The sequence below is a fragment of the Camelina sativa genome, chromosome 3 (genome assembly GCF_000633955.1).
Source record: "Camelina sativa cultivar DH55 chromosome 3, Cs, whole genome shotgun sequence".
Lineage (NCBI taxonomy): Eukaryota > Viridiplantae > Streptophyta > Magnoliopsida > Brassicales > Brassicaceae > Camelina > Camelina sativa.
This window is the reverse complement of record NC_025687.1, coordinates 27,065,922-27,174,603: the sequence shown is the minus strand read 5'-3', so window position 1 is coordinate 27,174,603 and position 108,682 is coordinate 27,065,922. Positions and strand designations below refer to the sequence as shown.

At 36.4% G+C, this 108,682-nt stretch overlaps 19 protein-coding genes and 1 long non-coding RNA gene across 29 annotated transcripts; 9 read left to right on the top strand and 11 right to left on the bottom strand.

The window, feature by feature from the left end:
• On the top strand, positions 6,613–7,768 carry LOC104778297. Its single transcript, XR_766426.2, has 4 exons — positions 6,613–6,659; positions 6,907–7,026; positions 7,371–7,470; positions 7,572–7,768. It is a non-coding gene; the product is annotated as an uncharacterized LOC104778297 (long non-coding RNA).
• Positions 12,812–13,952, bottom strand: LOC104779350 (glycine-rich protein HC1-like). Its single transcript, XM_010503702.1, has 2 exons — positions 13,805–13,952; positions 12,812–12,999 (listed from the first exon to the last, which is right to left on the bottom strand). The coding sequence occupies exons 1-2, from the start codon at positions 13,950–13,952 to the stop codon at positions 12,812–12,814; spliced, it is 336 nt and encodes a 111-aa protein (XP_010502004.1).
• Positions 22,071–25,189, bottom strand: LOC104778296 (pentatricopeptide repeat-containing protein At1g53600, mitochondrial). Its single transcript, XM_010502713.2, has 3 exons — positions 22,841–25,189; positions 22,683–22,735; positions 22,071–22,444 (listed from the first exon to the last, which is right to left on the bottom strand). Exon 1 carries the CDS (start codon positions 25,134–25,136, stop codon positions 22,980–22,982), a length of 2,157 nt encoding a protein of 718 aa, XP_010501015.1. The 5' UTR covers positions 25,137–25,189; the 3' UTR covers positions 22,071–22,444; positions 22,683–22,735; positions 22,841–22,979.
• Positions 27,292–31,474, bottom strand: LOC104778295 (C2 domain-containing protein At1g53590). Its single transcript, XM_010502712.2, has 12 exons — positions 30,989–31,474; positions 30,823–30,897; positions 30,314–30,457; positions 30,042–30,137; positions 29,818–29,949; positions 29,588–29,740; positions 29,427–29,468; positions 29,264–29,312; positions 29,016–29,108; positions 28,752–28,935; positions 28,543–28,666; positions 27,292–28,467 (listed from the first exon to the last, which is right to left on the bottom strand). The coding sequence occupies exons 1-12, from the start codon at positions 31,103–31,105 to the stop codon at positions 27,406–27,408; spliced, it is 2,271 nt and encodes a 756-aa protein (XP_010501014.1). The 5' UTR covers positions 31,106–31,474; the 3' UTR covers positions 27,292–27,405.
• Positions 33,382–35,344, top strand: LOC104778293 (persulfide dioxygenase ETHE1 homolog, mitochondrial). Its single transcript, XM_010502711.2, has 8 exons — positions 33,382–33,662; positions 33,918–34,046; positions 34,147–34,254; positions 34,331–34,465; positions 34,580–34,621; positions 34,721–34,780; positions 34,875–34,953; positions 35,029–35,344. The coding sequence occupies exons 1-8, from the start codon at positions 33,432–33,434 to the stop codon at positions 35,118–35,120; spliced, it is 876 nt and encodes a 291-aa protein (XP_010501013.1). The 5' UTR covers positions 33,382–33,431; the 3' UTR covers positions 35,121–35,344.
• Positions 35,885–39,808, bottom strand: LOC104778292 (mitogen-activated protein kinase kinase kinase YODA). Of its 4 annotated transcripts, none has more exons than XM_010502709.2 (11): positions 39,216–39,808; positions 38,688–39,044; positions 38,023–38,110; positions 37,837–37,899; positions 37,547–37,707; positions 37,385–37,460; positions 37,237–37,296; positions 37,019–37,126; positions 36,698–36,931; positions 36,534–36,616; positions 35,885–36,461 (listed from the first exon to the last, which is right to left on the bottom strand). In XM_010502709.2, exons 1-11 carry the CDS (start codon positions 39,572–39,574, stop codon positions 36,209–36,211), a joined length of 1,842 nt encoding a protein of 613 aa, XP_010501011.1. In that variant the 5' UTR covers positions 39,575–39,808; the 3' UTR covers positions 35,885–36,208. The 4 variants fall into 4 exon arrangements, with proteins under 4 accessions (XP_010501011.1, XP_010501009.1, XP_010501012.1 ...); XM_010502707.2 differs by having other exon boundaries at positions 35,885–36,464; positions 39,216–39,807; XM_010502710.2 differs by having other exon boundaries at positions 38,688–39,041; positions 39,216–39,806.
• LOC104778291 (60S ribosomal protein L18a-like protein) lies at positions 41,088–42,187 on the top strand. The gene is made up of 4 exons (XM_010502706.2): positions 41,088–41,338; positions 41,558–41,633; positions 41,740–41,854; positions 41,937–42,187. The coding sequence occupies exons 1-4, from the start codon at positions 41,131–41,133 to the stop codon at positions 41,997–41,999; spliced, it is 462 nt and encodes a 153-aa protein (XP_010501008.1). The 5' UTR covers positions 41,088–41,130; the 3' UTR covers positions 42,000–42,187.
• LOC104778290 (putative F-box protein At1g61060) lies at positions 42,544–43,746 on the bottom strand. Its single transcript, XM_019241081.1, has one exon. The coding sequence runs from the start codon at positions 43,738–43,740 to the stop codon at positions 42,544–42,546; it is 1,197 nt and encodes a 398-aa protein (XP_019096626.1). The 5' UTR covers positions 43,741–43,746.
• LOC109130940 lies at positions 46,329–47,625 on the bottom strand. The gene is given in 3 exon segments (XM_019241078.1): positions 46,329–46,441; positions 47,452–47,514; positions 47,517–47,625. Coding segments are annotated over 3 exon segments (285 nt in total).
• Positions 49,755–50,843, bottom strand: LOC109130939 (putative F-box protein At1g53550). The gene is given in 3 exon segments (XM_019241076.1): positions 49,755–50,403; positions 50,405–50,669; positions 50,672–50,843. Coding segments are annotated over 3 exon segments (1,086 nt in total).
• Positions 51,460–52,315, top strand: LOC109130937. The gene is given in 4 exon segments (XM_019241074.1): positions 51,460–51,477; positions 52,192–52,245; positions 52,248–52,274; positions 52,277–52,315. Coding segments are annotated over 4 exon segments (138 nt in total).
• On the bottom strand, positions 52,719–54,563 carry LOC104778289 (mitochondrial inner membrane protease subunit 1-like). 2 transcript variants are annotated; one of them, XM_010502704.2, is made up of 4 exons: positions 54,349–54,563; positions 54,031–54,255; positions 53,118–53,228; positions 52,719–52,998 (listed from the first exon to the last, which is right to left on the bottom strand). In XM_010502704.2, the coding sequence occupies exons 1-4, from the start codon at positions 54,481–54,483 to the stop codon at positions 52,963–52,965; spliced, it is 507 nt and encodes a 168-aa protein (XP_010501006.1). In that variant the 5' UTR covers positions 54,484–54,563; the 3' UTR covers positions 52,719–52,962. The 2 variants fall into 2 exon arrangements, with proteins under 2 accessions (XP_010501006.1, XP_019099518.1); XM_019243973.1 differs by having other exon boundaries at positions 54,345–54,496.
• On the top strand, positions 54,725–56,291 carry LOC104778288 (fatty-acid-binding protein 3, chloroplastic). Its single transcript, XM_010502702.2, has 5 exons — positions 54,725–55,046; positions 55,235–55,339; positions 55,493–55,648; positions 55,744–55,958; positions 56,055–56,291. Exons 1-5 carry the CDS (start codon positions 54,812–54,814, stop codon positions 56,211–56,213), a joined length of 870 nt encoding a protein of 289 aa, XP_010501004.1. The 5' UTR covers positions 54,725–54,811; the 3' UTR covers positions 56,214–56,291.
• On the top strand, positions 57,856–61,737 carry LOC104778287 (mitogen-activated protein kinase 18). Its single transcript, XM_010502701.2, has 10 exons — positions 57,856–58,246; positions 58,492–58,900; positions 58,993–59,120; positions 59,243–59,302; positions 59,656–59,805; positions 59,894–60,049; positions 60,169–60,380; positions 60,528–60,629; positions 60,823–60,998; positions 61,083–61,737. Exons 1-10 carry the CDS (start codon positions 58,223–58,225, stop codon positions 61,517–61,519), a joined length of 1,854 nt encoding a protein of 617 aa, XP_010501003.1. The 5' UTR covers positions 57,856–58,222; the 3' UTR covers positions 61,520–61,737.
• Positions 62,666–65,519, top strand: LOC104778286 (trifunctional UDP-glucose 4,6-dehydratase/UDP-4-keto-6-deoxy-D-glucose 3,5-epimerase/UDP-4-keto-L-rhamnose-reductase RHM2). Its single transcript, XM_010502700.2, has 3 exons — positions 62,666–62,957; positions 63,225–64,797; positions 64,874–65,519. The coding sequence occupies exons 2-3, from the start codon at positions 63,235–63,237 to the stop codon at positions 65,315–65,317; spliced, it is 2,007 nt and encodes a 668-aa protein (XP_010501002.1). The 5' UTR covers positions 62,666–62,957; positions 63,225–63,234; the 3' UTR covers positions 65,318–65,519.
• LOC104778284 (E3 ubiquitin-protein ligase CCNB1IP1 homolog) lies at positions 65,578–68,297 on the bottom strand. 5 transcript variants are annotated; one of them, XM_010502695.2, is made up of 10 exons: positions 68,192–68,297; positions 68,000–68,093; positions 67,289–67,396; positions 67,124–67,196; positions 66,987–67,032; positions 66,859–66,889; positions 66,389–66,644; positions 66,121–66,290; positions 65,758–66,022; positions 65,578–65,666 (listed from the first exon to the last, which is right to left on the bottom strand). In XM_010502695.2, the coding sequence occupies exons 3-10, from the start codon at positions 67,356–67,358 to the stop codon at positions 65,660–65,662; spliced, it is 918 nt and encodes a 305-aa protein (XP_010500997.1). In that variant the 5' UTR covers positions 67,359–67,396; positions 68,000–68,093; positions 68,192–68,297; the 3' UTR covers positions 65,578–65,659. The 5 variants fall into 5 exon arrangements, with proteins under 5 accessions (XP_010500997.1, XP_010501000.1, XP_010500998.1 ...); XM_010502698.2 differs by having other exon boundaries at positions 65,758–65,992; XM_010502696.2 differs by having other exon boundaries at positions 68,199–68,262.
• Positions 68,524–72,048, bottom strand: LOC104778283 (mechanosensitive ion channel protein 4). The gene is made up of 5 exons (XM_010502694.2): positions 69,998–72,048; positions 69,775–69,898; positions 69,398–69,691; positions 69,102–69,304; positions 68,524–69,012 (listed from the first exon to the last, which is right to left on the bottom strand). The coding sequence occupies exons 1-5, from the start codon at positions 71,647–71,649 to the stop codon at positions 68,709–68,711; spliced, it is 2,577 nt and encodes an 858-aa protein (XP_010500996.1). The 5' UTR covers positions 71,650–72,048; the 3' UTR covers positions 68,524–68,708.
• Positions 81,756–83,918, top strand: LOC104778282. Its single transcript, XM_010502693.2, has 3 exons — positions 81,756–82,528; positions 83,362–83,479; positions 83,574–83,918. The coding sequence occupies exons 1-3, from the start codon at positions 81,918–81,920 to the stop codon at positions 83,802–83,804; spliced, it is 960 nt and encodes a 319-aa protein (XP_010500995.1). The 5' UTR covers positions 81,756–81,917; the 3' UTR covers positions 83,805–83,918.
• LOC104778279 lies at positions 84,150–87,130 on the top strand. Of its 2 annotated transcripts, XM_010502687.2 has the most exons (8): positions 84,150–85,011; positions 85,310–85,549; positions 85,688–85,777; positions 85,898–86,047; positions 86,132–86,256; positions 86,336–86,465; positions 86,559–86,690; positions 87,041–87,130. In XM_010502687.2, the coding sequence occupies exons 1-7, from the start codon at positions 84,517–84,519 to the stop codon at positions 86,682–86,684; spliced, it is 1,356 nt and encodes a 451-aa protein (XP_010500989.1). In that variant the 5' UTR covers positions 84,150–84,516; the 3' UTR covers positions 86,685–86,690; positions 87,041–87,130. The 2 variants fall into 2 exon arrangements, with proteins under 2 accessions (XP_010500989.1, XP_010500988.1); XM_010502686.2 differs by lacking the exon at positions 87,041–87,130 and having other exon boundaries at positions 86,559–86,811.
• LOC104778280 (probable LRR receptor-like serine/threonine-protein kinase At1g53440) lies at positions 86,728–94,956 on the bottom strand. Its single transcript, XM_010502688.2, has 23 exons — positions 94,746–94,956; positions 91,502–91,676; positions 91,328–91,399; positions 91,154–91,222; positions 90,988–91,059; positions 90,839–90,910; positions 90,673–90,747; positions 90,518–90,589; positions 90,376–90,447; positions 90,222–90,293; positions 90,057–90,131; positions 89,900–89,971; positions 89,753–89,818; positions 89,614–89,673; positions 89,485–89,523; positions 89,359–89,408; positions 88,916–89,286; positions 88,626–88,824; positions 88,381–88,527; positions 88,161–88,282; positions 87,874–88,084; positions 87,553–87,790; positions 86,728–87,478 (listed from the first exon to the last, which is right to left on the bottom strand). Exons 1-23 carry the CDS (start codon positions 94,852–94,854, stop codon positions 86,866–86,868), a joined length of 3,123 nt encoding a protein of 1,040 aa, XP_010500990.1. The 5' UTR covers positions 94,855–94,956; the 3' UTR covers positions 86,728–86,865.

Sequence of the window (108,682 nt, the reverse complement as noted above, 5' to 3'; positions counted from 1 at the left end):
CAAATAATAGATGGTTCACTCTGGGGCTGTGTATCGACACTCTGATCCCCGGTAGTACACGGTTCTGCTGAGCTTTGTTGCAAAGTCCGGAGAGGACCTCGCTGCATAGAATGAACACATAGGGCGAGAGGGGGTATCCTTGGCGGATTCCTCTTTGTGGTTGAACTCTCCCTTGCGCAGAACCATTGAGAAGGTAAGAGTAAGATACTGTTGAGATGCATAGCATAATCCAGTTTATCCATGTTTGATGAAAACCCATTCTTTTCATAACCAGACTGATAAATTCCCATTCAATGCGGTCATAGGCTTTACTCATGTCTGTCTTCACAGCCATGAACCCTCGAACTGTGGCTCCAGAGGTCTTAAGGTAGTGAAGATTTTCATGTGTTATCAATACATTGTCAGTTATAGCTCTTTTAGGAACAAAGGCTGATTGGTTCTCTGATATGATGACTTGCAGGATAGGTTGCAATCTTTTTGCCATTAGCTTGGATATGATCTTGTAGAAGACTGTGCAGAGAGCAATTGGACGATAGTCCGCCATCTTCTGTGGACTCAATATTTTTGGTATGAGCCTAATATGGGTTTCATTAACTTTTGTTGGTGAAGTGTTGTTCAGGAAAAAACTTTGAATCTCAAGCACGATGTTTGTCCCTACTGTGCTCCAATTAGATTGGAAGAAACTGGCAGAGAAGCCGTCTGGTCCCGGGGCTTTATCAGGGTGGATATCGAAGCAGGCTGCCTTGATTTCTTCTGGTGTCGGGATAGTAATGAGGGACAGGTTCATTTCAGGGCTCACGCAAGGATCAATGGCTTCCCATACAGTGGATGTTCTATCTCCTTCTTCAGAGGTAAATAGTTTTTGGAAGTAATCAGTAATGACTTTAAGGATCTCATCTTCTTTGTATGAGGGAACACCATTATCATCTTCGATGACAGAGAATTTGTTTACTGCTTGTCTACCTCGAGTTATAGCATGGAAGTACCCAGTATTCTTATCACCAAGAGTCAGCCACATTTGTCTACTCCTTTGTTTCCAGTATTCTTCCTCAGCCTGATACGCCCTCAGGAGATTACAATTGATTGTAGAGATCAAGCTAGAGTCTGGATTTTGGTTAGATATAGCTTCTTCCAGCTTACTACGTTGAAGTTCGATCTCCATCTGGCTTTGTTGGTATTTTACTTGCGACCAGATAATGATAGCTTGTCTGCATCGAGCAAGTTTACAGAGAACTTCCTCTTGTTCATCAGACTCCCAAGCAGTATATATGATCTCTTCAACATCCGGATTCTCCTTTAGTCGTCGATCATACCTGAACAGCCCTTTCTTCTTCTTTTTTGTCAGGTCCAGATAGGTAAGCAGGGGTCTATGATCTGACCCTTCAAAGCGCAAATAGTCACTCCTATTAGATGGATACGCTTCAGCCCAGGAACTGTTGGACATAGCTCTGTCCAGACGGCAATGAACTATATGATCATGTCGTTTACCTCTCCAAGAGAGAAAGTTGCCAGAGTGTCGGAGGTCAAAGAGATCGCACTCCGCCATAAAGGAGCGAATGTCAACAAAAGGTACCTTCGTGTCTCTCAGGGCCTCCTTGTTTCTATGAGGTGTCTATTATGTCATTGAAGTCTCCTGTCAGGAACCAAGGGGATTCTCTGGTAATGCCAAAGGTAGTGAGTGCATCCCAACAAGCTTTTCTTTTTGATCTATCTGGTTCACCATAGATAAATGTTGAGAAAAAGGACTTTCCTTCCGATGTGACACAAGTGTCAATATAATCTTTGTAGGCATTGATGATGTTAAGGCCTCCACCCCCGGACTGTGAGGAGGGACAAAAACGTGATGAGGATAGTTCATCCACTGAAGGGACGACAGGACCTTCTCATCACTGTTCTTAGTCTCCATGAGGAATAGAATGTCAGGTGAGATACTGGAGTGCATCTCACGTAAGCGTCGGCCTGTTGTGGGATTCCCCAACTCACAACAAATCCAGCTCAGTATCTTTAAGGAAGAGGATTTGGTGGATTGGGAAAATCCACCTTCTTCTTTACAGACGCTGGTATGATGGTTTGCGTAGGGGGATCTCCACTGCTTCTGGCATTCTGAGCTGAGATCGGCTCCTTACCAGTGCTTCTGCGACTTGAGCTGGGTAGGTTTACTTTTGGGTTGCTCTTTCTTTGAGTTAGGGGTTTCTTTGGGGACCCATTTGCCAAATTTCGCTTTTGGCTCTTTGCTCCTACTNTGATCATGTCGTTTACCTCTCCAAGAGAGAAAGTTGCCAGAGTGTCGGAGGTCAAAGAGATCGCACTCCGCCATAAAGGAGCGAATGTCAACAAAAGGTACCTTCGTGTCTCTCAGGGCCTCCTTGTTTCTATGAGGTGTCTATTATGTCATTGAAGTCTCCTGTCAGGAACCAAGGGGATTCTCTGGTAATGCCAAAGGTAGTGAGTGCATCCCAACAAGCTTTTCTTTTTGATCTATCTGGTTCACCATAGATAAATGTTGAGAAAAAGGACTTTCCTTCCGATGTGACACAAGTGTCAATATAATCTTTGTAGGCATTGATGATGTTAAGGCCTCCACCCCCGGACTGTGAGGAGGGACAAAAACGTGATGAGGATAGTTCATCCACTGAAGGGACGACAGGACCTTCTCATCACTGTTCTTAGTCTCCATGAGGAATAGAATGTCAGGTGAGATACTGGAGTGCATCTCACGTAAGCGTCGGCCTGTTGTGGGATTCCCCAACTCACAACAAATCCAGCTCAGTATCTTTAAGGAAGAGGATTTGGTGGATTGGGAAAATCCACCTTCTTCTTTACAGACGCTGGTATGATGGTTTGCGTAGGGGGATCTCCACTGCTTCTGGCATTCTGAGCTGAGATCGGCTCCTTACCAGTGCTTCTGCGACTTGAGCTGGGTAGGTTTACTTTTGGGTTGCTCTTTCTTTGAGTTAGGGGTTTCTTTGGGGACCCATTTGCCAAATTTCGCTTTTGGCTCTTTGCTCCTACTAAACGTAGGCCTGTTTTCCCAGTAGGTTTTGCAACAGGTAGTCTACCTCTGCCCCTTTTTGTGTTTTGGGTAGAAGTTTCAGTGTGTTCCAGAGTTTGTTCACGATCAAAGAGGTATTCTCTCAGTGGGGGTCATCCGGGGGTATCTCTTGTGAGAAGGCAATCGGGGGCTGGATGGTGTTCTCTGTAGCAGCTTGAATAAGTCTGTCAGCAATGTCTGACATCAGGTTCTTAGCTTCTCCTTGAATAACTCTTTGTTTTCTGGCTGCACTCTCAGTGGGGTCTGGAACTGTGAGGTATTGTATAATGACTTCCCTCAACTCATTCATAACTTGATCTTTGGAAGGTATACTTTCAGGTATCACATTATAGGTAGGTTGTGCTAGTGGGAGTGGAAGGCTTCCCACCGGTGGTGGAGGGGGAGGAGTAACCGGGTCCGGGGCATCAAACTCTCTTTCTAGAGGTGGTCGTCTCGGTCTAGAGGAGTCAGATCGTTCTAACGTTTCTCCACCTCCCGGGATGATTTTCTTTCTCCATTGCCTGGTGGAGATCTTATCTCTCCAGTGTCCTCTTGGGGGAGGGCTTGCTTGTTCTGACCGCCTACTTGAGGACTGTCTTGAATAAGGATGGATTCTTTCTCTCTCCACCACTCTCCTTCGGTTTAGGTGGTGCTGGTTTTGATTAGGGTGGCGAGGCAGATAGTTATTGTTCTGCGCCCCAGAGATAGATCGACTGTTGTGGTATTCTTGCCCAGTAGGTATGTAATGTCTGGAAGCTGATTGACCAGAGGCGGTTGTTGGAGCTCTAAAGTTGTCCTCTGGTGTATAGTAGTTTCTCCTGACCGTTTGAGAGACAGAGGGCGCAGCCAAGACACTGGTTTTACGGGTATCTTTGTCCGGGATAAGAGACGGACAGTCTTTCACTTCATGTGTGAGTTTAAAACAGTATGAACAGTGGTTCTTCAGGTTCTTGTAATCCAGTATAACCAGAGCTTCGCTACCATTGGGAAAGTCCACCATGGTTTCTTTAACAATAGGCTCGAGGCCATCTATTAGTACGCGGAGTTTAGCGGAATCAGAGGAGATCTCCATTTTTTCTATTACACCAAGTTCTTGGCCAATGACCTCTAGCATCTGTGGTTGCCAGTAATGTTTTGGGAGGCCCTGTAGTTCAACCCAGAAAGGGATCTTGGATGGAAAAGAAGCAGAGATAGTGGGCTCCCACTTTTGTAGGATAACCATCCATTGGCTATAGTGATATGGTCTATTATCAAGGACTTTCTGCATATCCTCCTCTAGGTCAAACCGGAACTGAAAGCATCCCCGACCCAGATCTGCACCAATGGCTTTGCCTTTTAGATTCCATCTGCTGACTAAGAAAGGGAACAAAGACCAAATTCTCTGGGCTTGCGGGTTTGTTAATCTTCCCATTAGAGTGAGCGAGTTTTCTTCAATAAGGGTGGATGTATCTAGTTCCGAGGCTCGGATGCGTCTGCGGTGGGGAGGGGAGGAGTTACCCGCAACTTCTTTACCTTTGAAGTGATAAGGTATTCTCTTGTCCATGATTTAGGTTTAGACAAATATGGTTGGTGGGTTAAAGCAAGGGGACTTTGGGTATACTAGGTTTGTATGAAAGTTTAACTAGTTTCAAAAGTTTATGCAGGGTTATAAAAGTTGTAAGAAAAACCGACAAAGGATTACGTACCAGATAGCTTAACCTTCATCTTCAAGAGCACTAAGCAAGGAGACTAACCGGAGGGGAGGTTTCCGGGGGGATTCTCATCGTCGATATGCGTAGGACCGATGGACTTAGTAGAGGCGGGTANTTTCTTTAACAATAGGCTCGAGGCCATCTATTAGTACGCGGAGTTTAGCAGAATCAGAGGAGATCTCCATTTTTTCTATTACAACAAGTTCTTGGCCAATGACCTCTAGCATTTGTGGTTGCCAGTAATGTTTTGGGAGGCCCTGTAGTTCAACCCAGAAAGGGATCTTGGATGGAAAAGAAGCAGAGATAGTGGGCTCCCACTTTTGTAGGATAACCATCCATTGGCTATAGTGATATGGTCTATTATCAAGGACTTTCTGCATATCCTCCTCTAGGTCAAACCGGAACTGAAAGCATCCCCGACCCAGATCTGCACCAATGGCTTTGCCTTTTAGATTCCATCTGCTGACTAAGAAAGGGAACAAAGACCAAATTCTCTGGGCTTGCGGGTTTGTTAATCTTCCCATTAGAGTGAGCGAGTTTTCTTCAATAAGGGTGGATGTATCTAGTTCCGAGGCTCGGATGCGTCTGCGGTGGGGAGGGGAGGAGTTACCCGCAACTTCTTTACCTTTGAAGTGATAAGGTATTCTCTTGTCCATGATTTAGGTTTAGACAAATATGGTTGGTGGGTTAAAGCAAGGGGACTTTGGGTATACTAGGTTTGTATGAAAGTTTAACTAGTTTCAAAAGTTTATGCAGGGTTATAAAAGTTGTAAGAAAAACCGACAAAGGATTACGTACCAGATAGCTTAACCTTCATCTTCAAGAGCACTAAGCAAGGAGACTAACCGGAGGGGAGGTTTCCGGGGGGATTCTCATCGTCGATATGCGTAGGACCGATGGACTTAGTAGAGGCGGGTAAAGGACCGCTGGATACTTCCTTTAACGGCTAAAATGGGTTGGTAAGATGCGGTTTTTTGAAAAGTTCCTTCTGTTTTGGGAGGGCATCGGGACTCGTGTCTGAGAGAGTTTTTGTTAGTATATTAACTTACTTTTCACCCTTCATTTAAGGGGCTTGTTATAATTAAAAATATATATGGATCCAAAATAAAGAGATATTATATATATATATCATTAATTTAGTCTTATAATAGATACTTTTTTCAATTTCAAAACTTAAATAAAAATCATTCGTAAGATATTAAAACTTAAATTCAAACCAGATAATCTCGTTGTAATAAATCAAATAAGAAAACTACTTATTTTAACATTATTAAATTAAAAACATCAATTTCTTACTTAATTTATCTAAATAGAAAATTAATATTATTTAATACTTTCAACCACAAAAAATATTTCTACAATAAAAAAACTTAAAACCAAACCCAATACATATCAAAATCATTAGAACTATTGAAATTTTTTATAATTCACGTTTATTAAGAATTATTATAATATCTGAAAACATATTAAGGCTTTTTCATTTCACTTTTATTAAGTTTTGCAATAGAAAATATATTGTATATAATTTATTCATCCAGTCTTATAATAGTTAAGTTTTTTCTATTGCAATAAAAAACATCAACTTATTATTTGATTTATTTAAATACATTTTTTATTAAATAAAGCAATATATTTGATTGTAAACAACAAAAACACACAATATTTATTTTTAATATTTAGAAGATAGAAGATCCAAAAAATTGATTTTGCAAAACAATATATTTGACTATAAAAAGTTGACTATTAGTTTAGCTTCAATTCCAAGGTTACTGACACATCAGTTTTTGTAATGAAGTAGAAGCTGACACATCAGTAAAAATAGCTAACAAATCAAACTATAATGATTAATACACATCATCTATAATTTTGCTTATCTATCAAATAACATTCTCCCCGAAACTGTTAAACCTGATGAAGCTAAACAGCTTAGAGACGAGGTAAACACTCCTCAACAGATCTGGATTTACTCGCTCTCTCGATTTTGCTCTGTTGTCCCCAAATTGAATTTTCGTTTTCTGGGGACACTTAAAGTCTTGATCTTTGGATGTTGTAATTACTCATTGATGTTGATTATGTCGTAAAGGTAAGTTCTTTAGCCTTTTGAGAAGTAGGTTTTGCATAATAACTTGGCTTGGTGGTGAGTTACTTAATTTGATGGGTTCATTTTTGACATTGAGTGTGTAGGTACGTGGGATGTTTTATCATGCTTTTGATGGATATATGAACAATGCTTTTCCACTTGATGAATTGAGACCGTTATCTTGCCAAGGTGAAGATACACTTGGAGGCTATGCGTTGACCTTGGTAAACTACTGTTGTATTTGATCTTTGCTTGTTTAAGGCTCTGTGTTGTGTTCCCCGAACCGAGATTTATGGACCTAAGATAAATTAACGTGATGCATTACCAAAGAAATTATAATGATTTGGGTAGAGATATATATGTGTGTACCTGTTCAAGTTGGAGACCGAGAGCGCTTCACTTCTTCTGTTCTATGGATTGGTAAAAATCTTCAGTTTAATATAGTGAGTAATGATTGGTTTTGGCTAGGTCGGGTGAGCAAGCTTGCACTGCTTATGTGATGTTCATGGATTCTTATTCTCAAGAAACTGCTGTTTTACTCAGTGTAAGTCTTGTTTCTACTCTGCAGGTGTGGTCCTTGCAAAGTGATTGCTCCCAAATACAAAGAGCTATCTAAGAAGTATCAGGATATGGTGTTTCTTAAGCTTGACTTCAACCAAGACAACAAGGTTTGTTCTTCCTTTTGCTATTAATGTGTCTTAATTCTTATGTTAACACATAAATATTGAGAGCAAAAACTTACACATCGATCCTACCTTCCTCGAGTTAGGTATCTAATTCAAGGAAAGGTTTAACTGTCATTGCACATCTTGACATGTGAAGTCCAGTTTTGGTCTGTCTTGAGTCAAAAACTTGTTTTGGCTTTATTAGAACATCGTTCACACACAATACGTCATACACCACATTGGTTGGGCTTTGGACTTAAAAGAAAAAGTTATGTGTTCAGATTTTTACAGTTGGAACAAAGTGAGGCTGAGGTATTGCGACGGAGCTTCATTCGCGGGAGATTCACAACATGGCAACGGGGTAAAACCGCTTTTAACCAATTTGCTTTCTTTAACCGATTTTAATAACCAGAAATGTTCTGGTTTATGATTTTTTGTTTCTTACTGATTTTAACCGATTAAATGAATGACAGACGTCACTGCTTTATTTCAGAGGACAACGAATATGGAATGCCATAATTCGTGACCTTCTTCCCTAAGGTTTAGCAAAAGCCCACAAGGTAAAAATTCTTCTTTTATACCCTGGATCGGTTTGGTATTCGATTAAGTTTCATTACCCAAATCATTTGTTTTAGTAATAATAACCATCAGTCAAGTATAAAATATATTGTGAATTTTTTAACACTTAAAGTGATCTTTGGATGTTGTAACTACTCATTGATGTTGATTATGTCATTGATGTTGCTTGCAGATATATGATTGTAAACGGTGACTAATTAATTGTCAAGAATAATGTGCTCCTTCTCTGGCAGGTCTGGTTCGACCATCCAACAATGGTTGCAGAGCCTTCACGCCAATACTCATGTTTGGTCTGAAATCATTTTTGTATTGTACACAAAAAGTAACAATTGCAGGTAACGCATTATCATCTTGTTCTATGTCCTAACCATTAATTCCAGCTAATATAGTGCCTATTCAATTTATCTTGTCTCACGGTGATAATTTAAGTTAGAAAATCTCAATTGTGTGCTCCAGATTCAATCTTTGTATAGAGTTATGTCTTTTATAGACTTCTGATTTTTGCTTATTTGTTTAGCAAAAGTAAACATAAGTTTTGATATCTAACAATTTCTTGACATGATAATATATGATTCGGTAGAGGAATATAAAGAGTTAATTTTATTGATTATAAATGGGTAGAGGAATGTAAGGGTGGTACTCCTTTGTGTGCTTGAGAAAATTTTCAAATTGAACTCTAAGGTAAGTTTTAATTATTTTAATAAGGTAAATGCAATCTAACCAATACAATCTAATTTTATTTATTTCAAAATAAACACCATATAAAATTAACCTGAAAAAAAAAAAAAAAAAAAAAACACCAAGCCAAATATGACAGGGGCTAAATATGAAGACTTGCTTCGAGAATTCTAGGATAAAATAAAAGAACTTGTAGCTACGTTTCTTAAAATTAAAAATTTANACCATTAATTCCAGCTAATATAGTGCCTATTCAATTTATCTTGTCTCACGGTGATAATTTAAGTTAGAAAATCTCAATTGTGTGCTCCAGATTCAATCTTTGTATAGAGTTATGTCTTTTATAGACTTCTGATTTTTGCTTATTTGTTTAGCAAAAGTAAACATAAGTTTTGATATCTAACAATTTCTTGACATGATAATATATGATTCGGTAGAGGAATATAAAGAGTTAATTTTATTGATTATAAATGGGTAGAGGAATGTAAGGGTGGTACTCCTTTGTGTGCTTGAGAAAATTTTCAAATTGAACTCTAAGGTAAGTTTTAATTATTTTAATAAGGTAAATGCAATCTAACCAATACAATCTAATTTTATTTATTTCAAAATAAACACCATATAAAATTAACCTGAAAAAAAACAAAAAAAAAAAAAAAAACACCAAGCCAAATATGACAGGGGCTAAATATGAAGACTTGCTTCGAGAATTCTAGGATAAAATAAAAGAACTTGTAGCTACGTTTCTTAAAATTAAAAATTTAGAATAAGATAAATAAAACATAAAATATAATTTAAATTAAACATAGTGCATATAGTCCATGAAGCGGTAGATTTCCTTGTAAATAAAGCATCCATCGCATACATCATCGAATTCGCCAGCAACACATGTGTTCCCAACTTCAATCTCACTTAAGAGGAAATCGTAATTATGGTATTTCCTCACACTCAACTCTAGAATGACTTCACGACAATTTTGTTGGCATTGTCTTACCACTTGCAGCCCTTGATTCTTCCAAAGTTGGGTAACATAGCTGGGTAACATTTTGTTCCACAAAATAACAGTAATTGTTTGCCAAAAAAAAACCAAACAAAAAAGCACTTCCAAACTAAGTACATAATAAACGTTAATTTACATAAATAAAAAACTCCATCAATCAAAAAAAAACAAAATACAGCCAATCAAAACCACACAATAAATCATCCACAAAACAATCCACAAATAATATGCTAAAGATATAATGAATCTCTAATCCAACACAAACATACAAAAACAGAATACAACACATTATAAAAAGAAAACCACACAAAATAATCAAAATTACACAAAAAAACACATAAAAACCCTCCCAGCGGCGTAGCGCGGGTACTATCCTAGTTATCCTAATTCTTATTTGCATGTAATCTTACAGTCGAGATAGCTGCATAGTTTTTTGTTTCTTTCTTTTTGTATAATCCATATCAGCTTATCCCGTCAGCTTTGGTTGAAAACAGATCAAAATGTTATAGAATGTGTTTCTTTTCAAATTATATCAACTAAGATTATTAAAGCTGGACTTGTACCGATTGATCGAGTAAATATGATTGTGATCCAGATATGAATTGGTCACTTGATTAGTGTCCTATTTAGGTATTTTCTAAAATATATTAATATCTCTAGCAAAAGTATGATTATACTGTAAAAAATAAAATAAAACCAATATGCAATAAATTTAATTGGAAAAAATAGTTGACCAAAGAAAACAAAGACAAAACATATAGAATATGTTCAAATGATCCCTGTCCTGGCCAATACAAAATTTGCTTTAATAAAATTTAAAAATTGATTAATAAATTGCTTCTCAATTTTGTTTTTTTTTTTACCTCAATTGCTTCTCAATTTAGGTTTGAATAAAAGAAAAATAATAGAAAAGGCAAAGCCAACTAATTAAATACCCGATTCCGTTTGAAATACAAATACAACCTAACACAAATTAAAAGTCAATGGTTAACGAGAATTTCATAAAGGGTCATCATCTCTATATTTACTATACATATTTCGTTGTTTCCTTATCTGACAAGTGAAAAAAACATAATTAACAATTACGGAGTAATTTATAAAAATAACTCCTTGATCAAATATGAGTCCTGTGGCGATTCTGTTCATAGTGTTTGGGGCATTTCTCTTGTTTTTGTTCATCTTATGGCTTATTCACTTTCTCTACCACAAAGCTAAGAAGGATGGCAAGGAAAGCATCGCCTGTCTCGGCAGCGGTTACGGTGGCGACTTCGGCGGTTGACTTTAATCTTACCCGTGGCAACATGCAATTTTATTACTTTGTTGGAAACTTGGAATGTGCATAGCTTTTATCCATACAAGTTCTTTGTTTAAATTTGTTTGTTTTGAAGTATCATAGATTTTTTTTTTTTTTTTGTTTTTTTTTGTATCATGGATTTTTCTATGTACGTACTTACGCAAAAGCGTCTATGCGTGTGCTTGTGTATTAATTTGTGTATAATATATAAAAGTTTAAACTATTTTCTTGTAAAAATTACCAACTGAGTGGTGGTCTAGCTAGTGGTTTTAAGAATGTCAACTCGAGATCCAAGTTAAATTAATTAATTCTACTTGGGAATATTGATTCACACCTTATATGTGGTATTATCAACGGTGTTTTGAACACCTGAGAAAATTATGGGCCAAAGATTCAGAACCTTAACTGTTTGTCGAAAAAAAAAACAGAAAAACCCGGAAAATTGATTGAAAATTGAAAGTCTCTTACTAGTTAATAATTTACTTAAGAATATTAGTCCAATATATCAGAAATGATTTAGTATATGAGCCAAAGACTGAGAAAAACAGAATGGTTAAATCACAATTCTCAACTAGCTTGGCATATGTTATAATTATTATTAAACCTAAATACCCGTTTACCAATTAAATAAAACCTAAATACTCTTAAATACTATAAAATCATAAATACAAAGTCAACGAGACAACTTCCAAATACAAAAGTCTGAAAAATGGCTTACCTCGAAAAAAGTCTTACTGTATATAAAAGAAAATACTACACACAAATAAAGAGAAAGATAGATCAAAATCAAGATTTAGAAATCAAGTAAAACAAAAAACAAAATGACTCCTTTGAAGATTGTGGACATAGTGATCGGGGTAATATTCTTGATCGTATTTATCTTATGTCTCTTCTACTATCGTTACAGCAAGAGTCAGAAAGACGGCAGGAAAGAAAGCACCACCGGCGGCTGCTGCTGATGAAAACTTTAAACGTTCCTTCTAAAGATTTATTATATACATTTGTGTTTTTTTTGAAATATGTAAGAAAGTTATAATTTGGGTGTGTGTACGTTTGCGGGTGTTGTAGAGATGAGATAAACATATAAATAAATGAATCAACATATTTGTTTTGTTTTGTTGTTTAATTTTTTCTCGACCTGTATAATCCAACGTCGTCGAAATATTTGGTAATTCTATTAGTTAATTAAAAAAAATCGATTCACCAGTCACCACTAAGTCTTCTTGAAAAAAAATAACAATTTGACACCTTTCATAGTAAAAATTCTACATTAAATTATTATTCTTATTAAAATTACAGAATATTCTATCAGAGATTTCTAATTCAAAAGGCATATATATCTCAAACTACTATGTCATTAGAAATTTCGTACATATTTAAGAACAAATAAATATAAGTATATACAAACTTTCAATTGACGATACTAGCTGATATCTAATTTTGAAACTAATAATTTCTAAATAATCTTAAACATGTTATAAGATCATATTTATTTTTAATGCTAAATAAATTGTAGAAGCTCTTAAATTATTTTCAAGTTATCAGATCATAATATTGTAAGTTTTAAATGGTGAAAACCAGCTTCAGCATTATCTTACCTTTTCACAAGATATACATATATATATATATATATATAATTAATATTCAGTCTAACAAAAATAGGATGAGAAAAGAAAAAAAATCATTAAATCCAACAGAAAATATATCCAAACTATAGCAGCATAAAAAAAAAAAAAAAAAAAAACCTATAGCAGCATCATCTAACTAGAAAATCTTTAAAATACATGTATGCATAACTAACTTCCTCCGCCACATCCTCCACCGGCACCACCGTGATGTCCACCGAAACCACCGCCACCGTGATGTCCACCAAAACCACCGCCACCGTGATGGCCACCAAAACCACCGCCACCGTGATGGTAACCAGCATGATGGTGGCGGTGATGATCAGAATCGGAGACAGTAGGAAGAGACGCAGCAGCGGCTGGATAAAACATGTAGCTACCATCACCATTGCTTGTACTTACCGCGCTGGTTCTCTGGTTGTTGAGCTTTTGTGCAGACAATGTTACTCTCCTTCTTCTTCCCCGTTACTACTGCAAGTATTACTGCAAGTAAAACTAAGAAACCACCACAACATGCTATGATAATCAAAAAAGTTTCCATGATCTCTCTCTCTGCAACAAACCAAATAAAAGAAAAAAAAAAACTGTGAAACAATCACGTTTTATTTATTAACAAACTAATGCAAACGTATTTATACGTAGTTATTATCTATTAGTATCTGTTTATCTGTTTATTTAGTTTCTATTTATTTTGGATAAGGGCTTTGGCCTAGCTATTGAGCCTATATTATAGGCGTATTTTAAGGGTATCACTGATAATTTGGTACAATATTTTAAAATTTTTAAAAACTCGAATTTGAGTTTTGTTGATTTGTTATTGACTTTACAATATTGAGTTATACTCTTTGTAAAACTATTAGACCAAAACTTAAATTAATCAGAAAACATGAAAAAAAAATTATTAAGTTGAGCTAATTTAATGAAAAATAAAATTCTCTTTTAAAAGTATATATGTAATATAGATTAATCAATCTCCTAGGTATCCACCATGCAAATACAACTTTGATTTCGCATGTAGAAAAAAGATCAATCAGAATGTTATGTATGTTTCTCTTATAAAGTCGATTTCCCCAAACTAAAGAAAATTAAAGAAGGCGCACGGTACCAAAAAAAAAATAATCAATAAATCCATATAGTAGAAGCATGGTTAAATAACTTCCTCACTCGCCGCCACCACCACCACATCCTCCTCCGCCACAGCCACCACCACATCCTCCTCCATGATGCCCACCATCACAACCACCGTGATGGCCGGAGTCAGAGACAGTAGGGAGAGACGCAGCCGCTGGATATAGCATGAAGCAACCACCATCATGGCTTGTTGTTACATTTCTATGGTTTTTTGGCTTCTGCGAAGGCCCATGAGTGACTGTCTTCTTCTTCCCCAAAAAACTAAACAACAAAGAAACAATCAAAACTATAAATAAACTGTTGGATTAAGCTTGAAATAGCTTAAGGCCCAAGAAAAGTATATTTAGGAGGATAAGCTAAATATACATATTTGTGTTTTAGGAGTAATCTAAATAAGTTACTTTTCCTATTCTAGATTAGGAAATTTGTGTTGTGATACAAGAGAGTTGTAAAACCTAAAAGATTGAGAGAGCTTTAGGTTTTTGAGTTATTTTTCCTAAAGTAATAAAAGAGAGTTTTTCTTGTTCTTGATTCAAAGTTCTTAGTTCCATATTTGGTATCAGAGCTAGAAACCAAAGGCATTAAGAAGAAGGCGAGAGGCGTTATCTTGTGAAGTTAAAACATGAGTGAGTTAATTCCAACAACCGCAACCGCAGCAAACACACCGCAGGAAACTGGTTCCTTGACCATCAAGTGTTTGATGCTTACCTTGACCAACTACACGGTCTGGTCTATGCATATGACTTTGACGCTTAAGGTCCACAAAGTATGGGAGTCGATTGAACCTGGAAAAAACGACGCAGAGAAGAATAACATGGTGAAAGTTTTGCTATTCCAATCTATACCTGAAGCATTGATCCTACAAGTTGGAAACCTTGAAACCTCAAAAGCTGTTTGCGATGCCATAAAAACAAGGCATATGGGAGCAGAGAGAGTCAAAGAAGCAAGACTGCAAACTTTGATGGCTGAATTTGACAGGTTGAAGATGAAAGAGTCTGACAAGATTGATGATTTTGCTGGCAGGCTCTCTGAATTTTCTACAAAATCGGCAGCCTTGGGAGAAACTATAGAAGAACTGAAGATTGTGAAGAAATTTCTTAAAAGTCTACCAAGGAAAAGATACATACACATCGTGGCTTCGCTTGAACAAGTTCTTGATTTGAACACAACAACCTTTGAAGATATTGTGGGAAGGTTGAAAACTTACGAAGAAAGAATTTCCGAAGAAGAGGATAATCAAGAGGATCAAGGAAAGCTCATGTATGCTACTGCAGAATCACAATCATATCAGGCTCTTTATAATGCTGGATGAGGAAGAGGTCAAGGTGAAAGATTCTATAGACGGGGAAGAGGACGTGGACATTACGGTTATCCTCCGAACAACAGCTACCGACAAGAGAGAGATACATCTAAAGTCGTGTGCTACAGGTGTGATAAGACAGGACACTATGCGTCGGATTGCCCAGATAGACTTCTTAAACTTCAAGAGACACTCGAGAATGAACAGAATAAGATACAAGAAGCTGATGCATTGATGATGCACGAGGTGGTTTACCTCAATGAAATGAATGTGAAACCTAATGAATTTGAAACACAAACAGATGGTGATAATGTGTGGTATTTGGACAATGGTGCTAGCAACCATATGAGTGGAAATCGGTCATACTACTCAAGGATTGACGAGACGGTCACGGGAAAGGTCCAATTTGGAGATGACTCTCGTATTGACATAAAAGGAAAGGGATCTATCCTTTTTGTAACTAAGAATGGAGAAAGGAAGGTGCTAGCCGATGTCTACTTTATACCGGACTTGACGAGCAACATAATTAGTCTTGGACAAGCCACAGAAGGTGGTTGCGATGTTAGAATGAAAGGAGACTTCCTAACTCTACATGACCGTGATGGTAAGCTCTTGGTTAAGGCAAATAAGTCTCGAAATCGTTTGTACAAGGTGACTATGGAAATAGAGCATACAAAATGGTGTTTACAACTTCAGACAGTGAGTGATTCAGCGAAGTGGCATGCAAGGTTAGGACATATCGGGTTAGAGAGCATGAAGACAATGGTGAAGAAAGAATTAGTCACATGGATGTCGAGTATTGAGATTGAAAAAGAGTTGTGTGCTTCATGCTTGCTTGGGAAACAAATAAGAAAAGTTATTCCTCAAGCAACATCATATCGAGCCACACACACGCTTGTCTTCATGCTCTCTAACCCGATATGTCCTAACCTTGCGTGCCACTTCGCTGAATCACTCATACACGGAGATCTTTGCGGACCAATCACTCCTGCTACACCGGCGCGGAAAAGATACATATTTGTACTCATCGACGACTGTTCCCGCTACATGTGGTCGATCCTCTTGAAAGAAAAAAGCGAAGCACTCGACAAGTTCAAGATCTTTAAATCGATGGTCGAACAAGAAACAGGGACTTCCATAATATGTTTCGAACCGATCGGGGTGGTGAGTTTGTTTCACAGGATTTTCAAACTTTTTGTGATAATAACGGTATCAAAAGGCATCTGACGGCACCGTACTCTCCTCAACAAAATGGTGTTGTTGAGCGACGTAACAAGACGTTATTAGAGATGACAAGGAGTATTTTAAAACACATGTCTTTGCCGAATTACTTGTGGGGAGAAGCAGTGAGGCATGCCACTTACCTTATCAATAGGGTTGCTACAAGAACCTTGGTCGATCAGACTCCTTATGAAGCTTTCAATGAAAAGAAACCAAACATCGAGCATTTACGGGTATTTGGTTGTATAGCATATGCAAAAACAGAGACTCCACACCTTAAAAAGCTGGATGACAGATCAAGAGCTCTTGTACACTTAGGAACAGAACCCGGTTCAAAAACATACCGTTTATTGGATCCATCAAGCCGAAGGATCATAGTGAGTAGAGATGTGGTCTTCGATGAAAGCAAAAGCTGGAACTGGGTGAATCTACAGCAAGATACTGTCAATGATTCGGGAAATTTCAGCATAAGTTTTGAGGAATTTGGTAATAACGGTATTCGGGAGATAGAAACAGTGCAAGAACCAGTTACAAACGAAACAGAGGAGGCGGAAGAAACAAAGGAGATAGACGAAACATAGGAGATGAGTGAAGAAGATCATGTTGACGATGAGGTCACCATGGAAACAGAGAATCTTAGAGAACATTTGACTGCTCAAGTTCCGGTAAGAAAGTCAGGGAGACAAACAAAGAGGCCAAATTATTTGAATGAATTATGTTTTGTTAGCTGAGATTGAAGTTGAAAGAATTCTACTTTCATTAGACGAAGAGCCTTGGGATTTTAGTGAGGCAAAAGGAGAAAAACATTGGATTGAGGCTTGTGAAGAAGAAATAGGATCCATAACAAAGAACAATACTTGGTTTTTGATGGAGCGTCCAGTTGGAGTTAAACCTATCGGACTAAAGTGGGTATTTAAGATCAAACGGAACTCCGATGGTAGCATAAACAAGTATAAGGCAAGACTTGTGGCAAAGGGATATGTGCAAAAACACGGCATATACTACAATGAAGTATTTGCCCTGGTTGCACGCATTGAAACAATTTGTTTCCTTCTTGCATTAGCGGCTTCAAACGGCTGGGAAGTGCATCATCTCGATGTGAAAACGGCTTTCCTTCATGGAGAACTGAAAGAGGTAGTCTATGTGAATCAACCTGAAGGTTTTGAGGTCCAAGGTTCTGAAGATAAGGTTTATAGGCTTAACAAGGCACTCTATGGGTTACGTCAAGCACCAAGAGCGTGGAATAATAAGCTGAATCAAATCCTTAAAGAGTTGAACTTCACTAAGTGCTTCAAGGAACCCTCACTATATCGGAAACAAGAGGAGGAGGATCTTCTTGTCGTGGCAGTGTATGTGGACGATCTGCTTGTAAGTGGTTCTAACCTAAACATGATACTTGATTTTAAAAGGGATATGGCGTCAAGATTTGAGATGAGCGATTTAGGAAAGCTGACCTACTACCTTGGAATTGAAGTTCTGCAACACACAAATGGCATCACCTTGAGCCAAGAGAGATATGCGAATAAGATCTTAGTTGAAGCAGGAATGGAACAGTGTAAGTCTGTTCATATACCCATGGATGCCGGTTTGAAGCTATCTAAAGCACAAAAGGAGCGAAATATTGACGAGAAGGAGTATAGACGAAGCATTGGTTGTCTTCGATACTTACTCCACACTCGACCTGATCTCTCTTATTGTGTTGGGGTGTTAAGTAGATATATGCATGAGCCAAAAGAATCCCATGGAGCAGCCTTGAAACAGGTTATTAGATACCTAAGAGGCACCACTTCTCTTGGTCTTATGTATAATCGTGAAGGGAACAATAGCTTGGTCGGATATAGTGATAGCAGCCACAACTCGGATGAAGATGATGGTAGAAGTACAAGAGGTCACATATTTTGTCTAGGTGCTAGTCCGATTACTTGGTGTACACAGAAGCAATCTACGGTTGCTATGTCGTTATGCGAGGCTGAGTATATGGCTGGTACTGAAGCGGTGAAGCAAGCAATTTGGCTTCAAGACTTGCTTAGCGAAGTGACTGGTTCTGCTAGTGAGAAAATCACAATTCTACTGGATAATAAATCAGCGATAGAGCTTACAAGAAATCTGGTGTTTCATGGTAAAACCAAGCATATACATAGGAGATACTATTTCATAAGAGAATGTGTTGAGAATGGTCTAATAGAAGTGGAGCATGTTCCTGGAACAGAGCAGAAGGCAGACATATTAACTAAGACACTTGGGAGACTAAAGTTCAAGGAGATGAGAGAGTTCATTGGAATTCAAGACTTGAAGAAGAGTGATTTCAATCTTAAGGAGGAGAATGTTGGATTAAGCTTGAAATAGCTTAAGGTCCAAAAAAAATATATTTAGGAGGATAAGCTAAATATACATACAGTAAAACCTCTATAAATTAATAATGTTGGGACCAAGACATTTTATTAATTTATAGTAATATTAATTTATCTATAAATTAATAATTATTATTTTATAGTGTAAATTAATAATTATTAATTTATAGGTATATTTTTAATTGTTTAATTTTTAAAAAACTATGAATTGAGACAATTTTTGCAAAATAAGATTAGAATTTTGGATGTTGTAAACTTTATGGTATTGGAATTGAATTTGAAATAATTAAAAAATATTATTGACAATGAATTACAAATATTATAGACAAATTCACTTATACATATGACATAAATATTCAAATTTATGAATAAGAATATCAATTCTCGTATTTTAATAGTCTATCAAACTATAAAAATGTAAATGATGCATATTTAGAAATTGAAAATTTTAAAAAGTTTTAGCTGTTTTATGAAATGTTATAGAATATTTTATATCATTATAGTTTGAAGATACAATATAACAATTTTTTTATATATATAAGGGTTAAGAGAAACATACTTTACTATATCAGCATATATATATATATACATGATTATTAATTTATGATATTATTGGGACTATATTTTACATGGGGATTTCAAAAAAAATATTATCTTATTATCTTATCGAATTTTGTTAATTTTTACACTGTTCCGACTTGGGATTAGTAAAATTTATTAATTTATAGTGTTTATTAATTTATAGAGTATTAATTTATAGAGGTTTTACTGTATTTGTGTTTTAGGAGTAATCTAAATAAGTTACTTTTCCTATTCTAGATTAGGAAATTTGTGTTAAGAGTTTTTATATTTAAGGTGATACAAGAGACTTGTAAAACCTAAGAGATTGAGAGAGCTTTAGGTTTTTGAGTTATTTTTCGTAAAGTAATAAAAGAGAGTTTTTCTTGTTCTTGATTCAAAGTTCTTAGTTCCATATAAACCACCAAATAGGAAAACGATAAAATAAGTTTCCATGATCTCTTTCTCGCTCTCTCTTTATGCAATACAGAAACAAGAATCGTATAAATAAACTTAAATAGTTCCGTTTTGTTTCTTAACCAGTAAAATAGTCATTATTATCCTTTCGCACGAAAAAAATCATTATAGTTAGGAATTTTCGATATTATCTCATTGTAAACCAAAAATATATCGACGCATAAAACAAAACCTGAAAAGTGCAAAAAAAAAAAAAAAAAGAAAGAATCAATTGGAAATATTTATGTTATTTTTCTGTATCAAATTAACTTCAATGATATATATTCATATTGGTAATTCCTTTGCACAACCGCTTCACAGGCTTCATTGACATAAGCATATATACACAAAGCCTCATCCATTTTAGTCTTGACCTTTTTTTTAGTCTTTTCATTATTAAAATTCAATTTAAACACAAAACTAAAGGAGTATACAAATAACATATATAGATTGATGCATACATTATACATATATAAACCATAATTAAATTACAACAACCAAAAAAATTAGTATCCCATGCAGAAGAGTAGCTAGAAATAATAACATCACAAATCCAATAGGTCAAATTTTGTTAACAAAATAAACAATCAGACACTATATACATCGCGCAACATGAAGACCAACATTGCAATATTCTTTAAATAAGCAATATCTCGGTTAAGATCAATCCAACCGCGAGGTTGGCCGCTTTAACTTCCCGATGCATCGCTCCTATCTTTGTCGCAATAATCGATGAGCCATATGATTAAGATTACCATTACAAAGATAAGCGCTGCAGCCCCAGTAAGTATGACCACCCCCATCGATTGATTTTTCTCTTGAAACTAGATTTTGTTTATGATTTGTTTTTTTTAGAAGAGAACAAGATATGGACGATGACTACTTGTATTAAAAAAATGAACCTCTTGGAAATATTCGAACAATTTGCCTGTAAAAAGGCTTTGGTTTGATTGTATTGCATGTTTTTGACATAATCGTCGTTTTAGCTGCCAATTTGTAGTATGTATGTTAAATAAATGTTTTGAAGTCTGTTTGACCTTCTTAGTATATATGTAAAAGTTGTGAAGAACTGATGGACATTTGAAATTGCAGAAATGGTCTTATATTATTATTAATCTATCTTGAAAATAAGAATTACACATGAAAAATTCTTATCACATAATTTTCACGTTACATACTTTTTCATGTTTTAAGTTAGTTTCTTAATTAATATTGTTCGCTTTGGATCGAGATGGCAAAGCCCGCACGGATTTGTTATTGGACTCCTTTCCAAAATACCTCATACTAAATAGGCTTGGATTTGACTTATATATTAGAAACTTTTTTTCTAATCTTCTGATGTGTAACATCTATTTATTTCAACCTAGGCTCTGATACCAATTGTTGGGCTTAAAAGACCAAGTCAAGTTCCCATTAGTATGATATTGTCCACTTTGGACCGAGATGGCAAAGCCCGCACAGATTTGTTATTGGGCTCCTTCCCAAAAGGCCTCATACTATGTAGGCTTGGACTTGACTCATATATTAGAAACTTCTTTTCTAATCTTCCGATGTGGGACGTTGGTTTATACCCAACAATATCAGCTAGATTATCGACCCATAAATAAGCCTTTCTTGCACCAAGCGAGCTGCCCCAGAGACCCCAGAATGAGGCTCACAAGCCATTGAAGAATTCAAGTTATATGATTAACCGAACCGAACCGAAATTTTGGTTCCGATTCGGGTTCGATTAGAGGTAATAACCGAATGGATATTGTTTCAGATATCTATGGATATCGGTTAATAACCAAACCGAACCGATATCTATTCGGTTATCCCAATATAACCGAATATAACCAAACAAACATTAAAATTGTTTTTCTAGGGCTCAAACCGCAGATCTCTAGGCATAAAAGGAGTGAGTGCAACAACTATACTACGAAGACATTTTAGTGAATCAATACATTTTAGATTAATAAAGTAATAACGTTTAATCTAAAAACCTGAAGCTTGAACTGAATCAATATCATATAAATTTAGACCAAAATATTAAAATATTTTTAATATCTAGAAGATATTAGATATATTTGTCAAAATTATCACATTTTTATTTAAATTTAAAAGTTTTTTTAAAAGTTATATTATTGTAGATATCCGGAACTGAACCGAAAATAACCGAAACCAAACCGAAATAGTAAATTAACCGAATAGATCCTAAACTCCTATATCCGAAATAACCGAAACCAAACCGAATACCCAAACGCCCAGGACTAGTCATCAGTTTCAAGTTTCAACATTATCTTTACTTCTTTTCCGAAAAAAAAATATATTTACTTTTTGTGAAAGGCATAGACAGTTATTCAGATAATAATGTACTATATGTTTAACATAATTAAATAAGAAAATAAAAAGAGAATAAATAAATCCAGTAAAAGCTATAGCACACCTAATCAAATTAAATTTAAAAAATCTACCCAAATTTAATTAGCAACATCATCTAACTACAGAAATCGTTATACATAACTAACGCCACGGCCACCACCATGATGTCCCCCACCACCACCGCCATGATAGCCACCGTGATGGCCGGAATTGGAGATAGTAGGAAGAGACGCAGCCGCTGGATAATTCATTAAGTCACCATTGCTTGTAACAGTCCAGCTTCTCGGGTTGTTGGGGTTTTCAGCAGTCTCATTACTAGCAGTCTTCTTCTTATTCCCCGACCAATCACATAATAATAAGTTTATACCAATCAAAACAATGAAAACGCAGGCTACCACAATAATACCATAAACTTCCATGATCTCTCTGCAATAAGAAAATAAGAATCGTTTCAACTTTTTAAAAAATCACGTTTTCTTTCTTAACCAATACAACCCTATTTATAAGAGTTTAGGCAAGAAACATATAATGTAGTTAAGTAATTCACAAACAATTATCCAGAGAAAAGACAAAAACGTAAATAATAAACTCCAAGAAGCAAATAATTACTACTAATTAAGAAGTAAAAACAATTGGTAATTAACTCCAAGAAGAAAACTCATACCTTAATAACAAGGCTTGGCTCAGAGATGGATCAAAACCTCTTGCACCACTTTACTGAGAAGTTCAAACCCATTATTAGATGCATATATGTGGAATATGCCAAAAATTTAAATCGAAAACATAGGAACTGATTCATAGGAGGAGGATTCAGGAGCTCACAGTTCATCTTCTGGTTAGTGGTAGGAGGACAGGAGTTGCGAGACATTCGGTTTTACAAGGTGACCCAAGTGAGCTTCTTGCTCTCTGTTTGATGAAGTAAAACTCAACGTGCTTGCATGTTGCTTCACTGAAAACTACTTCAATGGCTGACACAAATCAACTCCATTTCCTTTTTAATCATCTTCATTGTGAAAGCTATCTCTTCAAGATTCAGATGAGATTCATCTCCTGAAAGAAAATTATGTACTTGGCCCTGTAAGATGATCCAGCTAGACCCAGGATCCTTCTTTATTCTTTTCGATTTCTTAATGTTCCTTATCCGATCACAATCTCCGTTTTGCCCAACAATTGAATACAGCTGGGACAATACCACATAAGGTGCTGCACTATCAGGCTCGAGTTCGATTTGTTTCTTAGCAGCAAGCTCTGCTAGATCGACATGTAAATAAGTTTTGCTGGCACCAAGCAAGCTGCCCCAAACCCCGGAATGAGGCTCACAAGGCATTGAAGAGATCAAGTTATATGCTTCATCAAGTAATCCACTTCTGCCAAGGAGATCAACCATGCATGCATAATGATCAGGTCCGGGTTCAATGCCGTACGAGAATTTCATTGATTTGAAGTATTTCCATCCTAAGTCTACGTATCCAACATGAACACAAGCAGATAATACAGCAAGAAAGGTAACACCATTTGGCTCTTTTTCTGTACTTTCCAATATGGAAAACAACTTTAGAGCTTTCTTCCCGAAACCGTTATAGGAAAACCCGCTGATCATTGTGTTATAAGAAACAATATTAGGCTCAGTGATGCATAAGAAGATCTTGTAAGCGTCATTCGTGTTCCCGCATTTGCAATACATCGATACCAAAGAATTCTGAACTGACAAGTCACTCGCCATGTTCATCTTCACAGCTCTACCGTGGATCTGTAGTCCTTCAATTAAATCCGCCAAACTAGCAGTTGCGCTGAGGACACAACTGAAAGTGTAGGAATTTGGATAAACCTCTTCCTGGAGCATCTTAAGAAACCAGCAAAGCGCCTCCTCATAATATCCATTGCTCACAAATGCAGATATCATAGCAGTCCATGTCACATCGTCCTTCTCAGGCATCATTCTAAACAACTCTACACATTTAGAGATTTCTCCTTTTTTAGAAAATCCCATGATCATACCTGTCCAGGATACCAAGTCTTTATCTGGCATCTTCTCGAAATGTTCATAAGCTTCAGAAATTTCTCCGCGCTGAACAAGACCAGTGATCAAGGAATTCCAAGAAACAGTGTCTTTATTTTCCATGACGCCAAACACTGCTTTGGCCTCTCCCATATAACCAAGCTTAGAGTACACTGAAATCAACGAACTCCCTAGAAACAGATCAAACTCGAGAGGCATGCGTGAAACTAACCCATGAATCTGACTTCCTTCTCGATATCTGCCAAAATCACGACAAGCTTTAAACATGACAGCCAAAGTGTTAGAATTAACACTGACATCCCCCTCCCGTCTCATTCTTAGAAACAAACCAAACCCATCTTCAAAAAAACCAGCTTTAAAATACCCATCAATCATAGCAGTCCAAGTAATCACATTTCTCTCAGGCATTCTATCAAAAAGACTTCTAGCATCAACAAGTCTCCCCATTTTGCAATACCCATCAACCATAGAGCTATAAGATACCACTTCTCTCACTGCCATACCCTGAAAAACACGAACAGCCTCAATCCACTTCCCTGCTCTCAAATACCCTTTCAACAAAACATTCGAAGCAACAGGATCACGAAACTTCACAGGTGTCTCAGCATACAAAGACTCCGCCTTGTCAAACATCCCTGCCCGAACAAAACCAGTAATCATCGCCGCGTAAGACACAGCATTCTTCTCGGGTATACTACAAAACAGTTCATAGGATTTCCCCAAATCACACTTGTTTTTAATCATAGCCGTAACCATCGCGTTATAAGAAGTTGTAGCTCTCACAGGCATTTCATCGAACACTTGCCATGCTTTACTCATCTCACCATTCTCCGCGTATGCAGAGATCATCGCATTCCAAGAGACTATACTTCTATGCGACATCTGTCTGAAAATAGCTTCGGCTTCTTGGAGATTCCCATTTCTAGCGAGCTTCGAAATCTGAGAATTACATTGAAAGATAGCAGTGCTCGTCCTCGTGTCGAGAAAGTTTGGATTTTTTGGGGTGATGGGATCGTGGTTAGAGAGAGCAAGCGTACAATTACATCTGAGACAAAGACTGTGTCTGTAAACTAACACGTTTTTCGAAATCGACCTCATCACCGTTGACAATTTAGCGATTCCAACGGATGAGAGGCAGAGACAGAAATAAAAATAAAAATAAAAAAGCCGGGAAAATATTTAGGGTTTTAAATCTCTATTTATATACTGTATACTAATTTTTGTTTCTGTACAGTTTCACAAGTTTGACAAAAAAAAAAAAAAAAGTACAGTTTCACAAGTTAATTGACAAAATATGTTTTTCAATATCAAATGTAAAATAATTAATAGAGATTGTAGTATTAATCGACATTTTAATTTTTATATGCAAAGCACAAGTTAAATTAATTTTGCAGCGATATATACTTCTTGTTCATTAAATTTTGTTTATGTAAATATTATTATTTTGGTTTGTTTTTAACCAAACGTTTTTATTTATTTAGTATAAGTTCTTCGTTAGTTAAAAAGAAAAAAAAAATAATAATAGAAAGTATTTCTATGTAATTATTTCTTATTTATAAGTTTATACACTACATAATTCCAACTTGCATAAAGCCATAAACAATAAACACACTTAAGAGATAATACAGTTTCATTATACACATGAGGGCTCTGCTGTTGTATACTACTAGGTGCTTGCCCACAACGGGTGGGTTGTGGTGTAGTGTACTTTTTTTTGTTCTTGTCTTTCTCTTTTTTCTCTTTTGTATTATTTTGTTTTAAGTAGGCATATATGTTCCACCAAGTCACTTGTATATATAAACCATATCTTTATACCATTTCTTTTAGATGTATACAATTATGGGTGTTTTATTTTATTCAATGTTTTTTTTCTTAATGTGGACAATAGTTGCTGTTGTGTTTGAGTTTAAATAATGTTTCAAGTATTGTTGTGTGAATAATGATGAGGATGTTGTTTTTTTGCCAGTGAGGATCCAATTTTTTCATTGACTAATATCCTTCCCAATATATTCATTGTATTTTATATTTTTTCATTAACTGCTTATGTAATATATGGTTTTGAGATAAGGAATTGATGGAGCGAAGTATGGATGTTTAATTTAAGTAATATAATTTCATATGTATATATATATTGTATAAATGTGACTAAAAGTTTAGCTAACTACACTATTTTATAATAGCTACACTTTTATATATATGATTTCCATTCTATAACGGTCAAATAGTTTTAAGCTTCTGCATAAAGTTCAAAAAGAGAGATAATCAAACTAAAGACTGAAGCAACTTGGCAAGACAAGTGTATATAAAACTAGTATACAATATAATTGACACATTCTTGTATACCGAAATTAGCATAATTGACACATTCTAGTATGCTCGAACTAAATTATCCCCTAAAATTATTAATTAACAATAAAAAATGAAAGAAAAAAGTAAATAAAATTAAAGTCAATGAAACAACTAGTATTACATTAGTGTATATAGTGTATATAATAAATATGCAAGTAGAAACTGCAAATACAAAGTCAGAAAACATCTAACCTCCAAAAACATTACTGTGTATATATATTAGATACATAATAGTCGAGGCTCGAGAATCAAAACATTAAAGGAAGAAAAATGATGGATCGAAAAATTATAGAGTCTGTAATCTACTTAGCGTTACTTGGCTTTCTTCTTCTCAAGTATCATTTTTTGTTAAAAACCAAAAAAAAATCATTAACTGTTTCTTAGGTACGTGCTCCTCCTCAAGCCTGGTTTGCTGAAGTATAGTCACCAAGACAGCACCACCGGCAGCTAATATTGGTGCGGTGGCCGTTTATCACCGTAATTGTTCCTCCTTGCTTGTCTTTAAATTTAAAATTTCGTTGTTATTCTATTTCCAATATATATGTGAAATATCAATTAAGTTTGTGCATGCTAAGATGTAAACATTTATACATAAATCAAGATATGCAATAATGTCAAGTCTGAGAAATGTTGTCGAAAATCCCTGCAGCTACCATATCAAATATGGCCATACAAGGTTATGGAGCAGTCCGAGTAAGTAACCACATTTTTTTCTTGACATTCTATCGAAGAGATTTGTAGCATTAACGACATTCTTTACCTTGCAATACATACCCATTAATCATTGATATGAACAGCATCGTTCAATGTCTCTGCTTTCAAAATAGCCACTCATCTGAGATGAAACCCCTTTGTAAGTCAAGATGTTGTTTAACCATCTTGGAGGATGAAAAAAGATCAAGAAAACAAAAAGTAGGGTTCATATAAGCTCAAGACCTTCATTTGGTTCGTAGGTTTTCAAATTGTAAACCAATAAACAGATACATGAACGTTGTTGATGTGCACAAGATATACAATTTTAGTTTGAAGATGATTCCTTTTCTCCCCCTTCTTTGATATTCTTAGGCATCTCTACTTTCTCATCTTCGGTTTTGATGTTCATGGCCGCGTCGATACCTATAGTTTCAGATTCTGCTGCGTCCTCTAATTTCTCCTCTTTAGCTTCAACATCTGTCAAATTCTCCGCAATATGATCACCACTCTGAACTTCCTTAGCATTTGCTAATGTTGTTGAATCTGCATGATCATCATCTCCTGTTCTCGCAATATTCCCATCGCGTGTAAGAGCTCTCGGTGTTCCTGTTTCTGTTGCCAGATTCTGTACACAGGTAAACGCATCATCATCTTCATCAGAAGTGTCAGAATAAGATCCAGAGTCAGATTCAGGAACGATTTCTTGTTGTCCATCTCGTGCTTTCTTGGATCCTTTACGTGAAAACACGTGCTTGAACTGTTTTGCAGACTTTTCAGCTTGTTTTAGAAAGCTCTTTGCAACATCCTTCATATGACCTTTACCTGCATTCTCCTCTGAATCCAAACTCTCACATTCTAAACTCTTTCCTGAAAGAGGACCCGATAGATTGTCTTCAACGATGAAGTTAACTCCAACATCCTTTTGGTTTATTGCCTTCAGATTGATCCGAGGTGACTCTGTCTGTGACTCCTCTTCAATGCTTCCAATTAAAAACTCTTCCTTTTTCCCATTCCTATGAAACACTGACCCAATTTTTCTCAATCCTCTACCAACAGACTTCATTGGATTCTTTGATCCCTCATGATTTTCGTCAGTGCTGCTGCTTTCATTTTTGGGCGATCCATCATTGGGATTTCTTTGTATTTGGTTATCAAGACGTCTACTCTTTCCTTTTCTTGGTTCCCAAATCTGTGAGACTTCAGCTCCTGGCTTTTGAACCCAAATTGCAGTCTCTTCTTGCCCTTCAACGTTAACTGGCTCAAAGTTATCCACAACACTTGGAGATCTGTCTGACGAGAAAGAGCCTTGGTTTGCAGTATCAGAAGCAAAAGAAGTCTGTATGTCTTCCTTGTTTAGATTCGCTCTTTTGAAGGGATCCTCACTCAACTGTTTTCAAGAATAAAAAGCATTCAATATAACTACTCTGAAAAAAACAGTAGTGTGTCCAGAGAAAATTTTTACCTTTCCATTGTCCTCGATTACAGTTATAGCAAGATGCAGCCTTCCTACTTTGATGTTCTGTAGAGGCAACCACATATCGCTTCTTTGGCCGCCTCTAAACTCTCCGATATTCACTGAACATTCACTGCAACAAAACAGGAACCCGAAAACAATAAATTGTTGATATTCACAGTAGTTTGAAGAAGTGGAACCGAGGTTCAGGAACAAACCCAAGGGTATCATCCACAAATCGGTCTTTGTCTCGAACTTCAATGTTGAGTATACTTGGAGAGTCCCATGTAAAGATTGGTATCTTAAACTCTTCATTCCATTTTGGGGACAATGTTTTCTTCTGTATCTTGGTTTTGAATCGGTAAGAACCAAGTTTCCCTTTAACATAAGGATCAGCAAAACCTGAAACCAAAACATCCAAGTTTTTCAAACCGAAAGGAAAAAAGACTAATGCTTGTGGATGTGGTGATATCAAAACTAACCATTTAGATCAGATGGTTTAACATCTGATGCTTCAAAGACTTCAACTAAGACGTGTGCAACTGGTTCTTTCTCATCAACAAAGAACCAATTTTCTGGAGGCCAACCAAGAAAAAAAAAGTGCAAATTAATGAAAGCTTCAGAGATACCGGCCATTTCAAGTGGCAGGAGTGTAGACATAATGTTACAAGTGACGAAATAAGAAAACAGATATTTAAGACGGAAGCTAAGGAGTTGCTGCAATACGTACCTGACTTCGGGCTAACAAATTTCTCCATGTCAACAACAAGCATATTTGGCTACAACCAAATTGAAGGAATATTAAGAAATCGTAAACCAATATCTTTAGATGGAGCCATTTCTTGCTTAAATACAAGAAGGGGATATTCATAACTAGCAAACCTCATTCTTACCTGAACAAGGGTCTGTTCAAATGCGATTGAAAGAAGTTTATCCTGATTAAAGATGACAAAAAGGGGTGACTTAGAAGAATTAAAAAAACCAAAAGTGTGAAGAAGAAGAAATTCAAAACTGTTTTTTAGACTCTTGTTAAAACTCTTGTTAGAGTACTTACTAGCCATCCTGCGATGCCTGGAAGTACAGCAACATCAAGCCCGTGAGTGAAGATTGGTTTAACAGTCATCTGGAAATACGGAGGCTCAGCAAAACACACACGTAAGCGTCCCAAGAAAGGCCATCGACGCAGGAACTTCACTCCGATCAACACCTTTTAAGAGTAGAAGCGCAAAAGTGTGTTTACAAAGGGGAAACGATCACATCCAGATAAAGCAACGGCTGCACTACCTTTCCTTCCACGTGCATCCCCGTTAAATGCAGTTTTGTCCACATCCCAAAACCAAGCCGTTTCCTTAATTTCACAGCAAGTATTGCACTCATATCATCTGCTGCGAGAAAATTCATTCCAAGTTCTAGTACCTGTATAAACTCCAGTATAAGTTCTACTTCTGCTCTAGATAATTAACGGAAGAGAACAAATAATGATGTTCTAGGAGGTATTGCAACTATACCAAGTGATCATCACCCGTAGATTGGCGAAGGACCCTTATATCAGTCAGCAGAGGCGGGTTTCTTCCCATGTAAAGATGCTGTATCACAGCTTTTTTCTGCACATACATTGTGGAAGACGTCAGCAATAAAAAGTGAGTACTTACAACTGAGGTGTGATTTCCAAAATTAAACCAAAATGCCATTCACAGAGCTGTTAAAATACTATTAAGATATAGAACAGCAATATGGAATCAAGAACCAAAAAATATATATATTTGTTAGAGACGGATACCGCTGTCCAAGGTCTATACTTGTCCAAGAACCAAGGTATGATTGGACCCAGAATCTTTTGAGATGCAATCTGTTCCATGCAGATAGGCCATATCTTCTCCACAGCATAATTCATCCACCGCACAGATTCAGAGTCAGATAGAACCTGAGAGACGCACATCAAAGAACAAGGAAAGAAACAAAATTTCATGCAGGGTAAGGAAAACTTGGGATAAACAAATCAAATCCAAATGCAGTTTATCACAGAAAACAAATACACAGGCGAAAGCAGAAGAGGGAGCATCCTTAAGACAGTTCATAAAATGGGCTAAAATCTAGCAGCTTCATTGTACGATTTCAACCATCACAAGATCAAATGTTTAGAAAGTCATAGTTTCCAACATCTTGTTAGATAGAGGTAATCTCTATGATCTCTCTTTCCCAACTAAACTACAATCTAGGAACTTAAAGATAAAAACTTTCCACCTAAAGAAGAGTAGAGTACAAAAAAAAAAGACAAATAAAAGTTACCCTTCTTTGATTAGCTTGCTTCCTCTCTTCAAACTGCAACGTTCTCTTTAACCTCATCACATACCGTTCATGAACCTGAAGAAACCCCAAACAAAACAATCTTTAAACATTCCACTAAACCTCCAGAAAAAAGGAATCAATAACATCAGCAGAGAAGAAACAGTACCAGGTAGAGATAGATGAGAGCGAGGAAATAGAAAAAAGCGTGGGATCGATTCAAGGAAGAGATGAACCAGAGTAAGAGCAACACAATGATGATATGATGAATCAACGAAGACTCCATCGTGTATCCCTTTCNAAAAAAAAAAAAAAAAAAAGAAACCCAGAAGAGAAAATTCCTAAAGATCAAGTCTTTTTGATCAATCCATCTCAGAAAAGGAGAATTATCCGAATCGATTCGAACTCTGAAGTGTTTTCCTGTTTTAGAAAGATCGAAAAAGCCAATAAAAACGACAAGAGCTACTGTAGCACACGGAAGGAATCACTGATTCACCACAATTTTTTCCTCAAATCTTGAAGTTGACTAGTCTTGAGATTTTCTTCCTCTTTTTGTTGGTTCCGAGATCAAACGATGTCGTCTTCACGACTGTTCCCCCCATTGTTTAATCAAATCGAATCGAATACCAAAGTTCGCAATTTTCATACTTTCCCATATGGTTGGAAAATCACTTGGCTATTTTATTTTGGTTTAAGTCATTATTAAATTCAAGTGCTACCAAGATTTTATATTTATGAAGTCAAAACCAAATGTCTTATCGGACATTGAGTATCTGAATATGGACCTACAACTACAAAAATCACTAGATTTTAATCCTAGGTATACTGTGCGAGCATATAATTTTTATTATTATTTATATTTTATATTTTATTTGTTTGTTAAATATTGAATATTTTCTAAATAGAGAAATAACTAAGTTTATCGTCCGTTTGTGCGGCTGAATGTTTATATTATTTTTTTAACCCGTAATATAATTCATGAACATTTGTTTGTTATATTTAGTTTGTTTTGTTTAGTGTTTGAGATTCTATTTTGATTTTTAATTATTATAACAATAGATAAGGAATCTAAATACATAATAAGTCATTTATACGCTATGATTAAATCACGTTTTTCTTAATGATTTAACTATTTTACACAATCTTAGTTAACAAATTAATTTTTCTATGTCAAATATTCTAATATTAATAGTGTTGACAAATAATAAAATGAGAATTTAACCCGTGTTAGCACAAATTTAATGATATTTTATTAATTCCAACATCTCCTCTTTATAAACCATCTACTATATAACTATATTATATAGTATTTTTAAAAATTCTAATTTTACATATTCATAATATTTTAAACTTTTCATTAAGTTTATATATATATATATATATATTAAGTTTATATATATATTAATTATAATATTTAAATAAATGTGAATTGAAGTTTTTTTTACATTAAGAATCAAAGCTTACAAGTTTTGAAAAACAAAATAGGAATCAAATTGTTGTTTTCTTTGTTTGCAAAGGATTTAAAGATAGAATATCTTCAATATACAATACAAAATGTGGTTAAATATATCATAGTTTCGGTTTCTATATTGATTCTGGTGTACTTTTTTAGTTGGAATTATATGTAAAATGTTTAGGAAACAAAATCTCATTATTTTGAAATTTTTTTAGAGAATAATTTTGTAAATAAGTATAAATAAAAGGGTATAACAAAAAATGTAAATGTATATAGATAGTAAGAAACATCTTGAAGTTGACGCCTTCACCTCGTAAGAAATTATGTCGGCAACACTTTCGTTTGAAATACAAGTTTAGGCCCACTATTAGCCCATTAATTTAGACTTTTAAGTCCATCTAAAAAAACTTGAAAGCTCTTCTTCATAGTTCATCTCCCATCATCAAGGGGTACAACAGACGAGAGAATCTCCTATAACTTTTTTTTTTCTGTTCAGATGAATTCCTTTTCTTAATCTTATCTGATAAACAAAATTAGCTTTGGGATTTTAAACCGAACTAAAATAACCAAACCGATATTTTTGGTGTTCGGTTTGGTTTCGGTTATGGCGGCTGAACCGATTGGTACAATTTTTTTTTCAAAAAAACCGAAATATTTCGGTTATTTTGGTTCGGTTTTCGGTTAACCAAATTGTTTTTTAAAAACTTTTTTTTTTATTTTTTAGGAAAAAATCTAACAAACCCAAAATTTACACCTAAAATAACCGAATCACCCGGAAAAACCGAAACCGAAAAAACCGAAATATTTGAATTAAAACCGAAAAAACGAGATTATCTCTAAATAACCGAAAAATCCGATTTTTCATGTTTTTGATCAAATTTTGATTAATTTCGCTTTTGAAATTTTAAAACCGAATTAACCGAAAAACCGTTCAGTTCAATTCGGTAAAATTTTCAAAACTCAAAAAAACTGGAAAACCGAAATAACCGAATCGAATTCACTGAAATAACCGAGGTCTCGGGGCTAAAAGAAATCAGTTGTGATCTATCGTTGGTCCCACCCCACACCGTATGTTCCGAGAAGGGGGGGGGGTGTTGACATAGACGCACAGCACTTTATTACGTTGCGTCTTTGATTGATATTATAACAATTAACAATGGTGATGACACATTTGTCACGTCTCCGACAACTTCCTCTACTCATCCAACCCAAATCTCTCATTTCTAGGTCTCGTCTCCTCCGTCCTCCTCCAATATTTCTCCGATCAGTGATGGGTTCTTCTTCCTCCTCCTCCTCGAAGCTTCTCTTTCGCCAACTCTTTGAGAAAGAATCTTCCACCTTTACTTATCTTCTCGCCGACGTTTCTCATCCTGATAAGCCTGCTTTGGTATGTTTTCCTTTCCAAAGATTTGATTTTTCCACATGGGTTTTGTGTTTTTCGATCTGCATGATGAATGTGATCATATTGTTTTTGTATGGATCAATTGGAATTTGAATCATTTGGTTTTTCAGTTGTTTGATTTATCCAGATTAGAAATGTATCAAGAGTGTGATTGAATTTGGAATTGAAAAAGATCAGCACTTTTGTTCTTTGTTTGTCTGATTTTGTTGAATTGTGTTTGTTTTATGTGATGATGAGCAGTTGATTGATCCAGTGGACAAGACTGTTGATAGAGATTTGAAGCTGATAGATGAGTTAGGTTTGAAGCTTATCTATGCGATGAACACTCATGTTCATGCTGATCATGTCACTGGAACTGGACTTCTTAAGGTCTCTTTCTCTTTCTTGATGTTTACATTGTGTTTACATTTCCCTGCTTTTGGTTTAAATCTGAAATTTTAGAACATGTCTCGTTGTTGCTTTTACACAGACTAAGCTCCCGGGTGTGAAGTCCGTTATATCGAAAGCAAGTGGTTCCAAAGCAGATATGTTTCTTGAACACGGTGATAAAGTATCCATCGGCGATATATACCTCGAGGTATGAAACCAAAATTTCAAACCATTGAGAGAAACTATAAAGTCCAGAGAGTAGTAATCAAATTTTACTGTGGCAGGCTCGTGCTACACCTGGACATACTGCAGGATGTGTTACATATGTGACTGGAGAAGAGGCTGATCAGCCCCAACCACGAATGGCTTTTACCGGGGATGCTGTACTCATCCGGGGTTGTGGGAGGACTGACTTTCAGGTACTTCAAACCTGAGGAAATTTTGTAATGAGGAACCAAAAACAGCAATGTGGATGCAAAAGATAAAAAAAATTTGTAATGGGACATTGGTCTAACTTTACTATGCTATTGCAGGGAGGAAGCTCGGATCAGCTATATGAGTCTGTGCACTCTCAGGCAAGTGTTTTCAAACTTTCTTATGACTCCTCCACAGGTAAAGTTTTTTACATTTATAAGGACTTTATATCAAACGGCTTTTGTTGATGTTTGTGCCAGATATTTACATTGCCAAAAGACACATTGATCTATCCAGCTCACGACTACAAAGGTTTCGAGGTAATGCTCTATGCAAATTCATTCACATTTGCTTGTTTAATGAAAATGCAATTCATCCTCACAGTTACTTATACATCTTTCTGTGAATATTCAGGTAAGTACAGTTGGAGAAGAGATGCAACACAACCCACGTTTAACTAAAGATAAAGAAACATTCAAATCCATTATGTCAAGTAAGTCTTTTCCACTCGGTAGTATGCTCAAGTATTTCCTCAGCTCATACATAACCGCGGTTTTTGCTCTCACAGATCTGAATCTGGCGTATCCAAAGATGATTGATGTTGCAGTACCAGCAAATATGGTATGTGGACTACAAGATGTGCCTTCTCAAGTCAACTAAAACGCTACTCAATTTGTTTCTCCTTTCTTTATCTATTCCTTCATTCTATATCTTACCAGAAGCCAATAAAACTCTTGACAGTAGTTTGTTCAGGAGTGTGTGTTTGTCACGTAATTTTATCTTCATTCTACAAAACTTGCTTCCGGCTTAGATAAGATTGTGTAAATTAGATTGAACATATGGAATTTGCTATGAAGATGAAGACAGTATTTGCGTGTTCAACTTTTGTTTGGTTTGCTGATTGATTTGTCTAACTACTTCAATCAACATAATCTAAATGTGCTTTCTAACTACTCATCCATGTTCTGCTGCTACGTGTCGATAATTGCTAAAACCCTTAAACATATTAAACAATGACTCAGCGTGAGAGAGACGAGCTTGTTATCTTTCTCCGTGAGATTAGTTTGTTCATGAATGTGTTGGTCCAATGAGACTTGCGTCCGTTTTAAGATAAGATAATAAGAAAACTTGTGTAAATTAGATTGAACATGTGGAATTTGTTATGAATAAGATAGTACTAACTTGCATGTTCAACTTTTGTCTGGTTGCTGATTGATGTGTCAACTACTTTTCATTTAACATGAGCTTTTCAATCCGATAAAACAATGACTCAGCGTTAGATAGAGATAAACTTACCATCTCTTTCATAGTGGGAACTTGAAATTCGACAAAATCCTCAACTATGTTCAAACCTAAAACTACTCATGTTTTAATAGAAAATAAACATGATTAATTCAAATTAATGACTTTTTTTTCTTCTGAAAAGTATATTCACACTGTAAGTTGAAAACAAATGGTTGAATTATCATCTTTTATAAACAACACAACTTACTATCTTTACTTCTCACTCTATAAACTTTGTATTCATTTCGTGTTTCTCTTTACATCTCTCTTTCCCCCTAATTTCTCCTTCTTGTTCCAAAAATCTCCACTTCTAGTAGATACCCCAACACACACAACTATGGTATCATAACTTCGCATTTCCCAGGGTCTAGAGAAGGAGAAGGCCAAAACCAGGGGGAGACACTGTGTTTTATACATGTTCCTTGGGCCTTGTTTATGGTATTTGACTCCCAGGCTCTCGATCTTTACACCAGTCTTGATCTCAAGGGTGTATTCGGTGTTTGAGTCCTGAAACTAGACGGTTCTATCATTGTGTCTTTCTTCATCCTGAAAGGGCTTGCAGCAAACTCTGCTAGGTTGTACCCACTGTCGAGCCCAGGAAATGCGTAAGACGGGTGAGGAGGTGACAGGAAACAACTTTTGTATGCTGGCCCAAGTTGGCGTAAAGGACTTGAACATGGAGATACTGGCAATGATGTGATCGCTCTTACGTTTTCTCTGCTGCAAGAACCAAATACGAGATAAGTTGACAGGAACAAGCGTAGATAGATTGAGCTACAAACCCTTTACCTCGGACTCTTTATAGCTCTAGACAATGGCTGTCTTTGGTAATTATCATGGCTCAATCTCCCTGGATAGGATTCCCTTGTAGGCTGCTCAAGAAGAAATTCAAGTTTTAACTTGGTGGTAGGAAATTAAATTGATCCAGCCCAACATATGCATTATACACATACCAGTGAAAAGGTTCCATCAAAGGAGTGTGGGGCGGCATCTTTGGGCATGCTAGTATTAGCCACTCTTGTTGTATGTACACGTAGAAAAGGGTGATCTAGAAGCTGAGAAGCTGTAGGACGTACTGTCGGATTTCGTTGCAGACAAAGCCTTATAAAATTCTTTGCATCATTTGAAAGGTGATCAGGTATTTCTGGGGTGTCTTTGCTGTTTCCGATTTTGAAAATCGCTGCAACCTGGTAAGAATATTCAGTAAAAACTTCAGAATAATAAAAAGAAGAGTGCACAAAAAATTATATTCATATCTTCAGTATCATCTATACCCCTTCAAACTGGCTCCAAGGTGGCTTTGATGTTGCCATTTCGAGAATAGTACAACCCAAACTCCAGACATCAACTGCATGAGTGTAGCCATTTTGGCTCATCACAACCTGTGAAAGAACGGAAGCATGATATGATTATCTATCAGCTGCAACAACATAATGGCCTTCCACTGCACCACTTGCCAGAGAAAAGTTAAAATTGAGAATAGTGGAACTACCTCGGGTGCCATCCAGTACGGACTCCCTTTGAAAGAAAGCATAGTAGAAAAGGCCGTTACCTGTTGCAGAAAGAAATGGCTATTAGAGCTTCTGCAAGCATAAATTTCAAGAACTACATAATATAAAGGAGATAAAACATATACTTACATGTTTGGCCATCCCAAAGTCTGCCAACTTGATTTCACCATTCGGATCAACTAATATATTTGCTCCTTTGATGTCCCTATTAGAACAAAATCACTCTTTATTAGCGTCCAAGAAGAGACAAAATTAAATTTCATCCAACCTTGAAGATGTCATTTTGAATACCTATGTACTGTATTTCGTCCATGTAAATAGGCAAGCCCAGCGAGAATCTGCCGCGTGTAGTTTTGGATAACAGGTTCAGTGAAAGAACCATACTCCTTAAGTAGTTTATGGATTGAACCACCGGACATATACTCCAAGTAGACGGACAAGGTTTCTTCACTCTACAAGCATAACAATGTCCAGGCCAGGCTTCAATATTGGTTTCTATATAACAATCTTAAGCTGCCCAAACTCAACAAAGCATTATATGATCTCTTCTTTTCCTTAAGCTCACAGATATTGACACATACCAGTTCACTTCCGTAATACTGGACAATATTCGGATGACAAAGCTGGCTAAGCAAATTTATCTCCTGCAAATAGAATAGTGTGGTTAGAGGTGTGAAAAATATTAGAGTATTTCACAATTTCGTTACATAAGAGCTGCAAGTAATCAGATCTTGACATATACAAAAGATGAGGCGAACGAGATAAACCTGATTTAGTTGCTTCAGACATTCTTTTGACGTTTGGTCGTCAGAAATGACCTTGACCTCTTTAATAGCACACATTTTTCCTTTCTCGCTGTAAGATTGGCGAAAACATTATACGATGGAAACAACCAACTTAAAAAGGAGGACGCGACAAAGTTATAATGTAAGGAGCTGGCCTAATAGAAACTTTTGCTTTCTATTGCCTTTATCTAGAAAGCAGGCGAAGTTAACCTTCAAATTTGATCAAATAATTGCGGACATGAACCATTACAAATGTCCCACCAACATAACTAAACAGCGTATCACAGGTAAAACCCTCGCAGGAGCCATAACATATACGGATGTACTCAAGCCCATCACATGTAACATCATCTCTGGATACTTGTTTAAGAGAGCTACTAACCTAGATATCAATAGTAATGGCCTCCGGATCCACAAGATGCAAATATAGTTTCCACCTACGGAGAAAGCTAGCATCAAACAACCTATCTATCTGAACATCGCACATTACATGATCTAGAGAAGTGGGAAGGTTTTGCTAAACCCAAGGTTAGCTAACTAACTCCAGTCACCTAGAAATTAAGCCAACTGACTCATTAAATAAGATGATCCTTATCTAAAACTATCTTTAAGCGAATCAGAGTAGAAAAAAAAACTGATTCTCTCACCTGTTGAACCCTTGATAGACTTGGCCAAAGGTGCCACTCCCCAAAAATTTCCCTTTTTTCCACTTGGAAAACCCTGAAGGAGAGGGCGTCTCGTAACCTCCAACAATCCTGGAACCATGAACAGCAGAAGGGCTTGTAGGAGAAGTAGGGGGTCGAACAGCAGAAGGGCTTGTAGGAGAAGTAGGGGGTCGAGGCAAAGGGTGGCACTCAGAGGAGGACCTTCCATCATCATTCCTCCCTGTAGAAGACTCTAAACTCACGACTCCAGCCAATCGCTGATGCAACGGAGACGTGGGCCTAGTAGTTACTACCTTTGGAGAAGCTCTCTCGTTCAATTTCACATCACAATGACCTCTGCTATATATGCTTAACGAGTTAGAGACACAAAACCCACAATCCAAACAGCAATAAAAACGTAATCTTTGATTGCTAAAGAGGTTCTTGATCCGTACAAGCAATCCAATGGAGTTTTTTTAATATCAATATGTCCTAATTAAAGAAGGGGAAGAGAACAAAGAAAAAGCAAACCTAGACACAACAAGTTGACTCTGATCTTCAGCTGATCCAGAGGAGCTAACGCTAGAAACAGAGGTAGATCCAGAAGTGGATCCGCTCACATGATCTTGATGGATGGAAACAGGAGAGAGGAGAGGACGAGGAAGAGGATGACCTCTCTTCTCTGTAGAATCAGAGTCGAAACCAGAGAAGGCAGAAGAAGAAGCTCCGGCGAATTCACGACTGCAACGAGGTGTAGCAGCACGAGTGGGAGTGAGAGGAGGATCAACAACAACAACACCAACACCACAGCTCTTGATATCTCTGTCTGTGGAGATTCCTCTGCTATTGTTGTTGTTCTTGCAGGACTTTCTTCCCCACCAAGTAGGCATATCACCAAAAAAAAAACTTGAGGAATCTGAATTTTTTGAAAAAGGTGAGATTTTTTAACGGAATCAATCGAAGAAAGGAGAAGATGTAAATTAGGGCATGTAGATAGAGGATACGGAAGAAGATGAAGAAGAAGATTTCATCGGCAAAGAAGAGAGAGAGAGAGAGAGTGGACAGCTAAGCACGAAAGGGTAGTTGGAGAAAGAGAGACACACAAGTTGGGACCTTTTTCACTTATTGTATTTATCTTTCTCTCTTCTCGCCGTCGGATAAACCAACCTGCTCTGCTCTGGTAATTTTTGCTTTAAATATCATATTTTTTTTTCCGTTTTTTTAAAATAAAAAGTTCAATGTTTTGTTTTGTTTCCCTAAAAAGTTAAAATAGAGTATAAAAATGGAATTTTGCGACATGGGTTATAAAAAAAAAAATAATAATAATAAATTAGTTTTGGTTTGTACAAAATTATACTCTATTTAGCTTTTGAAGCTTAATCTATGTTTTAAACACTCACTGGAACTGGACTTCATAAGGTCTATCGCCATACACTACCGAGTCTGTAAACTTACAGCCTGAGTCACAGGCAAGTGTTTCACACTCCACATGCAAAGAAAGTGACTCATACCATTCAAAGGTTCATTCTAAAATGCTATTCTTTTTTTACCAGATATCTCTACATTACCAAAAAGACACATTGATCTATCCAGCTCACGACTACAAATATTTCGCGGTTACACAAAACGCATAATTCACATTAGCTTTTTGAATGTCCCACATAGGACAGGATGGATGGAAAAACAATGCTTTATAAAATCTAAGGGCACCCCGACATCATTACCATTCATCCCCACGATACTAGCGTTATTCTATAAAAACAATTAATTAGGCAAGTATTGCTGGAGAAGAGATGCAACACAATTCACGTCTAGCTAAAGATAAATAAATTAACATTCACATTCATTATGTCAAGTAAAGGTTCTTCCGCTAATTAGTAAGCTAAAGTATTCCATCAGTTCATCATAATAACCTAGATCTGACTTGCGTATACAAAGATGATTGATGTTGCAGTACCAGCACATATATGATATGTGAGTTACAATATACAAAGATGATTGATGTTGCAGTACCAGCACAAATATGATATGTGAGTTACAAGATCATTATAACTACACAATTTATTTATCTTTTCCACTCATCCTTCCCTTCTATATTTTACTAGAAGCCAGTTTATTTGTCCAATATGATGATGTTGCATTCGATAAGATCATTAGAAGATTGTGCAAATTAGATTGAACATGTTACATGTGGGATATATATATTTGTTATGAAGATGATGAAGACAGTAATTGCGTGTTCAACTTTTGTTTGGTTTTGCTGATTGATGTGTCAACTACTTTAATTAACAATTAGCATAACCTAAATAAATTTTTTTCTAACAACAACCAGTCGTCCATGTGTCTGCAGCCACGTGTCTAATTTGCTACAACCTTAAATCTTATTAAACTAACAATAATGAGATAGAGAGAGAGATAGAGAGGATAAAGAATTTGAAAAGAGAGAATGAGCAAAGAAAAAGACAAAAACAGAGGAGCTTCTCCTTCATCTTACGGCACGTTTCAAGGTGTCCCTACTTATCCTCCTCCGCCGTATCCTCATCCTCCGTCGCATCATCCGGTTACCGGATTTCCTCAGCCGTCTCCACCTCCGGGAGCAGCTTGTCACGACATTTCCGTTCATCAATACATTCAAGAACATCAAACCGTTCCCGGTAAGTAACGATCTCCGAATATCAGATTTTCAAGATGAAAAGTTTAAACTTTGTTTCATCTTTCGTCAACCCTTTTTGATAGTATCTCCATAGTTACTGAAAAAGGTTCCAATTTGAAAGGTTACAAAATCAGATCTCTATAGTAAAAGTCACTTCTAAAAGCTCTCTTTCTGTGTTCACAAAGCTTTAAAAGCAGCAAATGTGTAACTAAATTTGCAGGTTACCCTGTTTCTGAAGGAATACCTGCAAGAGAAAACCGTCTTCCTTGTTGTGGTCTTGGCCTCGGTTGGTTCTTGTAAGTTTTTTTTTTTTTTGTTTTCTAAGCAATCTCAAATTAGCTACTAGCTAGACTTGGTTTTAATACATTTTAGTCTGAAAGAACTCAAGTTTTTTTTGTTAAGGTTCATCATTGGTTTTCTCCTTGGTGCAATCCCATGGTACATAGGCGTATTCACTCTAGTGTGTGCTAGGATCGATCCGCGAGAGAAACCAGGATACATAGCTTGTACCATCGCAGTGAGTCTTTCACACTAGAAGATTACTGCGTTTATACATTAATCGTTAACATGATCAGGTGTTTTACACTTTACTTTCACAGGCTGTTGTTGCTACAGTTGCCATAGTTCTTGGTGTCATGGGTGGAAGAGGAGCCTGGTCGTGAAGTGTCGAAATTAAAACATTGTTCATCAAGTATCATGAATGTGTACATCTATCGGAGAAACTGTGTTTTTTTTTTGTTGTTGTTGTTGTTATTAGTAGGAGCGATTTAAGTGTGTCTGTGCATGATGTAATGTATTACAATGGAAATGTATTTGCAATAAAATCAACAGTTGTTTTGACTTGACAGAAGATTTGAAAATATTTTTTTCATGGGGACAAATGAACCTCATATTGACTTTTCAAACTTAACTTTTGGTTAGGCAGAGGATTGAAATAAAGTTAGGATTTTTGTTTTACTCTGCAGAGTTAGTTCTAAAGACAAAATATTTCAAATTTAGATCCCTCAAGCAAGTTGTCAACCAATTTAAGGCAGAACAGGAAGTAGCTCATTGTGTGTTTCCTCTACTTCTGATAGGAAAACAAAAAAGAACAAAGAAAAACGAAACAGAGAAAATACTAATAACTTGGAAATACACAACAGAAAAAAAAATAGAGACAAAAGATAGATAATGTGATAAGTTCTGTCTGAGAGGCAGTATAAACACTTACATAAGCGTCAAATCCTCTACGTAATTTGGAAATGCGTGAACCCAACACCCACTATGCAATACAGGAGCTTCAATTTTCACTCTTGTGACAATGTTGGTCTCGAGGTTGTAGTAAAAGATGAATAAAGGATCTTCTGGAAAGCATGGGCAAAGCACAATTTCGCAACTCCCAATCATTCCAACAACACTTGCAAAATGCAGCAATGGATTAAGCATTTGGTAGATATGCTTTGACCATTTATGTCTCTGTGCATCCTCCAAAACCCACAACTCAAAAATATTATCGAAACAATCACAACGACAAGCACCTAATTTACCCTTGTAGTCGATCAAAGTGAAACGGAAAGAATCCACCCTTATTAGTGACATGTCTTGATCAAAGTTAGTAAAACTAAAAGTCTCAGACCTAACATCAAAGCAAGCGATGGCACTACAGTGGATTTTTCCCTTTTGGAACACTGCTGGATAATACAAAAAACCATTGATGCATATCGTCTTGTCATCGTCTATACGATGATGAATTGTGCAACACTGGATCTTTCTCCATAAGAGGTTTTTATTTCCAGTCCCTAATGTTAGAACTCGATACTGACCAAAGTAGCGTGTGTTAAAGAACGAGTTGTTCAAAAACGAGGTGATACGCAATATCTTGAGCTCTTTGTCTATAGGATCATACCCAAAAGAATGTTTATCATATGCGTTTGACCGACACTCTGACTTGGTTTCATTTATTCCCAGTTTAGGCAAGGCTAAATACTCTCCTGTGATGGGATTACAAATCACCGCCACTTTTGAACCATTCTCAAGAACATGTTGGCGACAGACCAATCCGCCAACCGGAGGACGACACACACCGAAATCTGACCCACGTGTCCTATGACTATGATGAAAGGTGGCTACAAGAGATGTGTTCTGATCCGGATTTTGAGGCTGAGGTGAAGAGTAAAAGAACAGACTTCCTTCATATTCGATGATGAAAAGGATCCGGGGTGGAGCCTGGGACTTGATCGGGAATAAGATCTTGTAATTTGGATGGCGAATTATGGACGACCAGAGCTTAGATACGCAACGACATTGAGCTAAAGACTCCACTGGCAATCTCGACAAGATATTACTGATGAAGAGATCAACAGGGATCAGATCTAAGTATTCTGTCTCTTCTCTAGAGGTTGAAGAAGACCTCCGTTGATTCATGGTGGATAATAGATTGAAGGGCACGCTAGGTTTGGTGGCTCTCTCGCTTGCTTTATTACTTTCCATAAGTTGGGGTTTTTTAAGGCCCAATATTATTTTCTGGGCGGCACCATACACTACTCCTTCATTGTGGCCCACTTGTAAACGATTAACCAATGGAAAAAATGTCGTTAAAATCCCCAAGTTTATGTTTTGGTTGATTTTAATCACAAAGTCTATGTTTGGAGGAATAAAACACTAACTATCTGTTGACTTCAAAATAAATCTCAAATTTTTGTTGACTTAGCCATTTGAGGCACCACGTTAAGTGGTCAAACGGGGCAATTAAACGGGGTTGATTATCCGTTAACGATTTCCGTTTATAACAAAACGACGCCAGTTCTATATCTCTAAAACCCCTAAATTGAGAATCGATTTCTCATTTCTCCCAATTGACAAACCCTAATTTCTCATTTCCCCCAACTTCAATTATCCCGATTGTTCAATTTATCTCTCTTATTAGATTTATCTCTCTTATTCGATTTCTCTCTTCTTCTTCGAGTTGACGAGATGAGTTCTAGCTCAGAGATATCAGTGGTAGCTTCGTTTGACCGTGGAGTGCCATCGAAGTGTGTTTGTGGAGCCAGTGTAATGATCTTTACATCAAGAACTGAAGAGAATCCTGGTCGACTGTTCTTCAGGTGTATAACAAAAAGGGATCTAAGCTCGTGGACAAATAAAAGAGATGTAAGCAGTCACTAAGAAATTCAATGTTGATTATCTATGCAATGGTAAGTAATGGTGTTTGTTTTTGCAACAGAGTCACTTGTTTCCATTTCCATTCCCCTGATTATCATCTTCCTCTCCGTTGAGGTCTTCTTCGACACCAGCTTCGTACCCAGTATCATCACAATCTTCGTCGCCACCAACCTCACAATCATCTCCACTAACGACATCAAATTCTTCAAAGGGACAACAATCACGCTCTTCTAAAGGAAGAGGCTCACTTAAGGGACTAGAATTATACGGAATAATTGCAGTACTTACCCCGCCAGCCAATTCGGGAACAGTCGACTCGGGAGCGTTCAAACCAGGAGCAGTCGACTCGAGAGCAATTGAACCGTGAGCAATAGACTCGTGAGCAGAGGATTCACCAGCATTATCAGGCTTCTTCCGTTTAGGACGACGAGTAGCAATCTTCTTTCTCGGAGTCATTGATGAATCGATTAGGGTTTCTGATTTGGGATAATTGAAATCGATTAGGGTTTGTCAATTGGGGGAAATGAGAAATCGATTAGGGTTTGTCGGGTTTACAAGATAAATAAACCGGCGTCGTTTTGTTGTAAACGGAAATCGTTAACGGATAATTAACCCCGTTTAATTGCTCTGTTTGACCACTTAATGTGGTGCCTCAAATAGCTAAGTCAACGAAAGTTTGGGATTTATTTTGAAGTCAACAGATAGCTAGTGTTTTATTCCTCCAAACACAGACTTCATGATTAAAATCAACGAAAACATAAATTTGGGAATTTTAATGACATTTTTCCCATTAACCAATCTTACATTTACAAACAAAAAAAATTACTTCTCCAGCTTGTAGAACCGGAAAAATGGCAAAAAACAACTTCAATTATTTGCCAAACGCTTTTTCATACCTAAACTTTAACATAATGCAAATAACAACTTGAACAGTGCTAAAATTCAAATTTGCTACCTGAACTATATGAAATGTTGTCACTTTAAACATATGTTCCAACGATATTAAGTTGAAGTTTAACGGTGCAGAGTCACACAACCTTTAGTGTCCACAAGGCACTAGGACTAACTAAAACGTCGTTGTTTTAGCCATTTCGTAGCAACCATAACACACCCAAAAATAACTAAAACAACATCGTTTCAATCAATCTCATTGCCACATAGACACCACGACTCGTATGACTCAACACTGTTAAACTCTCACTTAACACCGTTCGAACATATGTTGAAATGGACAACAATATCTATAGTTTAGGTAGCAAATTTGAATTTTAACACAGTTCATGCCGTTATTTGCAAGGTATTGAACTCTAGGTATGAAAAAGCATTTAGCAAATAGTTAGGGTTGATTTTGGTCATTTTCCCCTTATATAACCACACTTCTTTCAAATGTGTGTAATTTAAATAAACAAAACCAAAAACGTGAGATGGAGTTAGGTTTCTTCTATACAAAGGTTTGTAAGAGCGAGCAATTCCATAATTCGATGATCATATTTCTTCTCGTTTTCATGAAATATGATATATTCAAACCCCAATTTGTTCATGTTAATAAATATTTATATGAATTTAATTTGTTCGTCTTTTAAATCTGCGTTTTAATTTTATAAACTTAGGTTCTAATAAGTAGAATTAGGCGACGACTAGGAAAACGTTGGTGGTAATCCATTGGGGCTAGGCTCAATCCACGAGACGAACCAGGAAATCAATCATCAATGTTAAATATTTAGAGTGCTACGTACGCAGTCCAAATCTTGTAATCTTATTTTTCTAAATTAGCACTGACATAGGCTTGCACAAGAAATCAAGCATCCATTACCAAAAAGCCAAAACCTTGTTTTGTTAAATATTTCGTATTAACAACTCTGTTCTAAGATTTTTAAAAAGATCCATAAAAGACGAACAAAGTATAGGGCAGAATCTCTGATTTCAGACATGACATAATAAACATATAAAATATTGAGAGAGAGACGGCTCCACTATATTGGATACAAATTTTGGCCGGGTGAAATTGGGAACTAGCATATGATGCAGGCTCACAGCCACTACAAAGTTTGGAAATGTGTAAAGTCGTACAATAGTAAAACTATTGTGATGTACAACACAATCTCGCTACTAGAAATCATTCCAGCAAACAATCATATGTTTTTCGTTATTGATCTTTGATGGATAATACAAAACACCATTAATTGATGCATATCCCAATCCCACTATCGCTTAGAGGACACTGAATTGTGCACAATTTGATATTTCTCCATATAAGATATCAATTTTTTCAGTCCCTTACTGTGAGAACTTGATACTCAGTGGACCATAGACTAACCATTAAGTTGTTTTTTTTTAGCTCTAATGCATGTATCAAGAAAATCCATAGCATTAAGGATAATACGCAATACCTTAAGCTGTTTGTCGATTGGATCAAACCCACTCAGTTTGGGTAAGGTTAAAGACTCTCCTGTGATGGGGATTAGTTAAAACGAGCAAGATGCTACATCGTAATTCAAAATCCAAGTCAAGCATCTTAGGAATTCTTACATCGAAAAGTTAGATTGAAATAACTCGTCTGATGACTCTTATCATGATAATCTCACAGCATGTTTGTAAAAACAGTTTAATTTATTACCAATTACAATTTTGAACTTTGACCGGTTCAGGAATCAATCACCAATGTCAAACAAGCAAGATGCTACGTAGTCCAAATCTTCTAACTCCTTTTGTCATCTAGAATAGTAATATTAGTATATTAATATTACCACTGAAATATCCATACCACAATAGGCTTGCACAACAAATCAAGCATCCATTAAAAAAAAAAAAAAAAAAAAATCTAGTTCTGCATGTTATATATTTCGGAACAAAATCTCTGTTCACTACCTCTAAGATAAAAGAAAATTCATCAAAGGACGAACAAAATATAGGGCAGAATCTATGATTTCAGACATGACCAAAAGAAACATGTAAAAAATCATCGATCGAGAGATAGAGACTGCTCCATTACATTGAATTTAAATTTTGGCCGGGTGAAATTGGGTACTAGCATATGATGCAAGAACCCATTTGGATCGGCCGTAACACACAACAACATAAAGAAGAAAAAACAAACAATAAAAATAAGGTTTGGTTCTTGATCAACGAAACGTGAGATCTTCTCATCCGACTTGCAATAATGAAGATTACTTGCAAGAGGGAATCGAGAAAAGACCAATATGTGTTTTATTTTATGCCCGCAACGGAACAAGAACAGCCTTGTAACCTCGCTGCTCTGATCTCTCAAAGGCACTTTGTATCTAACCCTTTTTTTTTGGTAAGCACTTTATATTTAACCCTAATTATGGCGGCGATGTTTATAATATAAGCGCAAGAAGAAGAAGACCTTCAGTGTTTTGAATTATCTATTCTACCCTTCAGCCTTTTTTTTTTTAACTTATCTTCGTATTCTGTGATTAGGTTATCCTTGGAGACTTGCTGCTTACGTTTTCTCATGATGAATTAAAACCCTAGATTTTGGATCTGTGATCATGGGATGAGATCGTAGATTCTGAAAAACAGGGAATTAGGAAACTGAATCCTACTAGAGTCTTCTATCTCATGCTCCATAAGTTGGGCTTTATTTAGGTCTCAAATACCTACTCACTAATTGCTGGCCCCAATCACTCCTCTTGTTTTTATACTACAAAATAATACATGAATTCTTTTATCTTTTTGAATAGCCAGATTAAAAGATTAAACACGTATATGGTACTTCGCTTCTTCTTGGAGTTTTTAAGGCGTCTCCATGCTAATTTTACAACATCAAGTGAAAAAAGGACATGTTGTTTCGTCAAGTATGGGCTTTATCGACAATCCCTTCCCATCCTATGGTGTTCCCTTCACCTTCCCTATATAGCAACCTAGACTTTCTATATGGGTGTGGTAGAGACTCTGGTGCAACTGATGAAAACTTGAGGACGTTCCCGTGGATGATGTGGTACATCTAGAAGGCAAGAAATAAGAAAGTGTTTGAAAATATTTCTGAGTCTCCGCAAAATACACCGGAGAAAGCTATCCAAGAAGAAGAAGTTTGGAGAAGAGCAAATAACAGAGGCGTAGCACCAGCGGTAGTCGAAGCATGCATACCTTCGAGCCCAATTTCTCAAGAATCTCTTGTATGCTTTATAGATGGATCTTGGCACACAGAGGTGGATAGAAGTGGGCATGGATGGATTGCGTCTATGGGTAATAGAATCCTGCACATGGGGCTAAAAGGATCGCGCAGGAGCTTATCCCCATTACATGCAGAGTTAGATACCCTTATTTGGGCTATGGAGTGCTTATTAGTGTTGGACTTGGATAAAACTCTTTTTGCTACGGATTGTTCAGACCTCCTAAGGATGACGTCTAATGTCGAGGATTGGCCGACCTTTTCATCAGAATTGAAGAATTTTACTCATTTCAGAGATAGATTTGTTCATTTTAGTATTAGATATATTTCCCGAGATGAAAATATCCGTGCCGATAAACTTGCGAAATGTGCAAGAGCACGAGGTTTCTGTTTTTCCCATGTAAGCTCATCGGTACCTAACTGGCTCTTTCTCGAAGAGAGTCAACTCCGATAACTTAATATATGGGGTTTGACNAAAAAAAAAAAAAAAAAAAAAGGACATGTTGTTTGTACTCCAGTACTTCCTGGTTACACGAATGATAATTTCGAGTTTTGAGTAGATCAGAAAACAGTCAAACACAAACACTAAATTAGTCCTAACTCCTAAGCCTACGAGTTTTGCATAGTGGCATCCATTGGTGCTTTGAGAATCCTTAAGCCATAACAACTAAGATCGAGACTGCTACCAAATATAACTAAAAGACACTGTAAGCTGACAACTTTTTTGGTTCAATGAGTTCAACAAACAAACTAAACAAACTGTGTTTCTGTAACTAAGAAGAGAAATTGTAACATAAAAAAAAAAGACGCGGGACAAAAAAAAAAAAAAAGACAAAAAATATAGATGATGTGATTAGTTATGTCTGGATCTTTGGGAGAAGTTAACACTTAGATAGGCGTCAGATCCTCGTCAAAGTCTGAAAATGTGTAAAATCTAGAATAGGAAAACTCTTTAAATATTGGAACTTCAAGTCTCACTCTTGTGATAATTCCGCTCTCGAGATTGTAGTAATAAATGAAGAAAGGCTCTTGTACATTGCGTGGTTACTGTTAAATTTGAGTTTATTTTGGACTTTCAACTAAAAACTAATTGGCAATTAGTGGATTGACTCTAATCCTTTATATATTAATGATAGTCTCTTTAAACATCGGATGTGGGACTTGGTTTGTATCCCAACAGGTACAACACAATCTCGCCACTAGAAACCATTCCTGCAAGGCTTATAGAGCTCGCTGCACGGGGCATTTGTGTTTGGTAGATATGCTTTGACCATTTATGTTCCTCGGCATCCTCCAAAACCCACAACTTAACAAGAAGATTATCGTAAATAGTACAATTACAAACACCTAATTTACCTTTGTAATCGATCAGGGTAGAAGTGTAAGGATATGAGATGCATGTTGCCAAGTCTTCTTGATCAATGTCAGTAAAACTGAAATTCTCAAACCTAACATCAAAGCAAACAATCATACGTTTTTCGTTATTGATCTTTGCTGGATAATACAAAACACCGTTGATGCATATCCCACTAACGCTTAGAGGACACTGAATTGTGCTGCATTGGATATTTCTCCATATGAGAGATCCATTTCCAGTCCCTATTGTGAGAACTTGATAATCAGTACTGGACGACCACTCGTGTGAGCCATTACGCAACCAGGTAATACGCAATACCTTAAACTGCTTATCGATTGGATCAAACACAAAAGAATATCTTTCTCCTCTGTTCCTCCTCTCTGGGTGCACCCCCTCCTCCAATATTCTCAGTTTGGGTAAGACTAAAGACTCATGTGCAGGGGTTAAAAACCACCGCCACTGAATAATTGTTTTCGATATGATGGTGACAGACCAGTCCGTGGATAGGGCGACAGAACTGAAAGAAGTTTGAGCTACTGATCCTATGATGAGGAGCTGCTACCAGAGACGAGTTCATATTCGGCTTCTGAGGTGAAGAGTTGAAGGAATACTCTTGAGTATTTTTGCAAGCGAAAAGGAGACGCGGTGGAGCAGGGAACTTGATAGGGAACAGCAGGGTGTAATTTGGACGGCGAATTTGGATGACCACTGCTTTGATACACAACGACACCTTGTTATAGACTTTAGAGATAATCTTGACAAGATATGGATGAAGAGATCAACAGATATCAAATTAAAGCTTGAAGATCCTTTATTGGATCCGGCTACGCTTAGTTTATTCTCCGTGCCTTGCTGCTTACGTTCACTCGTCATGGTGGATGAAATCCTAGATAAAAAAAAAAAACTGGAGAAAACTGTCCGGTTGTTATTTTCTTTTACATCCTTAAAATACTCTAATAAATCACATAAGTCACCTGACCAATCATATTTTGCCATATCGATTGTGCCCTTCTTCTATTTCAAAGGATCAACGAAAAATAAAATTAAATACAAATTCAATAAAAGAATATAAAAGTTAAACGTAAAACAACTTCATTCTTATTTTCTCACACGATTTCATGATCTTCTTAAAATCGTTCATCATCCAAAGGTTCATCTTCCGGTTAACTCATATTTATCTCAAATATGACTCGGCATTCTCACAAAAAATGTGAAGTAATTTAAATACCTAGCTAAGAAGACTTGTGTCAATCGAGATTGTTTGGATCTTAATCGGCCAGAATACATGTATGTTCTGTTCTGTGAATAACCTTACTTGTATTCTGGATTTTATGTAACCATTTTGGCTTTAATATAGCCACGTTAATGAATCAATCCTAACAAGGGGAAATCATCATATTATATTCCATGAACCTGTCTCATTTTTGTTTCTTTTCTTTCTCTTTCTATAGTTTTCTTTTCTCAATCTCTTTTCAATGGGTGTGCGGCAATGGAACGAGCTCATGGGGTAAACTAACATCAAATCCCACATACAAATAACTTCGATCTTGACGATGATAAATTATGTTGCTTGGCGAGGCTTGCACAACAAAGCAAGCATCAATTACCAAAAAACAACAGTATACATTTTGTGAAGAAAACTTGACCTCGGTCAATCAGTGGATATTTGCCTGATAGGATGGAGTTAATAAATTTGAAATGACGCCAGAAGCGCTTATGTAGTGAAGAAAGCAGACTTGGAATTATCAAGCAAGATATGTTTCAGAATGTACCAAGTAAAACCAAGCGAGCATATACAAATTTTACCAATGAGATTCACATATACAATTTTAACCAACGAGACACCAAACCTCCGGATAATATTAATAAATAAAAAAAACAGTCTTTTCTATCATAGTGTCATCGATTGATACTAAACAAACAAAAATGTAGGGCAGAATCTCTGGTTTCAGTCATGACATAATAAACATGTTAAAAAAAAACCATAGACAGAGAGAGAGAGACTGCTCCACTACAATTGAATATAAATCTTAGCCGGGTGAAATTGGGAACTAGCATTAGACGACGCAAGAACCCATTTGGATCGGCCGTATCACATAAACAAAAAAGAAATAAAAACGATTCAAAAAAAAAAAAGATTTGGTTCCTCTGATCATAGAAATGTGAGATCTTTTCTTCCGATTTGCGATTATGAAAGATTAATTGCAAGAAGAGATAAAAGAAAAGATCATTGGGTTTTGATTTATGCCCGCAACGGAACAAGAACAGCATTGTAAATCTCGCTGCTCTGATCTCTCAAAGGCACTTTGGATTTTAACCCTAGTTGCGGCGATGTGTATTTATAAGCCCCAAGAAGATGATGAAGAAGAAGCTTCGAATTGTCTCTTTTACCCTTAGACCTATTTTTTAACCTATCTTTGTATTCTCTGAAAGAGTCAATAACTTCAAAAATTTTCCAAATATTACCTATATTTTTTGAATTTTCTGTTTAGTCCTCCAAATCAGCTGCGAATTAACGCTACTCTCTTGCAATTGATTTCCAATGCTCTCCTCTATAGTTTGCATTGGAAAAGAAAAGAGATAGAAGAATGTCGGTATGTACTTAGTTCTTGAAACACTTAATTTTTTTTCTCTTCACTTAACACTTTTATCTTGAGAGTTCACTTAAATGCTAAAAAAAAATCCGTAGCATCAACTTGTAAATATCATCAGAACAAGCTCTACTCTCGGCCTCTGTCTTAAGTCAAATACTATAACTAGCTAGATACTACAAATCTCAGCTCTTTAAGCTATCTCTCAAAACACTTGTTAGTCACTGTATTATCTCCGGGTCATCGTTTTCAAAATAAGTGAAGATCAAATACAGAGAGAAAATAAATGTGTATCCAAGAAACAATAAAACCGCTCGGATAATCCTTCTTTGACGCGTCATTTTTGCGGAAGAAACCGATACCGCACAGAGACAACCTCAATGTCTCTATGAATATGATCGTCATCTCAATGACCCAAAGTATTCCGGTGGCCAGACCTAGAGAAGCAAACACATAGGTTACTACTGTAAATATTATTGTCACTGTATCATTCATAATAGCTTGATATAGCTAGAAATTTTGAGAGATAAAAAATGTCAGATTAGAAAGATTTTACCCGCAGAAGAGCTTTTCCTTCGATGAGACTGTAAGGTATAGGTCCAAAATGGCGTGAATCAGTTGAAGCATACAAGTTATCTCCCTGAATCCAAACATGACCTTTTGGAATCTATTACACAAGAAAACACAAGACCCTTAAATCAGACAAGCTTTGGTTGGTCGTCGTAGTCCAGAGATATAATACAACAGCAGAAAGCCTAAATGCTATAACGACTCTGAAGCCAACTTTAACCGAAACCAGTCACCAGCAAATGATTCACATTCTAGAGTATCGAAATCATAAATCATAACCAAATAAACCCCAAGTTGTAGAAACTTGCAAATTGCATCTTTTTACCATAAACCCTTAATGCTATATAGCTACTATGGAATCGATTTTAACCGGAACCAGTATCTACCAATCCGTTACTTAGTAAATCATCTCCAATCATCAATCATACCCTAAACCCTAAGTTTGCAAATTCCACCTAGTGTTACCTTAAACCCTAAATGCTATGACTAGTCTGAAATTGAATTCAACGAATCCAGTAACCAGCAAAGCTTTGTATTCTAGACCATCGAAATTATCAATGATACACAAGACGCCATAAAACCCTATAAATTTGCACATTCCATCTCCTTTTCTACCCTAAACCCTTAATGCTATCACTACTCCGAAATCAGCTTTAGATCGAAACCAGTAACTAGCAATTGCTTCACCTTCTAAACCATCTCATATCATCAATCATACACAGATAAACCCTAAACCCTATAAAATTTTCACAGCTAAAATTACTCTGAAATCGACTTCAATAAGCAATGCCTAAACCCTAGATTCTTTTGCAAAATTTTAGGTTCAATCAAATCGTTTAACCAAAAATGCAACAAAAAGATTGAATTTTTAAAATAGAGAGATGGCTCAATGAGCATACCACAACGCTGACTGAGCAATCACCAACCAATGGGTCAGCAGAGAAAGTGAGTCTGTCGCCTTCTAAACCCAAGATTCGCTTTGTCACCATCCTGTTTGGGTCTCTCGGAGATCGAACCAACACAACGTCACCGAGCCCAATCTTACCGAACCGGTGTGATAAATGTTCCGCCAAAATAACATCGCCGGTGAGATTAAGCGTCGGAAGCATACTTGGACCTTGAACCTAATTAAAACCCCAAATTCAAACTAAAAATTTAAGATTTCGTGGAAGAGATAACAGATTCAAATTGGCGCTTGGTTACAAATAATTACAGACGTGGGTCGAGGAGATTATGTAACGATCGGTGACATGAAGCAAGCAGAGAAACTTGGCTACGATTGATACATTCTCGAACGCTTCCTTCGCTGTTCCACGCCATTGATTCAGAAAACTCAGCACTCTCGTTCTCATCTCTCTCTCTCTCTCTCGGAGAAGCGAATCTCGTCAGAAAAAGGCCGAAGACGACGAACGAGGGAACCTAGACACTTCAAACGACACGCAGTTAGATATTCCACACCCTAAACGACACCAAGTCTTGACCTTTTAATGTGTTTTTTACTTGGTTAATGTCAAAACTGCATGTAGTGGAGTTGCGTAAATTGAAAACGACAGGTTTTCTTCATTAACTACAGCCAAAAGCTACAAGTGTGACACAATTTGTATAATTTTGCAGAGCTCTCAGAGTTCTTCTTCTACAGATCAAAAAGCACACTTGGGACTTATCGCCGGAGTTTTGAAGATGGACAGTATTATTGCAGCGGTTCCATCAGCAATGTGTGTCTCTCTGCGCACTAATGCTGAACCCATTCACCATTTTCCCGGAAAGTTCTCGAATCTGGTTCTTCAAACAAGGAACTGCGTTTCTTCTCTTCGGAAAGCTTCCATTTACCCTTCTCAAAAAGGCAATTCTTTGGTCAGAAAGCTACATTGTGGTGAAAAATCTCGTGGGATCGTAAAATCCGCCGCTTCTTCAGGTAAAGGTTTAACCTTTTGTTGTTGTCTTTCAGGGAAAAAAACAGAATTTGATTTGAAATTTGTAGTTGAGTTTGCTTTTGGAGTTTAGGGTTAATCGTGCTTCTTTCTTTTAGAAAACAAAAAGAACAAATCTGAATGCAATTTGAGTATTAATCCAGTTTCATTTTGGTCTGTGTGGCTTTTGTAGTTGGAAATGCAGAGGACTACGCTGAAGAAACGGCTACAAGCGTAAAGTTTCAGAGATCAGTGACATTACCCGGTTGTTCTAGCCCGTTGTCTCTGCTTGGCACTGGTTAGTTTTCATCATTCATATCTGCATCTGTCTCAAAGATTATATTATACATCTCTGATTCTCTGTGGGATCCTGTGTATATGAAATGCTTCTAAAGTTGCTCTGAGACTTCCTTTGATGGATCTGTTTATGAATATGCATCAATGTTTTCAGGGTTTAGGGAGAAAAAGTTTGCTATCATTGGTGTCAAAGTCTATGCTGCGGGTTATTATGTGAATGAATCTATCCTGAGCGGGTTAAGTGCTTGGAAAGGTCGATCTGCTGATGAGATCCAAAGTGATTCATCGCTGTTTAGTTCCATTTTTCAAGGTAATGGAATGTGAAAACTTATAGCTTTACTTCATCCATAATTGATCTCTCTCTCTCTCTCTCTGTCTTAAGTCTTCTTCCTCTCATCGATGCAGCTCAAGCGGAGAAATCGTTGCAGATTGTTCTCGTGAGAGATGTTGATGGTAAAACCTTCTGGGATGCATTGGATGAAGCCATTTCACCGAGAATCAGATCTCCATCTTCTGAGGATACTACCGCTCTCTCTACATTTCGCGGGATCTTCCAAAGCAGATCTCTCAACAAAGGAAGTGTCATACTCTTGACTTGGATCAACCCTTCTAAAATGCTTGTAAGCACATTTTTATCAGACTTTGGCTAGTTGAACTGTTGTTACACATGATCATCTTTTATAGTTTGTTTGCTCATTTTTCGTTTCTTTTGTTAGGTTTCTGTTTCTTCGGGAGGATTGCCAACGGATGTGGATGCTACGATCGAGTCAGGCAATGTTACATCTGCCCTGTTCGATGTGTTCTTTGGAGATTCTCCAGTTTCGCCTACATTGAAATCCTCAGTGGCTAACCAATTAGCTATGACCCTTATGTGAAAGTAAAGTGTCATATTGTAATTGTATATCATGAATCATGCAATGTGTTAGTCTCTGTTTATGTTTTTATCTTCTTAACCAGATACCATTAGCCAACAAGAAGTAATTTAGTACTCGAAATCACATGTGAAACTTAGTTAAATATATAAAGAGCATAGTCATCTAAGTATTACCTATTTGTTTTTACATGATATGAGAAGCAAACTAAACTAAAAAAAAAAGAGTTTTGATCCCCTAATTTTTCATGTAGTCCAAAAATAGTGAGCCAAACAGGTGGAAGTTAGGTAAGAATTAAAATTTTTGAAGAGTAAGTCAATATTATAATTTCTACAATGGGAAATAAATATGATTGTGGTGGAGGACAAGAAAAGGTGAATGAAATCATATGGTTTGGGGGCAAGTTGAGGAAGTGAGTCGTTTTCTTGGTGTGCCCTTTACCACATGCAACTTCCTTCTTCTCTCTCAGTGGACCACAAATTACACATTATAAATTGATGATGTATTGTCTCTATTTTCATCAACATTACTACAATATCTCTTTTGCACAATTTTTTTTAGTATTATTTTGGTTATGGTTGACCCCTTTTGTTTTTTTTTTCCCATCTTTATATTTGGCTCACAGTCTTTTTAAATAATATGTAACACAAATAAATCTGCTTAGTGGAGATAGATATTGGCTCCTCCAGTCAAAACTCTATTTAAAAAATGACACAGAAAATGCATGATTCATTCATGTGATGAGATGGTAATATTGTGTTCCCTTCTGTTGAAATGTGAATGCATTTTATATTTCATATTTTTGAAAATTATTACTAAGAAACAGTTAAATCAGTAGCTAATAATTATAAAACAGATAATAACGTGATGCATGCTGGTTATATTGTCTTATTATGTAGAGCCTGATCTAAATTAGATAGGACCAGCTTTGCAACTCATTCACATGTTTGAATGCCTTCTCAATTACAACAATAAAATCTTGATATACTTCTTTTTTTCTTCAAATTCAATCAAAGATCAGATAGTATAATATTAAACCTTTTTTTTTTGTGGATTGATTGCCCCCTCTTGTGATAGAACTTTTTATATGAACCACACGTACACTAATTCTTTGGTCTTTTCAATAAATACAAACGCCAAATTGGGTAGAATTGACATATCTTCAACTATATATACCTTTAGTTTCCACACGAATTACTTCTACCAAAGACTAAGACATATCACATATCAAATGTTGATTGCAATCTTTTTTTTTTTTTTTTGCCAGCCAACAATTAGGAAATTGACCAGATAATGTTGATAAAATATATGGATTCATTCCTATCACGTGGGGGGGGGGGTTAAATTGACCACTTGAGAAAAAGAGTGGCTAGATTAAAAAAATTAAAAAAATTAAAAAAATAAGATAGGGGTCAAAATCGGAACTAAAGAAAAATAAAAAAACGGTCCAAGTCCAGCAACAGGTGTCTTCTTTGCTTATTAGCCAATGTGAGTCATTTTCAAAAAAAGGTCGTCTACTAAAAAATAAATGTTTACCCTCAAAGTTGTGAAGTAATAACGAAACTGCCACTCATCTGGGATTTAGTCACACCCGTACGCCCCATTGGAGTTAGTAATTAATTTAATTCAAATTTTTAGGAAAACTCAAAACAAACCAAAAAAAATCTCAGCTTTTAAAATTCTCTCTCTCTCTCTCTCTCTCTCTCTCTCTCTCTCTTCTTCGACGATCGCTGCTGGATCTTTTTAGGTCTTCTTTGTTTTTGTTCTGCTCTGCTCTCTCTTCTTACTAAGTTTTGATTAGAGTTCGTTTGGTTTTGAGACTTTAAGCAAATTAGGGTTTCTTCTTTAAACTTTTCGAAAAAGCCAATCGAAAATTTTTGATCTCTGGGATAAAAAAATTGCTATTTTCTTCGTGATTTCTTAGATTATATCAAACGGCTTAGTTTTCTATTTCCGTATTTTGTGTTTGTCGAATCAATTAAGCAAGATTCAAGTTGATAAATTTGAAGAAGATGCAACAAAATCAAGTGAAGAAGGTTAGAGTCTCTCAATCATATGCTTTGGCTTAAATATGAGAAATAGAGAATAAAGTCTTTATCTTTTTTTTTTCTCGAAAATAACCAAAAAAAGATTTCCTTTTCCAATTGCAAAATAAGGTTTAGTTGCATGAGCAAAAAATATAAAGTCTTTATCTTTCTATTTATTTGAGTTTGTGGATAAGCTTTACTGGATTCTTATAAAAGTTTATGTTTTGTTTCTTTTTCTTTTGTTGATTCACCAGGGGACGAAAGAGATGGAGTTTTTCACAGAGTATGGTGATGCTAACAGGTATCGGATTCTTGAAGTTATTGGTAAAGGAAGCTATGGTGTCGTGTGTGCAGCGATTGATACACATACTGGAGAGAAGGTCGCTATTAAGAAGATTAATGATATCTTTGAACATATCTCTGATGCGCTTCGGATTCTCCGCGAGGTGAAGCTTCTTAGGCTTCTACGGCATCCTGACATAGTGGAGATCAAAAGCATTATGCTGCCTCCTTCTAAGAGGGAGTTTAAAGACATTTATGTTGTGTTTGAGCTCATGGAATCAGATCTTCATCAAGTTATTAAAGCTAATGATGATTTGACTCGTGAACACCACCAGTTTTTCCTTTATCAGATGCTTCGTGCTTTGAAGTTTATGCATACAGGTGCAATTTCTTTTCATTGTTTCAGACCTGAGATCCGCAGTATGTGTTTTTACTCGTCTGGTTGTAATTAACTGTTTGTTTACTGGGTGTAGCTAATGTTTATCATCGTGACCTTAAGCCAAAGAATATACTGGCAAATGCAAACTGCAAGTTGAAAGTTTGTGACTTTGGATTGGCTAGAGCATCGTTCAATGATACGCCTACAACAGTCTTTTGGACGGTTAGCTGCCTCATGGAAACCTTTTGACTTTTGTTTGCTAACTGTTAAACTTTGTCTCTGTTACTGTCCCCACTTTTGTGTGTGTTGACCTTTCCTTTTGCTTCATTTAAAACTGGATGCAGGACTATGTTGCCACAAGATGGTATAGAGCACCTGAGCTCTGTGGATCATTCTTTTCAAAGGTATGTGTTACTGTGGACTTGAAACACGTTTTTTTTTATGCGCACTAGTTGTCTATGCTTTAGGTCTTATGTACAGAAATAGTGTTTGCTGTAGAATATCTGCAGAATAGTGGTAAAAGAAATAGCTGATATTTGATGGTACTTGAATAAGTATAGAGTTGTGCCCCAGTGGGATATTAAAATAATTCTTGTTCAGGGATGACTTTGAACTCTCCCGGAAGTTGAAAATCTGTGAATCAGGTAACCTTGTATCAGGTTATGTACATTGAGTGTTTTTGTTTTGCATATGCAACTTCATATTTTGGATTTCTTTTCTCCCCTCAGTCTGATTTACAGTCATTATTATTTTGCAGTATACTCCAGCTATCGACGTTTGGAGCATTGGATGCATTTTTGCAGAGTTACTAACAGGGAAGCCATTGTTTCCGGGGAAAAGTGTTGTTCATCAGTTGGAGTTGATTACTGATCTTCTTGGCACACCAAAATCAGAAACAATTTCTGGAGTATGATTCCTTTGTCTGCTTCACATTCACTGGCAACATATATTTATAGACTTAACTGTAAAGCTAAAAATCTACATCTCTGATTCAGGTTCGAAATGATAAAGCTAGAAAATACTTGACCGAAATGAGGAAGAAAAATCCTGTCACCTTCTCGCAAAAATTCTCCAAAGCAGATCCTTCAGCACTCCGTCTTTTGCAGAGGCTGTTGGCTTTCGATCCAAAGGACCGACCCACTGCAGAAGAGGTCTCTCTTCTGTCATTTGTCACTTTGTTATTAGATACTTGTTTCTTTCAAAAGCTGCCTTGCTTCTTTTGTGTATCTTTGCTGACTTTGCTAGCTTTTCTGTTTTCGGAATTGGATAGGCATTGGCTGATCCTTACTTTAAGGGTCTTTCTAAGGTTGAAAGAGAACCTTCAAGTCAGCCAATATCGAAGATGGAGTTTGAATTTGAGAGACGAAGACTGACGAAGGACGACATTAGAGAATTAATATACAGAGAAATACTGGAATACCATCCTCAGTTGCTCAAAGACTATATGAGCGGCTCAGAGGGATCTAATTTTGTATATCCAAGGTTTTAATTTCTCTCTACCTTTTACTCTTATTCGCCAAAGGGAACATTCTTTTTTTTTTCTCCCTTTGAATTTATCTCAAACCATTGATTTATGTCAAATCGCCTGCATCTAACTTTTCGTCCTTATTTTTACTTTTTCACTTGCAGTGCCATTGGACACCTTAGGCAGCAGTTCACTTACTTAGAGGAAAATAGTAGCAGAAATGGGCCGGTCATACCTCTCGATAGGAAACACGCATCACTTCCTCGGTAAGTTTTTACATTCCATGCATGTCAACTGTGGAGTTATGTTGCGGCATATTATTTTCTAAGCATATGGTCCAAAACCATAAGCAAACTTTCATCTGTTCTCTACTCTTCTTATGGAAGTTGATAATTCTTTTTTGCTCTTCTTATGGCATAACATTTGTGAAGCATATGATACTATTATTGTTTTTCACAGGTCTACGGTTCACTCAAGTGTAGTCCATTCTACCATTCAACCCAACTTGAGCGCAACAGAGAGTAGACGTGTTTCTTTTGACCCTTCAAGAAATGAAGTTACTTCTGCAGGGCATCCATCAACTTCCACATATCCTACTAAATCTATTGGGCCTCCACCAAGAGTACCGCCATCGGGTAAAAGCTCGCCCGCATTATTAAATATTGTTTTCTAAAACTTAGTAGACTTTTAACCAATTGTACTACTGTGTGTCATTACAGGTAGACCAGGTCGTGTTGCAGAATCGTCTGTACCTTCTTATGAGAGTGGTAGGAACCTCAAAGAAGCTTATTTCAGAAGCGGGGTATCATCTCCACACTGCTACTTCCGGCCAAACACCATGACAAACCCAGTGAACCGCAACGTAGAAGCTTCTTCTTTTCAGCCAAAACCACAAAATTATGTTCCTCAGTTCAGTCCCACTGTACCGCCAGCTGCTACAACTAACCAAACAGACGTTGAGATGATGAATCAGCCAAACCCTTGTATCCAACCACCGCTCGCCAAGATAGATCAGTTAAGCAACAACAACACGCAGATGGCCATTGATGCTAAGCTGTTGCAAGCACAATCGCAGTTTGGTCCAGCTGGAGCAGCAGCGGTTGCAGTAGCAGCACACCGGAACATAGGCACAATTAGTTACGGAGCAGCATCATAGACAACATTGACAGACAGATCTTTAACCACATCAGTTTCTCCACCAGATGATCCTGGTCTCTCTAGTTTTTATGTAAGTATTATTCAATCAGGCCCTGATTCTAAACTTTGTTGCGGCAATGATATAATAAAGACTTTTAGTTTTGTAACTCACGAGAACAAGATCGGCCTTGGATTTTTAGTCTGATTGCGGGTCAGTCCCGGTGATTGTTTCGGTTATCTTGTTGGCTCCGTAATCTTTGAATTTTCCATAAGCGTAGTTCACTGTAGACAAGAAGATGGTGGTGATTATATACTTCTTAAACTTCTTAATCGGTCCCATTAGTCTTCAACAAGTTTGGAATCTCTCTGATTATTTGAAAATCTGGTCTTGGTTTGGTTGATATAGACAAAATTTGGCCGAGGAATGTGGAAGTTAAAAACAAAATTCGTTGGTCCTTAGATTGTTCTTCTCCGTAAACCACTCTTTTGCATAGTATAATTAGTCAGTTTTATTCAATGGTTACAATGAGAGAAAGGACTATGTTTACCAACATTGCCCATTAAAGAAGAAAGGTCCATTTACTAATAATAACCAAACTCACTTTCTGATTTTTTATTTGTCCCCTTTAACAAACATGTAAATGTGCTCTATTAAATTTTATTAATTTAAAAAAGGAAGCAAATCAAATTATTTCGTTACGTGACGGTGACATTAAGCATCTGGCATTGAATGATCCGTTATGTTTTTAATCTGAGGTTTCTTTGTTTGGTCGAACTGATATTAAATCTCAGGTTGACATGTAGTTATCTTTTTAATCAAGTAATTAAATTTTTGAACTGACATATGTACGTTACATCACAAACATAAAACAAACTAGGGGCTATAATTAATTACCAAAATTAACCTTTTTACATTAAAAAAAATTAAACAAATTATGTTAATTTCTGTTAGGGAATATAATTTGGAAAATATATTTTTTGGTCAGGAAAAAAATCAAAACATACAGTACTTGTCCAATTTTTTATTCCATTTTCAATTATTTGAATGTCTTATTTTGGTAGGAGAGCCAATAGAAGAATCACATTTACGTTGAAAAACAAAACAAAACAATAAAGGAAAAAAAGAAGAAAAGACATGAGTTTATTAATGTCGGACGCTAGGCTCACGTGAAATCCGTAATATCTAAAGACAAGTAAGGGTAAATTCGTACATACGCTCCTACGGTTCTCCGTAACTGTCTCACAATATAAGAGGCGCAGTGTTGAGAGACGCACCGTAGACCGTAGATTCCCTCTCTTCTGCTTCTTCTTCTTTCTCCTTCCTCTCTCTCTACTGTTTCTTGCATTTGATATTTTGTTCTTTTACTATCTCTGTCTCTCTATTATTCTCTTGGTGAAAGTTTCTCTTAAGATCTTCTTATCTTGGGTCTATCTGCTTCTAACCTGAATTGTGTCTGGTACGTGAAATTGTTTCTCTCTCTCTTTTCTGTTTCTATAATGCTTTCTTAAGCTAAGCTTGTGAAATGTTGTACGTGAGTAACCATAATTGATCTGCTTGCCATGTCTGTTTATGATCCCATACGGAAATGTTGTTCGTTTTTGTTAGTCTAAGATCTGTTTTTGTTTGCTGAATTTGGATCTGGATCTGATTTCCTTTTTTCATTTGAATATGATGATCCGTTCTGAGCTTTTCCCATATGATGATACTGTGACGTGTTCTGCAGATTTCAAAAGATGGGTGATACTACTACGTATACGCCAAAGAACATTCTCATCACTGGAGCTGCTGGATTCATTGCTTCTCATGTTGCCAACAGACTAATCCGCAGCTATCCTGATTACAAGATTGTTGTCTTGGACAAGCTTGATTACTGTTCAGATCTGAAGAATCTCGATCCTTCCTTTTCTTCTCCAAACTTCAAGTTTGTCAAAGGAGATATCGCTAGTGATGATCTCGTTAACTACCTTCTCATCACTGAGAACATCGATACCATTATGCATTTTGCTGCTCAAACCCATGTTGATAACTCTTTTGGTAATAGCTTTGAGTTTACCAAGAACAATATCTATGGTACTCATGTTCTTTTGGAAGCCTGTAAAGTTACAGGACAGATCAGGAGGTTTATCCATGTGAGTACCGATGAAGTCTATGGAGAAACCGATGAGGATGCTGCTGTAGGAAACCATGAGGCTTCTCAGCTGTTACCGACTAATCCATACTCAGCCACTAAGGCCGGTGCTGAGATGCTTGTGATGGCTTATGGTAGATCATATGGACTGCCTGTCATTACAACTCGTGGGAACAATGTTTATGGCCCTAACCAGTTTCCTGAAAAAATGATTCCTAAGTTCATGTTGTTGGCTATGAGTGGGAAGCCGCTTCCTATCCACGGGGATGGATCTAATGTCAGGAGTTACTTATACTGCGAAGACGTTGCTGAGGCGTTTGAGGTTGTTCTTCACAAAGGAGAAATCGGTCACGTCTACAATATCGGGACAAAGAGAGAAAGGAGAGTGATCGATGTGGCCAGAGATATCTGCAAACTTTTCGGGAAAGACCCTGAGTCGAGCATTCAGTTTGTGGAGAACCGACCCTTTAACGATCAAAGGTACTTCCTTGATGACCAGAAGCTGAAGAAACTGGGATGGCAAGAGCGAACCGCTTGGGAAGACGGATTGAAGAAGACGATGGACTGGTACACTCAGAATCCTGAGTGGTGGGGTGATGTTTCTGGAGCTTTGCTTCCTCATCCAAGGATGCTTATGATGCCCGGTGGAAGACTTTCCGATGGCTCTAGTGAGAAGAAAGATGCGTCAAGCAATACGGTCCAGACATTTACGGTTGTAACACCTAAGAGTGGTGGTTCTGGTGACAAAGCTTTCTTGAAGTTTTTGATTTATGGTAAGACTGGTTGGCTTGGTGGTCTTCTAGGGAAACTATGTGAGAAGCAAGAGATTACATATGAGTATGGAAAAGGACGTTTGGAGGATAGAGCTTCTCTCATTGCGGATATTCGTAGTATCAAACCTACTCATGTGTTCAATGCTGCTGGTTTAACTGGAAGACCTAATGTTGACTGGTGTGAATCTCACAAACCAGAGACCATTCGCGTAAATGTCGCTGGTACTTTGACTCTAGCTGATGTTTGCAGAGAGAATGATCTCCTGATGATGAACTTCGCCACGGGTTGCATATTTGAGTATGACGCTGCACATCCTGAGGGTTCTGGTATAGGTTTTAAGGAAGAAGACAAGCCGAACTTCTTTGGTTCTTTCTACTCGAAAACCAAAGCCATGGTAATATTGTACACCTTATTAATATTCTCAATAGCCACAAGTGTCTTTGTTCATCATTGCTCTGTTTTTCCACCAGGTTGAGGAGCTGTTGAGAGAATATGACAATGTATGTACCTTGAGAGTCCGGATGCCAATCTCCTCAGACCTAAACAACCCAAGAAACTTCATCACGAAGATCTCGCGCTACAACAAAGTGGTGAACATCCCTAACAGCATGACCGTACTGGACGAGCTTCTCCCGATTTCCATTGAGATGGCGAAAAAAAACCTAAGAGGGATATGGAACTTCACCAACCCAGGGGTGGTGAGCCATAATGAGATACTGGAGATGTACAAGAACTACATCGAGCCAGGTTTTAAATGGTCCAACTTCACATTGGAAGAACAAGCAAAGGTCATTGTTGCTGCTCGAAGCAACAATGAAATGGATGGATCTAAACTAAGCAAGGAGTTCCCGGAGATGCTATCCATTAAAGAGTCACTGATCAAATACGTCTTTGAACCAAACAAGAGAACCTGAGCCTTCAATGAACATCACACTCTTCGCCACAAGTGCTTACTTTTAAACTGTTTCTCTTTTTTTACTTTTTGCCTTTTCTTTCAACAGAAATATCTTTTTCTATTTTACTCATCGTCTTGTGATCCTTGTAGGTAGTTTCACTATACTGATTCTACTAAAATATGATTTACCATTATTATTTATATAGACGAGAGTTTTTCTTTTTCTCAAATCCTACAATTTTTTCTCAGATTTTTACTTATTAAGACAGACAGGTTATTATAAAAACGTAGTCACTTACTGGTTGTGGTCATTAGGGCTTCCACCAAGGCAGTTTCAGAACACTTGAACTTGAACCTTAAGCTATAGCCTGAGAAGAGTAGCAATACCAAGTTGTTTTTAGAACAAACTCATGTACCTGATGTGAATTTGGTCTATTTCTAAGGTTATAGTTTGCTTACGTGAACAGTTGAGGGCGGGAACGAGAGAGCTGAGAGCGTTTAATAGGGGAGAGAATAAGGTTTCGTAGAGTTGATTGGGGATTAGAAGTGCCACCACCACCACCATATACAGGATGACCTCCTCCTGCTCTTCTGTTTCCAAGATCGGATGGAATCGCGGGTGAGTCAGTGGAGATGTCGAACGGACCTGAGTTTGAACTGTTCTGTCTTGCTGGCCATATCTCATCTTTAGGCCCTGGTGTTGCAGGAGAGAAAAACGACCGGTCTGCACGAAATAAGTCAACTTGATATGGAGATATATAACCAAGACTCAGAATCATAAGATCACTAAGTTCAAGCACAGATATAGTGTTGTTAATTAACCTTTGCGAATGGGCTCTCTGTTCTCCATCATGTTAACTGCTGGGTTTGAGAAAAAATCGGGTTCTTGGTGTCGGGGGTAGAAGTTGTTTGCTGGTTGGATGGCTGTACGTTTGACTGACTCATACTCACTTCTTAGCTGGTCATACATCTCATCAAGCTTCCTCTTCTGTCTGGTAATTAAGACACAATAAAGGTACCTTGTTATTACAGTGGAGTTTAATATAGGGAGCAGAACTAGGATAACAAATACGTATCTTAGGTTACTGACCTTGATTTCTCAGAGAACTTCTCTTGGAGCTCTTGCTTATCCTTGGTCAAGTTTTCTACCTCTTGCTCCATCATCTGACACCTCTTACCCATCTTCTGGTATGCTGTATGCACCTGCTCCATTTTCTCGCTAAACTTTGCTTGCATACCTTCACATTTCTGACGACACTGTGCGACAACTCTATTCATCGTGTACTGCATCTCTAAGTCCCTTTGGGCGATGTAAAACATTACACTTCGGTATGCACTCTTCATCACTAGATTCAGTTAAGAAAAACAGGAGGTCCTTGAACCTTAAACTGTTGTTTTATCAACTCATACAAACGCAAAAGGCATAGTCAGTTGATGGATAAAGTTACAGCATTGAGTTTAGATTTCAAATACAGAGAGACATTTTTTCAATTGAAAAACATTATTGCAACTGACAAATTCTAATAAGAGTGAAATGGACTACATTTATGAAAAGGATACGTATTTGTGGAGAAATTCCAGCCATCGCCATCTGATAACACAGGTAAACAATGAGGAGATGTGAGATGGGAATATTGGAAACTGGAAAAGAAGAAAAGTTATAGTATCCTTGCAACTCAAACACTTACATTTATCCATTCTTCATTTGGATTGATATCCACAGGTTTCATAAGACTAAGATGAAAGATAAAGGCAAAGAGTCAAGTAGAATATAAGGTGACCAAGGCTACACTGAAACTAGGCAAGTTGCTAAGGGAAGATTTACCTCTTGGAGAGTACTTGATCACAAATGGGACATGCCCCATCATTACTGAGAATCTTGCTGGCATCTTCAGTGCCTTTTCATAGTGTTAAGGTCATCTTATTCAAACTCACAAGTGTTGCTAAAGAACACAAACAGGTACACAAAAGAAAATTGCAAATTGGATACATAATAGATGACCGCAGGTAGTGGAAATGGCCCTGCCCTCCAAATCCCTCCAGCACGCATTGCATCTCATGTCAACCTCTAATTTAAGTATCTCAAGCTGCTAAGCACCTGCAAATTAAAATTCATATCAAACGAGCTGAAGAATCATGCTCTAATTGAAACTTCCATTATCCATAGAACTAAATTCGTTGAATTCACCAATAAACTTCCATTTACAATATACATATTTTGACTAAGCTACATTCATTCCAACTGCTGAAATTTTTTACATTGCAAACACGAATTGGTACAAAGCAATAAAAACTGCGTTTCAAAACTTATGGTCACTGTGATAATTTTGAGTTCAGGAAGACATATAAACGATTTTCAAAAACAGAAACCCTAGAAATTGGGGATAAACTGCACAGATTCCAGAGATGAGCAAAAAAAATCTTCGCGAAGTAGAGATTACGGGGCGGATTTTGAGGATTCGCAAACTATTTGACTTGCACAAGAACTGAAATTAGGGATTCCACAACACAGATGAACTCAAAGTAACAGATTCCGACTAATCTATGGGAGTTTTCTACAAAATCGGAGACAAATAGGTTTTACTGATTTCAACGATTTGAGATTGATACAAACCTCCAAAATTGAAAAAAAAAATCTTGAGTCTACAAACGAAATCGTAGCAGCAATGTGAAGATCTAAGAAGCAATTGAAGAAACTAACCTTCGATTTTGATAGAGCGATAAAGAGAACGCATCGCACAGAGCGAGGAAGAAGAACAAATTGACGGCGATTAAGCTCACCGATCTGACGTAATCTGAAGAAGATCATCAAAAAACAAGTCAAGGATCTCAAAAATAGAGAATCTAAGAAGACGAAAGATGAAAATACGAGAGAAAACACAAGGATCGTAACCTCTCACTCTCTCGATTTCAATGGCGGCGCGAGAAACGAAGATTTCAAATTTCCAGAAATAATGAGCAGTAGAAAATGATGACTTCAGCGACGTTAGCAGATAATATAATCCTAAACGACGTCGTACTCTGCTAAAAGCTTATGTATGATAGAACGACGTCGCTATTGTATTGGAAACTTTAAAGGCTATGATATACGAAACGACTTTGTTTGATTCAAGGTTATGATTTATCAACCAAACGACGTCGCTCTCAGAAAGCTTATGTGTATATTGGAGTTTACTAGCCTCTTTACACACGGTTACACCCAAAAAAGGTCAAAAACAGCATACAGAACTAAAAATTCAAATGCCTAAGCTTTTATTCCGTGGTGACTGTTATAACAAATCAAAACACAGATATACACAACAACAACAAAAAAAAAAGGTATCCTCTTTCACAATGTAAATGAATAATCCTCTCTCAAGTCCTTAAAAAACAATAAAAGAGAAAGAAATGCAAATACAAACACCAAAACTTCAAACACCGCGTTGTTGTTGATTCCAGCTCGGAGGCATGCGATCAGAAGTGATGGGAGTAGCAGCAGGAAGACTTTTGACGTTGATGTTAATAGGATATAACCGGTATTCGATATCCAATTCTCTGCATAATCTACCAATCTCTTCAAGTAATTGACCCCTCCTCACATATCTCTCTCCCATATCTTGATGATTCATCTTATGTGTTGGCCACATTGCGATCTTTATAGTGTTCAATCCACACATATCTCTGAACACAATCATCGGCGATGGATACCAATGATCCTTCTTGTTATCCACATAGCTGCATTAACACAAAACACAAAAGTATTGATATTAGGCAATGTTTTATCAAAGTTTATGATTAAGGGTTTTAGGGATTTAACTTCTAACCTGAGTATCCTCTGTTTTAGGGCGGTTGTCTTTTCAGGTGGAGTTGCTATATGGACAAAGAACTCAATGGCATCTTGCATATCGGGACTGCGGTAATAGTTAGCGATAGGTTTTGTGCCGAGAAGACTGTTTGGATATACAATCTTCTGATTATCAAATCGAAGAAAGACAGTAGTCAAAATGTTCATCTCTTCCACAATCAACTATACAAACAAAAAAAAAACAGAGGATTTAGGCTCTTTCTTGAAGTATTTTGAGTTCCCTAAATGCAGAAACAGAGTTTTATTTGAACATACCTGGACACCGTCTATTTCACACCTGTCACCGACATCAAACGGATGCATAACGAAGACGAAGATGACCGCTTCAAAGATGGTTTTACATGAATTTCCAAACACAAAGACTACAAGAAGAAGCTGAGAGCTTATGACAAGCAAGAACTTGGTTGTAGCGATTCCGAGAATGAGAAGCCAGATGATTAAAATCACAATGCCGACCAGAACATCTATGATTCGATGAAGCCTGTTCACTGCTGTTTTTGTATCGTTTAAAGTTAAAGCTAGTGCTCTTCGTTCTCTAAAGGCATTAACCTAAAGGAATATAGAAGAATTTAGTATCACTTTCATAAGTAAGAAAGCTTTTGATATATTTGAATTTGAAACTAAATACTTACCACCCAATTCTTCAGACAAGATTTGCTGATTTTGTGACTTTCAGAAGCTCCTTCAAAGAGACTCATGGCTCTTTCAGACTCATCTTCAGACAGAAAACGCATAAAGTCTTCTATATATATGTACCTAAGACCGGAAAAAGAAAAAAATCCTCTGTTTTTAATCTTGATCTTAACAAACATCAAATCAAAGTTGTTCATAAGGTCACAATGTATAGGTGTATACCTGGATCCAGGTTCCGCAACATTCTGAAAAATCTTCCTCGCTGCAAGTTTTGCTTCGAACTCACTTCTGATCTGTGTGGCTTTATCATCTTCGTGAGTCGTTGTGTCTTGTATCTGTTCATCCAAAGTAGAAAGAGTTCCCTTTCTTATAACATTCATCAGTCTCTTCATTTTCCAAGCCGATACATTTTTAGTGTTCATTCTCTGCAAATGATCGATCCTTATCCCTTCGTCTTCTCCTTCTTTTTTAGAACCAGACCGTGATAGCACCGGACTTTTCCCTACTCTGCTCGGACTCTTCTGCATCCTTCCGCTTCCAATGGTCACATGTGGTGAAGAAGAAACCGCCTTTGGACCTAGAGGGGATAGCTTACGTCCAACTATCTCCAAGGTCTTAACATCGTTTGCTACTTTCTCCTCTTCTATATGAATCTCAACTCGAGGAGGTCCCGAGAGGGTCTCAATCACATATTGAGTAAACAAGGATTCTTGAATCCGATCGAAGTAAGTACTCATATGGAAAGAAGAAGCAAGAACTTTAACCAGTAAAGTCTTTATGAGCCAGAAAATAACACCAACGAGTAAACAGATTAATACTTTAGTCACATACTTGAGCACTGTGCTTCGCATCTCTCTTTCGACTTTCTTGTCGAACAAGAAATGCCACGCGATCAACACAAGCCCTAGCCAGAGACAGTTCTGTACCGGCTTTCGAATCCCGTAAACGAAATACAAAACCTTTTTCCTCCAAAGGAAATTGCTCTCAACGAAGTAGACGAATAGCTTCACAAACCAACTCGAAACCAATCTCCCACATATCAACACAAGAATCATCACGTCCCATTTCCATAGAGCAAGGTCCCAAAGTGTCTTGCCACGCAAGTAAGGTATCACTAGGCTACAAATCAAACCAGCAATGATCAGTATCAGAAAAATCCACTCCATGATAACCCAAACACAAACCTTCTCCTTCCTAAAACCTTCCCNTTTAGTGTTTCTCCCACTAAAACCGGGTTTTAAATTCGCGGACTTTGGAGTCCGACCAGAAACCATCTCCGGATACGTCGGAGTCGGAGGATCCATCAATCTAGATCTCGTCTTCGTCTTCATCAAAGTCTTGGTCCTCATCGTCGATCTGTTGGAGCTACACTTGACAACCTCTGATTCATCTACTCTGTTTTCATCTTCGTCGCTACTATCACTATCTTTAACAGACGGAGAAAGCGTGACCCTGTTCTGCCTCCGTCTAATCGCATCAACGGTTCCATTATTCGCCGTCGCCGTTACCGGTGACGCAGAACCGGAAACTGTCGGTACACGTGCCGGAGAAATCGTGTTGCTCTGAAGCTCAGGCATGTTAGCTTCCATGTCTAGTGAGATTTCATCGCCGGAAGCTTTTTGCTTGTTGAGGAATTGATTGATGAGCTTCGACGGTGGATCTGGCTCCTCTGGAGGTTTGTCACTACTCCGCCTTCTGAAATCAAAGCTTCCGTCGTCTTCTTGACCTCCTTCTGGTGGTTTACTGTTCTTCTTATCATCATCATGCCAGAAGTTAATGCTTGACTCTCTCCAAAACTTTTCGGGATCACCATTGTCTTCACCGTCGATCTTTACAACAAACTCTCGCCGTTGATCAGTTGAATCAACGGCCATGTTAGAAAAAGAACCAAAACTTTCTGGTCTTGTAGTATTAAAATGTTTGGTTTCTTTTAAAGAGATAGAAAGAGGAGAAAGAAAAGTTGATTCTTGATTTCTACAATGTAATGAAGGATATTTAAATATTTTTAATTAGGTTTTGTGTTTCTTGATAATGTTGAACCATGTGAGAATGTGATGATCTTGCCTGAGGCTAAAAGACAATGTTTCAGCCTAGATAAGAAAAAGATTACTATTTTATTTGGTATTAGTATGGGAATAAGACGAACATGGAGTAATGGACCAGGTGATATTATTATCATTTTTCTTTTTTCCGCTTCCGAACCATTAAAAAACAGTTCACGACTGCGTTACGTACCTACTCAGACCGATACAGAGACTCGTGTCTTGCGCTCACTAGCAAATTGCGGAAAAATAAATAAATAAGTAGACAATTAAAAGTCAAAAGTAACACAAACGGTGTTGGAACTTGGAAGCTATCTAGAATTTTTAAATTGTTGAAAGAGAAAAAAAAAATGGGGGTCATGTTCAGTGTCCAGAAACGAAGCAGTTGAACAAGTAAATAAAAATTGTTTGTAATAACCATTCGGAATTGGTGAAACTAGCTTACGTGGTGATAAATGAATTAGACTAATGGTTTGTGAGTCAGCCACGTGGTTGGCTAATGTTTGGTCTGCTTCATAGTTTTTAATTTAAATTTTTGGTTTTGTGAGGCATATAAACAAAAGGGAGAGAGACCTAATTAAAACAATGTAGAAAACGACACGAAAACGACACGTTTTTTGATAAAAAACGGCAGGTCGATCTGGACACAAAAATGCACCTTATTTAGCTACACATGGTTCAATAAGATTGGCCACCTAAGAATTTGTTTTTACATATCTTATAATTTGTCTAATAATATAATTTGAAAATTATTACTGGCCAGATACAAGAAGAAAGAACAATATAAATGCATGATCAGAAGAAAACAGTTTGATACATGTGAGTATGTGATAAGAAAATAAATTTAAAAGCTGGTTGATGCATGTGAAATGATCTATTCTTATAAAGATTTCCTAGATTTTTTTTCTTTTTTTGGAAAAGTGTAAAAAACTAAATCATTTATTGTTTTCGTCTAACAAGCAAGCTTAGATATTTTGAAAATAATAAATACTGGATAGGGGAAAATATTTTGTTAACTTTATATGATATTTTCTAAATTTTAAAAATAATTATTTTGTTACACTATACAGTAAACCTCTATAAATTAATACTCTATAAATTAATAAACACTATAAATTAAAAAAATTTGCTAATCCCAAGTCGGGACAGTGTAAAAAATAACAAAATTCGATAAGATAATAAGATAATAATTTTTTTGAAATCCTCATGTAAAATATGTTCCCAATAATATCATAAATTAATAATCATTTAAATTTACATATATATATATATATATGTGCTGATATAGTAAAATATGTTTCTCTTAAACCTCATATCTATAAAACAATTGTTATGTTGTATCTTCAAACTATAATAATATAAAATATTCTATAACATTTCATAAAACAGCTAAAACTTTTTAAAGTTTTCAATTTCTAAATATGCATCATTTACATTTTGATAGTTTGATAGACTATTAAAATACAATAATTGATATTATTATTCATAAATTTGAAAATTTATGTTATGTATATAAGTGATTTTGTCTATAATATTTGTAATTCATTGTCAATAATATTTTTTAATTATTTCAAATTCAATTCCAATATCATAAATTTTACAACATCCAAAATTCTAATCTTATTTTGCAAATTGTCTCAATTCATATTTTTTAAAAGATTAAACAATTAAAAATATACATATAAATTAATAATTATTAATTTACACTATAAAATAATAATTATTAATTTATAGATAAATTAATATCACGATAAATTAATAAAATGTCTTGGTCCCAACATTATTAATTTATAGAGGTTTTACTGTAAATGATATTAATAAGTGAAGTTAATTTCTCATTTAAGTTTTGGACTGGATTCATTTCAAATTCGAATTTCAGATTATTTAATAAAAGAGATTTATCAAACAAAATAAGCTTCTATATATATGACCCAGTTTAGTTTGGAATTGCTTGTTTTTGAGTTTTCTTTTGGCTTAAAAGCGAATAATTCGTAATTACAATAAATGATAAAAACTAAAATATTTTGGATTTTGTAATATATATTTTGTTTGTCTATAGAAAATAATATCAAAAATAAATAAAAATGCCCATACTTTTAAAATTTTAAGTGCAAAGAAAAATACTATCAAAATTGGACTTCAAGATGAAAAGGTTTTACAATCATATGGCTAAGGAGATATTTAAATTCAAATGTTTTGGTGTGCTTAGCAAAATAAATAATCATAGGATGTAATGTGAACTATTTAATACTGATTAAATTAAATTCTTCCTAAATTTTAATATTATCCAAATTAATTGTATATATATATAGTAAAATTAAATCTTTCTAAATTTAAAATAATCCTAATAAATTCTAGTTAATGATTTAATATGCCCCTTAATTTATTCATACTTTTATGTCATCACTTTTTCATGTGGTTTGAAATTATATATAGATATAGACAAATCAGTTTTTTAACCTTTATATTTCATTTAGATAACCTTTAAACGCCTACTGATTATATAAGATAATCAAACGGAAAATACATATAGTATATATTCTTCAAACTAATAACATTAGAAATACAAAAAATAAATAAAACATAATACTCCCTCTGTTTCAAAATATAAGATGTTTTAGAGAAGTTTTTTGTTTCATAATATAAGATGTTTTTAAGTTTCTATGCAACTTTTAGATTAATTTAGTATTTTATATTATGCAGTATTGTTTCTGATTGGTTGAACTTGTTAAAAGTAAAGATTTCTTAATTTGCGTGCTTTAGTTAAAACATCCTATATTTTGAAACGGATGGAGTAATTTATAGTGAGAAATATGGATTTATGGGTTAATAATTTCATTGAACTATTAACGAAGCTACAAATTGTAATAATGGATTGTACATGACTATCAACAAAGTCCTTGTCCCATATATTTAGTAACACCCAGAACCGTGCCTAGAATTTTTGAGGCCATAAACAGAAAACCAAATTTAGTCTAATTTTAAACATTTTTATCAACGTATTAAAAAAATTCAAGAAAAATTTATTTGAAAACATGTCGACAATATTATGAAAAGGATAAAAATTATTTTGTGATTAATTATGATATATTGTCTAATTATTTTGTGATTAACCATGTTGGTTGGTTGAGACATTGTCGCTTTCATAAGTTGGTTGATATGTACTATTATTTATAAATATACTAGGTTTTACCCCGTGGTACACCACATGTATATTATTTTGTTGATATGAAATTGTAATAGTTTAGTGGTGATTGTAGTCGATGGTGAATTGCATCTATATATATACTGTTAACGGTTGTAGATAAATTTTGTATAAACTTTTGATTCGCAAGTTGAGAATATACATTTTATGATTTGGTTAATTATGATTTAGGAATGAATGATATGACATATTCTTGTTTTGATTCTCAATTGATATTATTGGATCAATAGTGTACATTTAAAGCTTATAAGAACTTAGCAAATATATAATCGTTTATTAAACACAAATTAGATATTTCCTAAGATGTATTCATCTTGAATTAGTTGCTATATTATAGGGATGTGATTACAGAATTTGTGTTATTAATTCTTTTTGTCAAACTCAGCACTAAAACTTCGGCATGTAAATTAGATATTTCATAAGATACAATGGGCATTAATTGGCATTAATTAGATGTAAATAAGTACGTTATGAATTAAAAACCGGCCCAAAATATTCCGTAATCTTAAGGAGGATCCGGATAATGAAATCGGTTATAATTTTAGTTAAAAATCTGACCCGAAGTTGGCAAAAAGACAAAAAGTGATGGCACCCTATTGCACTTCAAAAATGTATTTCGAGCTCTATATGTGGATATACTTGTTTGGTTATAAATATCCTACGAAAAATTTTAAAATATATATCCGTTTATAAAAATTCAAATCACATCATATGCTGAAAAAAATCTAAAATTTTATTAACCTTATGTATTAAATATTAATTAAAATAATTAATTATAAGATTAAATATAAGTGTAAGGAGAATTATATTTTAATTTAATATATTGATTTAAATTAGGTAGATAGTTTTTAGGAAATTAATATTATCAAATAAGGAAATGATTGTGTTTGGTTGTAAGGATTGTAGAGAATTTAATTGAGACTTGTTTGGATACAATTATAAGAGTGGATAGCACAAAAATGTACTTCAAAAATGTTGAGATAGATTATATATTACTAGATTCGAACCCGCATGTACGTGCGGGGATGTTTTCAAAAGTTTTTTTTTGTTTTTTTTAAGAAATATATTTGTTGTTCTTAGTGTAGAATTTTGTTTTGTGGACTTGTTGATATATTAAGTTTTTTTTGTTTCGTAAAGTATTTTTCAATTACAAAATTCAGGTAGAGAAAATGTAAGGCCCAATGTAGATTAAAAGTGAGCCTCGTTTTTGGTATTATTGGCCCACGTAGAAGCTGTTTCTTTAGGGAAAACGAAGTGAAACAATAGTTTTGGAGAAGACAGTGTAAGAACAATATATTTAACAGGAAAAACCGATCTGTACGTTTTGCTTACCCAAATCTTTCAATCAATCTTGTTTACCATCGAATCCATCTCAACGTTGAAGCAAAGTATGAAACCAATATCGATTAGGTACGCGAAGATTGGTATTTGTCTTAATGTTTTATTTGATTTGTATTGTACAATTCATATTTCCTTTTTCAAATTTAATAAATTAATCTAAATCTCTTGGGTAATATTCTCAAAGTTTTTTTCGTGATTATTTGTGGATGATTTCATAGCCGCACAAATTTTTTTTCTGAAATTTAGTTAGATTCGTTTAAACCTTGAATTCCATGTTTGAAATTGTTGTTATGTTTGCCGGGAAAAAATTGTTACTTTATCCAATATGATTTTTTTGGTAATTTTAGTTTCTTGTAAATTTTGTTTATTAGCTTAGATCCTATATCTGATTCTTATTACATGTTTTCTTGGATACTCATTTGTTGTTGGAAGATGTCTGATTTTATTTCTTTGTTTTAGTACAGTGAAAACTCGAACTAAATAAAACAAAAACTGCCGAGGAAGAAGATACTTACATATAAGACTTTGTGGTTCCGTTAAGCTATATGTACAATCCAATCAAATATATAAGTTTCATTTGGGTTGTTTGTATATGTTATGGTTTCTGGTTTGGTTTTAACAAACTGTGTTATATTCACGTTAATCCTATAACATGGTTAGAAGTATGGTGTTTCGCCCTGAGAGTGATGATAAGAACTCCTTTAATCGGTTAGTCATTCCAAACTTTATTTTCTAATTTGAGTTATTTCTTAACAAAATGTTTAGAAGTCAGTTCAACCGAGTAAAAGTTTCGGTTTATTACTGAATAGAGTATAGTATTACAATCTTCCCAAATATATAAAAAAAACCCTTTCTTTTTGCATAATCCTGTAGACATTATTGAAAATGAAAACATCGAAAACAAAATAAGTTCCCAAAGTAATAAGATAAAATGATGAAATAAGGGATAGATGGCTGCAACCATTTGATATCTAGGCTCTTCTCACATTTTGTATCTCCTTTTAGCCTCCCTCTGCTTCAAACTTTACTCCATATTTTTATCCCAAAAGTATCATAGTTTTGATCAGTCATCCCTTCTTATTGTAAAGCACCTGTTAAAAGTACAACCCCTGTAACAAAATTTATAAAACGGAAAGATACATGAATATGAAACAAATGAAATGCTTTGTTTAAGGTCATCAATTCTAATACATACCTAAATGACATGATCCATTCTGCTTTCTCCGATATAATCTAGAGGTTTTTCAAAACCTCTTTGAATACTACATTCATTGTCCTCTTTTGCGGTTTCCCATCTTCCAATGATAGGTTTGTATTTTCCCGTATGCGAGATGTGTAAGACGTTGATCACGTACGTTGCTTTTATAGTAGGTGCAGGATGTTCTAAAGAATATACCATAGTATTTAAGATTTGATGATATTATCTTGGAAGATTTGGTAAGTTGTTAAAATTTAGTAAAGAAAATATTTTGATATCGTGGATACATAATTCAAAATTGGAGATCATATAATCTTCGAAGATTATGTTAACTGTTTGATTTTGTGTTGGTAATTTTCGAGATTTGTTACGATTTAATTGCTAAGATTATATGAACCTCACTTTGATATTCTAAGCTAATTATGGGGGATTGATTTAGTTAGATTGTTTATGGTATGTATTAATATGAGCCGATTTTTATGTGATATGTATATATTAGGTGTTAATTGCACCCGATTTGGAAGGTTTGCGCCGAAAATATTGTATTTGGGTTATATCACTTAATTGCATCCGATTTGGTTCGGCTATCAATTTGTTTGGTCATAGAGATAATCAATCTGTTTGGATACACGATTTATATATTCTTATTCAGTTTTCAGTGGCATTTCATGTAATAATCTCTTAATCTATGTCTACTTATTAAAAATGCTTCCCTTTTAATAGTATAGATTAGAGTCATTACTTAGTTGATAACAACACTTTGTATTATAAAGATTTCATATATTTTCATTTTTCTACTGTTTTCCTATTCTAGGACTGTATTAACATTCTTAATATTCATACGTAATTACTTCAAGATAAAATCAAAAGATAAAACCATAAACCTAGACAAATATGGCTTCTTATATTTTATACAAAACTAGGATTTAACCCGCGGTACACCGCGAGACTATATTTAAATTTTTAAATATTTAAAATACATATATTATATTTGTTTGTTATTTTGCTGTTGTTTTATTAATTTTTAATCTATATACCTATAACTATCTATTGAATTTACGGGACGATTTTAATGTTAATATATGATTTTAAATAAAATGATTAAGTTTTTTTTGTCTTTTAATATAAATGTTACTATGTTATCTAAGTTTTGACCGCAGTACACTACTTGATTGTGTTTTTTTTTATGTAGAATCATATAGAGATATGTGAGAAGTAATAGTTATTTTATGTGCTTAATGTATATAAAAATTAATTATTTTTATTTTTTAATTTATCAATTAAAATTCATTGTTGTAAAAGTAAACAGATGCATCTATATATATATATATATATATATGGTGTTTAAAAAATAAATAACAATTAATTTAGCCGAAATAATTTAGGAAAACTATATTATCACCTTCAATAAATGTAGAAAATATTAAATGTAGAAAATATTACATGAAAACTATTAATTAGGCCGAGATAATTTAGGAAAACTAACAGATTTTTCTCTAAAGATCTATTAAAATACGTTTGAAGATTTTTATGGGAATAAAAATTTAATGTGTAGAATTGTTTGTGGAAAAACCGAAATGTATAGATGTTATCCAGCTATTTATGACAATAAACATATCAAATTAGGTAGATTTAAATAGTTTCATTAATTTAGTTTCTACGAAATGTTATTTTAGGAAAATTGTTATTCAGTAATGTTGTAAATAAAACATATTAAATAAGCAAAACTTGACTGACATAAACCACAATGTACTTCAAAAATAATAATATAGATTCAAGGCCGTAGGCCAGTGTTTCTTATTTTCATGAATAGGCACGACTCTGATAATACCTTACCCCATTGTATCCTCCAAACAAAACCCAGTTTTAAATGTTTAAAAACAAACCCACTCTATGGAGAAATCCATAGATAAATTATGCTATAAAAATATATACCAAATATGCAAAATTTTCATCAAGCAAGATTACTGAATAATAACTTCGAGCTACACTAAAAACATAAAATAATTTTATTAATGTTTTACTCAAAAACTTTATGTGAACGAATGTAAAATATGACCCAATACCTCTTATATATACAATAAAACATCTATAAATTAATAATGTTGGGACCGTGATATTTTATTAGTTTATAGTGATATTAATTTATAGTATTTATAATTTATAGATATATTTTCTAATTGTTTGAATTTTTGAAAATTAGGAATTGATACAATTTTTAAAAAATAAGATTAGACTTTCGAATGTTATAAATTTATAGTTTTAGAATTGAATTAGTAATATTTAGAAAACATTATTGACAATAAATCAAATAAAATAGACAAATTCGCTAATATATATGACATACGTAAACTCAAGTTTATGAATAATAATATCAATTGGCGTATTTTAATAGTCTATATAACTGTCAAAATGAAAATGATGAATATCTAAAAATTGAAAACTTCAAAAAATATAGTTACTTTTATGACATGTTATATAGTATTTATATCATTATACTTTGGAAATACAACATAGTAAATGTATCATATATATGAGCTCTAAGAGAAATTTTATTTTTTTAAAACATATATTGTTAGATCAACATATTTATATATATATATATATATATATACATATGTAAATTTACATCATTATTAATTTAAGATATTATTAGTACCATATTTTACATGGAGATTTCAAAAAATTATTATCTTATCGAACTTCGTTAATTTTAATATTGGCCCGATTCAGGACCAACAAAATTTATTAATTTATAGTGTTTATTAATTTATACAGTATTAATTTATAGAGGTTTTACTGTATATGCATAACAAAAAGATTTTTTAGGTTAGAATAAAAAGATTTTGTAGATTATAAGAAAAAAGTTAGTTGAAATATCCTACTTTAACTGCTATTTAAATGAGTTAGTATTTTCTTGTTACAATTATACAATTTTTTTTTCATAAGTCTTTTTTGTAAATTCATACAATAACATTTTCTGTAATATATTATATGATAAGTAGGGTTATTTTGCTATAAGCTATGTTACATGGAAACTCATTTTAAGGTCCGTTTCCCGTTTCCGAAACGTTTCTGAAACGGAAACTCGTGGAAACACGGAAAAAGCCATGGAAACACGATTCGTAAATTTTTTTGTTTGGAAACACGATGGAAACTTCCTTTTCGTTTTGGAAACATGACGAAAACTTTTTTTAGCTTAGAAACTTAATAAATAAAATAATTTGAAAATATATATTCATAATACATATAAATATATAATATATTAATATTTTAATTCAACTATTTAAAATTTATGTTTTGAATATATGTTGTATCAAATATTTATTTTGATATAGGTTTTATGTTTGGTGTTTTATTATGTATATACTTATATATCCAGGTATATATGCATACGTTTCTCAAACGTTTCCATTTTATAATTTTAGGAAATTAGCGTTTCTATTTCCGAAACGTTTCGTTTCCAAGTATCCGTTTCCGTTTCTATGCAACCTAGGCTATAAGTATATAGAGATAATAGTTAACTTCCCTCGTGGAGAACAGCCGCGTACCTCATCTCAGCTAATCGAGTTCATGGATCGCCTTGTTCGTAACAAGATCTCCTCTGTTCAGCGAAACAACCCGGCAAAGCTACGGGATGGCTTACAAATCTGGTTTCAGTCCAGATCTTAAAGTTCCTTTTGATTTCTCAAATAACTTTTACTCTTACTTTTGAAACAAGGATCAAATAACTTTTGTACAAGCCTTTTTTGGTTGAATATAATTTAGCATTCATTAAAAAAAAAAAGTTAACTTCCTATTTAAAACATGAAAATATCGATCTTCTCATACCTAAACGGGCCTAGGTAAAAATTGGGCTCACTGAATTTATTAAAATAGCCCAAATTCAAATATTGTTCTGTTATCTGTCTGATGTCCCACATCGCTGATCTTACAAGCTAATCGAGTGTTTTATATGTCATTAGAGTCGACAATGTGATTGTTACCTTCACTAAAATTGGAACGATATTAGCATGGCCCCTGTGCAAGGATGACACGCTTAATTCGAGAGTTGGTCCAAATTTTTTTTTTGAAATTTTTCCAAGATCGGTTCTTCTTCACATTTTCCGGTACAAATCTACAATAACCGAAAACCGGTTTGGTTATATGTAATCTAATACTATTATACCGGTTTAAAGAATCGTTTACTCTCTCTCTCTCCCTCTCTCTTACAAGAGCCTCTCTAAAACCCTTTCGCGTCACTCTCTAGAGAAGATCTCAGGAGCTTCAATGGCTGGCTTATTGTTATTGATTACTACTACTATTATTCAGTGAATCTACTAAGTTTCCTATTTTGGTTGATTTCTCAAGTTTGCCATGGCTGTTGTGCTCAAATCAATTCTCAAAAACCAAACTTTGTATAAGACTCTCTTGAAGAGACCACAGTGCGTCTCGCCTTTGATTGTCTCCAGAACCTTAACTTCGGAAGCTCATAAGAAGCCACTCTCTGTTTTTTTCGAAGAGGCTGTTGGATTGAGACCCAGACCAGAAACGAGCGAAATCGAAGAAGAAGAAGAAGAACAAGGCAACGAATTGAAGAGAAAGCTTTTGGAATTGGAGAGGAAACTCATAGAACTGAAGAAATCTGAACCTGTGAGAAAGAAGAAACAGAAGGAGAAGGTTGTGACATCAGAGGAAACTGAGAAAAGGCATGATAATCTTTACAAGTTGTCTAAAGGTGACGAAGAAGAGAAGAAAGAGGTAAAGAAACGTAGTCGGGAACAAGAGGATGTGATTAGGGTTTATAAGGAGCTTCCTATAGAGATGGTGTCGTTTGTGAGGCTTCTGCATAAAGAAGGGTATTTGAACAAGGCTAATTTCATCACTGGAGAAAAGTTGAATATGGGGAATCTTAATGAAGAGTATTCTAGAACTTTTGTTAAGTTTGCTGCGGAAAGGTTTGGAAAGGATTACCAGGAAATAGCAAAGTAAGAATCTTTTTACTTGTATATTGATTGATCATATATTGTGTTTTGTTCTGTTGGATTGTTACAACTACATCTTAGGCTTCGTTTAGAGAAGGTGTTCATGTAAGTATCCAGTTCTGCCAGTTCGTTTGCGACACCTTCTAGGGTTTGCATTGTAGTATATGTAACATTTCTTGGGTAGTATAGGTTGGGGTTGGAAAATGAGGGCTTCAGTGCTAGTTCTTTAGGAATGAGGAATCTTTTGTGATGAATTGAGTTCTTGTGGTTGAATCACAGGCTAGTTGTAGCATTGATTGAGATATTCTGATGAAAGAATTGATTAATACATTTGTAGATCTTTTCAATGGAATTATTTGTCGACTGTTGAGTTTTAGAATCTTTTCTATGGTCTTGATTGCCTTACCTTGCAGCATTTTATTTGCCCTTAGTTAAATTGTTGTTTGGATAACTGATGGATAATGATTAGGTTTCGTTTAGAGAAATGTTTGTTGAAATGTTCATCTTCATGGGTCTCTGATGACAAACTTGGGCATGTTTAGGTGAAAACTTCTCAGTACGCTTTTCATTTGTGCTAGCGCTATTGGAAGGACTAGTGAGGAACCTTTGTGATGAATTGATGTCTTGTGTTTCGATCATAGGCTAGTTGTCCCATTGGTAGAGAAATTATGATATTAGAAGTGATTAATACATTCGTAGGTGCCTTAAACGTATGGTCTTGATTGCCTCAATCCCTGCAGCATTTTATTCTCCCCTTACCTAGCTAGGAAGTTTGAAATTGATCCTATCATCTTATTGTTTCTACAGCTTTCCATAACCTCAGATTTAACTTGCAGGTGGTTATCAGGTAGTGACCTGAAGAAGATTGTGCTCTTTGGTTGCCCGAGTGTGGAAAAAAGGGCAGTATTCGCTGCTAAGACATTGCGCAACTTTTTTGATATCCATGAGAATAATGTAAGTTTATGTATACACACACTCACTACACTGTCCTTATCTCATTTCGCAACTCCCAAACTGCATCTAACAAAGTCTTTTTTCGCATAAATAGGTGTGCAATAAATGCGTGTTAAAAGAGAAGTGCAAGTTTCCAAACCAGAGCGTATGGGATGGCAAAACAAAGCACCTACACTTGTCTGTTGTGATGAAAGTCATCACACTATATCCATTAGACTTGACTCATCCAAAGCTACAAGTTCCTCAAGAGGTACAAGACTCAGTCGCAAGATTGCTGACAGAGATTCAGAACTTAAGCCGAACTGTCTGTACTCCTCTCGCATGAGTTATAACCTTATCAAAGATTTGTTTGTAGTAGAGATCAATCTAGTGTTTTCACAAATGGAAGTTTGAACAAAATAAAAAAAACTAATATGAAGAAGAAGAGTCTTCACTCTAACTTTCACTTGCAACAGTTAAAGGGTTACAAATCCGATTATACTTGGTTATGCTTTCACATTTTATCTCCATTAGGTGCATAGTATTAGTGAGCCAGAAGCTCCACTATAGTGTTAGTGAACCTTCTGGCTGAGTCAGAAACTTTCTGGATAAGTATGGAAGGAATGGGTCTTCTGACTTCAGAAGAGACAGAGACTCGTCTTTAAAACAAGCCTATCACCAAGAGCCACAGGCATTGCTATCAAACGTGGCGGTAAGGTGGTGATTGATATGTGTGCGTCTTTTCAAAATCACTTTCTTCGCTTTGAAGTTCACTCGCTAGATTCCATAGCATCTCCCATACATTCGAACTCTCCACGAAAAAAAGGATAAATTTTCAAACTTTTTTGTGGGTCTCAGCTTTCCAACTTCTATTGAAACCTAATTTTGATTACAGTGTGAGTGGATATCGTAAAATTTGTGGCTTTTCTCCTCCTTCTATCTCACTCTTCAAGCTTTTACCTTTTTAACTCTTGGTGGAGTTGTAAATTTTAAACTTTTGATAAATTCTCGGAGATTCTGAGTTTGTCTCGCATGTGGATTTGAATACCGAAGAAACAATGTCTGTGGAAAGATCTTTGGAAGCTTGGGAAGAGGTTCAAAGACATGGACATGACCTAGCTGATAGACTTGCTCAGGGCTTTAACGGTTTGATTCATATCAACCCACCTTCGTTTCCATCGAAGCTATTCGATCTCGAGTTTTCAAGTCAGCATTTTGGGATTAGGGATCCTAAGTTTTTCACCGACCAACCCATCAATGGCGTCTCGGCGATTGTTGATATTGGGAACAAGATTGGTCAAGCTGGTGTTGATTTTGGCGCTGGATTAAATGTGATGGTTCATCAATTCTTCAGAAGGTTGCCTATACCGTTTTGGCACGATGGGACTGTTTCAACTGAGAGGTATTCTGTTACGAGGAGCCATGGGGCGTATGTGGACACAAAAGAGAACTCAGGGTTTTCTAAGACTGATACTGCTTCCTCTGTTACTGTGTTGGAGGAGAAAGTTACAGACTTCGATTTAAGTACTATTGGATTACATACGAGACCAAAGGTACTTGTTGTACTTCTGCAATTTCAAGTTTTTAATTTTTGTTTCTTACTGATCAAAGTGGCCTTAGCTTTGTATATAACGGCAGAGATATCTAGCTTCGATTTCCTAGAGGTTTGAGTATGAGCATATCCAAAGTTTAAAGAATTTAGATGCTTGCTTATTGAGATATTGTGAAAATAGGATTAAGTTAAGCTATGGCTTTGGTCAGTAAGTATAAATTGACATGGTGAATCAGGTTCAGTGGAGTTTTTTTCAAGGGTGAAATTTGTTTACAGATTACAGTTTCTGCTCCTTGTAGGGAATGGTTGAGCTATCGTCAAGTTATGAAAGTAGAACAAGTGGTATGGAACATTCATTAGCAGCCAGGGGAGATCTTTGGAGGGTAGAAGCTTCTACTTCAAATTCCGCTGCGAGAGATGATAGCTCGTCTCTCTTTCTACTTCAGCTCGGACCTTTGTTATTTCTGCGCGATTCAACTCTTCTGTTACCTGTTCATTTATCAAAGCAACACTTGCTTTGGTACGGGTATGATAGAAAGGTATGCTTAAAGCTTCAACCTTATTATCTTTTGTCTCAATGGAAGTATGATTGTGTTACTTGTGTTAGTCTTCTTATCTCGAACTTTTGCTTATTGTTTCAAAACTCGGATATCACTCATATGGTAATCTCTTTTCAGAAAGGTATGCATTCTCTGTGTCCAGCTTTGTGGTCAAAGCATCGAAGATGGCTTATGATGTCCATGCTCTGCCTCAATCCTTTAGATTGCGTAAGTGTCTTTACTTTAAAATCTGTCTACGCGTGTATATGTGTGTTTGTTTGCCTTTTCATAATCTTGCATTGTGGAACTAATTCTCGAAGCTTTGTATTTCTCCGGCTCATGGAACAGTCATTTGTAGACTTGCAATTCCCAAATGGACAATTAACATATGTATCTGGTGAGGGATTGACGACAAGTGTCTTTGTTCCTTTATGCGGTGGTCTTCTTCAAGCGCAAGGTCAATATCCAGGAGATATGAGATTTAGTTTCTCCTGCAAGGTTGGTTAATAATATTTGATCAAGTATAGTCACTCACAATTCTTTATTCAAGAGCTTACAAAAATTTCGACTTTGATGTTTCAGAGTAAAAAGGGAGCACGAATCGCACCAATGGTAAATTGGCCTGACAAATCATTTGCATTGGGTGTTTCTCAAGCCTTGGCTTGGCGTAGGTCCGGTCTCATGTTGAAACCTGCAATTCAACTTAGGTTAATTAAAACCGGCCTTTCTCTTTCCAATCAAAACGCTTCTTTTTTTTCCTTTTGAACTCACAAACACAGTAAACAGCATGTGCTCTACATTTGGTGGAAGCAATCCCGGGGTGAGAACCGAAGTTATTCACTCGTTGAACGATAATATCAATATGATATGTGGCTGCGCATTCGCAGCTCATCCTTCAACATTTGCATCTGTTTCCGTAAGCTAATATTTCTCTTTCTTTCTTTTTCTTTAACCCAAACCTAGTTTGGTTGTTCATTGCTCTCATTTTGGGTTTTCTCTAAAACCTCAGTTTGGTCGGTCAAAGTGGAATGGGAACATTGGACGAACCGGAATAGTTGTTAGAGCTGATACTCCTCTTTCAAACGTTGCTCGACCATCTTTCTCCATTCAGATTAACAATGCTTTCGAGTTCTAAAAATATGTAAGGGCTAAGTGTTTGGTTTGTGTAGTCTCTCGTCTAAAGACTAAATTGTATATAGTAAATCAAACTCATCAATCCCACAGAAAGATTTCACAGCCTAATAACAAAACCTGAAAATAAATCTTATTTTGTACAGTAAATTTAGCAAGAAAAAAAAAAAAAATTATACAATTCATTACTCAATCTTCACATCGGTAAGATCATCTAACAGTCCCCTCGACGAAGATGATGACCTTCCTTCTTCTTGCTGTTGTCGGCTAACATCTTTGCTAGGCTCACAGAAGGAAGAGTCAACCCAAGGACCCTCCAAAGAAGACGAGCTAATGTGTTGTTCACTGTTTCTTGTATAGGTCGAGACTTGTGACTCGCTGTCTTGTGACAAAAGCTCGAAGGCCTTAAACCTCATTGCAGCTGAATCACTTGGATCAGCTTCACGTTTCACCAGTGGTGGTTGGACTTTGATTTTTCCTTCTAGCATTCTTACAATAGATGACATTGGTGGTCTCAGTGTCGGAGAGGGGTTGGTACAGAGTAAAGCTATGTTCAACATCCTCATTGCTTCTTTCTTCGAAAAGCTTGTACCGAGATCAGGATCCACAAGTTCTAGAAGACTCCCTTGTTCTTGCAAGACATTTGCCCAATCAAGAAGGTAAATAAACTCTTCTCTTGGTCTGTAATTTGTATTGCTCTTTCCACTAACAATCTCTAAGCAGACAACACCAAAGCTGTAAACATCTGCTTTGTCTGTTAAGTAACCTCTCATTGCATACTCTGGAGCCATGTAACCTCTGCATCAGTGAAACATAAATTCTTGTAAGTGTTAACCAATGAATTTCAGAAAAGATAAGTAATGAACACTCACATTGTTCCTGCAATCCTTGTGCTGATATGTGTATTCTCTTCCTCGTCGAGCTTGGCTAGACCAAAATCCGAGATCTTAGCATTTAGAGACAGATCAAGAAGCACGTTTGTCGCTTTTATGTCTCTATGAACAATCTTCAGCCTTGATTCCTCGTGTAGATAAGACAATCCTTTCGCAATCCCTAAGCATATTTTGTTCCTTGTTGGCCACTCCAAGTGAAGTTTCTGTTTCTCTGTGCCTGTTAAAATAACCCAAAAGAGACTAGCTTAAAGATCATGATCTTTCAATCTAACTTTTCTCAGATGGATACAGAAAACTAACCAAAGAGTGCGCGAGCGAGGCTGTTGTTCTCTAAGTACTCATACACAAGCAAAAGCTCTTTCCCTTCGATGCAACAACCATAAAGTTTCACAAGATTTGGGTGTTGCAACGCAGAGATCATGCCGATCTCAGTCACAAATTCTCTGTTTCCTTGCTTAGATTTTGATGAAAGCTGCTTCACCGCGATGGTCATTCCATCAGCGAGAACACCCTAATAACCAAAACACATTATAACACCAAAATTAAAGAACTTGTGAAGATGTCAAACCAAAGCAATCATGCATCACCTTATAAACTGGTCCAAATCCTCCTTCACCAATCTTATTTTCTGGATCAAAGTTATTAGTAGCACGTTTGATTTGTTTCAATGTGAACGATCCTGTCTGCAAATCAAGTCCCCTAAGCTCTTCTGATAAAACAAAAATGTAAGATTTGAAAGAAACAATCAGATCTTGAAAATGAGAAAGAGCATTTCTTGAAAGATAGGAATGATGTTTTCTTTCTTACCATTTTCATCCACTTCTTCTTTTCCACCTAAGTAACCTGTTAGCATAAGGATTATAAGTACCAGCAACCCGAAAGCTGCACACGCTGCAATTACGATGCCTGCAACTGCTCCTTTGGACAATTCTTTTCCGGTGTCAACCTTGAAATCTACAAGAAGAGGCAATATAAAATAGAGAGAACATTCACTCATTCACTCACTCCAAAATTATAATAAACAGTTTAGAAAGATTGGATAGGAAACTCACTTGGTGTAATCGTTATGGCAGATATGAGAGGCCCGTAAACACCTCGTGTTGGTATTACGTTTGTGCCTTTCCCTAACCACTTCAAGTGAATCTCCAATGTACTTCCATTCACCTGAACATCATCAATTTGCCTTAGGAACGGTTTACCAACTCCACCTGCTCTCTCTGCTATGTTAAAGTCCCTCTCCAACAAATTCCCCTGCACAAGAGAATCCCAGTTTGAATTCTGATCCAAGAAACTGAAACTTGGTTTTGAAACAAAAATTTCATCTTTGTTCTGCAAAACTCACTTGAACATAAATGTCGAATACTCGCCGCCCTAAGCTACTATAAGTCTGGTCATCTGAGAACATAATCTCTGCAAAATGGAGCTGCACTTTGTAACTTCCTTTTATCATGCACAGTCCATAGTACTTGAGTGATTGTGAAGCGAGACGGGCTGTTTTGTAAAACTCTGGAGTTGATTCATTGATCAAGTTAAATGTGTCAGTTGCTAAGTAGGCGGCCTTGTCATTGCCTAACCAAGCTCCAGAACTACTGTATCCCCATCTTTCAGAGACAGAAGAGAATGTTGATGCTCCTCTCTTGTTTAGGTCTTCCACATACATGTCTTTACCAACCTTGAGTTGGTTTCCTCCACAGTTGATTAACAAGGAAGAATCTGCAAGAAACTTATTCAGTTTTTTTTCCCCTAGAAAAGTTTGAATCCTGAAAGAAACTAATTCCCACTTACGTTCTGCCTCTCTAGGACATGGAAGATTCTTCCTCAAACACCATTGAACACTACACAAGTAGGTATTATTTCTCTGTAAGTATCTTTGGTTTAATGAACCGAAAGGAGGGGAAAAAGAAGACTCACGAGTCATCGGTTGCTGATGGGTAGCTGGAGATCAAGTTTCTGAAGATTTTAGCCAATATTGCTGATTAGAAAAGCATATAGACAAGATGAAACTGAAAATCACTGATATGAAACAACAACAATGCTTACACATCAAGCTGATTACAGCTTAGAGTAGGTGGCTTAGTGAAATTGTTGTAAGATAAATCGCTGAAAACAGATCAAGAAATCGTTAAACGCAGTTGTATTCCGAATTTTCAACCTCGAGGTAGTAAGTTAGTTTGCTTACATATTTTGTTTACTATCCAGAATGAACTGAGGAACTGGACCAGTCAATGAGTTATTATTCAGATACCTAAAGCAGCAAAGTAATTAACATTCAGTTTTTGAAAGTAAGATTTATATCATCATTATATGTTGATAATTTGAAACTTACATAAAGTTAAATGTCTCAAGATTTCGAAATGTGTCTGGAATTACACCGGTTAGTATGTTTGAGCTTAAATCTCTGCACACACACATACTTTAAGGTGAGATCTTGGATCAAACTATTAGCCTTTAAGCTGTAGAAGTAGCAAGAGAATTTGACTTACAGTAACTTCAGCTTACTCAAGGAGGTACCAATGTACTCTGGAATAGGTCCCCTTATCAAACAATTTCTTAGTACCCTGATGAAGTTAATAAAAGAAGAAGATACCTAAATGGTGTTTGATGAAACTGAGTTTATAACTTGAGTTGAGTCAAACTTCAACACTTACAATCGTTGCATATTCGTCATATTTTGCAGTTCCGGAAAAGAAGAGGCTGGTCCATGCAAATCGGTTATCCTCCTGATAAAAGAGAGCTTTATTAAGCTCAGAAGTTTTGACGAGCATGCAAAAAAAGGTATCATCAAACTCTTTGCTTACTTACAATTCAAGCAAGTTCTTCAATTTTGATATTGAAGTTGGAATTGGACCTTCCATTGATGTGCCTTGGAGGTCTCTGCAAATTAACAATTCAGTCTTACTACAAACTTCACTGTAAGCTGAAAAATTAAATGAAGGTGACTCACAGCCTAATAAGCTGAGTCCAGTTTCCTATAAAATCAGGTATCTTCCCAGATAGAGAGTTTGCATCAATCCGACTGCAATAAACAGAGGAAGGTTTTAGAATCATTCCAAAGAATACACCAATTTTTGAAGTCTCACTGTATGTCTTTCTACTTACAAATCAGTCAAGTTTTTGAGATTGCTTAAGGACTCAGGGATCCGACCCGTGATGTTGTTTTTTGAAGAGAGTAGCCTGTAATCATAAATACACTAAATCATGCATCAAGTTAAACGATAACAATATATAAGAAAAACAAAACAAAATACATAATAAAAGATCTTACAATCTTTTCAGTCTTCTCAAGTTCCCTAGGTTTGAAGGAAGTTGTCCTGTGAACAGATTAGTTTCCAGTTGCCTGCAAAAGTTTTTTTTCCCCATATAAGTCTCTTCAATTCTGGTTTGAAGGAAATAGAATTCGATATGTAATATTACACTATAGTAAGTGTAGTAATCTCTCCGAGTTGAGGTGGAAATGGTCCGGAGAGACGGTTTCCGGCTACAGACCTGTTTGTTGCAGAAAACAAAAACGCAAGGATCAGTACAACTTTACTGATCATCACAAGGAAAAAGATATATGCATTGGAGAGAGAATGGTTACAAGATTTCAAGCGGAATTCGAGACAATGTCGTAGGGATTGTTCCACTGAGAAAGTTCAGCTGAAGATCTCTGTAAGAAAAAACCACGAACAAAGATTACTTAAGTCCCAAGACTTTGACATTTTGCTATGATCCATTGACAGTAAAATCAAGAAACAAAGATCCAGGTTCATACATCTCTGTGAGACGCGTGAGGTTCCCAAATTCCGGCGGGATTATTCCTCGCAAATTGAAACCTTTAAGCTGTCTGTTTATGAAAGTGAACAAAAGAAGAAAAAAAATCCTTTTCAGAACCCTAACTCTGTTTCTTGTTATATAAGTTACTGAAAAATGAAGTTTCTTTATGTACATGTTTGTGACACGACAGACTGAACTGGAGTTGAGGGTACAGTCGCAGGTGATGTTACTGGTAGCTTTGGGCGACGAGCCGGAAACAAAGTTCCACTTCCCGTCCAAACAAGAAGTCCTCTCGATGTTCACTGTTTTGTTTTGAAGCTTCCTAAAGATGGTTCGCAATGTTTGTACTGTACAATAAAAAATGGTCAAAACATTTGATGGTCAAATATTAATTATGTAAAGTTTTGTATTATACATACCAAAATCTCTAATAAATAAAATTGACGGCATCCCAATAAGGACAGTTACTAATTAATTTGACATATTTTATATTGGTGTTGTTAAAAAAATAGTAAAATGAGAATTTAACCTCTATTGATCTATCAAATTAATGATATATTATATCTTTTTTATAGGTTCAAATCCGTCTTGCAATATAACTCTTCAGTACTATTTTAATTTCTTAATATGTTTAAGTATTTATAGCTTTAATTTTTTTTACTATGCACGGTAGAATTAAACAGTTAAATAAAAAACAGATTTTAATCGTATACAAACTTTAAATTTGGACTTCTAAAATGAAGCTTCTTACTTGTTTGGATTTGGATTTATTTTGATTTATTTTATAATATGATTCCAAAGTTGATGTGGGAAGTTGAAGTGTTGAAGACACATTTATATATTAATTGAGTAAATATGTCCATCTAAAAAAAAACAATTCACAATATATGAGTTGTTTGGATTTGAATAATAAGCAATGGTATCGATTGTAACTTTTTTGAAAATGAAGATTACTTAGAAATACTAGTATATATATAAGTTTTATGAAAGAAATAGTATATGATTACCCAAATTGCACGTACATTAGCGTACAAGTATTAATTTATATAATAATAAACATACTCAAAATAACATATAAATAACAAAAAAAAATCACAATATTTACTTTTAACATATGAACATTTTCATTTTTACCCTCTTTTACACAATTACAATATGTTAAATTAATTTTTAGAATTTTTTTAAGGTTTGGATTCTCTATTTTACATTTAGGATATATTTAGGAAATAAATAAAAAATATTTAGATATTGAATTAAATTTGTTTTTCATATCTAATATCTATTCAATATTGCAATATCTAATATCTTTTAACTATTCAATATCTAAATGATTTTATATCTTGAAGATAATTATAAATGAATTTTTCTATCTTGAAAATAATTATAATGATTTTTATTAAACTATTTACTTTAGCTTGAAAAATAAAAAGTAACTAATTATAAGAATGAATATATTAAAGATATATAAAAAATATTTCGATATTGAATAGAATATGTTTTTATTATTTTAATTTAGAATATTTTTTTTTAGTGTTAGTCAACGTCGGTTCTCGCCGGAATCAGTTGACCGGTGTACTGGATTATATGTCTATGATGTTGACCGCATAACATCATGTAGTTTATGCATGTAGTTATGTAATACATATACTTCGTGTAGTTAAGTATACAATAATATACTTGGCATGTGTGACCATGTATTCTCCTATACTTCGTGTAACTAGTCATCTTTTTCTCTAAAATTAAATTATGATATAATATTAGAAATAAAACCATTAAATTAGTCACGCATTAATAGTCTGACCAACAATAATAGAATATAAATAACTTTATGGATGTTGTAAGGTCCTTTCGTTAACCCAACTTGCACATATTGAAAAGTACAAGTATTATTATTTGATAATACACATCTGACATCTTGGAGAAAAATAAATTATGTATGATATATTCGTAAAAGAAAACCTTTAAATTAGGAGTAATTCTACAAATAGCATAAAAATAAATTTTATTTTTAAATTTAGCATATTATTTTAAATTTTCAATTTTTTTCAAAAAATATAAAAATTACTTTAACCTACTAATATTGTATATGGAAAGCCTATGCTATAATTTTCCAATAAACATTTTAGTGCTATTTTTATGGTATTTTTTAATTAGTCATGCATTACAAAATTGATCTACTATAAAAATATAAATAAATTTATGGATGTGATATATTTATTTTATTTCTAGAGTCCGGGATCATATGTAAATCATGATGACAAAAAAATACCATAGAATAAACGGAATTTTCACAAATATCACAAAATAAGTTTTGTTTCCAGCTTAGCACATCAATTTCAAAAATAACATCATATTTCAAAATTAAACTTTAAACTATAGATACTAAATTCCACCCCTCGCAAAACTATATCCTAGAATGTAAAATTGAGAACTCATAAATAAAAGAAGTTCTAATTTTTTTAAAAATAATTTAGTTGTGTCTTGGAAGTTTGTAGAATGTATGCTATAACTGTCGATAAACTTGTTTCAGTGCTATTAAGGATATTTTTATTAAATAAATTCATTGACGACCAATATCAACAGAATATATATATTTTTGATAAAGAAAATTACAATTTATCTTTTCAATTTTTTTTTGTAAAAAATTATTTACAACCACAATATAGTTTATTCGATTTTTTATGTGCACCAGATTATAGATTAGTCAATAATAACAAAAGACAAAAAAATTTCAATTGGTTTTTTCTTTTAAAAGCACCAATCCCATTTTTTTGGAAAGTTCTCCAAAAAACTCGACTTATATAATATTTGTCATAAAGATAACATAAACTTTTTTGTTGTCAAAAAAATTACTTATATTATTTTATAGTTAAAATGAAGAGAAAGCATGATTTTCTCTAATCTCTCATCTTTTCAGGTCTTGTGGTCAAATCATCAAATATTACTATTTTTTTTTATACGTGGTGAATATGGATGAAAAAATCGATGTTCTCTCCTTTGTAAACTTAAAATCAATCATGAAATCGATTTAAAATCTAGGGATTCAAGAGGGCGAATATTGATTTTAAGTTTACAAAATGGATAAAATTGTTTTTTCGCCATCTTTAGTCACCACGTGACATAAAAGTAACAATGTTTCACGATTTGGGTAACAATGTTGACCATCGTATTAGAAAAGATAGAAAATTGGAAGAAAATTGTAGTGTGTTTTTTTAACTATAAAATAATATAGGTATTTTTCTGTTTACAAAACAAAAAAAAATATGTTTTTTTTGGCAAATACTTGATATGTCAGATTAATTTGGGGAATTTTGACAAATATTTTTCTTCCAAAATAAAGTTGAATTGGCTACTAATCAAAATTCAAAGTGAAGTAATCTAAACGAAAAGTAAATATTAGACAGAGTGATAGGCACCTTCATCTTCAGGCAAAAATCGAGCATTTGATCCGAATATATCCAAGCAGATGAAGATGAGGAGAAGAAGAGCATACTTGACTTTCTCGGCCGAGCAAAAGAAACCCATTTTTTTGTTTTTCCTCGGGAGAAAACCAAACAGACTCTCACAATTTTCAAAGAGACCAAAATGATTTAAGAGATTGAGAGATTAGTGTTCACATAATTTATAAACATAAAATCTCATAAATATAATATTTGTTTTAATATCTAGCCACCGGGACTGAATAATTATGTGGAGTTCATTGACTTCTTTCTAAGTCTTCGATTTTGTGTTAAATCATTACAAAAATAAATTATTATAATACAGTAGCACGTTTCTATCATTTTCATGGTTAAATATCGATTTTTTTTTGTTGGTTAAATATCGATTTGTGTACGAAATATCCTTAAACAAAACAAAACCGTTAGACTGGTCCAAAGGTCTGGAAAAGTTAAAAATTATGAAAACATAATGAAAGGAGATCTGGAAGAAATGGCCCACTCCAAGGTGTAATTATATATACTGAATTAAAAAATATATATATACTCATTTGGTTTTTTTTTTTTCTCAAATTTTGTTCATTATGTTAAATTAAGGCTAAAAATCTATAAAAAATGGGCATTTTCGTTATTTTAGGTCCTAACTATTTTAAGAACTAGATAGAAGATACACACCATTTAACATCTTTTTGTTTTTTTTTGTTTTTTTGTATTACCAGCAAGTTTTAGGCCTATGCCCATACATCCCATCAGATAAGAGATTAGAACAATTTATTGAAAGTGCAACAGAGCTCTGAAGGGAACATGCAGCTGTGAAGTATCTCAGAGGGCTGATATGCTGATGTGGCGTGACGTGCTGACATGGAGAAATATTGTGGACACAATGACAAGGTGCGTGAGAAGGAAAGAAGAAGAGGTCAAGATATACTCGAAAATATTGAGTGTATATTTGATTAGTTGGAATAAGGGAATATATTCTCTTAAGGATAAGGAATATTTCCTTTTAGTTAGGATACACAAGATCTAGGTTAGAGATCGTGTGTGTGGGGTTATAAAATGACGAGGGCTAGCCGCAAAAAGAGTCAGCACTCGTAGGATAAAGTTGTGAGTTTTGTAAACCTTCAAGCAAGTACAAAAGCTTTGAAGGTGAGTGTGGGTGGTATCTTCAATCAAGTTCTGAAGAAAAGGCTGAAGCCAAGCACAATTCGCAGGCCCTGTCAGTCATCTTCAAATCTCTGCCAAGAGATATCTTCAATCAAGTTCAAGGTTGTGTGTCGGCTAAAGAGGTTTGGGACATTCTCGTAGTCATATTTGAAGGAACTACTCGAGTTAGGCGCACGAGGTTGGACAATCTTGCATCTGATTTTGAGAATCTTCAAATGACTGAAACCAAATCTGTGGCGGATTACAGTAGTCGGTTGAGTGGTATTGCTCAAGAATCTGTTGTTTTGGGTAAACAATACAAGGACAAGAAGCTGGTCAAGAAATTTCTCAGAAGTCTACCTAACAAGTTTCAGCCCCACAGATCTGCTATTGATGTGTCTTTGAATTCAGACGAACTCAAGTACAATCAAGTTGTTGGGATGATGCAGGCGTTTGAGATGCAACTAAAGAAGAAAGAGAAAATGAATGCTAAGTCATTTTCTCTTAAAGCTGCAGAAGAACATAAGCTTGTTGAATCGCATGAGCTTGAAGACGAAGAAAAGGTTGGTCTATTGGTTAAAAAGTATTTTCGCAAGATGGAAAGAGGTCAGCGGAAGGGAACACCATCACTTGCAAGTGCAGATCCTTTCAAGGGCTTTAGGAAGAATGATAAGTCAGAACGTGAGTGTGCTGAGTGTGAAGGATATGGTCATTACAAGGCTGAGTGTCCAAACAACAAACGGAAGCACTCTCTACAATGCTATGGATGCAAGGGTTTTGGTCATACCAATACTGATTGCCCCTCCCAAGGAAGTAATCAGAAGTCCTACATCACATGGAGTGAAAGTGATTCTGATGAAGAAGATAACAAAGGTGAAATTCTGAACAACTTTGTAGCTCTGCTGGGAGTAATCGAGGAAGATGAAGAAGATGAAGTTCTGTTGTTGAAAGAAGACATTGACAAGACAATTGAGTCGGACTCAGATGGGGAAGAGGCAGGTTTGTCGTTGGAAGATCAGATAAATCTTCTTATTCAGACCATTGTGCAAAAGACTCAAGATAACAGTGAGTTGTCTGCCGAGAGAGATACGCTTCAAATGAACATTTCATTGTTGGCTAAGGAGCTAAGTGAAAAAAAAGCCAAGTCTCTGCGTCTTGAGAAGCAATTGGAAGAACAGCTGAAAAGCATCAGGATGCTGAGTAAAGGAACTAAAGATCTGGAATTCTTGCTCAGTACTAGACAATCAAGCACTGCAAAGTGGGGTCTGGGTTATCAGGGAATCAACTCTGACAAGTCCACACAGTTTGTTAAAGGGCAGAACCCTGAACCAAAACCCAAAGCACAACTTGTTGCACCAAACGGACGTCATTATCAGATTCCTAAGGTAAATCTGCATTCCAGGCAGATGTTTGTGCAGCGTGAGGTACCAATGAGGCAAACATATGGTCAACAGAGCTATCCCCAGGCTGCTCAGCGACATGTTGGTCTTAGCAGGAGAAGAGGATGTTGGTACTGTAGTCATCTAAATCACTTCAAGGCCCAGTGTTTCAAGTTTCAGAATTGTGTGATGAATCTAGTGCAGAATGGCAGCTTCTACCCAGCTGTTAGAAGAGTTCAACAAGGGTATGTCAGAAAAGATGATCTCTACTGACATGTTGCATACACAACAGATAAAACTGAAGTTGATCAGGCCAAGTGGTATTTTGACAGCGGATGTTCCAGACATATGACAGGGGCACTTGACAATTTGTCTCACGTAGAAGATGTTGTTGTTGGAAGAGTAACGTTTGAAGATGGAGCAAAAGGGAAAATTCGAGGAAAAGGTACAACTAGTGGTGACACTCAACCCCAGCTGAATGATGTGTTCCTGGTAGATGGATTGAAGGCCAATCTGATTAGTGTCAGTCAATTGTGTGATGAGGGCTTAGATGTTACCTTCACCAGGAAGGACTGCAAAGCTGTTGATCAACAAGGGTCTGTCAGACTCAGAGGTAAACGATCTGGGAATAATTGCTATATGTGGAAATCAGAAATGTTGTGCTTTAATGCCACCGTTGAGTTAGACACAGAGTTGTGGCATCAGAAACTTGGTCATTTGAATGTGCGCACGATGTTGAAATTGGCAAACCAAGAAGTTGTGCGAGGACTGCCAAAGCTGAAGGGTGATCCACACTTTTTATGTGGTCCATGCAACAAGGGAAAACAGATCAAAGCATCCCATGGGTCTCTGACAGATATTCGCACAAATCATGCTTTACAGTTGGTTCACATGGATCTGATGGGGCCTATACAAGTTCAGATCATTTCTGCTCTNACTGAAGTTGATCAGGCCAAGTGGTATTTTGACAGCGGATGTTCCAGACATATGACAGGGGCACTTGACAATTTGTCTCACGTAGAAGATGTTGTTGTTGGAAGAGTAACGTTTGAAGATGGAGCAAAAGGGAAAATTCGAGGAAAAGGTACAACTAGTGGTGACACTCAACCCCAGCTGAATGATGTGTTCCTGGTAGATGGATTGAAGGCCAATCTGATTAGTGTCAGTCAATTGTGTGATGAGGGCTTAGATGTTACCTTCACCAGGAAGGACTGCAAAGCTGTTGATCAACAAGGGTCTGTCAGACTCAGAGGTAAACGATCTGGGAATAATTGCTATATGTGGAAATCAGAAATGTTGTGCTTTAATGCCACCGTTGAGTTAGACACAGAGTTGTGGCATCAGAAACTTGGTCATTTGAATGTGCGCACGATGTTGAAATTGGCAAACCAAGAAGTTGTGCGAGGACTGCCAAAGCTGAAGGGTGATCCACACTTTTTATGTGGTCCATGCAACAAGGGAAAACAGATCAAAGCATCCCATGGGTCTCTGACAGATATTCGCACAAATCATGCTTTACAGTTGGTTCACATGGATCTGATGGGGCCTATACAAGTTCAGATCATTTCTGCTCTACGATTCATTTTCGTAATGGTGGATGACTACACTCGCTACACCTGGGTAAGGTTTCTTCGTGATAAATCTGACACTCTTGAATGTTTTCGTATCCTTGCCCTGCAGATTAAGAGTGAGAAGTGTTCCATTGAGACCATTCGAAGTGATCATGGTGGTGAGTTTCAAAACTGCAAGTTTGAGCAATTATGTGGACATCAAGGCATTACTCATCAGTACTCTGCACCAAGAACGCCGTAGCAGAATGGTGTTGTTGAACGTAAGAACAGAACGCTGTAAGAAATGGCACGAGCTATGCTACATGGAAATCAAGTGCCTCACCGGTTCTGGGATGAAGCTGTGAACACAGCCTGGTACATCATCAATTGTGTGCATGTTCGCCCAGAGACCAGCAAGACTCCCTATGAGCTTTGGAAAGGAAAGTCTTCAACTGTACACTATTTCCATGTGTTTGGATGCANAGAGGTAAACGATCTGGGAATAATTGCTATATGTGGAAATCAGAAATGTTGTGCTTTAATGCCACCGTTGAGTTAGACACAGAGTTGTGGCATCAGAAACTTGGTCATTTGAATGTGCGCACGATGTTGAAATTGGCAAACCAAGAAGTTGTGCGAGGACTGCCAAAGCTGAAGGGTGATCCACACTTTTTATGTGGTCCATGCAACAAGGGAAAACAGATCAAAGCATCCCATGGGTCTCTGACAGATATTCGCACAAATCATGCTTTACAGTTGGTTCACATGGATCTGATGGGGCCTATACAAGTTCAGATCATTTCTGCTCTACGATTCATTTTCGTAATGGTGGATGACTACACTCGCTACACCTGGGTAAGGTTTCTTCGTGATAAATCTGACACTCTTGAATGTTTTCGTATCCTTGCCCTGCAGATTAAGAGTGAGAAGTGTTCCATTGAGACCATTCGAAGTGATCATGGTGGTGAGTTTCAAAACTGCAAGTTTGAGCAATTATGTGGACATCAAGGCATTACTCATCAGTACTCTGCACCAAGAACGCCGTAGCAGAATGGTGTTGTTGAACGTAAGAACAGAACGCTGTAAGAAATGGCACGAGCTATGCTACATGGAAATCAAGTGCCTCACCGGTTCTGGGATGAAGCTGTGAACACAGCCTGGTACATCATCAATTGTGTGCATGTTCGCCCAGAGACCAGCAAGACTCCCTATGAGCTTTGGAAAGGAAAGTCTTCAACTGTACACTATTTCCATGTGTTTGGATGCATGTGTTATATTCTAAATGATAAGGATCAGTTGGGTAAGTTTGACTCTAAGAGTGATGAAGGTATCTTTCTGGGTTATTTCAGACTTAACACTGCCTTTCGCGTCTACAACAAACGTCTGAGATCCGTTCAGGAGACTGTCAATGTAGTGTTTGACGACACTTCCTTCCTGCGAGTGGCATTGGTGCCTATTGTCTCCGACACGGACCTGGTAACTGATGCTGAGAAGTCTGTACAAGAAGTTGTCAGTCTTGTTGTCCCTGAAAGGCCTGTATCACCATCTGCTTCAGATCCGGTGCCTTCTCAGGTTCATAGGAATCACTCCTCTACTGATGTTATAGGTGCGATTCAGGGGGGTAGAGTTACCAGAGGAAAGCAGATTGACTTTGCTCAGTTGGCTGGGAAGAAACAAAAGGTTGTCGTTCCGGAGTCCGTCTCTCACGACTCTGATGTAGTGCAATTTGCATGCTTTGTCTCTTCCATTGAGCCTAAGAATCACAAGAAGGCGCTTCGTGATGAGTTCTGGGTTGCTGCTATGCAAGATGAGTTGGAACAATTTGAAAGAAGTGATGTTTGGGAGCTCACTCATCATCCTGCTGATGTCAACGTCGTAGGAACAAAGTGGATATTCAAGAATAAGAGTGATGCTAGTGGCTGCATTGTGTGAAACAAAGCACGGTTGGTAGCTCAAGGCTATTCTCAAATTGAGGGAATTGACTTTGATGAAACCTTTGCTCCGGTGGCAAGGTTGGAGTCAATCAGGTTTATGTTCGGTATTGCATGCGCTCTTAAGTTCACTTTGCATCAGATGGATGTTAAGAGTGCCTTTCTAAATGGAATACTACAAGAGGAGGTTTATGTTGAGCAACTGATACTAGGATTTTTGTGTGTCTATCCTAGTAGGTTCAATTAACCTTATGTGTTGTAGTACTTAAGGTGTCAATCCAAATGGGATGTTGCTAGTCACTCAAGATGCAATCAAGATTTCACAAGTCAAGCCAATTCAAAGAGAGTGTTTTTATCTAACAATCCTAGAATGATGAAAATGCAAAACGGAAATGTGTTCTAGGACTAGAAACGAAAATGCATGACAGGAAACGGAGTGTTGTGCAGCGGATGGGTCGAGCGATGTGTTCCCGACGTCTTCTACATACCTGAAATACTCCAAAATGCACAATGTATGCAAGGATGATGCAAGAACTACCTAAACATGCAAAGTGTATAAAAAGGACTAGAAAATGAAGCAAAACAATGTGTTTATCCTAGCTAAATGCATGATAAATATATGCTAATGAGAGACAAAATATAGACATATCAACTCCCCCAAACTTATTCTTTGCTTGCCCTCAAGCAAATGATCAAGAACGAAGCATGGAGAAGAGGTGTGAAGATGGGGTCTCAGAACCTAAAACATGCTAAATAAAATAGTTAGAGTCAAGGTCTTTGTTTTTAGTTCTATAATGCATGGTGAAGGAACTTTATTTCTTTGATCTACACATGCAATCCTATCAACCACTCCCTTTAACATTCATTAAAAAAGAACCGTGAATCAAGCTAAGCAACGTCATTGAACTCATTTGGCTAGGGTAAAAGGTAAGAGATATAGATGATCTCCTTATCAAGTGGTTTTATCAATACAGAGCAAGGTTCTCTCACGAAAAGTAGTTGAGCTTAAGAGAAGGCTAAAAATTGAAACCAACTGATACATACAAGAGCAGTGCCCTGTCTACCCAAAGAACATTCCAAACCGAAGTTGGTCCTATCTCTACCCTTCATCAGAAACTTCATCTCAAACCCATTCTTTCATTCTTTAGGCTTGGTCTTAGGAGGAGTTCACTTCTTATCATTCTAGCAGATTGAGAAATCTTTACTATCAGTAAGGTTTTTTTTCTTGTCTTCTAAGGACTCTAGACATTTTAAACATTTTGCTTTCTTTTCTTTGTCTAATCTTTTCGTTTTATGCCGAGAACCAGTAACTCATTATTTCGCTCAACCCAAATCCTTTACTAGACTTGTGAACCTTGAAAACACATCCCTCTCCTAAAAATATTCTACCCTTAACTTTCTTTTTACTCTTCGCTTTTCTGCACAAATCCATACCTAATGCCCAAAATCGAGTTCTCACCTAGTCCTACTAGTCCGGATAACACGAACTAGAACTACACAGGATCCTACTCTTGTCGGTTAGAACCTAACACTTTCTAACAAGCTCAACTCGGAAAAAGGCCTGACACTCAAGAATACAATTGGCTTGAAAGAAGGGTTGGTTAATGGTGCGGGGAACTGTTCCCAAGTTGGGAATCAGTTACTTGGATTAACAAGGGTGGTAAAAAGGAGAAAGATAATCCAAGTATGTATGTGGTATCCATGAGTTCAATTTCAATGCATAACAGGATAATTGCAAGTCTGGATTAGGTTCAGGTAGATAGGGAATGATATCAATTCAAAACATGCTTCAATCTTACAATTTCAAGTTCAATCAACATGCATCAAAGAACTAATAATGAGGGCTTTGATCTTATCCTATTGAATTCAGCATGCTACCAAGGTTAACAATCATCATCAACCCCTATCCTAAATGCAACAACCCTATATAAATGACACTAGACTCAATCCTAATATGCAAGTGCAAGCTACATGAACACACTCTGTTTTTTTTGTCGAAATTTTCGAATTTTGTTTTTCAATTTTTTTGGTTTTTCTATGCAAATAAATGAATGCAGACTCAAACATGATATGATACAAAAATATGAAATAAGAATCACAGAACACAACATCAGATACATAATCTCAAACCCTCCCCCAAATTTAAATTACACAGTCTCCTGTGTAAGAAAAATGTGCAGAAGGATTTGAGAATCACAACAGAAACAATGCAGGAATGAAATGGTATATACAAAGGAAGGTAGGAGTACCTCAGTAGTAGAAGAAGGAGTCGGTGCTCGCCCAAGGAGGAGCGTTGTACTGGCTTTGTCCCTCGCCTTGATTGGGATCCGCGGGAGTGACCTCAGCTGGTTGGTCGACTTGCTGCTCAACCGCTTGCATACCCTGATAATCACCTTGACCTTTATCTCGCTGCTCAACCTCTTGCTCAGCTTAAGCTGCGGAACAACGCGCTGATCGACAACTTGAGGAGGCCCTGGAACCACGTGAACTGTGTCCCCTTCTCTCCCTAGATTCATGTGACGAGTGGTATGAAGGGACGGGTGTAGGCTGACGCTCCCGAGGCACATATGAAGATTGACGTGCTGGAGAGGGGATCGGAGAAGGTGTTCGCTCGAGGGCCGAGGAAGGACGTCCTGGCATTGGTCTGGTGTCGTTGGGTATGGACCTAGAGATGGCGGTTGTGGCTGTTGAACAACTGAACTTACGCATGAAGTTCGTGAACGTCTTCATGAAACTTCTGAACGCCCTGTCTCTTGCCTTCTTTCTTACAGATTTCCTGGGCGCTTGTCCCAAACGCAACTCAGGTTCCTTCTGTTCGTAATCACTGTCCTCCTCTCTTGAGTTAGAAACTGGTACTAGTCTCTTCCCGCGACTCTTGCTCTTGGTGAGCAGTTTGACAGGGCTGCTTAACCTTGCTGCCTGTCCTAAACCCTCAACAGCTTCTTCTACAAAGTTTTTCATTTCCAAGAAACGATTTGCCATGGATTTAGGCGATGAGCGTTGTCCACCTACACAATAATACGTCTCTCTCATCTCATGTATGAGCTCGGTACTCTTCCTGCTTCTCTGAGACATAATGAACCCAAAGCTAAACGTTAATATGTTAGTGAGCAAGTAGCAAGAGCAATTATGAAATTTAAAACTTGAAATTGCATAGAGAGGATAAACCGATCGAGTAGGTGACAGCTCCGGGACGACGGATCGAGTGGAATCGAGAGTGGCTCGAATGGTGACAGTTTTGGGATGGTGGACCGAGCGGAACATCTTCGTCGTGTGGGTCGAGTCGAACAGGTTTGGCAGTGGCTCGTTTGGTGATTGTGAGATCGGCTCGATTGACAGGTGCGAGGACGACAGCGAGTGTGGATCGAGAGAGGCAGTTGGGCGAGTGCAGAGTGAGACTGGCGTTGAACGACTACGGAGAGAGATTGGCTCAAGCGTACAAGTCGAATGGAGTTCAGCGGAAACGGCTCGAGTGAGGCTTTGCCGGAACAGGTGAGGAAGCAACGATGGTAGGCTCTGGTCGAGACAACGCTGCTGACTCGAGCGAGAGAGGGTGTTGGCTTGAGTGGAAGTAACAGCAATGGCTCGAGAGTGGATGTTGGAGCGTCACTCAAGCGGATCTTCACGGGGGCAACAAGACCAGAGTAACGGAGATGGCTCGACCGGATATGAATGGTGGAGGTCTCGAACTAAAAAGATGGTGCACGGCACGAATGGGGTGTTGGGCGAGTGAGATAAAACGTCGGTCGAGTGGGAGGTCTCACGTTCTAAAGTCTCTGCCTCAACTGCACATACCTCCTCCGTGCCAGATAGTTGCTCGAACTCCTCTGATCCATCCGTTTCTCTGTGGGAGTCTAGCAGATTCTTGCAGCAAGTGGTCTCCTCATGCAGGAACCCTTCTTCTCCTTCCTTGGTTAAAGCAGTCTTGAGATTGTCCTCCTCAGCTAATTCCTTCAACAACTCGTCAGCCAACTGATCCATCTCTTCAATATAGAAAACTTGTCCTCCTATTGTTGGTTTCTTCAAGGTATCCTTGATGTCAAACTTCATAGTGAAGTCGTCCCCCAGATTAAGATCAATCTTTCCATTTCTGACATCAATGATGGCTCCAGCAGTCGCCAGGAATGGTCTTCTTAATATCATAGGATCTTTTGGTTCTTCCTCCATCTCCAGAACCACGAAGTCGGTTGGCACTTCCACGTCTCTGATCCTGACAGGTAAGTCCTCTAAAATACCATGTGGAAGTCTCACTGATCTATCTGCAAGGATGAGGGAGATGTCGCAACCCTTAAACCTTGTGAAACCCAACCTCTTAGCCACAAAGAATGGCATCAGATTAACTGAAGCACCAAGATCACATAAGCACCTATCAAAAGACATAGGTCCAATGGAGTAGGGTAGAGTGAATGATCCAGGATGTGTGAGCTTCTTGGGTACAACCTTCTTCTGGATGATTGCACTGCACTCAAGACTTAGTACCACCATGCCTTGAACTTATTTTGATCTCTCCATCACTAAATCCTTGAGGAATTTCTGGTAGTGAGGAACAAGTGCGAATGCATCCAGCAATGGCATCCTCAACTCAATCTCCTTGACTTGTTTTTCGAACAAGGTTTTGTATTTCTCAGTAAGTTGCTTCTTGAACCTCACTGGAAATGGTAGAGGAGGCTTGTACGGTGGAGGGATGAATCTCACAGGCTTGTCATCAAGAACAACAAGTTCCTTAACAGTTTCAGGTTTGGACTGCTTATCTGGCTCGATTGGATCTTTGACTGCTTCGACTGGATCCTTGGTCTGAGCTTCATCTTGAACAACATCCTCCCCATCTAACTCCTCACTGTCATCAGTGACGTCTGGTACTCCTTGTCTGGGAGGCAATGTTTTCCCACTTCGCAGCGTAATGGCATTGGCGAACTCCTTAGGGTTTTGAACAACTTTCCCTGGGAATTGACCAGGCTTTGGTGCAGAAGTAGAGGCGGATTGGCCTTCCATATACTTGATCTTCGAATTCAGGGCTTCGAATTTGACGTTCAGATCATTGTATGAACATTCCATCCTCTGACTAAGGTCGGCAAACTTCTTAGCAGTATCCATAGAACCACTAGCTTGACCCTGAAGAATTTGTTGAATCATTTGCTTGATTTCTTGATCTGGTGTTGGAGTAGGCTGAACTGGTTGAGGGCGGAATCCTGGCGGTGGTCCTAAGGGAGCTTGGTAACCTTGCTGGAATTGTTGTTTGGGTACGAATCCCTGATTGTAAGGCACAAACGGTTTTTGTTGACCTTGTTCGTGCTGCTGAGGAGGGTACACCTGATCTTACTGATTAGCAACGTTGTTACTTCTGTAAGACAAATTTGGGTTTGCTTTGTATTGGTTGTAACCTTTGTTATATCCACCTTGGTTCTGTACATAGTTTATCTCTTCAGACTGCTCATCCTCCCCATCTGGAACTTGGAAAGGGTCATCCTCAGATACGTAGTGGACGCTCTTGTGCTGACTTAGCAAGAGACGGTCTAGCTTCTCATTGACGTTCTTGAGGTCTTTCTTGTACTTCTCTTCAGAACTGGCGTCACCCCAAACTGTGCGGTCATAATCTTCATTGTAATTGCCGTCAGACTGAGCGAGATTCTCAACGAGTTACAATTCCTCATCCACTTCTTTGTTCAGGAAATTATCGTTAGAGGCAGTGTCAAGCAGCATGTGGATTTTTGGAAGTACACCACGGTATAGAGTGCTCAGCAGTGACTCGTTGATGAACCCGTGGTGAGGGCACTGGCTCTGGTAACCCTTGAAACGCTCCCAGGCTTCACAGAATGTTTCTGAACTCTTATGAGTAAAACCAGAGATGTCATCCCTGAGACGTGCAGTTCTGGCATTGGAGAAAAACTTTGCCAAGAATGCCTTCTTGCAGTCATCCCAAGTATTGATGGATCCCTTGGGGAGGTTTTTCTCCCATTGGTGAGCTTTGTCTCCCAGGGAGAATGGGAAGAGTCGCAACTTGAAACCATCCTCACTCACGCCGTTTATCGTGGTGAGACTGCATAGGTGGTTGAACTCGTCCAAGTGGTCGAGTGGATCCTCCATAGGCAACCCGTGAAACTTGTTTCCGTGGATCATGGAGATCAGACCACTTTTGATTTCGAAGTTATTGTTCTGCACGGCCGGAGGGACGATTCCAGCACGCTGAGTATGAGTGTTCGGTGCATCCCCAACATCAATGTTTCACGGTCCCGGATGTGATCCATTCGGCTGTTCCATTGTGACGGGTGCAGGATGATCAGTGAGTTGACGAGCTTGTCGTGGTCTTTGTAACCGATTGATATCGTCGATAGCAGGAAGGAGGTTCTGATGTCCTCTTGATCTGGTGTGCATGCAACGTTGCAATTAACAGGTTCCTGAGATGCAAAACAAACAAGCAGACAACCAAAGCAAGTCAATACTGAGAATGAGAAGTGGGATAGAACTTAATCTTGCAAAATTTGAAATCTTAAATGTAGCAAAATGAATCTCAAATGACAACAGCGCCAAATTGATACTAAGATTTTTGTGTATCCTTCCTAGCAGGTTCAATTAACCTTATGTGTTGTAGTACTTAAGGTGTAAATCCAAATGGGATGTTGCTAGTCACTCAAGATGCAATCAAGATTTCACAAGTCAAGCCAATTCAAAGAGAGTGTTTTTATTTAACAATCCTAGAATGATGAAAATGCAAAACGGAAATGTGTTCTAGGACTAGGAACGAAAATGCATGACAGGAAGCGAAAATGAATAAAAACAAAAACGAGTCTAAGCATGAACTAAAAGGCAAGAAATGAAACATTCTCAGGAATGTAATAAAAATCATAAAGAAAGAGGTCCTAAGGATGGGAGTAGTTGAAGTCGGTCGAGTATCCTAGTCTATAGAGTATTTAACATGCCACAAGTAAACCATCCCTAAACAATGAACATCACTTTTTAGGTAATCTAATCTCTTGACAGAAGCTACTCAAACTCAACCACTTCCAAAACTAGCTCTCGCTAGAGAAACATGATCAAGCATGGCATGAAAAACAAGTTCATTCATGTCAACAAAGATACTAGACAACTAATCTCTTAGGCTAGGAACGTAAGTCTCTGGTACTAGTTGGTCAGACATTTCATCGAACACCTTTTGGATGCGGAAATGTTTAAAACCTAGTTCCAATTGATCAGAGAGAAACTAGTATTTCTAACTCTAGTCTAGAAGGGATCATACAAATCAAAACTTAAACACTCTACATCCTAAGATCCTCCACCTAATATATCCCATCCTCAAGAACTACCACACTACTCAGATCCGAAAATCATCATCATCAAGGATGAAAACCCAGAAAAAATTGAAACAAGCATTCTTAGATAGATAAAAATGAGATGAACAAGTTTGTAGAAGGAATCAGATGCAAAATCTGAATAAATCTCGAAGATATCGGAATACAAGTCTCATAACGTATTTTGTGGCTAGGTTAAAAACCTTATGGGAAAGAAAACAATACGAGATAAAAGATAAGATGTCTCAGCAAAGACTTAACAACATGTATATATAGTAGTCCAACATGGAAAGCCCTAAAACTTAAAACGACAAGGTAAAGCGTCGGTTCGGTAAACTCCTGAAGCGTGTGAAACCAAACGTCTTTCTTCCCGACATGTGCGATCGAGTCCGTGCGCGTCGAATGGAATGCAATGTCATCATGGCTCGGACGGACGGCTGAAGAGCGTGGCGGGGGAGCATGGCTCGATCAGACAAGCTGGAGTGCGTGGCGGGGGAGCATGGCTCAATCAGACAAGCTGGAGTGCGTGGCGGGGGAGCAAGGCTCGATAAGACAAGCTGGAGTGCGTGGCGAGGGAGCATGGCTCGATCAGACAAGCTGGAGTGCGTGGCGAGGGAGCATGGCTCG

Bases quoted from the DNA above. Each gene is read 5' to 3' on its own strand.
- LOC104778287 (XM_010502701.2), top strand. From the start codon at position 58,223: ATGCAACAAAATCAAGTGAAGAAG. The intron at 58,247-58,491 runs GTTAGAGTCTCT...TTGATTCACCAG, and splicing joins AACAAAATCAAGTGAAGAAG to GGGACGAAAGAGATGGAGTT. The intron at 59,806-59,893 runs GTATGATTCCTT...TCTCTGATTCAG, and splicing joins AATCAGAAACAATTTCTGGA to GTTCGAAATGATAAAGCTAG.
- LOC104778295 (XM_010502712.2), bottom strand. From the start codon at position 31,105: ATGGAGTCTTCGTTGATTCATCATATCATCATTGTGTTGCTCTTACTC. The intron at 29,313-29,426 runs GTAAGAATGAGG...ATTTGGTTGTAG, and splicing joins TTGAACAGACCCTTGTTCAG to CCAAATATGCTTGTTGTTGA. The intron at 28,667-28,751 runs GTTTGTTCCTGA...GTTTTGTTGCAG, and splicing joins TTTGTGGATGATACCCTTGG to TGAATGTTCAGTGAATATCG.
- LOC104778280 (XM_010502688.2), bottom strand. From the start codon at position 94,854: ATGGGTTTCTTTTGCTCGGCCGAGAAAGTCAAGTATGCTCTTCTTCTC. The intron at 90,132-90,221 runs GTAAGTGTTGAA...TAACTTCATCAG, and splicing joins ATGACGAATATGCAACGATT to GGTACTAAGAAATTGTTTGA. The intron at 89,819-89,899 runs GTAAGTTTCAAA...TTGCTGCTTTAG, and splicing joins CTTGAGACATTTAACTTTAT to GTATCTGAATAATAACTCAT.
- LOC104778288 (XM_010502702.2), top strand. From the start codon at position 54,812: ATGGACAGTATTATTGCAGCGGTTCCATCAGCAATGTGTGTCTCTCTG. The intron at 55,340-55,492 runs GTTAGTTTTCAT...CAATGTTTTCAG, and splicing joins GTTGTCTCTGCTTGGCACTG to GGTTTAGGGAGAAAAAGTTT. The intron at 55,649-55,743 runs GTAATGGAATGT...TCATCGATGCAG, and splicing joins GTTTAGTTCCATTTTTCAAG to CTCAAGCGGAGAAATCGTTG.
- LOC104778284 (XM_010502695.2), bottom strand. From the start codon at position 67,358: ATGAGATGCAATGCGTGCTGGAGGGATTTGGAGGGCAGGGCCATTTCC. The intron at 66,645-66,858 runs GTATCCTTTTCA...AACTGAATCTAG, and splicing joins TGGAATTTCTCCACAAATAC to TGATGAAGAGTGCATACCGA. The intron at 66,291-66,388 runs GTCAGTAACCTA...CTTAATTACCAG, and splicing joins AAGTTCTCTGAGAAATCAAG to ACAGAAGAGGAAGCTTGATG.
- LOC104778296 (XM_010502713.2), bottom strand. From the start codon at position 25,136: ATGAGGTCGATTTCGAAAAACGTGTTAGTTTACAGACACAGTCTTTGT.
- LOC104778279 (XM_010502687.2), top strand. From the start codon at position 84,517: ATGTCTGTGGAAAGATCTTTGGAAGCTTGGGAAGAGGTTCAAAGACAT. The intron at 85,778-85,897 runs GTAAGTGTCTTT...CTCATGGAACAG, and splicing joins GCCTCAATCCTTTAGATTGC to TCATTTGTAGACTTGCAATT. The intron at 86,257-86,335 runs GTTAATTAAAAC...CACAGTAAACAG, and splicing joins AAACCTGCAATTCAACTTAG to CATGTGCTCTACATTTGGTG.
- LOC104778293 (XM_010502711.2), top strand. From the start codon at position 33,432: ATGGTGATGACACATTTGTCACGTCTCCGACAACTTCCTCTACTCATC. The intron at 33,663-33,917 runs GTATGTTTTCCT...GATGATGAGCAG, and splicing joins ATCCTGATAAGCCTGCTTTG to TTGATTGATCCAGTGGACAA. The intron at 34,047-34,146 runs GTCTCTTTCTCT...GCTTTTACACAG, and splicing joins CTGGAACTGGACTTCTTAAG to ACTAAGCTCCCGGGTGTGAA.
- LOC104778292 (XM_010502707.2), bottom strand. From the start codon at position 39,574: ATGCCTACTTGGTGGGGAAGAAAGTCCTGCAAGAACAACAACAATAGC. The intron at 39,045-39,215 runs GTTTGCTTTTTC...AAGCATATATAG, and splicing joins AGTCAACTTGTTGTGTCTAG to CAGAGGTCATTGTGATGTGA. The intron at 37,900-38,022 runs GTTTATCTCGTT...TTCTATTTGCAG, and splicing joins GTCTGAAGCAACTAAATCAG to GAGATAAATTTGCTTAGCCA.
- LOC104778291 (XM_010502706.2), top strand. From the start codon at position 41,131: ATGAGCAAAGAAAAAGACAAAAACAGAGGAGCTTCTCCTTCATCTTAC. The intron at 41,634-41,739 runs GTAAGTTTTTTT...TTTTTTGTTAAG, and splicing joins CTTGGCCTCGGTTGGTTCTT to GTTCATCATTGGTTTTCTCC. The intron at 41,855-41,936 runs GTGAGTCTTTCA...TTACTTTCACAG, and splicing joins ACATAGCTTGTACCATCGCA to GCTGTTGTTGCTACAGTTGC.
- LOC104779350 (XM_010503702.1), bottom strand. From the start codon at position 13,952: ATGGTGGTTGCTTCATGCTATATCCAGCGGCTGCGTCTCTCCCTACTG. The intron at 13,000-13,804 runs GTGAGGAAGTTA...TGTTTTATCCAG, and splicing joins TGTGGTGGTGGTGGCGGCGA to CCGCTGCTGCGTCTCTTCCT.
- LOC104778282 (XM_010502693.2), top strand. From the start codon at position 81,918: ATGGCTGTTGTGCTCAAATCAATTCTCAAAAACCAAACTTTGTATAAG. The intron at 82,529-83,361 runs GTAAGAATCTTT...TTTAACTTGCAG, and splicing joins GATTACCAGGAAATAGCAAA to GTGGTTATCAGGTAGTGACC. The intron at 83,480-83,573 runs GTAAGTTTATGT...TCGCATAAATAG, and splicing joins TTGATATCCATGAGAATAAT to GTGTGCAATAAATGCGTGTT.
- LOC104778286 (XM_010502700.2), top strand. From the start codon at position 63,235: ATGGGTGATACTACTACGTATACGCCAAAGAACATTCTCATCACTGGA. The intron at 64,798-64,873 runs GTAATATTGTAC...TTTTTCCACCAG, and splicing joins ACTCGAAAACCAAAGCCATG to GTTGAGGAGCTGTTGAGAGA.
- LOC104778289 (XM_010502704.2), bottom strand. From the start codon at position 54,483: ATGAGAACGAGAGTGCTGAGTTTTCTGAATCAATGGCGTGGAACAGCG. The intron at 53,229-54,030 runs GTATGCTCATTG...CTTGTGTAATAG, and splicing joins ATTGCTCAGTCAGCGTTGTG to ATTCCAAAAGGTCATGTTTG. The intron at 52,999-53,117 runs GTAAAATCTTTC...TTGCTTCTCTAG, and splicing joins AAGGAAAAGCTCTTCTGCGG to GTCTGGCCACCGGAATACTT.
- LOC104778290 (XM_019241081.1), bottom strand. From the start codon at position 43,740: ATGAATCAACGGAGGTCTTCTTCAACCTCTAGAGAAGAGACAGAATAC.